The 141,802-nt window shown below is 46.6% G+C and overlaps 11 protein-coding genes across 13 annotated transcripts in view; 7 read left to right on the top strand and 4 right to left on the bottom strand.

The window, feature by feature from the left end:
• Positions 1–7,784, top strand: part of LOC135824357 (uncharacterized) — an 8,247-nt gene extending 463 nt beyond the window's left edge. Inside the window, exons 2-8 of one of the 2 annotated variants that reach the window (XM_065337097.1) lie at positions 1,685–1,755; positions 2,917–3,242; positions 3,443–3,618; positions 6,237–6,421; positions 6,811–6,874; positions 7,124–7,162; positions 7,208–7,784. In XM_065337097.1, the coding sequence (XP_065193169.1) occupies positions 2,917–3,242; positions 3,443–3,618; positions 6,237–6,421; positions 6,811–6,874; positions 7,124–7,162; positions 7,208–7,254 (837 nt within the window). In that variant the 5' untranslated portion in view covers positions 1,685–1,755 and the 3' untranslated portion in view covers positions 7,255–7,784. Of the gene's footprint in view, positions 1–1,684; positions 1,756–2,916; positions 3,243–3,442; positions 3,619–6,236; positions 6,422–6,810; positions 6,875–7,123 lie in introns of both variants that reach the window. The other variant, XM_065337092.1, reaches the window with a different exon arrangement.
• Positions 7,785–8,101: 317 nt separating this feature from the next.
• Positions 8,102–21,184, bottom strand: LOC135824348 (uncharacterized). The gene is made up of 11 exons (XM_065337083.1): positions 20,779–21,184; positions 15,528–15,882; positions 14,498–14,590; positions 13,556–13,761; positions 13,011–13,279; positions 12,693–12,836; positions 12,298–12,330; positions 11,623–11,681; positions 11,213–11,396; positions 10,388–10,540; positions 8,102–10,213 (listed from the first exon to the last, which is right to left on the bottom strand). Exons 2-11 carry the CDS (start codon positions 15,771–15,773, stop codon positions 9,108–9,110), a joined length of 2,493 nt encoding a protein of 830 aa, XP_065193155.1. The 5' UTR covers positions 15,774–15,882; positions 20,779–21,184; the 3' UTR covers positions 8,102–9,107.
• A 7,639-nt stretch (positions 21,185–28,823) lies between these two features.
• On the bottom strand, positions 28,824–36,763 carry LOC135824343 (carboxypeptidase D-like). Its single transcript, XM_065337077.1, has 3 exons — positions 34,344–36,763; positions 32,684–32,978; positions 28,824–31,473 (listed from the first exon to the last, which is right to left on the bottom strand). The coding sequence occupies exons 1-3, from the start codon at positions 36,179–36,181 to the stop codon at positions 29,401–29,403; spliced, it is 4,206 nt and encodes a 1,401-aa protein (XP_065193149.1). The 5' UTR covers positions 36,182–36,763; the 3' UTR covers positions 28,824–29,400.
• A 9,783-nt stretch (positions 36,764–46,546) lies between these two features.
• Positions 46,547–62,810, top strand: LOC135824330 (outer dynein arm-docking complex subunit 3-like). Its single transcript, XM_065337065.1, has 15 exons — positions 46,547–46,762; positions 48,861–48,982; positions 49,428–49,508; positions 50,515–50,799; positions 51,871–51,993; positions 53,016–53,138; positions 53,728–53,770; positions 54,722–54,822; positions 55,312–55,413; positions 56,807–56,865; positions 57,239–57,292; positions 58,160–58,262; positions 59,123–59,278; positions 60,394–60,478; positions 62,204–62,810. The coding sequence occupies exons 1-15, from the start codon at positions 46,672–46,674 to the stop codon at positions 62,320–62,322; spliced, it is 1,647 nt and encodes a 548-aa protein (XP_065193137.1). The 5' UTR covers positions 46,547–46,671; the 3' UTR covers positions 62,323–62,810.
• LOC135824337 (uncharacterized) lies at positions 62,152–65,326 on the bottom strand. Its single transcript, XM_065337071.1, has 3 exons — positions 65,082–65,326; positions 63,633–63,750; positions 62,152–63,109 (listed from the first exon to the last, which is right to left on the bottom strand). The coding sequence occupies exons 1-3, from the start codon at positions 65,124–65,126 to the stop codon at positions 62,844–62,846; spliced, it is 429 nt and encodes a 142-aa protein (XP_065193143.1). The 5' UTR covers positions 65,127–65,326; the 3' UTR covers positions 62,152–62,843.
• A 1,466-nt stretch (positions 65,327–66,792) lies between these two features.
• On the bottom strand, positions 66,793–71,313 carry LOC135824315 (signal peptidase complex subunit 2-like). Its single transcript, XM_065337050.1, has 6 exons — positions 71,117–71,313; positions 70,946–71,023; positions 69,666–69,825; positions 69,062–69,156; positions 68,318–68,433; positions 66,793–67,228 (listed from the first exon to the last, which is right to left on the bottom strand). The coding sequence occupies exons 1-6, from the start codon at positions 71,159–71,161 to the stop codon at positions 67,114–67,116; spliced, it is 609 nt and encodes a 202-aa protein (XP_065193122.1). The 5' UTR covers positions 71,162–71,313; the 3' UTR covers positions 66,793–67,113.
• A 210-nt stretch (positions 71,314–71,523) lies between these two features.
• Positions 71,524–73,297, top strand: LOC135824321 (polyisoprenoid diphosphate/phosphate phosphohydrolase PLPP6-like). The gene has a single exon (XM_065337057.1). It carries the CDS (start codon positions 71,659–71,661, stop codon positions 72,274–72,276), a length of 618 nt encoding a protein of 205 aa, XP_065193129.1. The 5' UTR covers positions 71,524–71,658; the 3' UTR covers positions 72,277–73,297.
• Positions 73,298–76,402: 3,105 nt separating this feature from the next.
• On the top strand, positions 76,403–91,179 carry LOC135824302 (mucin-1-like). 2 transcript variants are annotated; one of them, XM_065337042.1, is made up of 11 exons: positions 76,403–76,658; positions 79,201–79,349; positions 79,930–80,928; positions 81,418–81,490; positions 84,718–84,755; positions 86,073–86,231; positions 87,499–87,880; positions 87,935–88,024; positions 88,879–88,931; positions 89,498–89,675; positions 90,281–91,179. In XM_065337042.1, exons 1-11 carry the CDS (start codon positions 76,631–76,633, stop codon positions 90,361–90,363), a joined length of 2,232 nt encoding a protein of 743 aa, XP_065193114.1. In that variant the 5' UTR covers positions 76,403–76,630; the 3' UTR covers positions 90,364–91,179. The 2 variants fall into 2 exon arrangements, with proteins under 2 accessions (XP_065193114.1, XP_065193109.1); XM_065337037.1 differs by having other exon boundaries at positions 87,499–88,024.
• A 4,609-nt stretch (positions 91,180–95,788) lies between these two features.
• LOC135806984 (muscleblind-like protein 1) lies at positions 95,789–101,412 on the top strand. Its single transcript, XM_065321091.1, has 3 exons — positions 95,789–96,337; positions 96,424–96,469; positions 99,707–101,412. Exons 2-3 carry the CDS (start codon positions 96,426–96,428, stop codon positions 100,227–100,229), a joined length of 567 nt encoding a protein of 188 aa, XP_065177163.1. The 5' UTR covers positions 95,789–96,337; positions 96,424–96,425; the 3' UTR covers positions 100,230–101,412.
• A 2,324-nt stretch (positions 101,413–103,736) lies between these two features.
• LOC135824294 (COMM domain-containing protein 1-like) lies at positions 103,737–122,222 on the top strand. Its single transcript, XM_065337029.1, has 5 exons — positions 103,737–104,053; positions 109,926–110,038; positions 110,513–110,575; positions 113,567–113,719; positions 121,825–122,222. Exons 1-5 carry the CDS (start codon positions 103,921–103,923, stop codon positions 121,924–121,926), a joined length of 564 nt encoding a protein of 187 aa, XP_065193101.1. The 5' UTR covers positions 103,737–103,920; the 3' UTR covers positions 121,927–122,222.
• A 7,089-nt stretch (positions 122,223–129,311) lies between these two features.
• The window catches only part of LOC135824290 (uncharacterized), a 21,912-nt gene continuing 9,421 nt past the window's right edge, over positions 129,312–141,802 (top strand). Inside the window, exons 1-9 of the mRNA XM_065337023.1 lie at positions 129,312–129,567; positions 135,445–135,686; positions 136,136–136,396; positions 136,697–136,778; positions 137,348–137,520; positions 138,895–139,182; positions 139,712–139,805; positions 140,140–140,198; positions 140,925–141,092. Coding sequence (XP_065193095.1) covers positions 135,453–135,686; positions 136,136–136,396; positions 136,697–136,778; positions 137,348–137,520; positions 138,895–139,182; positions 139,712–139,805; positions 140,140–140,198; positions 140,925–141,092 — 1,359 coding nt within the window. The 5' untranslated portion in view covers positions 129,312–129,567; positions 135,445–135,452. The remainder of the gene's footprint in view (positions 129,568–135,444; positions 135,687–136,135; positions 136,397–136,696; positions 136,779–137,347; positions 137,521–138,894; positions 139,183–139,711; positions 139,806–140,139; positions 140,199–140,924; positions 141,093–141,802) is intronic.

Here is a 141,802-nt window from a genome sequence, read left to right as displayed (position 1 = left end):
CCTGATTATAATCATACAAAGCGATCAAATCCATAACTACATGTCATATACAAATCAAGGTTTATGTAAAGTAGGGGTGAAACGATTATACCGAATACTCGAAATAGAATTCGTTACACGTTAACGAGTCGATTATTCAAAAGGTTTCGACTACTCGATTGTGCATACAGTAAACATGATTATACACTTACACAAGAGAGATTAGAAGCTGTGTCGCAACTCTGAGTTTCACGTATTACTACAATACACTACTTGATTACGTAATTATACACATTATGATTGTAGATCGGCCGATGTGCGAGAAAAAATTCTCTTCTCCACAGGATCAATTTCAAAATTCTATATTTTCGCATTTTCAGCTTCTAATAATACTGCTTTTATCTGTGGAAGAAATAATCCAAAAATAACCGATAACCGATCGATAAAGGTTTAGGTTATTCGGTAGTCAAAAAGTGTAATCGTTTCACCCCTAATGTAAAGTAAAAGGAGACAAGACCACCACTGCTAGTTCATTGCTACTGTTGAGTGTAAATGGCGATACTCCTGCGTTATCAGATTTCCGCTCATCCATGCAAAAAGTGTGCACGCAGCCATACCACGACACAAGAACAACAATACTTCATGGATTTGAAGTTTAAACGTCGTTTTCTTGTAACTTCCATCAGAAATCTTCATCACAATTGGATATTATGGACTACAACAAAACATTATAATTATAATACCCAGAGGTAGAAATGTTTAGGCTAAAGAAACAAAAACAGAAAGCAGTGGCAAAAATAGCACTAAAACAACAGTTGCGAATTCAGAGCCAGCGGTGTAAAATATACCGAGTGTGTTACTAGTGTGTGTGTGTGTGTGTGTGTGTGTGTGTGTGTGTGTGTGTGTGTGTGTGTGTGTGTGTGTGCATGCGCGCGCACGCGCGCGCGTGTGTGTGTGTGTGTGTGTAGTGTCAGGGGAAGAGTTTGAGTGTTGTAACAAAAAAACTTGCTGCTTGCATAAGTCTGGCTTTTGGTTGCAGATGTACATTATTGCCTCCAACACGGGAAGTAACCGAAAACTACTAGTATTGCACAATACACTAAAGCAGGAGTCATCAAATACCTTCAAACACGAAGGACTGGACAACAAATGATGGTAATTAATTGCAGACTTACGGGAACTAATAAACACAGCATGATCCACGTCCAGCTCGTCAGCACCGTCTCATAATCTCATAATGTCATAATGTCATAATGTCACAATGTTTTCTTGTACTGTAAGACATGTAAATCTAACGAGGAAGGAAATCTAACGTTTTAATGAGTTACGTTCCTTCATTATAATAAGTTCTGTTGAGGGTGTGTGTTATGTGCGGATATGCCTGAAGACTGCAAGATCGTCAACGTATCTTCTCGTTAGCCTATGAATTTTGGACAATCGTTTAATTTTTCGACTCGGTATAATAACATGTTTTACAGTAGTCCATAAGATCCAATGGTGATGAAGATTTCTGATGGAAGTCACAAGAAAACGCCGTTTAAACGAGGGCCTTTATCCTGTGTAGCACATGCACACTGTTTGGGTTTTGAAGCACACACTCACTGTACCGTATTCCGTACCACGTCGGTGACATTAAAAGAAACCCTTTGGTAGAAAAAGAACAACGGTATTCCTCGTAATTTCCTTTACTGTTCTCGTTGTTCAGCTTTTGAAGCGCTTGCTGGCCGAGCTGAGGTGTTTTCGTCAGATCTTCTGTTTGTTTCCTGTCCTTTGACTGTAAGTAGATGATTCTTGTATTATATCTCTTAGTTTTTTTTCTGGGTTCATAGTTCACTTGGTTCACTGGGCTCATGATCCGTATTCATGCACCTTGGCACTTTGACCTTTTTTTTACCATTCCGGAACCGGGTAGACCGCGCGCCGTGTGTCAGCTTGTCCGTCGCCGTACGTAGCAATGCGGATTTACGTGTAGTGCATCATACTAGCACCTGCATTTTTTCTTTCAACGCCAAGCGACTTGCGCAGGCGGCCATGGCTTACTTGGTCATTGTTCACCTGAGCCCCATCATAGTTCTACCTGTACAGTCAACTTCGCTATTAACGACTGCGGATATAACGACAATTCGCGAATAGTGACAGAATTTCCATGCCCAGAGCAAAGTCTCATCTAACTGTAATACATGGAAAGAGACTTCGGGTGTAAGGACACTTCGGGAATATAAGGACACTTTTCTGATGCCCCGCCGAGTGTCGTTATACGCAAAGTTGACTGTACATCAAATGAAGTGTACATGCACTGGTATTGAGTTTCTTGCATTACTCACTGAACGTTGCCCTCGAACACGGTCCTTTTTCATATTATTAGGGCGGAGAGGGGGGTTGTACTGGTGTTATGCTGGAGTGTAGACCACACACTCGGACTCCTGAAAAATACGCACCCTGTCTAATTTCTTAGCTGGACACACAGCATTTCATTGAAGTGGTATCGCATGTCACTATGCATGGAGATGCAGGTCGAAACACGCGAGATGACTCCCCCAAGAACATACTGAACCCCCTCCCCTCACATACAACTTCGAATGCTGTTCGTTTCGCAGGCTTCTGCGAACTTTTGCAATGGTCCCAAAAGCAAAAAACTGGGTTTTATCCTAAATTCAGCTGAATTTGAAAAAACCCATAGCATTGTGCCAGAACCGCAAACCACTCATCTTCAGAAAAATTAGGCCAATAGCCGTGGGAAACACAGAAGTAAAAAGAAGCAACTAATCAAAAAGTTTGCACAAACCGTTCACAACTTTCCCTCAAACTTATAAATATTCTATCCCAAAGTCAAACTACCAAAAATTCTCTCGGTTGTCTCATTCCTGTCTTTGCTTAGCGGTTGTATTACTATTGATTTGATGACTGTGATGATGTGTTCCAAACACGGTTGTTCAGATGGCTCCTCTCTCCCAATCAAAGAGGGCCACTACTGCCAGAGTGCAACGACTGTGGAAGTCAACGGCCTCCAAGATAGAGAAACTGAACCAGCTTGGTTGCCATGGCGGAGTGATGGTGCGGATAAAGGGCAAGGTTTTAGCAGCTGGATCCCTGGGGCCCAGCATGCTGCAACACCGCCAAACCATAAGCGCTGCAGAAAATCTTCCTCTGGCGTCCCCAGTGTTTTCTCCTCTGCCTGGCAAGCTGGAGGACATGACGGAAAGAACGCTGCGGAGGTGGGTCGCCAACTATGTGCGGACATCTCTTGGTCGCAGACAACCGCGGTACGTGCAGTACAGGCTCATTGTCCTTACAACCATGTGACATGATGCAGTTGTATGCAGTGTACTTTGTTGTATACGGGACGTGTTCTTGTATACATTGTCACGATTGTGTGTTGGGGAAGATCTTTTTCCACTGCCTGTAGGGATTATAGATGAGTGGTGTGCACCACAATTCATGGTCATTCTGTTTTGTTTTCTAGATGGGGTGATAAGGAAAATGCACCTGTTTGGTGGCCGCACGACGTTCTTCCCTACAAGAATGTGTCAACGGACTCCAGGACTGACAAAACAGCGAGATCATTTCGCCAGTGTTTGCAGCTGTGCCTACAAGCCTGCTGTGAGCACCATGGCATCCGCACGGACACTGGCTGTTCCAGTAAGTTGGCACTGGTCTGTTAAAAATGAAAAAGTGATTTAAAAATTAACGTAGATGAAGTTGAAAGTGACAATATGCAGATATCTGCTAAGCAGCAGGCGTATAACAAGAGAGCTTGGAAGCTCAGGGCCCTACGCTATGCTTTGTTGCCTAGCTCATCGTGCATGTTGTTAGAACTGTTTAATTAGCTACATCATTGTATTGCAAAAACGTTTCAATGAGTTACTGAAGTAACATCTTCTGCATAGCTACGAGACCGGCGCTGACTCTGCCGATCACGGGCGTTCTGGAGTCGACAGGATGTCTGTTCTGACGTTTCCTGGGATCGGCGCTGACTGATTGATTGATTGATTGATATTATTTTACTTCGCAAGTTCAAACGGGTTCCTGGCCCAGTTATATGAAAGCGAAGGATAGAATTTGCCAAAATCCTAATGAGCAACAGCATAGGCAATATTATCATAGAAGTGGAGTACTATGCGAGCGAGAATACTGAGAAGAAAAGGAACATGTCAAAACCTGACGAAACACAACCTATTCCAGGCATACATAAGGAAGGCAGGCTAGCTTAAAATCTTGCAATGTGGATACGGTGCGCACCTCTCTAGGCAAACTGTTCCACAGCAATGCTCCTGCGGTGGCGAATCTCGTTTGGCCACACCGACTGCGAGCTGGCTGGCTGAGCAGACCATTGGCATGCTGATGGCGCGTACTTCTGCCGCTGCATGCTGCTGATTTGAGAAGCTGGGCTAGAGCAAGGCTAGTGGAGTCATTTAGACACCGCCAGATGAAGATCAGGACTCTGCCGATCACGGGCGTTCTGGAGTCGACGGGATGTCTGTCCTGACGTTTGCTGGAACCGGCGCTGACTCTGCCGATCACGGGCGTTCTGGAGTCGACGGGATCTCTCTTCCGACGTTTCCTGTGACCAGCGCTAACTCGCCCGTTCACGCTTATTATTGTTCTGGAGTCGACGGGATCTCTCTTCCGACGTTTCCTGTGACCGGCGCTGACTCGCCCGTTCACGCTTATTTTGGAGACGACGGGATCTCTCTTCCAAAGTATGTTTTTGCTGACGCATCCTATCACCTATTCGGCAACTAACGTCCATTCTAATTGCATTTCCTCCTCGTCTCCCTATTTCTTTCCAGAAAATCTCCCTATACATGAGGGAGTCGTATACATAATACGACGAATATTGTGGTCAGCTGTTTGTGGCCAGCTGTGCTTGATGGTACGGTACGGTATGGGACAGATACGGGAGCCAGCAAATATTGTGGCCAGCTGTGTTTGATGGCACGGTACGGTACGGGAGAGATACGGGATAGAGCCAACGTGACACAAACAAACAAACAAACAAACACCAAATTAAAGCTGTGTGGACCCTGGCTAGCGCCAGACGTTACTGAAGTTACGTCTTCTGCATAGCTACGGGAACGAGAGAGCTTGGAAGCTCAGGGCCCTACGCTATGCTTTTTTGCCTTGATGACCTAGACAAAAAAAAGCATAGGGATGTTATAAATTCTTTAAAAAATTCCTTTTTTTAAGACATAACCTGGGATTCGAACCCGCACTATCGCGCGCCCTGCATGCATCCCCCGATACACTTCGCATACATACTACAGTGCATTTCAAAACTATAGACGCGTAGGGTTTTTGAAATATTTCAAATTTGGCTGGAACCTTTTGAGAATAGCTTTCGGAATATTGCTCAGGACCGCTCCACAATTGCTCTCATTATAGTTTCTAAACGATTGGATAACAGACGCCCAATTTGGAAAAATTTATGCACAAAGTGATCACAGATTTTATGTGGTATAGATCCTGGCATAACGGTTTTTGCCTAGGTACGCGTCTATAGTTTTGAAATGGACTGTAATTCTTCCAAGTAATTAGTTGCTTCACGTTATGATCTTGCATTTGAAAGCCCTATTTGAATATGCATTGTGGCCAGCTGTCTTTGATGGTACGGTACGGTACGGGATAGGTACGGGACAGGTACGATCGAGGGTAATACGACACCGTCTACCGCCTTGATGACGGCAAAAAAAGCATAGGGATGTTATAAATTTTTCAATTCTCCTTTTTTAAGGCATATCCTGGGATTCGAACCCGCACTATCGCCCTACATGCATTCCCCCATACACTTCGCATTCATACCCATTCTTCCAAGTTGCTTCACGTTATGATCTTGCGTTTGAAAGCCCTATTTGAGTATTGCGGCCAGCTGTATGTGGCCAGCTGTGTTTGATGGTACGGTACGGTACGGGACAGATACGGGATAGCGCCAGGCGTGACACAAACACATAAACAAACACACAAATACCAAATTAAAGCTGTGTGGACCCTGGCTAGCGCCAGACGTTACTGAAGTAACGTCTTCTGCATATCTACGGGAATAAAATTAATAATATTTAATGCTCGGATGTTGAGCCATAAATAAATGTGTCAGGACGTCGAATGTCTCAGTACTCTGTCAGTTTTGTGCCTAGTTATTGCACTTTCTGACTGTATAAAGTATCATGTTACAGTGATGGAGAGTTACTCTTAACTCGTATCCATAATGTCTTTTTTCCTTTCTACAATATTTAATGCGTTACTTATTATTTGTTGTACAGAAGCGCAACAATCACGTCTTCAGACGGTAGGAACCGAAATGGCGACCTGTGCATCGCGGATATCTGCTGCCACCCGCGAGCTGCTGAAGATTGGTGACCTTCTCCGCTTCAAGGAGGTCAATGTGGCTGGTAGTGACATTTTCACGGAGCTTGGCCAGCTCATGCGCCTTGCTTCTGACCTTCAGGTAAGTAGGTCTTATGGCAGTTTCATTCTTAGGAGAATGTCAAGAGAACGTGTTACGTTAGCTGCAGCTTGCACACGCCACACTCTGTCCCGGTCGTCCGTTAAGCCCATGATCTTGTGCGTGATATTATGTCTGCTCTATACTTCTTGAAGAAGAGGTTGGTGCGACTTCGGCAATATTATGCTTTTAGGAGTTTTGGAATGTTTTTATTTTATTTCGGCCCGTGGTGTCACCTACTTTAGCATGGAATACATGGTGTCACCTACTTTAGCATGGAATTGCAGAATTTTTAGAGTCATCACCTAGTCGATATTCTTCACGGTTCTGCCTTCCAGTGTCCATTTTTCTGTCGTGTTATCTTTTCTTTCTTTTTCTTTTTTCTTTTGTAGACTTCATACGCAGGGCCTTCTGCACCAGAGGCACTAGAGCCTGTGCTGGAGAGAATTGAGCAAGGTAATTGTAAAGGTCAACCGTGCTGGTTCAATAAAATTCCAGAAGCCGTGCAGGCAAAATGAGGCATTTTCCAGTACTCCTCACTTAGTAGACTCTTCAACATCCATCTTGTTAGCTTCTTTGTCTCGTTGTGTGTTTTAGTTTGCCATTTTTGCACTGCATCCAGGAGTGAATGAGATCCCGATTACAACGCCGGCTGATTTGACTGTGTTATTATCGTGGCTTTGTCTGTGTTATGATCGTATGCAGTTGGACTCCAAGTTGAACTAAATGGTGATGCACATGCAGGTGGACTCCAAGTTGAAGTAAATGGTGATGCACATGCAGGTGTAGGTGGACCTGAACTGGATATTGATGCCAGTATCATGGATGATAACTAAAGCCATAGCTCCAGCGATAACATTTAAGGATGCTATCCTTTTTTTGGGAGTGTTTGTTGCATAGAAGATGTTCGGTTTTTATCTTCACCCATCACTCATGCTATTGCTTCATGGACCCCGACCCATGCATCACTCATGCTATTGCTTCATGGACCGACCCGTGCATCATTCATGCTGTTGCTTCATGGACCGACCCGTGCTTGGAAAACGGTACAGTGCTTGATTAGTTTTTCCTTCAACAAGTTAATTGTCGCAGTCAAACTGGAGGGACTTCATGTTGCATGTTTTTGAGAAATGGCATTGAAATTAGTGACGCAAGTAATCGGCGGTTTGCAGAATCTTGTATTTTTTAAGTGCTATCAGGGAGTCATATCCTAATTACTTATACGACTCACTCGCTGATTTATGTTGTTCATCTAGTGTAATAGCTCTCGTGAAAATCCATAACCAGCTTGCCTTACAGTGAATTATTATTTATCTGCCTGTAATCATGGTAATTGTTGTGTACAGATTGGATGTAGCGTAGTCCATGTAAAGTTAGTTGCAACTTGATACTGTAGTGTCCTTTACAAGCTAGTAGAAATGGACACTACATTGTAGAGATCAACACAGCCACATTCACGCAGCATGGTCACTAACGCTGTAGTTATTTTCCCTAGCTCCATCACAACCATATTGGCGCATGCACCGAAGTCACAACACGCCACTGCACGAACCATGGTACGAGGCACAAGTAAGTTGTGAAGGTCATGCAGCTGCTTGGAAAGAAAATTGACTCTCTATATATAAGTACTTAAGTAGTACCGTAATTATTCAATGCACAGTTGCCGCAGTAAAAAATTTAAAATCAACAGGCGGGGAGAAGATGATTGCTAATGGTAACTATGATGATGATGATGATGAGTATGATGATAAAGGGGTAATGGAATAATGCGGAGTAGTGCAGTACATAATTACACTGATCTAGTTCACAGACTGTCAGTTCATGCTAACCGTTCTGCATCTACACCGTGTAAGCGCTGAGCATCCGCTCATCAGCAGACTTAGCACTGGGTAGCGTAATGCGACTGCAAGTGTAGATGATACAAAGGCAAGCGGAGTACTGCTTATAGCTTAGTGTCATTGTGTACCCAGTATTTCTAATACATGATGATGTACAGGAATATCATGGAAGCAGAAATGAAACCATTAATGCAAGAGCTTGAGAAAGAAAAATGAAGCAATTCGATGCAAGACAACAATTACCAAACACAGGCATGTAACGTTATGCTAACCAGCATCTAAATGTGCGGTCGTATTATTTATGTATATGTGAATCAGCTTTCTGCTAACCAAATGAACAGAAAGAGATATCTGCAGGTATGGCCACGACTTCAGCAGTCGGATTGAGCTGCTCATCATAATCGAACAGCTGATACAATGCATTGCGCTCTGTCAGCCTACACTTGCACTATCTCTCATTATTACACTATTGTTGCTGCTAATGATACAATGTACAAAGTATAAAGCTTGCTGCTTAACTAGCTCACTTTACAGAACCGGGAAATTATCTATTTTTTAACAGTAAGTAACCAATAGAGGTCGAACTTGATCATAACTGACACAGTTAACCACCTGTCAAAGCAGGCACCCCATTGATCGAGGCATGTCAACAAAGAGAGTGAAGCTTTACAAAAGCCAGAAGTGGTGACCTATGCTGGAAAGCATGGCCACCTGGGGGGTTTCAAATTAGATGCATGGGGAAATATTACTCTACAGCTAAGCTAGAAGTCGGTTACTTCTGTCAATTGCATGTCCGATCATCATTCAACTACTGCAAGTCTAACGTAACATTATTTAGCTGCCGGTTGGGTTTAGAAGACACTGCTGGCAGAAGCCGCAGTGCCCTGGTTTGAAGTGTTGATGTATGCTGCTGCAGCATGCTGCTGTTGACGCAGGCTGCTGCTGCGGTTGCACAGGCCGCCGTCTAGAGAGACAAATTGGTCAACAAGGTTCCTTCCCGTTGTCGATTGAGGAAAGGCTGAGAACGGAATGTTCATCAGGTCACTCACGCTGGATGGTCCAAAGTCGGCTGAAACCATGGCGAAGCCGGGCAGTTTGTCCATGCTGCAAAACAATGGCAGATCCGGCGGCGGCTGTTGAGCTGAGACTGCTGCTGGGTGTGCAGCAGTGGCGAGGGGCGGTGAAGATGATCCGGTGTCAAAGCTGGCATTGGACAGCGGTGAGAACGCTGCACACAAGCTGTCCGCAATGGATACTGATGAGCCAGTGAAATCCAACGACGGAACGCCTGAGTCCATGCTACAGAGCAAACTCTCTGGAGACTGTGGACAGGAGGATGATGAAGTCATGGAAGCTGATGTGGGAGAGGGCAGCTCAAACATGTCTATACTGGAGAAGGGAACTCCCTGCTTGGCATCATAGCTGGACTCTCTCAGGCCTTGGAATTGCTGCAGGCGCTCATCGAAGACAGCCTGTAGCAACTGCTGCTGCCGCTGCTGCTGTTGCAGGATGAGCTGGTTGGCACTTGCATCTAGAATTGGAAGCGATGTAGCAGGCATGTTATCAAGACTGGAACAACTTGTGGCTGTGCTCCAATTGCACAGGTTGTCAATGTCAAAGGCACGAGAGCTGTTAGTACTGCTGGCTGTGACAGAGGCAACAGCAGCAGCAGCAGCAGTACCCATAGTAGCGTTGCTACAATCTGGCAGAGCAGTTTGACCGCCCACTGTCAACTGTGTGGCATTCTCAACCTTTTCCTGCAGAACCTGCCAGGCTCGGACTAGAGATTGATCTTGCATGCCGTCCAGAATGCTGTTGGTCTGGCGAGGCTGTGGCTGCTGCTGCTGCTGCTTCTTTCCACTGCCCGGGTTCTTGGGGCCTTTGGCTGCAGCTGCGCCGTTTGTCTCTGATGCCTTCTGTGGGCGGCTAGCTGGGTTCGATGATTTGACTCGTTTCTCTACACAGCACGGACCATGAAAAAGAATGCAGATAAGTTATGCACGTGTGTTGTACATTATATAGCATTGCTGTTCAGAAGCAAAAGTAGCAAAAGGCAAGCACACAAACAGAATAGCAGAACACGTATGCATGTATGTGCGTGCGTGCGTACGTTTAAAACACAACAACTCACCATCACCATCGGGCATGCGGCCGTCATCACCATTGGCGACATCTCGGGTTCGCTTCACCGGCTTGGTGTAAGGATAGGCGTTGCTTGTTTTAGGGACATGCTTTGCTTTAGGGACGGTCTTTGCTTTCGGCACATTCAATACCTCGGTGAACACTGCAAAGAGGAGCAGAGTGGTCCATGCACATTGTCAGTCCACGGATACACACCTCACTAGTCTAATCACTTTTTTTTTTTTTTTTTTTTACTGAATACCACAGTACCATCAGATGCTGCACAGCGGGGGCGGTGGCATATTGGATGGAAGTGGGGGCGGGGCAAAAGTAACTCCTCCGACCAAAGGTCTCGGAATCATCGTTACTCCTGTGCGCCGATACATAGGAGAAAAGAAACATGTGCATCCAAGAGGGAAGCACCGGCTTTGCAAACGATAATGGGGAGAATTTGAGATTGAGATAGGACAAAACAATAGTAAAAGCAGTGCACCGTAGGAAGATGGAGTGAACTGATAATCGGATTTTAAGGCTGAGCGAAGGGGATCAAAGAGGGGTAGAAGGGAGCTGGAGTGCGGTCAGTATAATTAGGCTGGTGTGTTGGCAGAGATCATAGCCTGTCTGTGGCCCACTCCCACTTGCTGCGCCGCAAGTGGTCGTTGACGTTTTTCTTGAACGTGTGCATACCTCTACATTGTCAGTCCACGGATACACACCTCACTAGTCTAATCACATTGTCAGTCCACGGATACATACCTCACTAGTCTAATCATAGGTACACACCACAATGGGAGCATCCTGATTCTAAACTTTGTTTAAAAAAAAAGAGACTTACATTCCGAGTCGGAAAACGAGCGAGTCCAGGGACCTGATGGGTAGTTGAAGCGGGTGGCGTCCTTCCAGTTTAGTGGCGCATCGGAACAGGGAGACTTTTCTGTGTGGATCACGGCATCCATCAACACCTCACTGCCAATCAGCTGCGGTGGTGGTGTTGGCATTGTCAACTTCACACAACAGTGCTGCACAGGCACACAGGCACACAGGCAGAATAATACAATACTATATTGTGCAAGTTGTGGAGGAAATGAGGAGCAGTTTCACCAAGTCACAAAAGCCGGATAAAGCAAAAGATGTGATCGATAGATAGCGATCAGTGTGATCGATAGTGATCAATGTGATTGAGGTAATCGATCTGAAACACAGTAGCCACACACTCACACAGTGCTGCAGATGATTGCTACTTACATGGCCACAGAGCCAGCTGAAATCCTTAGCTGCTAGCATTGACTTCCATACCTGACCATCTACATGCACACATACATACAAGCACACGCACGTACACACACACACACACACACACACACACACACACACACACACACACACACACACACAAGAAAGCAAGATAGGTTCATGAGCCGCCTACTAGTATCCCGTGATGTCTACTAGGAACACACAGTAACAGGACCCGTTCACAATATCGGATTTCACTTGTTTAATACCACCATCAAGAGTACAGTCATAACAAGAGAGTGCAACCCCAGTTGGTTTGGCCCACGGCCGAATTTGTTGTTGACGTTAGCTTCTCTGGAGATCTTGAGCCATAACGTACGAGGCATGAGAATGGAGAGCCAGCCATAGCCCAACTATTCCAAAGAGAACTATCCTTAGCTGAACTTCCTCTGGTAAAACTATCCGTTGCATATCTCTTCCAAGCCATTTAGTTAACACAAACCTGTTGGCCTATCAACTGAGCTAACCAAGTAACCAACATGCACAGTGCAATGGAAGCCACACACCAAGAACTCGGGATCAAACACTAAAAAAGCTGACCAGTAACCTTTCAGACTGTCTACGCTACAGCAACACAACACCATGTACATGCCGTGAAGTACATGCCGGGGACATACGGGGACATACCAGGTAGGCGTTGGAAGACACGGAACCGCGTATCTACAATGGCAGACAAAATCAGAAACAGTCAAGAAAGTGAGTCAACGCCAAGCCTGATGATAACAAGTCTTGGCTTATTCATTGCCTTCACCGTGTTGCAGAGCGCAGGCGCTAGCGTACGAGTTTTTGTGCTGACCATAATCACATGAGATGCCAGGACACCTGCAGAACTTCAGCGGCATTCAGTTTTGTCATCTCGGCTGAATTTCCTCTCATTCCCATCCCTTGTTCTCACGTCTAGACAGAACAGCTCTAGAGCCTTCCCAAAAACAATGCAACCCCTCTTTCTCCAATAGCCCACGCTATAGTCCCCCTGGTCCCCTGGTCATCTTCTCATGAGGGTCTTGCAGCAGCTGACTTACTCGACGCAAAGTCCTTGCCGAACACATACAGCTCTGGCTGCGACTGGGGCTTCTTGGCAGCATCCGTGTCCTCGATGATCAGTGACTGGCTGGCAGACAAGATTTGAGTGACGTGTGGATTCTGCACCAACTGCGTTGAGCTCACTGGCATGGCACAAAGGCAAACGCAACACAGCAAGACCAGCACCATCAGTGTGTAGATTCTAGTTCACCAGGAAATGCCAACCATCCTCAAGCTTATATGTGTATACAAAAACACACACACACAACACTAGGAGTTTTAAAATGAGAAAGCCAGCGGCACTGCTCAATGCTTACCGCATTTGATGGATTCTGACATTGAGACCAAGTAAGATCCATCGCCATTCTCAATATTTGCAACGACACACAGCCGAAAGTAATTGTTGTGGCTTGGCGAGATCTCGGGCTTGGCTTTGTTATGTTTTCCACGGCTTACAGGACCGCGTGGTGGCTTGCTGCAGCTTGAAGACTCGTCTAACAAGCTGCTTCCTTGCTCCGCAGTGATTCCTAGTTTTTCAGTGTCAAGCAACTCTTGGCGAAGGCGCACGATTCCAACATGCTTCAGTCTGCCAGTGACGTACACATGAGATAAGAAACCATAAGCAAGACAAACAATTGAAGCAAACTATATCAGTCATAGAGATATGGTGCAAGTAAGCACATGTTTACCTTACTTTCAAATACATTCGGTCACACGAGAGAGAGAGAGAGAGAGAGAGAGAGAGAGAGAGAGAGAGAGAGAGAGAGAGAGAGAGAGAGAGAGAGAGAGAGAGAGAGAGAGAGAGAGAGAGAGAGAGAGAGAGAGAGAGAGAGAGAGAGAGAGAGACTAGTCCAAAACTTACGGGCACACAAAGTTGTCCTCGGCACGGACCTTCAAACGCAGAGCATGCGTCTTGTCGTCCAACTGCACCGCCTGGCATGACGCTGGAGCATCTCGGCCAGCCGTCAAGCAATAGAAGAAAGGGTGACGACGACCATCCGGCAGGCACACATACACCACTAGGTCAATCTCAGGAGGGCACTGTGCTTGCTCAAGGAGACCACGTAGCTGCAATTTAGAGGAAGATCACCAAGTGCGGCACAAAGTATTACTACTGCGCTGAAACCGGCAAATCAGTCCCGTGAGTAGGACAACTTCATGAAAACCTGGTAACCTTGTCTTTGCTTAGTGACTCTGAGAATGTGTACTGATGGGGGGGGGGAGAGAATGTGTGCTGATGGGGGGGGGGGGGGGGGAGAGAATGTGTGCTGATGGGGGGGGGGGGGGGAAGAGAATGTGTGCTGATGGGGGGGGGGGGGGGAGAGAATGTGTGCTGATGGGGGGGGGGGGGGGGAGAATGTGTGCTGATGTGGGGGGGGGGGGAGAGAATGTGTGCTGAGTGACTCGGAGGGGGGGGGGGGATGTGTGCTGAGTGGAGGGGGGGGGAGAGAGAGAGAGAGAGAGAGAGAGAGAGAGAGAGAGAGAGAGAGAGAGAGAGAGAGAGAGAGAGAGAGAGAGAGAGAGAGAGAGAGAGAGAGAGAGAGAGAGAGAGAGAGAGAGAGAGAGAGAGAGAGAGAGAGAGAGAGAGAGAGAGAGAGAGAGAGAGAGAGAGAGAGAGAGAGAGAGAGAGAGAGAGAGAGAGAGAGAGAGAGAGAGAGAATATGTGCTGAGGGAGGGGGGAGAGAGAGGGAGAATGTGTGCTGAGGGAGGGGGTTAGCAGTGGGGTTGGTGCAGCGCGTTGGGCTGTGTAGAAATGATGCAACTGATCTCGACGTCTGCAAAGGTTTCAAGTGCATCACTGTACCTGTATGGTGGGCACACCTCGCTCTCGGCCTTCAATGGCACCTCGGCAGTTGCCACGCTTTGATAGTTCTTTAGGGTATCTGGCTCGATGGTACTGCAGCAATGCATACACAACATCAAAATGCCAACACACATTCACACAATGACATTACTGACCAGATCTGGAGATTCTACGACAAATCAAGTGAACCTTGCAACAAAGTTGCTTGGACAAGAGCTCAGCATAATGCATGCAACCCGCACTCCTGTAAGTCACCAACTATTGGGCTGATTCGGCTATTTCCGGCCTTCTACTAGGCACTAACAGTACTGGTTCGTATTACACAGGCTGAAATATCGATGAGGTCAACATAGACGACTTGCCAAACTCCTGTCATGGGCCTGCGCTGGCTGGCAGTAAACATGCTGAGCAGGCGGGAGCAAGTGCAGCAGTTCGGAGCGACTTATCAGTTGAGGTTGCATCTGAAACGTAGGACAAGTTAGTTGGAGTTTGTGTTCGTGTTTTTCGTGTTTTTCATATTTTTAGTTGTCCATATCACGAAGTATTTTGCAAGTAGTTCCCCTTCCATTGCAAAATACAATCATGCATGTGGACAAATAAACAGTGTTCACGGCACGTCCTTCTTGTTGCTGTACAAAAGGTATCATAGATTTTCAAGGAAATATCATGAATACTCTTTATAACTTCCCTCAAAAGGTTAAAAGTACCTATTTTGTAGTATTAGCGCAGTGTCGACACCATAATAATACAACTCTGCCATGCGCTAGTCTGTTTATATGAGCTTTTCGTGGCCCGCCTATCTATCCCGCCTCACCGGGCCAGCCCACTTGACATGTAAACGCACAACATATTTTGTGTGGATTTGTGTACAAGCCCGAGATCTCAGTGGCCTGTTGACCATCAGATCTCAGTGACAGGCGGGCAGGCCCGCCTGTTGACCAGCCCGGGCTGGAGCTGCACAGAATCTTAATCACCCCCTTACACTAACCGGGGAGGAAAGGGTGAATGTTACAATTTAGTCAAAACTCACCTCACTTGGTTGTTCCGACCAGACCAGCTCCACACTGCTGAGATCAAATCCAGCCGAAGCACCATTCTGCACAGCACTGATGTCCGCTGGCTTGCGGAACAGGCACGGTGGGCAGCCAGTTCCCACGCCCTTGTCGCTGCTGAGCGGCACAATACCAAGCGATGGAGTGCTGCTGCCAGTGCTGCCGCCGCAACCAGAGTCAGACTCACTGTCACTCTCTGAGTTAGATGCTACCGCTCGGCTCATCTTTGCTGCTCGTGTTCACCCACAAACTGATTCTATCTTGGTACAAACTACACAGGTTCAACTTGACTTGAAACGAGGACGCGACTGCTTAGTTGTAGGTGGGCTAGTCCTGGACAAAAAACCAGGGAGCAAAACGTTCACAAACCAATGCTCAGCGCAACCAACAGTATCTCAAACGTTCACATCTTAGTTAGCAGCGTGTAATGCCTACTAATGGGAGGAGAACAGGAAGTGTATGGCTTATGCACGCCAGGATGTACACGGGTATGTACACCCGCATAAGAAGTGGTCACCAGTCAGTCATTCCCTCAACACCTAACAGCACAATATCCACATGATCAGTTTTGCAGTTTGCAGTGAGTCTGCTTTAGGATGTGACAGTGACAGGATTCCAGTATGACACATAATTATCAGTACCGGTCAACACAAGCATCAAAATCATGAAGTCAATGGAGGCATGATCTTGCACTCAATGGACCCTGCAACAGTATGTAGTGGAACATTCCTTGTCACTCGAAACTCAAAGTACTTTCAATAGAGCGTGGGTGGAGGAATTGAAGTACTTTCTCATTTTGGCAAAACTGCATCCTTCTGCTGGACTCTGACATCAGCATCCATTCTAACTGACACAATAGAATAAGCCAAGCATCCGCTCACGATCTCCCATGCAAGGATATTAGATTCCATGCCTTGCCTGTTTGAACTGTGATTGGCCTATGACTATGTCCTACAAGACAAGCTGTTACCGCGGCCTACTAGTGCCCCATGTATATGTATGAGAGTCTGGTACTCTGGTCTTCAAAATCTCTGCAACAGTTACCCACTGAGAGATTCTGCCAAGTGGGGTTGAGCACCAGCCCTCAGGCCTTGGCAATTAGTGGGAGGATATGGCGCCTGTACCACTAGTGCAGTGCACTCCTAGGCTAGGGCCTACTGATCAGCAAACTACTATAGAGGCTAACTAGGCTATAGAGCCGGGGACATGCAATCTTGCACAGTCAGCCCGCATTGGACTGAACTAGTGGCTACTTGGAACCTCATTATTGGCCCATCTCAAACACACACTGGCGGAAGGGCACACACACACACACCGCTGTTACACTACTCTCCAGCTCCAGTTGCTTCTTCAAAACTGAGGTCACAGGTTTATGCTGCCAATTACTGCCAATGGATAGCTGAGGGCAAACAAGGAGATACCTGCATAGAGTTTGGGCCATGCCGCGTACAGCAGTACTAGATGTGCATATGACTTGTTGTAATATGCAGATCGGATTGCGGCACCTGATTGGAGTGGCCAGAGGAACATACAGGTCATTGTACACCAACAATGCCAAATCACCAGCACATCACTCAGCACTGAACCCTATTACTCAAATTCAGTTCTGAAGTTAGAAGAGCAAAGTCCTTACAAGCCACTCCCTCTGAAAGCCTTTCCTTGAGGACCAGTACACCAAAATAAAAACAACTTGCGTTCCTGAAATCTACAAAAAGTCTTTCATCCAAGATGTTGAGAGTGGCCAGCTCTCAACACAGCACTTAGCACACCACACGGGGTACAGTGTGATTCTAATGCCATGGGCGGGTTGTCTACCAAGTCAGTGTTCAATCATGTACAATCCTATGATCATTGAAGACAAGATATCAGTGTGCTGGGCATCTGGCTCAAGTCAATGGAGAACTGTGATATACATGTACATGTACTACACGCCATTCATCTGCACAACTCACAAGCCTGAAGCCTAGAGTCACAAATCACTAGTTAGCTCAACCCACCTAGGCCATAGGACCAACAACACTCCAGCCTCATTCATGATGAGAACTAGTAGTGACGTGTGCTAGTAGTCAGTGCTAGCAGCCTACTACTACTACTAGTAGTATGCAGACTGTAGTGTGGGCCATAGCCTCATAGCCAGTTGCTGGACTGGTACAGACAGTACACCAGCACATCATGACTACAACGTCATGTAGTAATTGCAACTGCCACAATCACAGTCATGGCCAGTGACTCCAGTCCATACACCATGGAGTGCCCTTCATTGGGCTTCAAAGGCAATGCCACTTTGAGGACCACATTGAGGACCAATTAAATTTCAAGAGCAGATGGTCCATTTTCCGGGATTGGCAAGCATGATTGTTGTTGTTTGAGCTAGGTAAGAATGTATAGGTAAGAATGTATAGGTAAGAATGTATGGTCATGGATATGTCCACAGCATGCACTGCATGCAGGACAGTGAGACAAATCAAGCACGTGACTACTCAATTACGGGGGACCAGCACCAAATCAGTGTAGTTTTCACGTGGCTTTGCTGGGACACCATCATGCACCAGTATGGCACTAGCACACCCCATTTTCCACTGACTGTGCATGGGTGTGCAGGTCAGTGATCATGGTACTAGTACTGAAAATACATGCCTCCCTCCACCAATCATGCCACACTGGTAAGTGACCATACACTGTAGTGTAGTACAGGCACTGCAGTATGTACAGGTAGTGCAGTATGTACAATGGATATCCATCATGACCAATTGCACCATGGGGTTGGTCTTTTCCCTGACTCATTGTTTCAACCCCATAGGCTTATGAAGTAAAGACAAGTATGCCTGCCTTCCCAGTGCCTTGGCTCTATCACGTGGGAGTGCTACTACTGCCAGTACTGCACTGGTTTATCAAACAAAAGACTCCAAAACAAGTACAGGAACGTGCACCCACACAAATTCTTCCTATGTTCAGCGTGAACATATTAAACGACCATGAATGACATGCACCAGCCATCCTACACATATGCGGCTGTGCACGGCCCTAGAAGGGGGACCAGCTACGTCACTAAAGTATCAATGATTCCAATCCAGGGTAGTGTTTCAAGGTCAGGACGGCATGCATTGATTCAAGTGAGAATACTGAGCACTAGCAGCCTGAGGATGAGGTCCAGTGAGGATCTGAGAGATTTGAGCACTGAGTCTGTGCTGCTGCTCATTGAGGAGGAGGAGGAGGAGGAGGAGGAGAAGTCAATGACTTCTTTATGTGATCATGCTGATGTGGGCAACGCCTTGGAGGGAGCATGAATGGACAAATCTCCAGACATAACACCCCCCCCCCCCCACACACACACACAGGGACAAACCATTCATCCAGTAGGTACATGTATGATCTGCTTCAGCTGCTCTTAGTATACTAGTACGACTTACTAGTATGCACACGTCCTGGCAGAAATCATCACATCACTCATCAGGATCATGGGTGCAGGTTTCTTTTACCAATGATTAATATGTTACTACAGTCGACCTACCCTTATAACGATAACCTCTATAACGATATTACCCTTATAACGATATTTTTCTGCCAAACCAAATCACTCCATTCACTTGTGTATACAATGCCTTACCTCTATAACAATATTGCTATAACGATATTACCCCTATAACGATATAAAATGGGCTGACCAATCGACATTTTCCATTTTATAACAATATCTAGCAAGGAATATGTAGAGCCTACTACCCAGGTAGGGCAAGCTTCACTTGATAAGTCGTTGGGACATGGCGAAATGCAATGGGGTACCAGTGGGCACCTTGCTGTGCACATACATGTAATGTGCATGTACGTCAGTTTTTTATGCTATGAAGAGTGTAAAAAATGAACAAAATCCATGCATTATGACGTATGTGTATGAAATGAGCCAGTTACCCCTATAACAATATTACCCTTATAACAATATTTCTTGGTCTGACGCAAATATCGTTATAAGGGTAGGTCGACTGTACATGACTGTAACTAATTACTTGTTGTTCCACATACCTGCATACGTCATACATGTAGCATTGCCTACTGCCAGCACTTCCTATTGCCTATTGCCAGTATTGCCTATTGCTACAATGACGTACTAGTATGTACAATGTACTTCCTTGTTCTAGATAGGCATAGATGGTGCTGCTAACTAAGGGACTCTCCTCTAAACCTAGATAACTAATAATTATTATTACTTACTTGACTAAATCAACCAACCCAGCCATGGCATGAGCCAGTACACATCTATCACTGTAGCGTATCAGTGTCATGCACTGTGACTCAGTTAGTCAGTAGAAATCTTCCCTGATCTGTTCTCAGCATACAGCGCTTCAGCCCAAGCTATTTTGCTTCACTCCTCCACATCATGGCACATGCATCATGTCCTCTGCATCAAGTGCTTCACATTCAACCCATGGCCCACTGCAGTAGTCAAGTAACAGTTGTGGTTAGTTGCTTGTGTGGCAAGAGCGGCCCCTTTCTCTTCTCAGGAACACAATGGCTGTACATACAGAGTTTGACTTTCACCTTCGCACCTGCCAGTGCCACCTGGCGTGCTGTCCAGAAAGAACATACTATTACTAGAGCTGAAGTACTAGAATGCTCCCTCCACAACCCCCTGTGACCCTGGAATGCGGAGAATGCACGGGAAGTGACCTTGCCAAGACACGACCATGCAGCAAAGCACAAGGAAAAGCCTGCCACATCAAGCCTTCCTTTGCATTTCGAACAGCATGACAACCTTGGTATGGCGCTAGCGGGGCCGGAAGAAACCCAAGTCAACGAGAGTGCATGCGTGGTCATTCGTTCCGGAGCAAACCCCAGTCCGAGATGTCCGCTTTCTCTGCTGCTGATTGCCACCCAACGTAGAAAGAGAGCATAGGGATCGCGTGGCATTGTGGGTCTGCAGTGGGATTGCTAAACTTTAGCTGTTGTCGCAAACCATACAAATTAGGTCAGTCCCATATCAACGGCAAAGATTCTGGCTAGTTCTGGCTGGACAATAATCATATTTTATCATGTACATCTACGATACGTGCAGCAGAGGAAAGGGTGCGCTCCTGTTGTCCGGTCCGAGAGCCTCAGGTCAGAGAACGACAGAGCTGAAGTGCTACATTCCTCCAAACCCATATTGGGCGTATCTACCTCGTAAAGCGCAGCACAAAAGTGGCAAACTAAAGCGTGCAAATAAAAACAGCAACGAACAAGCAGTTTACTTACCTTCTGTTCGCTGTATTACTAGTATGTCCGCTGCTGCAGCTTCTGCTGTTGTAGACTGTCGGAGGACAGCGCGACAGCCAGTATCGGATAAACCGCTCAGCCAGGCAGGCTGGGAACGCAACACCCGCCAAACAACTGGAGCTTGAGACTTCTTGGAGTGCGTTTCCGCCTCGACTGCGGTATTCACCCTGTGGATGCGCGTCCGACGAAAGTGCAAGCGGAGGAGGACACGTACGAAATGTGAACAAGGCAAGAACAAGGACAGCACAGGCTGTCAGCTCAGAACGGAACACAGCACTTTCGGAACCAGAGCTTACGCAGATGAACTTCTAGTACTCCGACGTTTGAACTGAATCGAAAAGCGTCCGCACCCAAACGAGGTTGACTCACTCTGGAGCGTCCGAATCTCGCATCCTGCTAAATGTACCTACCGGCGACAGTACATTCTTGGAATCTTGCTACGCTTTGTGATTGATCACGCGCTCGACACTGCACGTAGCTGCCGAGTTGCCTAGTATAGTGTCACTGCACTTGTCGTGACTATACTGTTCAAGATAGATCTTCGCCCGAGCAGCCAGCTTCCGCGGCGGCGAATCCGCGCCTGCAGTAGCGTAGACCAGGCTACCACATGTGCACAGTCAGTACAGTAGATCTACCAGATGTACCATGATGTACGATCGTACTGATGACTGCAGTGTTTAAAGGGGAAGTATACCCTAAAATCAAATTTTCACCAGTTGTAGTCTTCTGGGTGCTGAGTCGAATGGTCTTGGTCCGAGGAAGCTGCGACGCTCCCTTCCTACTTGAATCCCAATCGAACTCGCGCACTTCCACCGAAACTGGGTGACTGCGCCCTACTAGATGGGGATTTGTATGCAAAATGTCACTAAAAGCGCCATTTCGTTCTTACAAAAGCACGGATGACCGCGATTGGCCCATATGTTGTAATCTTTTGGACGCTGAGTCGACTGGTTTTGGTCCGAAAAGGCTGCGATGCAGCGTTCCTCCTTTATTCCCAATCGAACATGGTTGAACAAGCGGTCACGTGCTCCTGGGTGCCCAAATCACCTGGTCACCGCGCCAGCAGGCGACAACTTTCACACCAAGGTTCAACTCGAGTTCAACTCGAGTGACAGGACTGCACCCAAAAAAGGTCAAACAGGCTAGTAAGTTGTACCCTGCAGGCACGGTGACCAGGTGACTGGTGTACGCAGGAGCACGTGACCGCTTGTTCAACCATGTTCGATTGGGAATAAAGGAGGAACGCTGCATCGCAGCCTTTTCGGACCAAAACCAGTCGACTCAGCGTCCAAAAGACTACAACATATGGGCCAATCGCGATCATCCGTGCTTTTATAAGAACGAAATGGCGCTTTTAGTGACATTTTGCATACAAATCCCCATCTAGTAGGGCGCAGTCACCCAGTTTCGGTGGAAGTGCGCGAGTTCGATTGGGATTCAAGTAGGAAGGGAGCGTCTCAGCTTCCTCGGACCAAGACCATTCGACTCAGCACCCCGAAGACTACAACTGGTGAAAATTTGATTTTAGGGTATACTTCCCCTTTAAATATAGTAACTAGTAAGAAGTACCTCGTCTAGTACCATGCATGCCCCCTGCCCTAGCGAGTAGCGCTACTCCGAGTAGTAGATCTACTCGGTACTCCGCTAGCCCTCTCACAGTCTCAGTCTCAGCTCTCTTCTACAGACCCTCAGTAGTTCTACTACCAAGTACCATACTCCTGTAGACTGTAGTAGATCTACTCTCACAGTCTCACTCTCAGTCGTGTAGATCGACGACCCAGGTAACTGGTTACTGTATGATGTAGGGTCCTAGGGAGACAGACAGCACCACTATACCATGTATACGGGCACTACTGGCTGCCGTACTCGGTACTGGCACTATACCATTAAAGCTAGGCGGACGGTCTTTTGACTTTGCAGGTTTTGCGACCATTGTCATCATGATCATTGACCAGGCATCATCGATCATGATCAAGGAGGCCTGGCTAAGGCGCCAGAAGCATTCAGAAACCGGATAATAATTATCAGGTTTCTGAATGCTTCTGCTTGAATCCTGATGCTCGTCATCCCTTTCTGCGTAGGCGTAGAAACGACGTGCAGTGTTTTGAACGTGTGCACTGGATCGATCGTAGATTTACGCGTCGATCCAGGTGGCCGTGGCGAGCGGCGGTCACCAGACTCACCACTACATACACCATGTACACAGATAGAGAGAGATTAGCCTCAGATTACAGTGCGATACAGACAGTGCAGTTGCGTACATGAGCTAGCCGCTACTGCCAGTACTGCACTACTGAGTACTGGCAGTGGTCATGGTGGTACTACTGGCAGTACTGCCTACTGGCGCCAGCGCAATGGAAAAAATCATGTATGATGTAGCTTGTCATCAATATCAATGTCATGCGGATCTACTGTACGAGTACATGTCGTTTCTTTGGCTTTCGAGGAAAAACCTGACAAGACTCGAGAGTGGCAGTGCCCTCTACTACGCTCTACACGACTACAGCACACACTGTACCTCGTTTGGCTCTAAATTTAGCTTGGCCTTCAATAGTGGTAGCGTTTCATTGACTCAGTAACACTAACTACAAGTCACTTACTTACAAAGTTACAGAACCTTTTCTTTTCCTACGCACAGGGACAAGAAAGCAAAAGATGTCATGACGTAGGGAAGTACCGTATTATCTCTAATATAAGCACAGTCTCCAATAATAGCACGTCTCCAATAATAGAACACCTTTGGGCGGCATTCAAAAAATAAAGTGCTCAGTCTCCATTATAAGCACACTGTGTAAATTCATTATCTGTACCGGCGAAAAAAACCCTGAAATGTGTGTGTCTGACATGAATTTGGCATGGCAACAAGCCTCTGAAATGAGGTTGAAATAATAATGGAACAGTCTCCAATAAAGGAACGTCTCCAATAATAGCACGGGGCGGAGGTACATTGAAAAAATAAAGGACCGTGCTTATATTAGAGATAATACGGTACATGTACTGTACAAGCAGAATTAATTTCGTCTTTTTCGTCCAAGGAGCTTTTGGACTAAATAGTAAATTAAATGCCAGACTAATATCGATTTGTCCAGCTTTTCAATACACTTTTATGATCTATGGTCCAGTATGGACGAAATATTAGTTAGGGGTCGTCCACAAATATCGATGTTTTTTTAGAGAAGATATTCGTTCGTTTTTTGGGGGGGGAGGGGGTTTGGGCCCTGTTCGTCTCGTCTTTGCAGAAAAAATATCGAACTCTATCTATGGACGGGCGCTGTTCGAACATGTAGTTTATGACCTACACAAAGTGAAAGTCAACCTCGTGAGCATAGCCATGGCAAGGTTGTGCGACCGTGGCAACGTAAACCTAGGTGTATATATGGTGACATTAGAGCGGCAGCTGGTCACGTTTCATGAGGAAAATGAACTTCATTAAAAATATCGAACCTTGCATAAACATGTGTATGTTCGTTTTTTTTTGTGTATGTTCGTTCTGGGGAGAAATGAACAAATATCGTCTTTTAAAAAAAACATCGATATTTACGGACGGCCCAAGCCGGTAGACCAGGTAGACTGCGGTAGACGGGCTCTGGTGGGGGGGGGGGGGGGTGTTACAGCTACTAACGTAACGTTAGTAACCATGGTAACACACTACATGACTGTAAGTGTAACTAACTTACATCGCAACTTGCGATTACAGTCAGGTAGTATGTTACCATGGTCACGCACGGTACCCGTGGCACAAAACGCAGTCATGCAAAAAAATTAAACGCAAAACTGACGTACACACACACACACGCGCGCGCCAGTCACCTGCCCTGCCCTGTTGAGCCACCCCAACACGGGTCATCGTGTGCCGGGGAGAGAGAGAGAGAGAGAGAGAGAGAGAGAGAGAGAGAGAGAGAGAGAGAGAGAGAGAGAGAGAGAGAGAGAGAGAGAGAGAGAGAGAGAGAGAGAGAGAGAGAGAGAGAGAGAGAGAGAGAGAGAGAGAGAGAGAGAGAGAGAGAGAGAGAGAGAGAGAGAGAGAGAGAGAGAGAGAGAGAGAGAGAGAGAGAGAGAGAGAGAGAGAGAGAGAGAGAGAGAGAGAGAGAGAGAGAGAGAGAGAGAGAGAGAGAGAGAGAGAGAGAGAGAGAGAGAGCCGTCCCATGACGCTCCCGGCGATGAATCCAGAGTACGTCCGGTTCGGACTCCTGGGAGATTGCAACCACGTAGTAAGACGGCCGGGCGAGTAATTGAGCAGCATGCCCTGAACTGCATGGATGCAGCCATCACAAGACTCCGAATGTACCATGATGTAAAGTGTGCACCGCTAACTACTTCCATGGTGCTTGTTGGAAATGACTCATGAGAAAATACAATCGTAGCATGCCAGACCACCATGCAGGACTCCACAGGCACCTGCCTCAGTGATCACATGCATTGGCATGATCCATGCTGCCGCTGTCTGCTTAGCACATTTCGGACTGGCATGCGTCCTGGAGGCATGCGAAAGTCCTCTTGCACTCCATGTGGTTGGCAACAGTCAGCAGGTTAGCCGTACCTGATCGCTCGGCTACACACAGGGACTGATGTCCATCGACACACATTCACCCGTGTATACGCATGCATGCATGCGCGCACACACACACACCCCCCCACACACACACACACGCACACACAGACCATTGGACGCCCATCGCCGGAGGCGATGATAGCGATGCTACAGCAGAAGCCATAGCGACTTGTCCTGAGATTGCACCATTCAACAGCTTGCAAGGCTGAAGAATTGGCCGCCACTATTCAGCCTGGTCTACACCACACAGGTAAGAAGTGGCTCAGACACACACACACACACACACACACACACACACACACACACACACACACACACACACACACACACACACACACACACACACACACACACACACACACACACACACACACACACACACACACACACACACACACACACACACACACACACACACACACACACACACACACACACACACACACACACACACACACACACACACACACACACACACACACACACACACACACACACACACACACACACACACACACACACACACACACACACACACACACACACACACACACACACACACACACACACACACACACACACACACACACACACACACACACACACACACACACACACACACACACACACACACACACACACACACACACACACACACACACACACACACACACACACACACACACACACACACACACACACACACACACACACACACACACACACACACACACACACATACACACATACACACACCTACACACGCACACACAGACACACATACACACACACGCACACACACCTTGAACCTTGAACGCCCATTGCCGTAGCAATGATAGCGATGGCTTCCTCACGCTGAGGCTCTAAACTCGAAATCTGCAGTATGGCGCATGCCGCTTGAGGTCACCAGGACGACGGAACACTCTGTCACAGCGGTAGTTGGGGCACGGGATGTCTGGGGCTTCCTTCTCGACCCTCTGTCGACAACACTGAAACCAGGTGGACCTCTCCTGCGCTGTGTCATACCAGTCCGCATCAGACAAACCGATGACAGCAAAGTCCGAGGACACAACATCCCGCCAACGCTTCTTGGGGCCATGTTGCGGGCGTTTGCAGGGCAGTTCGCCGAACAGCATCTGCTTGGGCAGCCGGGTCTCCTTCATCCGTGCAACATGACCAAGCCACCGCAAGTGGTGCTTCCTGATCACATCGGCCATGTCGACGTCCACTCCTGCCAGCTCACTCAGCGATGCTGACAACAATCTCTCCTCCCATTGCTCACGACGAGAGATACCGAGAATTGTGGGAATACACTGATGGTGGAAGGTGTTGAGTTGGCGAATATGACCCGCTTTGATGGGCCATGTCTCCGCACCGTAGAGAAGAGCAGGAAGGACAATAGCATGATACACCAGCCGCTTGGTGTGGACCGAGAGATGTACGCACTGAAATATCGGAGACCTGAGCACGCCGAACAGCCGGGACCCCTGCGCCAAACGAGCAGCGAGGTCCGCATCCACCGTTCCGTCAGCAGAGAGTACGCTGCCAAGGTACCGGAACCCGTCCACCATGTCAATCCTGCTGTCACCACCGAGTTGAACGGCATCAACTGATGTTGGTTGACCCACCGCCATGCCCTTCGTCTTTCTGATGCTGACGCATGACGGTCAGTCCCTATCCCATATGCGGCACACAAGATGAACTCGGACGTCATGCATTCAAATCTCTCTCTGGTGGTAGGGATCTCAGCGCGTGCAGTGCGCAGGGTGTTTGCGCATACATTGCGTCATCGAGTTTTGAGTGCAGCTCGCGGACACAGCAGAAAAATGGCGACGGTCGATTTTCGACACTAGGGGACGCGGTGGACACTAGCGGAATCTTCATCTTCATCGTCGTTCGAACATACTTTGTAATTCCCGCCGAAGGACAGCGTGGCCAAGGCGATATTGCCCCGGTCGATTTTCCTATAATTTTCCATGCGGCAAGAACCCACTTCAGAGAGGATTCAGTCAAAAATTCAGACGTTTTCTCCGGTTAGATTGTCCTAACTTTGATTTTCAGTGCATCAGCCATCGCGAACATCGCCGCCATTATCACTCAGAGAGAAGACATCGCGCTCAGTAGAAGAGGTGTTCACGCTGCGTCCAAGAGTGAAAGATTGTGCTCTTTGACCCTCCATAATTCCTCTGAGAGAGTGTCTGTGAGATAGGTAGCTTGGAAATGGCCGTAGAACGTGCTTTCCTGGACGCAATATTCAGCCATTTCTACTGTCTTCTTCAACTTGATTTATTTCGAAAAAAATGTTCTTTTCCACGATTTCTGCACTGGACGCGTTTGGGATCGAAAATCTCACCTGCGCAGATTGGCTGCGCAGTTCACGCGCTGAGATCCCTACTGGTGGTTGCATAGTCTAGCTAGTGTTGAAACGAATAATCGAATAATTTAGAATATTCGTGGGGTGAACGAATAATCGAATAGTCGTAGGAAATATCAGAAATGGAAAAAAAACAAAAAAACAAAAACGATCTTTGCTCAGTGCTGACCCTACTGATATTTGCACTGCGTAGATCTGCTCGCAGTATTCCTTCTCAATCTCGTCTCCTCCAAGTTTTAATCTCCTATCGGTATCTAGTAATACTTCTGTTCTTTCCATACGAGGGAAACATGGATGCAGTGAATGTGATTTTCGGTCTTTGACCACTTTCGACCAAGAGTCAAGACCCTATGCAGAGTTGGATCAGGCGTTGCACACTCTGGGGGTTATGTACTCTTGGCGGTACAGGTTAACCGGTTTTGCACCTCCACATAACAAAATCCGATATTATAATAAATCACCAAATAAATTCAAAAAAAACTACTTAAAAAGTGCTGAAAAAGTGTTGAAAAATGCCACCATGCGTATGATAGAATATAGATTATTCGTTCAATGGATGGCGAAATTATTCGATAGATTATTCGTTCGAAGAATCCGTGTTCGGTTTAAACTTTATTGCATACAATGCTGCATCATCGGCGAACTGGGTCACCCTCGTCGCGGATAACCGGGACTTTGCCGTGCGGTCCACAGCCACCTTGCGCCCGTTTCTGAACAGCAGGTCAACTCCAGCGTCTGGACAACGTGCGCGCCAGTCCGCAACCACCACACTGAAATACAGGTTGAAGAGGGTGGGTGCTAGGGTACAGCTTGACGCAGCCCATTAGTCACAGAGATGTTGTCAGAAAGGTTACCGTTGACTCGCACCTTCGCAATCATACCCTCATGAAAGGACTTGATGAGTCCCAACATAACCGGCGGAACACCCAGCCTATCCAGCGCTTTGCGGGGGATGGAGTCACACACACACACACACACACACACACACACACACACACACACACACACACACACACACACACACACACACACACACACACACACACACACACACACACACACACATACACGCACACACATACCCGTGTACCCGGACGGTAATACTGTTCTCAAACGTTTTCGTAGCATTGCACTACGGGTGAGCCAACGATAATTAAAATTTCCACTCCCACGTACATGGAAATCCGTAGCTAATCCGCAGCTAATATTGTTTTACTTGTATAAATATTGTTGAAAAATAAATGGACAGAGGAAGAAGGGGGTAGACTCCGGAAATAGCCAGGGCAACGCGTAGTTTGCTGAACACAAATCTCCTTCTAGAATACGACAGAGTTTAAATAAATGTTTCAGTTCAATAAATTAAAAATACTTGCGCAGAGCAGCAGCACACACATGCACACACATGCACACACATGCACACACATGCACACACACACACACACACACACACACACACACACACACACACACACACACACACACACACACACACACACACAATGTGCACACACATACACACACACACATGCACACACACACACACGTGCACACACACACACGTGCGGAAGCGCAGCACGATGTACAGCATAGCACCGACCAGCGGTGCGGCACCCAGCTACACACAATATTCTGTCGAACCTTGAAAAAATCTCCAGAAAAAGACTAACTTTAGAAATGATCAGCTGCGTCGTGTTTGACCATTGCCTGGTAGAGAGAACTCTTCTTCAGACGTATCTTCAAGCATAGCATCCGCTTTCGAGATGGACAATGGTGACATGCCGTGGCCTCTCTTGCCGAACTTTGATGCAGCGCTTTTTGAACGCGTCGAGTACGGGGCCTCATCTTGCAGGACAGCTGCTTCCATTTCCAGGGGGTCAAGACGCTTGAATCCCTGCCTGGACGGAGTACGCCGTGCTCTCGGCCATAGGACAGCCAGCGCAAAGACAATGAGGATGGCGAAGAACAGAACAATACTGAGTGTTAAAATGAACATCTGCTTGGACAAGCCCATGACGCGCTGCACGTCCAGTACGATTTGAAGTGAATCTACACTCGTGTTCTGTACGGTAATAGTGCGTTGCAGTAGTCGAGAAGAGGCACTAGGCAAACGAGCCAGGGAAGGATCGGCAACAAGATGATGCGTCTTCGGACCAGTGGCACCAGTGAGTAACCAGAACACACCACTACTATCGCTGTGTGTGCAATGGCTACCCTCACAAACGCTCACACCTGAAATAGCCTCACCAGCAGTGGAGATAATGTGTCCACCAATGCCGACAGCCGTAGAGCGTACAACAGAAAGCCATGCTTGAGACAGTGCCTGGAAATGGTCCAGTGACGAACAGAATGCCTTTGATACGGTACAGCATCGGGTGGGCAAGACAACAACTGCAGCGGGAGACTTCAAGTCGGGAACATCAAGGGCAGAGCGGACGCACGGCACAGGGTCACTGCCTGTTGTCTTGTGTTTAGCCAGGGTCTGCAAGTAGGTAGTCAACAGTGCCGGCACAGGTCCAGCATCACTACTGTTATTGGGAAGTGTGTGGTTACAGTCGTTGCTGACAACAGCTATCACATCAGCATGATGAGCTATCTCTGTTAGACCAAGCGGAGGTTCTGGTCTCTCCGAGCACCGGGGTGACAGAGCAGACTGGCTCATGTCAATCATGATATGCACATGTGTAGCTGCCAGAGCGGCAGAAACATCCCGCTGCTTGTGATGTTCACACAGGAACTCAGCAAAGCTAACAAGCAGCTGTGCAGCCTCATTGCTGGCCAGCACAAGGCGGCGGTGGCCGGTGCCAATGTGAAACGCCGCCGACTTTGGATCAATGGTAACATTCGCAACCCGCTGGCATGTGTGATGGGCATGGTGCAAACGGACAAGGAAATCGTCGAGTGACTGAGAAGAGGATGGCGGTGATGGGGATACGTCAGTGGATGCAGCTGCTACTGAACTGCCAGTAAGATCCTGCTGTGGAGTAGGGGTAGGGGTAAGAGGACGGTGAACAGCGGTAGAAGTAGATATTTCAGACACAAGCAATCCGCCAGTTGAAAGAAGTGCTTCAGTTGGCGAGTGCACTGTTGGAGAGGCAGAGTGCATTGTCCGCACAGTTGGCAGTCTATCATCATCAGTAATCTTGCTCCGAGCATCACCTGTTTCTGAATGCGATACCACTGTTCTTGGCATGGTTACAAGTCCTTCTGCAGCAGATGCTTTGCTATAAGATGTTAGCATGGCATTGGTTGCATGCGGCGGTGCTGTGCCATCGGTGGTACGTGATGGCACACCAGCACTGTCACTAACCAGACTATGAGCAAGAGAAGCTTCGCCAAGATCGTCAACTGGCAACTGAGATGTGTCAGCTGGTAACACCGCACGTACAGTGGTTGTCTCCCGGACTGTGGTGGCGACACTCTTCTCCGCCAGCTTCGGTGTTGCTGATGGTGTTGCGAGCGACGTAGTCCTGGGACACTTGGCCACCAGTGACAGGTGAGACGGCAACGGGTAGAGGGTAAAGTTGAGCTGTACAGCAGGACCTACTTTACTGCTGATCACCACGGAATGAGTCATTGCTTTCATGCCGGGTGCGGATGCTTTGATCACGTACTCTCCAGAGCTAAGCAGACGCCAGTAGTCACCATCATGGGCAGTTACAATACGGTGATCAATGCCACTCACAGCAATGGTGGCATTGCTTACTGGCCGACCACATGGGTCCAGAACGAAGCCTTTGACCCCAATGTGAACCTGTGAGAGAAGAGAGAGAGAGAGAGAGAGAGAGAGAGAGAGAGAGAGAGAGAAGAGAGAGAGAGAGAGAGAGAGAGAGAGAAGAGAGAAAGAGAGAGAGAGAGAAAGAGAGAAAGGCTAAGTGTGCTAATACTAGTATGCACAACACTAACAAGCTGGTACATGGTCATGTCGCGAATGGTCCCTAATAGGCGATTCACACGATGAGAAAACCCACTTGTATCGCGTTCTTTTTACTTGTGTGACCAAAAACGCATGCAAAGTCTTGATGAACTTGCTCGTGGGCCATATGCTCACGTTTGTGCGTTTGCGCGTGTAAAACCAGCAAAAGTGCTCGAGTATGGTACTCGAGCTACATGAGTATGCTCGAGTACACCGACGTACCGTATATTCTCTATTATAAGCGCCGTGCTTATATTTTTTCAACACCCCTCTACCCCGTGCTTATATTGGAGACCGCGCTTATATTGGAGACCGTGCTTATATTTTTTCAACCATACATCCATACAGAGCAAGAAGAAATACATGCTAGATATTATGAATGCAGCATTGATTTCCACCAAGACCGTGCTAATAATAGAGACTGTGCTTATAATGTTTCGAAAGGTGCTCACAGTGTGCTAGTATTAGAGACTGTGCTAGTAATGGAGACCTGTGCTTATAATAGAGAATATACGGTATGCGAGATTTGCACGGGCATGCTGTCCGTGTGAATCCAATGGGCAGCTTGTACACTTTTACACAAACGTGTTTCCGTTCATTTACACATTGGGCGCGTTCGATTACACACATTTCGGTCAATTCTAGAATAAGATATTGTTGATGCACAGTTCGATTATACAAATTCCGTTGTCAGAATTGATTTTATCCATTTCCGTCAATTCTGAAGAGAGGGTGGAATTTCTCTAATTCTGGCGCAACTGATAATACTAGGAGTAACCATGCGGCTACTATTTTTCAACCTCCCTCTACCCACGTCTCATATTTGAGCAAGGTCTCTTACTGGAGCGTCTTCTAGTATTTCTCTGTTTCTTCTGGTGCCGCCGGACTGCGGCGAACGTCGGTGCTTATCGGACAGGACAACTGGCATGCTGCAGGTACACTGACCACGCTGGGCTTGGCTGTAACTTGAACTTCCCCTGTGCCCTGGTCTTACACACAAGCACCAATCTAGCATAATGAGGAACTAGAACAAACCCTGGGGACTGACCTGCTCCATGAAGGCCAGTAGTGCAGGCTTGTGCTCCTGCCAGTGCTGCTTCAGGTAGCGACGCCGTGGGAACTTGACGCAGCCCATCTCCACAGTGATCTCAAAGCAATTGGTGTGAAAGTAGTTGTAATCTTGCATGCCTCCAGCCACACTGTACCATGTTGCACCGTTCGTAATACCATCTTTGAACGGTGGATCGGATGGGTCACAGTTTGCCTCATTGGCGCGATGCATCAGTGGGTGCGCATAGCTGTACGCCTTGGCCAACTGTCGAAACACTCTGTCGTCAGGTGACCTGCACACGTGGACACATCCACACATATACACACAAATGTACACGCATATTTTTGATATCTACTGAAGGAATTATGAGCGGTGAAAAGCGATGAGAGTGGTTCCTAAGGAATGAAAGGGATACTATTATTGGGTTTTTTTCATGGTTCGCGTGCGACTCGGCTGAACACTGAGTTTTCCGCATCTGTAGGAAAGCCACCACCCTTCAAAGATCAAGGGACAAGGTGCAGATGCAGCTCCTCAAGGCCGTTTCACAATACAACTTCTTGCGACGCGACATGCGACTTGCGGCACATGCGACGAGCCGCGACAACGACACACGGTTCACAATATTCTTCATGCTTGCGACATCCTCATGCACAAGTAGTACTATGCACGTGCACTGCACGTGCACCCAGGGTCGAAACTGTACTCCATTTGTGTATGTCGCGTGTCGCATGTCGCAAAAGTTGAACTTTCTTCAACTTCTGCGACAGGTGCCTTGCGACAGGTTGCGACAACTCGCGACAGGCAGTTTCTTGTGAACTGTCGCAAATCGCATGTCGCGTCGCAGAAAGTTGTATTGTGAATCGGTCTTAAGCGGCGGGAGGTGAGTAGATCAGACCCACCACAAAGAGGGCAAAGACTGAAAATCCCATTCACTGCATCCATGCTTCCCTCGTGCCAGGCCACGAGTTCCCAATTAATTGTGGGTCAGAGCACGGTTGGAAAAAAATCCTTCCGCTTCCCAGCAGTACTTGAACCTGGTACCCTCTGTTTCTCAATCATGGTCGTAGACCATCCCACTATGCCTGCTTATTATTCTTGTTATATTGTTCCAAAACAGCAAGGGGTTCAAGCACACACGTTCACCAACAGTAATACTGTATAGCAGGAAATTTTCGGACGGAATTTATTTTCGTACGATTTCGAACACTGCCTCTTTCGTACTAACATTTGTTCCTGTGAAGTTATGTACACTATACATGCGTACCGCATGCAAACATGTGCATTTAGCATGCACCACTGTACGAAAATAAAATCCGTACGAAAGGTCGAAATTCGGCTTTGTCCGAAAATATTTCCGTCCGAAAATTTCCTGCTATACAGTAATAAGCCCTGATTGAAATAGACATGAAACTAAGGCTACACTCTTTTGCCCGCAAAACACAATCACATGGGAAAACCAAGTCCAGATTACCAGATCTATGCAGCTGACAAGCACAGGGTATGGCGGCACTATGGCCATGTAAAACTTGAGTTAGTAGAGTTCCCCTTACCACACACTCATGGACGTGCACACTCATGAACATGCACACCCCCACCACACACACACTCATACGCATAAGCAGAGCATTATCTTGGCAGCACCACAATGCAGTCTTACTTGCTTGGAAGAGGAGCGTCATCGTAGGGGTAATTAGCAACTAGAGCTCCATTGTGCAGGTTAGCAGATAAGACAAAGGGATATGCCTCCAGCCACTGGCGAACCTCTGATGTTTCCACCTGTTCATCAAACCTGCGATTCGGTTGAAAATGATCGGGAAAGTTGCGATTGAGATCGATGTTGTAAGCGTTGCCCCTGCCTCGCACCGAAGATCTGTCACCTTCATGAGCACGACTGTAACCATCTGGATTCATAGTCGGCATTAGGTGGATACGTGTGGAGTTGAGCAGGTGCGTCACCCGCTCACTTTTGCCATAGTTTTCACATAGGTAGCCAGCGAGTAACAGCAGCATCTCCCGACCCACAACCTCATTGCCATGCATGTTACCAACATACTTCATTTCCGGCTCACCGGGCTTATGCTTGCCTGGATTGTCGGAGATTTCAAGAACTGCCAATGTGCGACCTTCGGCACTCTTGCCTATATCATAAAGCCGAGTCAAATGCGGGAAACGGCGATTAATATCCTGCAGTGTTTTCAGCAGTGCCTTATGATCATGATGAGAGAAGCGTGCTGGCTTGTATAAGTCACTAGACACATCATTAGTAGCTGTGAACGAAGAGGCAACATCTTCACCATCGCTGGCAGGTGGCAAGTTGAAATCCACACGAACACCATCACTGCTAACTGGCACAATGACGGTTTTGGAAACACTGTCATAGCCCTTGGCATGGGCCACGATGATATACTTGCCAGGCGCTAATAATCGCCAATATGCACCATCGCTGGTTGCCGTCACATCATGTTTAATAGCGCGTATACTGATCAGTGCACCTGGCACTGGCTGACTTGTTTTGGCATCGTACACAAAGCCCTTGGCACCGCGATGCACGGCTTGCATGTAGCGGACTAACGCATCTCGGTTGTTATCCCACTCCTTCGGCAGCTGTGAGGCCGGAGGGAACTTACAGCAAGACAACTCGACCGTGATCTCAAAGCAGTTTGACTGCACATAGTTGAAGTCTTCCATACCACCGCTCAGCTCATACCAGTCGGCACCGTTAGTGACGCCGCCCGGAAACGAACCCATGCAGTTGGCCGGTCGAGATGCCATAGTGGCGTGCGCATTCGCATACAGATGTGCCAGGAACTGGAACACCCTGTCGTCGGGCGACGGACTGCCGCCATGGCGTGTTGAATGACCGTCGGCCGAATCATCAAACGGATAGCTGGCAACAACAGCACCACCATGCAGGTTGGCCGAGAGGACAAACGCCTTACTACGGATCCAACGCATCATGGCTTTCGTCTCAGCCTGGGCCTTGTTCTCTGGTGTGCCCGGGTGAAACTGGTCAGGGAAGTCTCGATTCAAATCGGTCCCGTGAGCATTCTCCCTGCCTCGTCCTTCTCCACACTTGCGCGGACCAGTACGTTCGTAACCATCTGGATTCATGGAAGGCAAGATGTAGATGTCTGTGCTATCAACTAGCCGCCGAATGGTAGAATTCTTCTCGTATTCCTCACAGATGTACTCGAGAAGATTGAGAAGCACTTCCCGGCCGACCACCTCATTGCCGTGCATATTGCCCACATACTTAAACATTGGCTCACCGACTTCGTGCTTATCCGGCTGGTCAGTGACACGAACCACCCACAGTGAGCGTTTCTCCACCGATGAACCAATCGATGAGAGGCGCATGATCGTGGGACACTTTGCAACTGTTCGGCGCAGTAACAACGTCATGGAATCGTAATTGTGGTGTCCAAAGTCAATTGCCGCACAAACGGCGAGTACAGTGGACATGAGAAGCAAGGCAGGGCGACAGACTGAGAACATGCTGACTGCTGATGATGATGCCACTATACCACTGTATCTTATATTCAGGTCAAGACTCGAGACCTGACGGCAGGCGATGCAGACTAAAGGTCTGCACTGATTTCCACTACTCTCGGGGTTTAAATAACGGAACACGACATACCTACAAATCAATTATTTCAGGAACAACGTAATAAGGGACACGCAAGAGCTTCTGCAATTACCACACAAACAAAAGTAGAAACTGAGCTGCTGTGGGTTGAATGGACTAGTTCATTAGCTCGTAATAATATTACTGGACGTGGTAGACTGGCCACCGACGTTAGCTAATCAGGATTCGGATGAGAAACAACTACTTGACTACTATACTCAACTCCAAACTTATTTCCATCAAGTACGAGTAGGTCGAGATCGATCGCACTAAAACCTACTCCACTCCAGGAAGAAACCAAACCCTTATCCAACCGGCCAGAGTTACAAGATTGCAGAATAAATGTTGGCCCACGCAGACGGCGATGTGGCAGTACTGCAGTACTGCGGAAACAATGGACTGTCGTCAAGCTGCAAGAAAACTACTGCATGCATTCATTTGCCTTTGGTCTGGACGTTTTGATTTTGGAGATTTTGATTCTTTGAACAGATCTACAAAAAAGATGCGTGTCGCGTGTCATACATCTACGGCCGGTGGTAGAAGTGACGTGAGTGACACGTGGATAATATTATAGAAAAGCGATCCTGTGTAGATCCTGTCAGCTTTGTTGTCATGAATCCGACATGCCGGGCCCAGCTAGCTAGTACTATTACCAAGAGTACATAACCCTGGGGGGTTATGTACGAGGTGAATAGCAATTTCTGGACATGAAAATAAAATAGAGGCCCACTGGCTGTGTGTTTTACATTTTTCATATCTTTTTGTATCTATTGTATGGCCTAATCCTTCGTCTTTCCAAATATGTGACAATTGCTCATGCTGTGATCCCAGAGACTTTATAGCAGGATGTTTTCGACAGGCCAATTTTTTGGCCTAAATTTAAGTGTATGGAATTCTGGACATGAAAGTAAAATAGCGTCAGTAGGCATCCTATACTGCACCATTTGTGTTATTTTTCTATTGGTGGACTGCAGTTGGCCTCTTCACACTTCCAGCCAACATATCCAAGACTATACAGCGTCTGAAGTGGAGTGCACATGGGGAAGCCAACGATTCGTACAATATTAATTTTCTTATTTTACTCAAAATTCAAAATTCTCGTGCGACATAGTACCACAAAACTCGTTGAAATGCCTCCCAAGAAAAGGCTATCAACAAGGCACTGATACGAGGAGAAACTACAACAGCCCAGCTGTTAACTACAACAAGAAAAAACTTCATCAACCTGACTGACTTGACTCTGCACGCAACGAAAAATTATTTTACTCGAAATGTCCAGAAATGTACAATGTCCAGAAATAGCAATTCACCTCGTACTCTTGCTATTACTTACTAGTCTAGTACTATTGACAATAGTCTGAATAGAGTAGTACCGGTAGTAGCTAGCTAGCACTAGCAGTGCTAGTGCGCAGCTGCATGCATGCGCCACGTTATGTGGCGTCTTGCGTGCGGGACCGCGACCGCGTACCGGGCGGGACAGCACAATGCACAAGGCACACACAGTACAACAGACAAGACACGACACAAGCAAGCTCCTCGCAAGGCGGATCGGAGGAGTCGGGAGGCCAAGTGGCAAATATCGGTATGTGACTACTTTTGGATTTCCACTGTGGCGGGGAGTATGACTTTGTGTACGTGTAGTCGTTGACATGACATGTATGTGGTTCACAGACATCACAGACATCATAGTAGTCTACTAAAAAATTCCTAACTCCTTTGTCCTCAATGACATGTACATGACATTGTACAATCATGATGTACAATCATGTAGCTTTGTTTTTGTCAGTGCAGTGCATAAAGCAGTGAGATCAGACAGTGAGCATGTCGGTGTTGGTGAAAGTCTACTACTAGTAGTACTACATGTAGTAACTAATAATGGCATCTGCATGACCGTCCGGCTCCCTGCCGGGCACAGCCAGTTGTTTCCGGATCAGGTGAAGGCCGCACATGATAGCATCGCTGATCAAGCAGGGAGTACATCATGTGTGTACATTGTACATGTACGTACAGTCGACTGGTCCGACCTCGCCTATCCCCTATATTCCGGTCCTCCTATATCCCTCGCCATCCGGAAGAAAATCGTTGGTTTACCGAGTTACAGCATATGTCATGCATACATACACAGGGGCGTGCTCGCCCCCCCCCCCCCCCCCCCCAACTAGGGGGGTGCACGGGAGCCGAGGTGAAACTTACGAACGGGACGAAAACGACATGCACTTTAGACTTCAGGCTGCTCTGAAATCCCAAAGGAAAGGCCGACATTGTCCACACTCGAGATCACCCAAAGAATGAAGCGAGTTTGATTCAAAATCAAAAAAAATGTTGGGGATCGTCTGAAGCATATTCAAGCGAGGTACAGTCGGGCTTGATGACTGATCAAAGCCCTCGGGCCCAGCCCTTGGGCCTACGGCCCTCGGGCTGGACCCTTGGGCTTTGATCAGCCATCAAGCCCTCTGTACCTCGCTTGATTATCTACTTCAAACGACCCACGTGCCCTTTGCTAGGTTACGACCAATCAGCAGCCTCGGAGAGCGGGCTTTGATATTCCATCAAAGCCCGCTGTCATTGACAACCTGTACGAGAAAACCATCAAAGCCCGCTGCCATTGGCAACTGTACGACAAAACCATCAAAGCCCTGATCATGCCCAATCTCAGTCTTTTCAAGGTGATCTGGCTATAAGAACTTGTGGAGTTGGAAATCTAGCTCCAGCACCGCAGAGCTCTCAGCAGTATGCAGCGTGAGCAAGGCGTGTATGGTGGAAGTGAAAATACTTCCGTGACTCTTCAGCCACGTCTGGCTCTTGACACGGAGTCCTGAGAAATTTCTCACGAAACAGGTTCAAGTTACATTACTTTCCCTTTGCTGTAATCTCTGTGCGAAACTTACGAACGGGACGAAAACGACATGCACTTTAGACTTCAGGCTGCTCTGAAATCCCAAACGAAAGGCCGACATTGTCCACACTCGAGATCACCCAAAGAATGAAGCGAGTTTGATTCAAAATCAAAATGTTGGGGATCGTCTGAAGCATATTCAAGCGAGGTACAGTCGGGCTTGATGACTGATCAAAGCCCTCGGGCCCAGCCCTTGGGCCTACGGCCCTCGGGCTGGACCCTTGGGCTTTGATCAGCCATCAAGCCCTCTGTACCTCGCTTGATTATCTACTTCGGATGCATGGTTCATTTGCACGGTACGCGGAGCATAACGTAAAAGGTGTACACCAAAACGGAAGAAAACCAAAATGCTGGCCAAGGTGGAAGAATTTGAAAACGGAAATGTTCTGCCGGATAAATTTGGGTGTGCAAACAGTCGAAACGGTGTGCTGGCCTCGTTTCCCCTCACGTTTGTTTCGCTTTCGGCCGTTCACATGGATCTGACAATCCAAAAAATTGTTTTTACAATTTTCGTCATGTGACATGTGTTGTCGTGTGGCCTGTTTTCAACTATTACTTGTGTGTGATTGGTGCTTCCACTGAAACACTAGGCACATGACGAACTTTGGCGGATCCTTTGCTCTCGTGTAGACGCTTGAAAACGATACAAACGGAGACCACCTTGGATCGGCTTTGATCGTGTAAACGTACGAAAAAAGAAATGCGGGACTGAAAACGGAAAACTGGCCGTGCGTTGTCGTGTAAACACAGCCTAAGGGGGGGGGGGGGGGGGGGGGTCGTGTTTGATCTACAGGTTTGGGTAGAAATTTACTAGACACTACTTCTTTCGGTAGAGGTGTTCGTTTTTTTCTATTCAAAAGGTAGATTCTTCTTTCCTCTACCGGCTCTACCAGGAAAAAGTTGGTAGAAGCCGGTAGAAGTTGGTAGAGGTACGGGATTTCCAGCAAGATCAAGGAGTTGTACACAACTCCGAACCATACAGAAAAGAAACATTTCATGGACATGTACGCGTACATATTAAATTATTGTGAATAACTACTAAATCCGGTATAACAGCGTTCGTGCACTTACCTCTACCAACTCTACTCTACTCTACTCTACTCTACTCTACTCTACTCTACCAGGTAGCTAAAAACGATCGCAGCCTAAGCGAGGTCTGACTGTAGTAATATTAATTTCAAGTCTACTATTATTTATACAAAAGAGAAAGATCAAGGAACTACAAGTTACGCTATACTGTCCACTAACACCACCAGTTAATAAACAATCAGCTCATGCGATAACATTGCACGGCACTGACCGACGGTACTGACGTTCTAAAACTAACTGGCTAACAGCTCTAGCACAGTATAGCGTAACTTGTAATTCCTTGGTCTTTCTCTTTTGTATAAATTAAACCTTGGCTCTCCATCTGAGTCCATTTCTACTACTATTACTAAGTTAAAAATACTGTAAACGGGACCTACATTGTATATTGCGATATAGGATCAGTCTTTCTCTCGTGCGGTGGCAGATAACTTGCTTCCGGGGTTCACGGGTGTCTTGCCGACGCGGTAGATCGGGTGCCAGCTGATACCAATAATGCAATATTATGTCTTGTCAACAATGGGACTCTTTGTTTTATTGCTCAGTGTACTGTGTCTTTTTTGAGTCCTGTTGGCGCTTTTTGAGTAGCTTCAGGTATGATTGGTTAGATTTTGGTGTGCTTGTGTATGATTTGTGGTAGGCCTTGTTTTGCAGGCATAGTGGGATGGTCTAAGACCATGATTGAGAAACAGAGGGTGCCAGGTTCAAGTCCTGCTTGGAAGCGGAAGGATTTTTTCTAGCCGTGCTGCGACCCACAGTTAATTGGGAACTCGTGGCCTGGCACGAGGAAAACATGGATGCAGTGAATGGGATTTTCGGTCTTTGACCACTTGCTGGTGAGCTGATCTACTCACCTCCCACCGCTTTAGGAGCTGCATCTGCGCCTTGATCCTTGAAGGGTGGTGGCGTTCCTACGGATGCGGAAAACCCGGCTTCCAGCCGAGTCTCACGCGAACCGTGAAAAAAATTTTTTTTTTAATTTTGTTTTTCATTCTCCTTTTTTTTTGCTGTTGGTCGGATTGTGACATTGTGTAGCTGCTTTTGTTGAAGTTTCTGGATTTCTGTTGCGTTAAGTATTGTTTTCCTTTTTACTTCTATTTATTTTGTTGTTCTCGGCGTGCCAAAGTATCCGCGTGAACAAGAGTACATGAAAACCAGAGTGTGCAGCTCGGATGGGTTGCTGTCACGGCAGAATTCCGTGATTACATCATTTTAGTGATGTAGTGTGTACAAGCAGGATTCAAGCAGGTCTCTTTCTGCACAACTGCAGCTCAGTTGTACGCACTACGCCATTTCCCGCCTCAGATCTGCACCAAATATGATGTAATCACGGAATTCCGCCGTGACAGACACCCATAGCAGAGAAGGCCCCAAGCCGCACACTCTGGTTTTCGTGTACTCTTGGCGTGAATCATTCATGCACACTTTACATCTTTCAAAGCATTCGTCTAGGGATTGAGTTGAATCTTTTACACAACCTTGATACATCTGCCTAGAGTTTCTTTGGATTGGACTATTTCAAATTTTCATTTTGATTTCATCGCCGAGTTTCATTCCTTGTATCTTTGGTGTTCTTCCTTCTTTCCATGTCGTATTGTTTGAATTAACCCGTTTTGACTTACTTGCAAAGGACCTCCTATTATAAAAGTTACTAGTTATGACTAACAGTCCACCAAGGTAACGATTGGTTTGGTTTGTTGGTTTGCGCTTCATAGATGTGTTGGAGCTGCATGTAGGTGTCTGGTCGTCGAATGTCTCAATATCCTTGTTGTCAGTTTTGTGCCTTGTTGTCGCACTATCTGACTGTAGATTATCGCGTTACCTTGGTTACCTTGGTGGACTGTTAGTCATAACTAGTAACTTATACATGTAGGTCCTTTTCTCTTTACATATTACTATTGGCTCAACATCCGAGTTTTTATTAAATACTGAATGCTAATATTTATTTTTAAATACAATGCCCTTCACAGTCGAACGCATAGCAGGCTGAGGGCTGGTCAGCAGTAACTCTCCGCCTCTGTTATCATGCGTTTGCATCATCGGATAATGACATACTACTACTACTAATAATAATAACTTTATTAGTCATGAAGTTGGTTGCTCCAACGAGGCTAAGTTCGTAACTTTATTAGGATGACCCAACGGCAAATCGCCTATCGAGGGGTTCACCGCATTGAATGGTTGTGGTACTAGTACGTCTGCATAGTCACAGTAGTACTAGTAGTTACTGTCAGACATGCAACAACATGCCCTGATAGGGCTTGAAAGTGCTACGTAACAGCATAGCAACAATTTCAAAAATTCAAAAACTGGATCCACTTGGATCCAGTTTTTGTATGGATCCAAGCACATTTCAAGCGGTCTTACCCACAGCATGGTGATGTAGCCAGTGAAACTGACTGATTTGGCTACTGGGGGCGGGGTTACAACTGGTGGCGAAATAAAAGTCACACCTGCATGCGACATGAGTGGGTTGCTATGCACCCACATACTTAGGCAATAGCAAAGTCACACCTTAGTGGATCGAAAAATAGAAATCTGATGTCAACTTACTACTCCCTGGCCGTTTTGACGTCATCACTTTCAAGCCCTATTACATTAGAACCCGTTGAGTTCTTTGTCCATTGTTGCAAGTCTCACATGCATTTTGCTGATTGCAATACAACTTGAACTTTGTGTGAAGTACAATGTGTACTACAATGTGTACTACTCCCTGGTTTCAAGTGAAGGCAAAAACTCCCTGCCTCTAAGGTTACGTTTGGTTGGTCACATTCCCAAATGGGAATCACTTGGAATCACTCGGAATCATTCTCGCCCGTTTGGTTGGTCAAAAAAGTGCGTTAGGTTGGTCACATTCCACGTGATTCCAGAATGGGAATCGCTGAGAATGATTCTTTTTGGAGAATGGTCATTCCACCTCACATGCTGGAATGAGCATTCTCATTCCGGAATCAAAAATGATAATGGCTGCCACGAGCCAAACAATGTAGCAACAGGTTCAAGTGCCTCAAATCATGCCCTCAGAAGTACCATGACTCTCTCAAGGAAACTAGAGTCGGGTAAAAGAAAAGACAGCCGCCGTTCCACAACGACATCATGGAATTGTTATGTCAAGTGATTCCTAGTTGATTCTGGCGCGTTAGTTTGGTCAGGTGATTCTTGCCGATTCCCATTCCAGAATGGTTGTCATTTACATTCCGAAAATGCCCAACCAAACGCAACCTTAAGTTAAACAGTGCGGTACCGGGATTTCACTGTGATTTAGGGAAATGTCCAACATCTTACGCCTTACCCGGCTTCCTTGGCCATCACTGTCCTGCATGAATCAAGCTTGTCCCACAAGTCACCAAGTTTCCGGTTGAAGCTGTCAGTGTGGATAACTCGGTTAGACAAGTCATGGCAGAACCGGCTGAATGCACAGTGTTGTTGTCACAAGTTGATGATGGCTCCCATCATAGAAGAAGGCAACACTGAGGCAGGGACACAAGTGCATCTACAGAAAAACAGGCACACGACTTTAGACCTTCCGTTTTATTGGAAAGGGACCACGTTGTGACATTTATAAGCATTAGTGCTAGCTGACACTGCGTTGAGTAGGACAACATTCGCAGCTATTTTCCAAATCGCTAAATCATGTAGTGTCATAATCAGGCTTGCTCTCTAATGCCAGTAATGGCTTCTCAGCCGGGTACGATTGTGCTAGTTGAAATCCAACCCAGAGTGCATATTATTATTATATTATGTTGGTGCCCCTGACTTTCACAGCCCTCGGCACCCTGGACGTGGTGTGAATGCTGCAAGACATACACCGTGGCATTTAGAAATGTCAAATACATGTACAGCTAGTGATGTAATGAGAATTGCATGGTCAAGGGTGACAACTTTGCGCTTTGGGTCGAATTTCATCTAGCGCAATTGTAATAGATACCTGCTGCTGCAAACTTCACCTTGACATGACAACAGGCACTTCCTCCATTGTCTTTCTTTTCTCCCACATGGAGATTACTTATTCTTGTAAAGTAGTTTTGCGCTAATCATGAAGCAAACAGTGAAACAGACACTGCATGTAACAATATCTCTGTATTAGCGGTATTCTTGCATCGTTGTTAGGTAGCATGATCCTACAGCAAGTGCAACGTTAGCACACATTTACACTACAATGTACATGCACATGTATGATAGCTGTTCATTTGTCAGCCTGCACACCCTGTTTGCAGACCGTATAAATGATCGTGGTGAAGCTGCCGAAGTGCTGCCGTGAATTTACTTTGCGATATAGAAAGATGATTCCAGTGTAATTGGGAAACGGAGTGGGCCTGTGGCACAGGCTGTGCTGACCACATTGCCTTACTATGAAGCCACAGGAAGCCTCGCCACTGGTACGTACTTCAAGTATAATGTCCATGTACATGATTGTGCTACATGGTTGTACAAGTCATGTAAACTGGTCACTACTTAGTATAATTAGTATAGTGTATGCTTAAGATGAGCAACCCGAGTTGGTAGGAGCAGAGGACGAGTCGAATGCTCATTCAGTCTTATCTGGATTCCAGCATCCACATGAGCTCTGTACTGACTCTGTAGTGAGCTCTGCACTGACTCTGTACTGACTCTGTACTGACTCTGTACTGACTCTGTAGTGAGCTCTGTACTGACTGTAGTGTAGAAGGCAGGAACTAGTACTAGTAGAGTAGTATAGGGGCGGTGGAACTGACGGTCCGGTTGGTCAGGCCTAGGGGTGTGCGGGTCCGGTTGGTCAGGCCTAGGGGTGTGCGGGTCCGGTTGGTCAGGCCTAGGGGTGTGCGGATCCGGTTGGTCAGGCCTAGGGGTGTGCGGGTCCGGTTGGTCAGGCCTAGGGGTGTGCGGGTCCGCTTGGTCAGGCCTAGGGGTGTGCGGGTCCGCTTGGTCAGGCCTAGGGGTGTGCGGGTCCGCTTGGTCAGGCCTAGGGGTGTGCGGGTCCGGTTGGTCAGGCCTAGGGGTGTGCGGGTCCGGTTGGTCAGGCCTAGGGGTGTGCGGATAATGCTCCAAAAGGTGGCAGATTCTGCTCGAAAAGCAGTGAAATTGGCAGAACCATACAAACCTTATGGCGGGCAATTCCTCGAATTCTGCTCCATTTCTTTATCCACATACCAAACATGCATGAAACTTACCAGAAAAAGTACCGAATTCTGCCAATGTTTCTGCCGGCATTATCCGCATATGCCTAGTCAGGCCATGGCCGGACCGACTACCATTACCTGGTATTACCCATGTTTATTACTGGGAAAAACGGTCAGGTGTACAATTTACATGTCATAATTATACTGCTTTTGAAGTACACAAACTGGTATGAAGGGCTATGGTAAGGCCAGACCAATCAATAACTGCTTCCACCGTTCTTGGAGTACTGTAGTAAGCATCCTGTTGCAGAATGGGAAAGATCTTTGCGGACAGATAGACGTCTCCTGACAACGTGTGTTTTTCACAATATCCGCCACAGTCTTTCCGAATTTCTTGATGCTTTTCAATAGGCTTGTCTTCGCTTCACCGTAAGTATGTACGTCAGCTCTGAAATTTATATTTCATGAATTCATGAATTTGCTACTTGTAGGAACGAAGAGTACTTTCCTTGATGAATGCATTCACAGCATGTGTAGTGTGTATGCGACAAACATGTTACACAGTAGGAGTTCTTTCCCTGTTTTGGCTAGTTTGTGCATTCCGAATCCCCTGCTAGGGAGTACACTAAGATCTTGTTCCCGTATGTCACATGACTGTCCCCTTGGATCAAATTGGAGTCGGCCAATGACAGATCAAATTGCACGGGCGGTGTGGTGCATGGCAGTCTGACCACTACCATGCTACACAAAATTTAATCACAATGGTATATGACTACCCAGACAGACAGTCGTTGAATATGACTTGCATCACATTCAAACAGATTCAAACAGATTCCGTCAATGTCACGTTGTCAGTGGACTTCAGTTCATGTAGATTCAATGTATTAATAATTGTAATTATTTGTAGGATCGTCTACCAGGTCTACCAAGTACTTACATGTAGATCAACACGTAGACCTACCATGCCCATGTACTAATGGTCTACTGCGAGTACTGGGAGTGGGAGTACTGCATCATGACATCCATGTCGGACTGCATGTGATCGGCTGGTTGTTACTAGGGAAACGGCAGGCAAAGGTGTTTGAAGCATGGCAACGGGCAGCACAACACCGGAGCACATACCTAAGCCAAGGCTAAGTCCTTGGCCTGGGCTTGGGTGGGAGCAAGGTGATGTCCTGGACTTCGGAGAGGTGCTGTCGAACGGGACATCGCTGCAGAGAAGAAGCAGTTTAGAAGCAAATGATCGAGGCCGCGAGGGAGCCCTAAAATCCGGGCCATCATGACGGCGGTTCCAACTGATCGCTATTACCGCAATGTGGTGGATGTGAGTGGCGAGATCGAGGAGACAAAGATTCGAGATAAATTACTCCGTAAGTACAGAACCAGTGGTGTGTTTCTGTAGCCATGACCGTGACGTCCTAGCGCTGCCCGGTATCATTATTGTATTGTCTACCGCTGGCCATCCATGGCGCATGTACTCGCATTGCGAGAGAGTGCAATCGGCAAACAACGACCGATATTGTTATGGATCTGCAATGGTAATCAAACTGTTCCTTCACACAAGATTGATGGCGAACGCAGTACAGAAGTGTGCTTCTTACCTTTCAACGACTTCCGAGTCTCCGTCATGGCGTGTCTCTCGAGGTCGCTGCACCAGTGCACCATTACAAGCATTGGATGGATGGCTTTGCTAGACGAAACCAGCGGTAGTCCGTGAGACGAGAGCCTTTACGGCTTCAGGCAGTTTACGCAAACACACGGGAGTTTACCAGCATTGTCCGAGGGCACAAACCAGCTGAAATACGAACTTCGTAAAAGTGTAACATTCGAAGTTTGTAGGACTAAACGACAACAGAACTAGAAGGACTTGAAACTAAAGATTTAGATTTGTCCGTGATCTGTGTCTTTTCCCCATTGAGACTGACTACCAGCATGTAATGCATGGGAGAGTGCTGTTGTAGTCTGTAGTCTGTAGCCTGTAGGGGTGTAAACATGACATTGTACTTGAAGTACATGTAGGGTGAAGAGCCAAATCCAGTGCAAGAATATGCAGTAAAAGAATATACATGACTGCCTGTGGACCGGTGATGCTCGTACCCACCCACTGCAAATGCTTGTCCTTGCAATAACGAAGCAATGGCCATGACGGTATGGCGTTTGGCCTTCTGCTGCTTCTCTAGAGATTTTGCTTGTTTGTGGGCTGACTTCTGCATCTAGTACCGCATGTGAATAGCCCTACTCGGCTCCGGCAGAGCTGCTGAAGTCACGGCAGAGCTGCTGAAGTCACGGCAGTGTAACTTTGCATAGCCACTGGGATATAGCTGTCACAGCTACTATTGTTTAGGTCAGGGTACCCGGTGGGGGCTTCAAATGGCACATCTGCTCTATCGGGTCACTAGCATATTATGCTACTATCCAATCTATCCCCTGCATGGTCACACTGCAAGACACTGTATTGCATGTATACTGGTCAGGACCGCCGGAAGAAGTTCCTGTTTGGTCCGGCCATATCATAGGCTTTCATGCAGTTTGTGCGTGATCATAGCGGTTACACTGTATAACCACCTCTTCACCAGGAAACATGGGTCAGTAGTTGCCAACAGGTTGATCTGGTGATGACTGGACCAACCGGACCGGACCAGTTCCGACGGGCAGGCCTGTTGGTTGAAGGCAGCATGAGAGGGTCTTCAATTTGAGATGATGGTCCAGTATTTGAGGGTGTGCTTCAGCGTTGCAGTATTTTTTCCAACATTCCAACATTCCAACATTCCAACATTCCAACATTCCAACATTCCAACATTCCAACATTCCAACATTCCAACATTCCAACATTCCAACATTCCTGCATGGGATCTTATAATCCAGCAAAACCTTTCCATGATACTGCAAACCGGCCAATATTCGCGCTAAACTAAATTTTCGCGATTTCTTAGAACCAGCGAGTTTGCGATGGCAAAAGTTCGCTAAGCACTGGGGCGACTTACATACACCCACTGTTGAAGTTAGATTTCGCGATGGTTAATATTCGCGTTTAATACGCTCTTCTCGTGAAAATAGCAAACATTAATCCGTCGCGAATATTACTAGGCAGTTTACAGTATTCATTGATTTCAGGAGTTCAAAAGGGAAATGTATACACTAGTCTTCTACACAAACGTTTCCTATGTGAGGTGTACTGTTTGTTTGCAGGATATACAGTAAGGGGATTGGGACAGGATTAGTAATAGTCTATGGTACTACTACTAGCATGCAGCCCAGAAAGGCAGCAGCAGCCTGTTAATGTCCTCCCCCCCCCCCCCCCCACCGCACCCCTATTCCATTGTTCTCGTATATCGTTGTGACCCGCAATGGGGAAATTGACCGTATGAACATGTGCATGTATAAAAATCTTTGTTGCCATCTTCAATAGGTCCGTCTATTACTGTGTGCATGTATACTGAATTACTCATCATGTGTTTCATGTGACAGATGGCGATGCCAAGGCATATCTGGAAGCAGCACGCGCACAGCGTGATCAAAACGCAGACAGGATAAGGTTGCGCCGTCTGGAGAACAAGAAGAAACGTGAGGAGCTGGCAACACGGGTCCGGGTAAGTCACTGCAAAGCTTCAGCACCCGGGCTTTGAGATTGGCGTTGTCACGTCCACAACTCTTCATAGCTTCACCCTGCACTGGCACTAACGTAGGTTTCTATTCAATGCTTCTCGGTCTCTTTCTCTACTTCCCCGCCCTTCACTCTAATACGGCAAACTAGCTAACATAGAAAACAGCACAATACAAACCTAACATCGTATTAGCACTCTGCACCTGCCATGTACTGCTACATGTATACTTGTACAGCCGGGTATAGCATTGTTAGATATGCTTTAATTGGTTCTAGTTGATTTCTGGCATTGCGCACAATCATGTGTGTGTGTGTGTGTGTGTGCGTGTGCGTGTGTGTGTGTGTGTGTGTGTGTGTGTGTGTGTGTGTGTGTGTGTGTGTGTGTGTGTGCGTGCGTGCACGTGTGTGTGCATGCATGTATCCTGCTGCAGGGCGATGAGCATGTGGTCGCGGCAGCATTCAGCACAGCGGGCAAGAGTATGCCACCCCGCTTTCGTGGCATGCCGTGTCGGGTAAGCAACCACTCATGGTGTACATCCGACAGTGCAACACTGCAACACTGCTGGGTTAGGTGCAGACTCTAGGTCTTGGCAGACATATTGTTTGCCATGGTTACACAGTACCATGCACTGCACATGGTCATTGTGGCTTGACCTGTGATGATGAGTGGACTGATGAGTGGACTAGCCTCTAGCAAACCATACCATGTCATCTACCGGTTGCTATGGTGATGCCTGCTCCATTTCAATAGTCAAATCCAGTGCTGTGATTGGGTAGCCAGTGCCTGAACTACATGTATAAAGTGGGTTTGTCTCCTCTACTGGTTTGACGCAATGCTGTCTCACAGTTGAAGCTGTCATTGAATAATTATAAAATTGATAACATTCCCGCCAACACCATTGATTGCCAGTATGAAGTGTCCTCGGAGACACAATAAAACCCAAGAACACTTAGTAGCAGCACACAACCATCAGGTTCTTCTACAAAATTTTGAACTGGTTTTCACGAGTAAACTTCCGTGCCTTCTCTTCGGGTGGTGTTTGCTCTTGCCAGTATGTCATTTCACTGGGATGCTGTTGAAGAGCCTGAACTGAAGTTTGTGCTTCTACTAAGGGTTATTGCAAGTTTACTGAGTTGATATGACATGTAGGTGCAGAACATGACATTGCGATGCTAGCTGAGTTAGGCATGTACTAGGCCTAGTCATGTACGCATGGGCAGTGTGCATTTTTAAGCTCTAGATCACCCGTCTTGACATGTGCATCTCATATGTGTTCTGTGCTCTTTCTGTTTGCTGTGTGTGTGTGTGTGTGTGTGTGTGTGTGTGTGTGTGTGTATGTGTGTATATGTGTGTGTGTGTGTGTGTGTGTGTGTGTGTGTGTGTGTGTGTGTGTGTGTGTGTGTGTGTGTGTGTGTGTGCATGCACATGCATGCGTGTTGTGTGTATGTGTACTTGTGTGTACGTGTGCATGTGTGTATGTGTGTGTGTGTGTGTGTTTGGCGGGGGTGGGGGTGCAGCAAGCCATTGGTCAGCTCGACCGATCAGTTAGTCTCGGCAAGAAGCGCCTGGACTTGCTGCAGTATAAAAATCGCCAACGGGTGGCAAAGATGGAGAGCCTGGAGACGCTGCTGAGGGAGCGCCAAGTGGAGTACACAGCAGTGCGTGAGCAGGAGGAGGGAGAGTCGGAGGATACCAAGCGCCTCCGAGCATTGGAGAATGACTTGATGAGGATGAACCTGAAACTGGATGAAGGCAGGCACATGAACACTATCTATCGGAAAATTGTTAACAAGATGAAGGAGGTATGTTCATGCTTGTAACTAGGGCTGAAACGATCATCCATTTAGCCCAATCGATTACTCTTTATCATAACGATCGATTGTTCGATTATAATCTTTAGGAGGCCGCACCTGGAATATGTACATGGAATGGCCAAAAGTGGAAATATGTACAACATTTTGCAAAAAGTGTTATGTATGCAGACCGGACGCGACCTTGACCTTCGAGCTTCATGCTCCAGCTTCGTTGTACTACACTAGGACTGTCTTTCGATTTTGACAGCATGTTACAAGGCGAGTCGCGCGTGCAGTGTGTAGTACTGTGTACTACCGGGGGTATATACTCTGCGCTGCATGCATGCACTGCGCGTATAAGAAATTTAAAATTTTAAAAACGCAAAATAATCGTAATCGGTAATCTAAACGATTGCTCGATCGTTAGAGTTATCAAACGAGTACTCGATTATTCGGTATACTCGTTTCAGCCCTACTTGTAACTGACTGACCAGTTTCACTGATGCATCATGCACACTGCTGCTCCATGAAGTCCAGTCGAGTCACTCAAGTACTAGTTTGCGCCTTGCATCACAGTTTCGCAGCCCAGTGTTCGCAGGTCTAGGGCTGCGCAACACCCGGCGCATACTTGAGTGATGCGACCGGATTTCATTGAGCAACATTACGGTACCGATGATACACACATGTAGTGGCATTGTAGTCTACATGAATGCCATAGGATTGACAATGGTTATTAGACCTGAGACTCATTACGGTGCCTGTGATTTCTCAGCACCCACGGCATGCACTTAGTACTAAGAAGCAGTCACTGTGTAAGTCATTTCAGTTTGGAGAGTGCTTGTCTGACGAACAGGACATGTAACTTCCACTACACATTAGCCTCAACCATATAAAAAAATTAAGAAGTGTGATCAACAGTGGTGGTTTATTAAAAGAGGTTAATGGTTTGTGTGACGTTTGTGTCTTTCCCTCAAACCAGTGAAGGTTAATGGGAATTCAGCACTGTTGGTAGTCGTATTTTCACGGATACAAATGGTTCATCTGCTGAATTTGCTGTATGCTGGACGTTTGTGCGTGCAGGATCGATTGCACTATGATCGCTTGCTGAAGGCGATGGGAATAGCATTGAATGAGAAAGGAAAGAGCTATGCCGAGCTGGCAGCCATCTATGACAACGCCCTGGATGCCACAGAGGATGTCAAAGTAAGATCAAAACTGTAACATTTTCAAATAATTCCCCCGGGCGCATCTCATCAATGTGATATAGGGCCTGTGATGGTGTATTACGATATCACATGGCGCACACTTGCTGCAACACTGTATCTTGTAATATGACTCAGTGTGATGTAACCGATAACGGTGGCCACGCATACATTCTGAATCTGCGTTACTCTTAGTCCACTTTTTCTTCATGGAGTGCTGTTTTTTTTTTAACCATACTCCTTGTTTGTTTTCTCGCTACACAGTGAACCTTGCTAGGCCGGATAGTGTATACATACATGTACTGTGCAACAGGACCCGGTCTTCAAAGTGTGATTATACGCTTTTGCTGTCGGCGGAGCATAACACAGGCCCATGGACGAGTTGAGCACTCCTGGGACTTTACAGCAAGATTATGAAAACGTGTGCACCTTTAAAAGAAATATTATGAAAACAGTGGGTGAAAACTACTGATTATCAGCATACATTGTAGATTGATCAGACATCACCATGATCTCCGACCGAACTCTGAACTCTGAACTTTAACCTCTGAACTCTAAACCCCCTATAGACGTGTGCACCTTTAAAAGAAATATTATGAAAACAGTGGGTGAAAACTACTGATTATCAGCATACATTGTAGATTGATCAGACATCACCATGATCTCCGACCGAACTCTGAACTCTGAACTTTAACCTCTGAACTCTAAACCCCCTATAGACGTGTGCACCTTTAAAAGAAATATTATGAAAACAGTGGGTGAAAACTACTGATTATCAGCATACATTGTAGATTGATCAGACATCACCATGATCTCCGACCGAACTCTGAACTCTGAACTTTAACCTCTGAACTCTAAACCCCCTATAGACAGCCCTGTGGTCCGAGGGGTCTGAGGGGTGGGGACTATCGACACTCTAGTATTATACATGTATGAATCGTGTGCATTCTGTCAAATGATCTTCATGCACTGAATACTTCCAATATGAAACTACGCATGTGATTTATATTATGTGTTCTGCAGGCGTTCATGACAATTCAGGAAGAGCAACTGCAGCACCACCGGGAGAAGAACGAGGACACACTGTCCAAGTATCAGAAACTCGCCGACAAGAACCGAGAGCAAAGTGACAAGGGGGAGAGGCGGGTAAGGAACCATTGCTCCGAGAATAACAACATTCTTTGTAGGCCGGATTCTTTATTGAGCAGGTTTGCACATGATCCTATTATATACATGCATGTACTGTGCATAGTGTACTGGTGATGTTGAATACTATCATGTATGTGACTCAAGTTGTACCTCACGAGGAAGAGAGCCCATCACAAGTGTTGTGCATTGGGTGTCTGGAGAAGGTGTCTAATTTGGGGAGAAAACTACATTAGGTTTTTGAGGCAAGGTGATGTGATGTGGGTAGGTGATGTGCGGGGTAAGTCGGTAGTGTTCCATTTTAAAATCATGGCATGTATCCAACAGCCATGTATACCTACTAGTAAGTACATTGTCTAGGATTATACTGCATGTGACCAACAGCCACGTATACCTAAGTACATTGTTGTTGTCTAGGATACTGCATGTTATCTGTAGAACAGAAATGTTTGACAAGTTTGGAAAATCATGGCGACCCTATCATTGATTGTGTTATTGCTGCTGCTACTGTGACTGCTCAACCCTGCTTCACTACACCTGTTCCTGTATCTAATCAGTCCATTCTTCGAACTGTCCTGTGTCGTTGCAGCTCCACCGTGCATCAATAATTGCAGATGAGTCATCCGTTATCGGTGAGCCTGCACGACTTACTGTAGCACATGCTATGTGATTGAATAGTAGCGATTGACCTGAGGTGACACATTGAAACCGATTGCACTGGTGCATGTCTTGAGTATGGAGAGCGTACACTTCGGCTAATGCTAGAGTAGGGCGTATATCACAGATAATGCATCCCCTATCGACTACAGACAAAAGAAAGATGGATCGTAATATACCAGTGCACAAGATCAGGATTGAGCAACTCTCCGAAGCTAGCCGAAGCTAGCCATAGCCTACGTCTACAATAGAGCAAGACATGATAGAGTAAGCGGACATGCAGCAGAACAGCTAGTGAATAGAGCAGCGCACTTCTAGGCTAAACCAACCGACAATGCAGCCGGCGCATGAACACCACAGTACGGTAGTGAATACATGGCATGAACACCACAGTACGGTACAGTACGGTAGTGAATACATAAAACCAGACCCACAACACAGTGAAACCCGCTGTCTAAGCGGCAACCACTCAGTCAAGGGACCTTCTAGAGATGTGGTCGTTGTGTACAGGTGGTCTCCTTATCCAGGGTCATTTGGAAATAGCACGGCACAGGGTCTTGGTTGCAGTGGTCTTCTGGGACAGGTGGTCGCCTTATCTGAGCAAGTTTCACTGTACATCATGAAACGTAGCTGGCGCCACCAGCTCAATGGTCTGTGAACTTTCAATTCCACACTTCCTTGCCACCTCTACACAGGTGGTGATGTTCTTGAGTGAAGCAAGTCCATCATCATCATCATCATACATCTGCCTGATCAGTATCAAACAGGCTAACAGTCGGACGAGTGATCTTTTGTGAATTACTGAGATACCATTACTGCAAGGTAGTCATACCATGTAGCTTGAAGCACAAGTCATGCAGTTTAGGTGTGTATTTGGTAGTCTACCAATGCTGTTGTTCTGTGTTGTGTCAATGGTGTACATGTAGATATGGGCAAGTCGCAAGACAGGAATGCCGCGGCTGGCATAGACAAGTATCAGGCAATCATACAGAAGGTTGCCACGGCGATAGGTGTGACATCACCAGATGTAAGCATGCAGGTTCTGCTGGTCCTCTCTAACTGTACTGTACTACACACACTTCCTTAACTAATACTTAAGGGCCTTGCTCATGTACTCATACCACTCACTGCGGCTACTAGTGTTGCGGCCCGCAGACTGATGCACCCGATCACTGTGCTCTTGTTGTACACTGAGCAGGCATGCAGTGCTGCAGCAGTACTCGGCTTGCCAGCCAGTGCACTACTCAGCACTGCTGTACACCGTGTGCGTTGGTATGTATGTTTACGACCATCTAGTAGTAGTCTCTGATGAGTGCATGCGGGTCAATGGCGTCCAATCGGGATCATCAGTGATTCATCATACCAAGTAACTACTTCTGGTTGCTACCAGTAAATTACTCTGTGCACTAATCAAAACAGAAAGTGGCGGGATAAGCAAGCCAGACGTTTACAAACAACCCTGATGCTCATGTCCCGGTTCATTTACTTGCGGCGTTGCATGTTTTCAAATGTGCAGGAGGTTACCGAACGCTTTCTGAACCAGAGCGAAACACACAGATCTTTGAAAGTGGCTGCTGAACAGAGTCAAATGAGTGTCAACAGTCTCAAGGAGGAGAAGGTAAGTGACACCCTGCTAGGCATACTCCAGTACCGCATTGTACCAGCAACAAATGAGGGTTGCCTAATAAGGCAATGCCATAATGGATAAAGAACAATAGGCCAGTGTAGTATTAGAACTATAGCCCTGATTCAAATGGCACACATGCACCATGGAGTCTACCTATTGCTGCACCACCGGCATCGGCAGCAATAAAGTGCACGGGAATTCATTTCTCCGCCATACCGCGGTGGTATGCAGATGACTGGAGTAACTGAAACAGAACACATGTTTCCTACTCTTGTGTTCTTCATTTCAATCAATGTGCCCGTTGCCATGGTATCTGACCATGATAAGAAGAAGTGCTGAGAGCAGACCCATGCAAGTACAGTAGGTATCGGTTATAGCGTGGGTGTTTGAAAAACGACTTTCTATTCTTATTTCCGATATTTCTTACACACGATAAATCAAGTGTGGTATATCACATGCATGTGCGCAGGGGCAGGAAGATCATCGTACATACAACGCAGTACTTCTGTGCATATGGTTGGTCACAGTCACATACTGGGCCATAGGCTTACCATGTGGCTATGCAAAATGAGTTACATGATCACAATAGTTGAATCTGCAGCACTACGACGCAACGAGAGTCAGATCAGAACGGAATTGGACAGATGCTATTACTACAGGCGATACACTTTGTACTAATCTGGCATGTTTCGCTACACAAAGTCCATTCTTAGGACCGATATATTCTACTATGGGATAAAATTGCTTGTAAGAATAAATGTGCACTTGAAATCCGTGTTATGATTATGAAAACATGAAAGTTCATTCTTGTAGGCAGTATATTCTTTTACACGACCACGCTATAACCGATACGCACTGTATCATCATTATCTCTAATTCCGGGTATTTGCCGTGGTTGGCCATCACCCTTCATTTCACGTTCATCTGTTATTGGCAGTCGTTTGATGAGCCAGAAACTGTTGAATAACTACAAATACAAAAAAAATACTAATCCGTTAGTACAGTGAAACCTGTCAAGGTGACCACTCTGATAAGGTGACCGCCTGCCCAACAATACTACTACTACTACTACTACTACTACTACTATGTGTGCAACCAGGACCAAGGGATGTTATTAATTAATTTTCCAGTCAAGCTGAGGAAGACCACCAGTGCACAGCCCGGGGAGCGCACATGCAAGGTGCCTTGAGCGGTCGCCTTAGACACACCGGGTTTCCCTGTAACTGTCATGTGCAGTGGTGGGGACGGTCATCCGCACCACTGCCGACTGATAAGTTCCGTAAGTGGTAATCTATTTGATATCACAGCTATCAAACGAAGTATAAGATAACTAGTGAACACCATCAGTTCTCTTGTCTGCGGCTGTCTTTGATGTGACTTGCAGGAAGAGTTGGAGAGTGCCTTTGAGAAGCTCAACTATGCACAAGAAGCAAAGGTTTCGAGGTACAGTCTAATGACGTGTAGCCGCATGATCCAGAAATAGACATGCATTCTTTCATTGTGGTGTGCATTGCATGTGTTGTATCCAGAATCCCAGGTACATGTATACTGAATAGAAGAACATCATATGATCCATTGCACACAACAACAACAACAGCAACAACAACGACGACGGCGACAACAACAACAACAACAACAACAACAACAACAACAACAACAACAACAACAACAACAACAACAACAACAACAACAAGGATGGCAACGACAATGCTGACAACGATAATGACAGCAGCGGCACTGAATGACTATAGTATCTCTGCCCTGCAGCCTGTGTGATTTCATTCTTGACTTCTTTTCACCCCATGTGCTTGAACAGGGGACAGCAGATGCTGGAAGAGGTGCGGCGAGAGATCCACAAGGTTAAGAGCGAGTAAGTACAGTATTGGTCTATGAAATCCAGTCACAGTGTCACAGTGTCACAGTGTCACAGCGTCACAGCGTCACAGTGTCACTCAAGTACACGCCGGACGTTGCGCAGCCCCAGACCTGCGAACACTGGGCTGCGAAATAATGCAAAGCGCAAACTTGAGTGACACGACTGGATTTCATTGAGCCGCACTGTAGTTGAGAGCGAGTAAGGAGTTATGTGTGCAGGAGCTACATCAAACACAGCCACACACGACCATGTGCCCAGCTTTGTTAGCAGTAGCGTCAATGGTATCGCAATACTTCATTGTGCATGACTCAGTGCCCTGGCCATTGTGAAATACGGATATAGTAACACTTCAGCCTCCCAAGGGCAAGTGGACATGTTCTTATACCCCGCTATGCTGCTAGAGTTGATCTTAAATATCCACGCCTCGCTAATTACAATACAGATGTGGATCATGTGGAAGAAGCACCTTTTCGGTACTTGTACATGTACATGTATGTCCGATCCCCATTTTGCATCTGATGGCTGTGATTTATGTGCCAAGTGTACAAAACCTACACTTAAAATAATACTTGCAGTAGTAAAATTACTGCGACGTGCGACGTGCTCCTGGTGTGCTCCGGATGGCAGTCGTGAGTCAGTCAAGTGTCAAGTTCGGCAAGAAGCGTGTGCTCCTCGTTGGAGCAACCAACTTCATGACATTACCGCCGAAGTCGCAACTTCTAAGTTAGTAAAATTACTACTAAAATAATCCTTGCAGTAGTAAAATTTACTCCCTGCTTGTAAGCATCGGTAACCAGAGACCTGACCTTGTTGCACTAGTGCCTTGTTTCACCATTGCATTGTATGTACTGCTATTTTCAGGGAGACGCAAGGCGAGGCCATGGCACTGGAGGTGAAGACAACACTCGATGATGTCAAGAGTGGCGTTGAGCACCTAAGCCAGAAGCTGGTGCATTTGAAGGAGGTAGGACTACATACAGTACAGCACATGTCATGCTTGAGCACACGCAGCATACCGTAAAGTCGCGGATAAAAGCCGGGTTTGCATACAAGCACATCGCGGATAGAAGCCTGAAAATCAAACGGGTCAAATGCATATAAGCCTGTCGCGCGTAGAAGCCTGGCTTCTATGCAAGCGCGGATCGGGTAGGTCAAGAGTGCATGCGCTATGTACGGTGCATAGTAAAACTGCCGCCATACCGGTGGTCATACAAGCCTGGCAAAAATATCAGTGGTGCATATAAGCATGGTTTGCATACAAGCCTGGTTTGCATTTTAAAGCCTGATGCTGAAAGCGGCTTATATGCTTTTATAAGCCCGGCTTTTATCCGCGACTTTACGGTACATGTATACCATCCACACAAGGAACCACTGGCCGCACTGCATGAACTGAGTCACTAGTATAAATAGTAAATACAAGTAGTGTTACAACCGTTACAAGCTGGCAAGTGTAACTAAGCCTACTCACGTTACACTACACTGTGTCCATTGGAGTAATAGAATGTCCGTTCGTTACCGTTTAGAATATTCGAATAGTACATTCTAGTATCCGTTTCACCACTAGTTAAAAGCCAAGTGGAACTATGCCACTAGTGTACCGTGTGGCCTTAGTTGCACTGGACCATATGATTTTCCTTTCCTGGCTGCGAATCAAGGTTTGGCAGATTTGGTGGTATTTGTACGCTTAAAATTTGTCATCATTCTACGTCACTTCAATGCTAGCAGTTAGGTTAACCCTCCATGTCAATTGCATAACCTTCATTGAATGAAGTACCATCGTTGTGCACTGCCATTGCTCTCATTCAAACACTATCCCATACACAGCCGACCGTCTCCGTGCCGACGCATCCAGTGTCGAAGACAGACGAAGAGTACGTCCTGGATCTGCTGGCCAGCTGCGAGGCAAAGCTCTGTGCCCTTGCTGAGCAGCTGGAAGAGAGAGAAGTCGATATTCTAAGCAAGGAAATGGAGGACGTAGAGGTAAGCAGGACCTAATATTCAAACACCTTCCTAGCCACAAGCGTGAATATTACTGTACCACCACATACATGCATGGACTCGGGGAATGTGTGTTCTTGTGGTGTGCTGGTGCATACGTGGACTCAGGGAATGTGTGTTCTTGTGGTGTGGTGGTGCATACGTGGACTCAGGGAATGTGTGTTCTTGTGGTGTGCTGGTACATACATGGACTCAGGGAATGTGTGTTCTATGTGGTGTGCTGGTACATACATGGACTCGGGGAATGTGTGTTCTATGTGGTGTGCTGGTACATACACGGACTGTAAAGCGATAAACTTTCGCGGTGCGCAAAGTTTGGGGCTTTCATGAATTGGGTTGGTTCACGATGAGAAACTTTGGCGATTTTATCTCTTCATTTGGATCTGTTACTGTCTACTTCATTTGGATCTGTTACTGTCTACTTCATTTGGATCTGTTACTGTCTACTTCATTTGGATCTGTTACTGTCTACTTCATTTGGATCTGTTACTGTCTACTGTAGTGTATGTAGAGTCTACTTGTACAATTACTCAAGTATGTACAGAGCAGTTTGCGGGGATTTATTTTTGCGAATGTGTGATGGTCGCTAAAATAGCGAAATTTAATCTCTAGCAAACGTTTCTCACTTTACAGTACTAGTAGATGAACTCAGGGAATAGGGAGGTTCTGCTCTACGTTTTGGGAACGGGACGCAAAGAATCACGCGAACTTTATTCGCGTTCCCGTAATGTAAAGAAATGCTGTTCTGCTCTACGTTTCACCTAGAGAAGTCACGTGGAATGTGTACTGGGAATTTCCCCTTCCACATTTGGCAGTTTTCTGCATGCAGTTGATCGATACGCAGCAAATCCGTACGCATTTTCTCTGCGTGTGCCACAACGTAGAGAACCTCATCTCCGCGTAGAAATCTGGAGCCAAAACACGCGAAGCCGTAGACTCTAACCCAGACACCTGCTCTCTACGTGATTTCTCTACGTTTCACGTATAGCAGAACCTCTTTAGTGTGTGTTCAATGTGGTGTGGTGGTACATACATGCATGGACTCAGGGAATGTGTGTTCTATATGTCGACTTACTCTTGTTCCTGCTTCTTGCTAGTTCCGAACTGGCCTGGCTGGCAAGCTTCCCGAAGTCAATTTCCGAATTGACCTCTCCTCACCGATTCCGGAGAAGGCATTTGGCGGTAAGTGGTCAAAGCGCTACAGGCAAGCCAGTACTGCAGCTGCACACTAACCTACACTATATCCCAGTGGTGATGTGTAGCCAGTACTGTCACACACTAACCTACACTATATCCCAGTGGTGATGTGTAGCCAGTACTGCCACACACTAACCTACACTATATCCCAGTAGTGGTGATGTGTAGCCAGTACTGCTACACACTAACCTACACTATGTCCCAGTGGTGATGTGTAGCCAGTACTGCTACACACTAACCTACACTATGTCCCAGTGGTGATGTGTAGCCAGTACTGCTACACACTAACCTACACTATTATCCCAGTAGTGGTGATGTGTAGCCAGTACTGCTACACACTAACCTACACTATATCCCAGTGGTGATGTGTAGCCAGTATTGCTACACACTAACCTACACTATATCCCAGTGGTGATGTGTAGCCAGTACTGCTACACACTAACCTGCACTATCCCAGTGGTGATGTGTAGCCAGTACTGCCACACACTAACCTACACTATATCCCAGTGGTGATGTGTAGCCAGTACTGCCACACACTAACCTACACTATATCCCAGTGGTGATGTGTAGCCAGTACTGCTACACACTAACCTACACTATATCCCAGTGGTGATGTGTAGCCAGTACTGCCACACACTAACCTACACTATATCCCAGTGGTGATGTGTAGCCAGTACTGCTACACACTAACCTACACTATATCCCAGTGGTGATGTGTAGCCAGTACTGCCACACACTAACCTACACTATGTCCCAGTGGTGATGTGTAGCCAGTACTGCTACACACTAACCTGCACTATATCCCAGTGGTGATATGTAGCCAGTACTGTCACACATTAACCTGCACTATGTCCCAGTGGTGATATGTAGCCAGTAGGGACCTTTCGCATTTGCTACGAATCGAATGCAAAACGAAAGTTTGATTCGGCTCGTAATCGTTTCGTTGAAAACAGATTCAGGTTTCGCAAGTCGTCATGCAATATGCATGGCAACTACGAATACAGCCGGTAGCTTGGCGTACGGTATACGGGTGTTGACACACGCACGTGCATGGTGATTGGAATCAATGGAAAAAATGTGTACCTGGCAAAACATGTGTACTACCTGGCCAAATAAATGTTTACCTGATGGATTCGGAGCGCGCCACGAATGAAGAGGCTTCCATTCGTGAAAACGAGCTCTCCGCAGGGACTCTGACGAATCCTCGAACCCAAGTGACGAATCAGAATTCGTTTCGTATCCGTACGCGTGGTGCGAAAGGTCCCTAATACTGCCACACACTAACCTACACTATATCCCAGTGGTGATGTGTGGCCAGTACTGCCACACACTAACCTACACTATGTCCCAGTGGTGATATGTAGCCAATACTGCCAGGGAATACCTAAGCCACACTGTATGACCTAGTGGTGATGTGTGGCCGTCAGTGAAAAATGCCTGGAATTCTTGGCTTGGAATGAGACCACTAAAATTGGCTGCACATACATTACTGATCCCCATTACCCATTATAGTACAGTATTACTGACCAACACTAACAGATGTGCACGTCACTCCATGGACCAAATACAATTTGCGACGCCTGAATCCCGCAATCATTTGTCACCAAATCTGCCCCATGGTCCAACAGCATACCAATGTGCTTGCTCACTCTACAAAATTAGCAAATATAGAACCTCTTTGTTTTGTTTCTGCTCTTCCTTGCCGGGCAGATGACGAGGAGAGTGGTGATGACAACGATGTGCTAACTCGAGACAAGCTCAAACGAGAAGCGCAGGAATTTACTGATGCCAAGACCAAGAAGAAAAAGAAGAAGAAGAAGAAGGACTAGGTACATTGGGAGCATAACACACATTTCGTCCATTGGTCCCAGTGCCGCAAAACCGAGCTTCATGTCCCAAACTCATCAACTATTAATCCATCTAGCTTAGCGAGGCCTTTGACAGCAGGCCATAGTGCTCAATGCAAGGACCAACTGGCCAGTACTGCACAGCCGCACCACACATAGGGTACGGGCAGCACAGCACAGCACAGCACACCACTTATCTAGCTTAGACATTTGCAGCTTTTACATTGATTTCTCGGGTATAATCTCATAGTGTTTCTTTGCATACTAGTACTCCTGACTGACACGACAAGGCAGTGGCAGCCACAATTTGATGCATGATGACATTGTGGAAATAACGGCACTGTTCCACATGATACTAGTAGCATAGAATGACAGCCTACCTAATGTTAGTACCAATTAAATAATTCTGTATGTACAGAAATTGTCCAAACTCATCAAACTGATGAAATAAAAATCGCGATGAAGTAAAAGTCTTATCCTTAAAGAGCAACACACACATCCTGTCACTGCATATCCTCGCGGCGCTTTCTGCCCAAATACTTGACGGCCTTTGCTTCTAGCGGACCACTATCCGTATCAAGAGGTCGGGCAAGCTGTGCGTTAATCTTCACCTCTGTCTGCAACAGATGTGCAAGCATCTTCTCAGCAAACTTGACTCGCACCTTCAAGGTTTTGAGCACATCCGGTGGGTCTATCTCAACGCTTACACGCTCTATATTGCGCCTTGCCCTTGCACGGTTCCGAAACAGCGTGCCCTTACGTCGCAGCTCTGCAGCAAACAGGAAACACACATACACATGCATGCATGCAGGTACACACAGGTACACGCACACACGCACACATGCATGCGAACGCAATCCATCACATGCCATTCATGCTAACTTGTACACAGGCAGACAGACGGATAGGCAGACAGACAGACAGACAGACAGACAGACAGACACACGCACACACATGTGAATGGAAGGCATAATACGACATTCATGCATACTTGTAAGGGTAAACACATGCTAGACTTTAAATTATTTACCACTATCTAGCAGCTGTACACTATCTAGCAGCTGTACAGCAATGGCTCCAACATCTACGGTTTCAAGAACTTGTCGGCTCCCACCAGCAGCAGCAGCAGCAGCACCACCACCACCAGCATCACCACTGGCACCACCAGCACCACCAGCACCACTCCTGTCATGCTGCCTTCACAACACACTCACAACTAAAGGTGTGAGGTCTGGTGTAAAAATCATAAAATGAAAACACAAACTCAACAAAATTGTGCGGTATGCCCTTACCAACTTCACGATCGGAGAAACGGTCCATTAGATCGAAGTCTCTGCTCCGAGAGGGTGGCGACGGTGGTGAAAAAGAAGATGATGACTGTGCACGCCATGCCACACTGGTGATTGTTGCCTAGAAAAGCGAAAAGCAAACACAGCGTGTACAAGAAAAACCCGTCTTCTAATCACACAACTGACGTTTCTCCCAAATATCTGAGCGTACTGTCAAGACGTCCATGTCACCGGGTGGGTCAGCATGATTGATGAGCATAACATTGATGCAACACATCACTTCTACTGAAAGCACTAAAGGTACGTTAGTCTGGTAAAGAACTAGAACATGATCACCCGGAACACGCATGTCCGTCTGACCTGCACCGGATATTGAGTGTACGGAGCATGCTCTGGCTACCCCGTGCCTTATGACTTGCGCCGATTGGCGTTGAACACTCCAACACCTGCTGCATGTTGTGTCGTACCAGTCGAACACGATTTTACAACTCACCCCGGCTGTCACGACAGGCTCTTACGTCCCTTACCATCAGAGTTACGTCAAATGCGAACCAGGCTTAAGAGAGATATGAGTGTACATGACACCGTTTTCAGCATCTTGGAGCTAGCTAGGCATGACTATCAAGGGTGAATACCAGCAATCAACATCATGCTTTGGATATTCCGCACGCTCCGCTTTTCCCCTTTTCGAGCCCCTTTTGAAGCAGGAAAACTGTACCATTCCAAACTGCCGCGTGCACTAGTAATACTAAATGAAATATAAAAAAATGTACACTTGTACTGTTCCAGTAGATCCCGTAGGTTACCGTTTGCTAGGTCGATGTATTGTGTGCTGACCCGGCACATGTGAGCATGATGCTAGTACTGACTAGACACTGTTAGGACCTGTCTAGACATGCGATTGTCTGTACCGTAGCATTAATCTAGTACATGCATGGCATGCAATACCTGTCGGATCATGTGACGGAGCTGGTTTGCTGATTGGCTGTAGGTTTGTTCGCTTTATCAGCTGTGCTTTTTGTGATAGTACCAGTTTCACTTTGGAGAGGAGAGAGTTTTTTTGTCTCTTTGGAAAGCAGAGTTTTTCGGTCCTGGAGAGAGGACAATAGCAGAGTTGGTATGTCCGTGCCAAGGCACGATGATGTGTGCATACTATTAGTCTAGAGATTTTCGTTCAGTTACGAAGAACAGAAATAAATACAGTCTTCTTTGGAGTCCAGATTCCGTGACCAAACATGTACTCACCTCTTACTTTTCCCAGAGGATAATTTAAAAAAATTATAATGCGATACAGATAAGATGAAGGCATCAAGCACATAGAGTAACTGTAGAATTACGGGTACCTGTACTAGCACTTTCATCAACATACATGTATAAAACTCATTTTCAAAGATCAACTTACACTGATCAATTAAAACCCAGATACTCTGAAAGATAAGAAAAATCTCTCACCTGGATGTGTGCGCGAGGCAAGAGGGAACAAGTCGCTCGCAGCATACTTGCACGGACGCGCAGCGCGCACAAACAACTAGGACGCTGCTCAATCTGAATCACCAGTATCTACTTGACCATCAACAACAACTCCAACTCCATTACAACCCAACAAAAAATTCCATAACCTACGAGGAGACAATAGTCGTAAAACAATTCAGTTCATTATTGATTGAAAGCCTGAACAAGTACGAGTCGTACTGACTCGTACATCATCATTATCATGATTGTATTGAAAAGATGGATCATGAAGAAATTCGGGAAAAAACATTCAGACGTACATCAAACTTTCAAAGACAACAAGGCCAAGGGTACCCGGGTACCGGTACGGTACTGACGTCACCATGGTCACGCCAAGGTACGCTGCGCTGTTCAGATCAGTTTTTGGGCTTTTTTGTTTTTGTTTTGGCTGTCCCTGCGGGAATTTGCGGAAAAAACTCTCGAAAACTTGCGCAAGAAATTGCGACGAAAAGTAACAAAAAATGCGACGAAAAGTGCGGAATGATGCAGAACTTGCCAGGAATTCGCGGAATTATTTGAAGAAAATTGCGGATTTGGGCCAAATCACGAAATTTGTTGCATTGTACATGTATATCTACTCGGGAGTCGTACTGTGCAATTAACCTACAGGATCATGGAAAGAACTGCAGGAAAAGTGCATAAAAATGTGAGATATAGTGCAGAAAACAACAAAAAAACGCGGGAAATCGCGGATTTTGCTGATAATCGCGGGTTTGGGCCAAAATCGCGAAATTTGTTGCATCCGTGGAATCGCGATTTCCTGGAGGGACAGAATCCAACGACTCCATGTTGGTACACCCTATCAACGGTACCATGATCACGCAGCAAGTAATTAGTTGCAACCATGGCCAACTAACTACATGCATTACTTACTTCGACCACAACCAAAAACACTAGCAGATGTAGACAATTTTAGACAAAACTACAACAACATTTGCATTTCTCTCTGTGCTCTTGCCCACCAAGATTCAAAATTGATGGTTGCTATGGTGAGGCCCGCTATCTGGAAAGGGATACCAGGGAGTCGTAAAATACGACTCCTTGACCTTGGTCATACAGAGCAGGGTCAGCATAGCGATGGCGCGAGGGCCCCGAGGTGCAGTTCTCTTGTAGGTTGTTATTTGCTACACGGGCTGCTCGTGATCGTTTGGTTAGTATGTGCTAGCAGTACCGTAGTAGCATAGCGGCATGTTCACCTGCACACCGGTACTGCTACCTCTTGCAGTCGCTGTCTTGTTAGATGCCACAGCCGCACAGGTCCTTGACCTTGGTGTTGACATACCATGCATACACTCCCATGCAAAAGTCAAGACAAACTGGATGTAAGAGCTGAACTACAGTGAAGCCTGGTGTAAGCCACCTCTGGGTTTAGCGACCACCTGCTCTTTTTTTCCATGCACGGACAGTTCTACACAGACACTGTGGGACCTGGTTCTAAAGACCACCTGGCTTTAATGACCGCTTTTGCTTGCACCGTGGGCCATGGGGTGGTCGCTTACACCAGGTCAGTTTACTGTACTTTCACCATGGTGCATATTCACAGTTAAGTGACTGCATCTACTCCAGCACAGCGAGAACCACCGGTGCACATATCTACAATCCAGCCACTGACACATACCCTCTCTTCTCCACACAACCAAGGCCAGTACTAGGAAGTAAACATGTTACAAGTAAAACTGCGGATACACGTATGAGTGCAAAAGGAACGGTATAACGCCTTTGAACGGTATCCTGTCATGAAGCTGAAAGCTCGGCCCCAGACAACACTGCAAGGCACTACTAACAGCAGCTGGCACAGGGCTATACATGAAGTAGTTCAGAAGTACGCTCATGAAGTGAAAAAATCCTAGTCAGTGGTGAATATGATTGCCTCCAGGCAGAATAACAGTTTGCTAAATTACAAGCCAGTGCCGGGTAAATTAATTGGGTAAGACGAAGTGAAGGCATAGCTGCTCCAAGATCGGTCGAGGCTCTATTGTTGCTTTTTGCCGTTAGCACGTACGAGCTCATCCCTCAGCTTGCGCACATCATCTGAGTAGAGTGACTCGTTAAAAATCCCATAGTGATCAAAGTAAAGAGCAACAGACCTAGTGGTGGTAACACATAGCACACAGCACATGCACAGCAAACAAACCATACATTGTACATGTACATGATCAGACAACAGCATGTCCAAGCACAAAGCTACCATCTGTACAACTGACTGAACACCTAAAACTCTAGAACAGGTCATGAAGCTTTATTCCCAAGTAATGATACTAATCTCTCAGCTGCAAGTAATTTACTACTACAGTGTGGCAAGAAATCCGACACTTGGCATAAGGGACTGCACATGCAGTCTGCAGCCCCTGCAGTCCTGCATACGTAGTACATGTGTTCCATACAACTTTTATCTGTCTCATGACAAAACTCGTACTCATCACAGTCAAGGTTCACAGTCAAGGTTCAAAAGGTGCTGGCAAAATTTAAAAATGAATGAGGATTGGATACCAATACTCCTTATGTGTACCATGTTTGTGAACTGTGCGTATCTACGCTGTGACCTTTCGATACTTGCACTTGAAAGCACACAACATCCACAGAGGCGGGTCATAATTTGCTATTCACGCTTTGGGTATTCCTAATGAACGCCCAAAGAAAACACAGTAGTATAAGGTGGGGACCTCCTTCAATATGAGAGAGTTTACGCGTCACGTTTTTCAATTTCGAACGTGAGAAGAAAACGTGCGTTGAATCGCTTTGTTTCACCGTGAGTTGGCCCTCTGTCGCATTGAAATCTCACGTTGCAACGTGAGGAGCGCCACTTTGGCAGTGAGATCTCACGTTCAAAATTGCTCCCGCCACTTTAGGAGCTGCAACTATGCATTGATCAAAATGGCTGTGGCATTCCTATCGATGCAGAAAAGTCAATGTAACGAACACTCGTGCGAGCCGTGAAATTTATTACAACCATTTTGTCTCCTTTCAGTTCTCTCGCTGCAACGAAACGTCAAGTGTGCAAATTTTCACCTCAGCTTCCGTGGTGATGAGTTTTGCTGCCTGAAACTTACTGGCAGTCTTGCAGTGGAGACGTCATGTGACAAACCTGAATATTCATCGGCCAGTGAGTGAAGGTAACTACACAATTATCTCCTCTGGAAAGGACAACAGTGATGCAAAGACCCCTGGCCACTTACTTCTCAAGGCTCTCAACAGTCTCCGAACCTGTATGACCATTCCGGAAAGCCATAGATAGCATGTAGTCTGGACTGAAGCGTCGCAGATCTGACATGAGCCGCCATTGGTGAACCGTCTAGAAAGGAACACAACAAAGCAACAGGACATAAAGGAGTTGAAAGGACAGCATCCAAATCTGTTGAGATAGTGTTCACTCCCAGCAAAATACAGTGAAACCTGTCTTGGGTGACTGCTCAAGAAACCTTACGAATGTGGTCCCCGTGTACAGGCGGGCTTCTTATCCAGGGTCATTGGACTGGAAATAGCATCCCTTTGTCCTCTTTTTAACTGCTAGTGGTCTTCTAGGACAGGTGGTTGCCCTATCAGAGTGGCCACCTTGGCACGTTTAATGCATACACGTACACAAGAAAAGCTACTGTCGTGGACATGGAAATCCGGTCGCACGTCTAGTGGCCCCAGGGCGCTGGCAATGCAGCCGTGGATAAGGTTATTATTATTAAGTGGTGCACACATGCATTTATGCGCTGCAGTGCGCTGGTGGCATCGGATCAACATGTGCACTACACACAGCGTTCTGTAAGCGCTGAGGGCGCCGGCCCCGGTCAATCGACTGGATGTCCATGTCCGCTACAGTACAATACACGAAAGACCAGAGACCTCCGCGGACCAGCGGCCATTGCGAGCATAAGACGGAGTAAGAATACAGAGGAGCACGGAGCGCATTGAAATGATTCAAACGATACCTTCTTGTCAGTGTCAACTGATGATCCGAAGAAGAAGTTGTTTTTCTGAACAAACATGTAGAAGAGACTGAGGATACCCATCAGCACGAAATACGTATAGAGAGACCAGTGTGGTCAAGGAATACACACGGTATAATTATACTAACATACCAGCATATACATGCCAATACCAGACTAGACACCAACAGTAATCCACCCCACCCCCATACAAATACCAGACTGGGAGGTTCTGAGGTTAACAAGATAGAGGATGTAAGTCAGTCATACTTCAAACTGCATGTCAATCATAAAGGTTTCCCGAACCTCAGAAAGCATGCTCCAAATTGATGACCAAATTTACAAAGGCTAAACGGCCATTGAAGACAAACCATGCAAGCACACAAACACACACATACACACACACACACCTGTGCATGCACGCACAAACACACATGCACATATGCTCATCCTTAGAGAAAGCTATGCGAATTCTTATTCCAAATTGGATCCGTCTGTTACACTGTAGCAGAGTACTGTATACATAATTATCATGTTCACAGACATCACTCAACAGCACACAATGACATCACTCAACAGCACACAATGACACCGTGAGGAGGATATGAAGTGACGCATGAAATCAGAACAGCATGCGAGGCTGGGTATGGGATGAAGTAGTCAAAGACAAGGGCAAACCCTGCCGCACCGCAGCCTGCACACGCTAAACCGAGGCGAATGTCGACATTCCTATAGTCTTCTGTTACACCGAGGTCCTCAGTCAAAACCTAACAAAGAGACAGACAACGATGAGCACACCATCTGTTGAACACATGTACATGACAGGAGAACTTGTGCTCGGGGACCACCGCTTTACTTGCTGTGTCCGCGTCTACGAACATCTTTATACAATGCGTACAATGGTATGGGAATAGCGCTTGGCTTCACAACCTGAACTGTGCTCAAACCTGATTACATGATCACATGCTATACATGTACTTCGAAGTATGTGAACAACGCATGCGTGCACACACGCATACACATGCACGCGCGTACACACATTATTGGCCACTGGACCTCGGCTTTGCCATGCATGGTCGTGCCCACGGGCAGCCACATTTGTGGCCGAGTTGTGGATTAGAAAAGAAAAGCAGGCGGTCCAATCGTCCTGCTTTGGACCAAAACATTTGTATACATTTACATAGGAGACAATTGCCTTACCAGACATCATTATATGGGTGTCCTGCTTTGGAATGGTCGCAAGATTGGACAGACTGGAAAACTGTTGTCCAAAATTATATGAACCCATTCAATGCAAGGACCCAACAATGACGACAAGCCAACCAAAAAGTTGAAGCTGATATCCCTTTCTCCACACAAATGCATCATGGTGCTGACCGGAACGTACGATAAAAAAGAACGCGATGATTGTTTGTCACATGCAGGTCGCTATGAGTGTGTCAGCCACCACTTTACAGCCTTATCTATTATGCATATGAGACTCAATGTCCGTCAAATCACCGATTGCGCAGGTTGCTCCACAGGTCAGATGTTTTCCGCGTCAATACAGTCATGTACTATTGGCAGAGTGTCGCTGCGTGCCTATATAGGCTATAACCATGATGAAAAACCTTTTCTGCTGTGTGAATCGCATAGCTATCCATGAGCCACAGCCATGAGCCACAGCCATGAGCCACAGCCATGAGCCACAGCAGATGAGCCACAGCCATGAGCCACAGCCATGAGCCACAGCCATGAGCCACAGCCATGAGCCACAGCAGATGAAAAAGTACTATCTACAGATCGAGTACATGTAACTCCTTGGTGGGTTACAAGTATGCATTCTTGGCATAATTTACACATTGAATATTTCAATGGACATGGATATTCCAGTCCCTCAATGCTCACCTTTCTGGCGGTGTCATCAAGTAAATTCCGCACAGCTGAAGAGTCCCATCGATCTATCTCTATAGTAGTATCTTCCTCCTGGGTAGCAAACACAGCAGGAGGAATGCGTATCCCACGAAATATTAATTCTGGGTTCATTTTTCACAAATCAATCGCATCCACACAGCACACCTTTGGTGGTGCCTCTCCCTTTGCCTGAGATCTCTTGGATTTCATTTTCTCTAAATCAGCAACAGATATGGAAAATCCTCGAAGAAAGTTACTAATCAGTGACTCTGGCCTCGGGCAAACTATTCTACTGCTGTGTAAAATACAAGCATTCGCATTGCATGCAATAAACAACAACTTTCAATTATTATTCCACTACATACACCACAGGCACAGATGCTAGCGGTATACCGGTACATACACTGACTGTACATAACAGTGCAGATTTGTCGGGTGGTCAGTCGAGTCATCACTCATCAGTCATCACACTGCACTGGTCATGCACTCGTTCGTTTGTCACGTCGACGTCACATGCACAAGATGCTGTGTACGCACGTCTACATAAAATTCAAAATACAGTATCAGATTTTTATTTGAATCAAAAGCTATTATTTTTACTATTTTACTCAGGGAGTCGTCAACTCCCTGATTTTACTCATAGTTGCATTTTAGTCGTAGATCTACGCTTGTCTCATTTGCATTGCGTAGTAGACAAGGAGAGCGTCATGACCACGAAGGCTGAGAGATGGTCAGGGAAAGGCCAGGGGGCTTGGCATGATTTAGTGGCTGCTGACTGTCGGATTTCCAGATGGATAGCACTGGAGTTTGTTCCAGCTACGTTGACAAGTGTGAAGAGATGGATGGGTTTAGCCCTAGAATACTCAGGACATGGTGTACCCTGGATTGTGCTCGGTATTTACGCATTGAAGACGGCACGCAGTGATGTGGACAAGGCCCTAGCAGTCAACTTTCTGCTTGGATTGATTTTGGATTTATTGGTGATCTGTTTAGTGAAGGCGGTAGCCGCACGGCCGCGACCGCCATATGATGTGAAACATAGACTGTTGTCCATAGCAGTGGATCGTAATAATGCCTTTCCATCTGGTCATGCTACTAGAGCTGTGTTGATTGTCGCATTCTGCGCGGGATACGTCACGACAAACACCCTAGTATGGCTGGCTGTGTGGGCGGTATGTCTGTGTGCGTCACGGGTGCTTATCGGGCGTCACCACTTACTGGATGTGGTAGTGGCAGTTCCACTAGGGTATCTGGAAGCCATGATATCACGCCATTGGCTGATCACAGTAGGCATCACGGATTTCTTCTTGCCAATGTGGACATGACCAATCAGCGCAGACAGAGTAACTGGATGACTGACAGGATGTGACAGAAAGCGAACAGAATTCAAATTGCATTTTACGTTTCAGATATACGTATACGTACAGTTGACTCAAATCATTTCAAACTATCTACGCTTTGTATGTAAATCATGTCCGACAAGTCACTGGAGGCATATTGGAGATGTATCCGCCGCTTTTTGCGCTTTTGTCTTGGCAATGACGGTTGACATCATGCTCTGGAGGACCGCTGAATCCAGTTCACAGAGGCTTTTCTTGATCCATTTTTAGAACATCATCTCAGTTGTGGCAATCACCCACTATCGACTGCCCTTCATAATGCTCCAAAGATTCTCGATAGGGTGAAGTTGTGTAACGTTCGGTGGTTTGTCACACTTCTCTACAAACAAGATCTCACCATTTCATTATCGCTGAGCAACTCAAGGGTGGCACTGGTGTAATGGGAGCTTGCCAGATCCAGCCAAGCTCTATTCCCTATCAGACTGAGTCTTGGCCAGGAAAGGGGACAGCTGTGCCAACAAACACCTTAGTGTCATTGTTACACATAAATTCAATGAACTCCAAACCTTTTGGCAAGTTTTCAATGAGACACTCCAGTTTTGTCCACGACTGATTTGACCAGCATCTTTCCTTGGCTTGCGGCATGTTGACTGCTTTCCTGACACTTCCTGGTTGTCTTGCAAGTAATTAGTTGTGTTTCTATCCCTGAATGCCGTCCTATTTATTTGTAGAAGCTACTTGTGGTCATTCCTTGCTGCACAATAAAAGCAATGCTTCTATCTTCATGCACGTAGTAGAAATTTACAACGGGCACTCAACTTTGTTGCAATCTTAAGTCCTCCATTTTCAGAACCCCCAAAGTAAATTGAATGGAATGAACGTGTAGCTTATGGTGATGGCCTTTTCATAAACGAGATATGTGCACAAATCTAACCTTTTTCTCTTCATTTTTTTGTCTCATCCTGTTTTATGTGCCGGAGCAATGCATTCGCGTACGTATGCCGAAGCGATGTTCAAACTTGGGTGCTTCAAGTTTGAAGCTCTTCGCTAGGAGAAAAAGATCCCAGGGAGCAAGTGCACATAGCATGGGTTAGTGATACTGACGGTGACACTGAGTGTTTTGTACTCGCTAGCAGTTTGTCACAGAACAGTTCTCTTCTCCAGTTTAGGATGTGGATTGCTATGGTTCACTTTCTTTTCTGGCCTAGAATCTTGCCAGGGGCTGCAGGGGTTCTTGCTGCAAACTGAAGAAAAGAGACATTTAACAGTGCGTGAAGATGTTGCAAAAGAAGGATCCACAGGCAGCCTGATTCGAACGCCCCCCCCCCCCCCCCCCCCCCGTCTTTTCAGGACAGAGGCTGTGTGTGTGTGGGGGGGGGGGGGGGGGGAGCAGTGATCAAGAAGGTGCCACGGCACAGGTGTCACCGTGTGATTGTGTGTGTGGGGGGGGGGGGGGGGATCCCCGGTAGCATTGGTGGGTCACAGTACCGGAAAGAAGGGATGGTGTGTGTGGGGGGTGGGGGTCTGGATTCGAATCCCGCTCGGTGATCCTTCTTTTGCAACAGACAACATACATGTTACTACTATGTATCTCAGTAACCATGATAACCATGGTAACAGGGCATGATGAAAATTGGAGATGTGACAAACTGTTGTTGTCCTTGACTCCTTGTCCACTGTTGTCCTTGGGTTCATGTGGATGTGTGAGTATTCGGCTAGTACATGTATTGCGATACAATGTTTACCGTAAAGCATGGCTGGATAGACTTGCACAGTCGCATCGGTTAGATCTACATGTACAATGTACATTGTATGAAGAATTCATAACTCTTGATTGTATAGTTCGTAGAGCTGTAGCCTAGCCTGTAGGACATCATGTACCACCCGCTATTAGTATTACCAGAAACTTCACTTCTCAAAAATGGTGTACTACGAGTACACCAAATTTCCAGGCCTGGCCCATCATCCGGAGGATAATGGAGATCCATTATCCTGATGATGGGCCAGGCCGGAAGATTTGGTGTAATGTTAATTTGATTTTGAATCGCAGTGAAGAGACCGTGTTTGGAGTTGAGCCAAGTTTCCTAAATGTGTAATACATGATTCTATAAGTGACTGCGTTGGAGTTTGCGGACAATTAGAAAAGTAGTAGTATTGCATTTTTTTAATGCAGTATTAAAACCATGAGGAGGGGGAATGAATAATAGTGAGGAACGAGGGCAATGGGTAGATGGTCGTGAGAGAAGGAGAGTGAGAGATAACATGTTGTTGTTGTTCTTTTATTGGAATTCGCAATACCGAACGGGCAATACGCCCAATCACATGGAAGCGAATAAAAGAATGCTAAGAATGAGGCATTTTGGTGAATATTATTTCAAGTGGAAATACTGATCCCGGGAGATACTACAAATACAATGTAGGTACAATGAACATCTGAAAAGGCCATGATACTGTCGTTTACCATGCTGCAAGCAGCTACATGTAGAAGGAAAAACAACAAGAAGGACGTTGTATCTCATGTACTCTGGACAAACAGAGCTAACAGGAAAAGACCGTTCGTTAAAATGCCTATACATACTGTCCTTGTGTGTGTGTGTGTGTGTGTGTGTGTGTGTGTGTGTGTGTGTGTGTGTGTGTGTGTGTGTGTGTGTGTGTGTATGTCACTGTGTGTCACTGTGTGTGTGTGTGTGTGTGTCACTGTGTGTGTGTGTGTGTGTGTGTGTGTGTGTGTGTGTGTGTGTGTGTGTGTGTGTGTGTGTGTGTGTGTGTGTGTGTGTGTGTGTGTGTGTGTGTGTGTGTGTGTGTGTGTGTGTGTGTGTGTGTGTGTGTGTGTGTGTGTGTGTGTGTGTGTGTGTGTGTGTGTGTGTGTGTGTGTGTGTGTGTGTGTGTGTGTGTGTGTGTGTGTGTGTGTGTGTGTGTGTGTGTGTGTGTGTGTGTGTGTGTGTGTGTGTGTGTGTGTGTGTGTGTGTGTGTGTGTGTGTGTGTGTGTGTGTGTGTGTGTGTGTGTGTGTGTGTGTGTGTGTGTGGTGTGCATATCACTGTTTCTCTTCTTTAAAAACTAACATCACATTGTGGTAAGGAGGGAGGGAGGATCATGGATGCTAGTGAGACGCTTGTTCGTTCAGGGGGTGATCATGCCTGACTTGCTTTATGGGTCAACCGCATTCTTTGCCAGGCTACTTGGCCGCCAGTTAGACCGCCTGCGAACACTGCAGCACCGAGCTATACGGGCCATTGACTGGAACCCACCCCACACAGCCATCCAACCTCTGCTGATCGCTTCACGAAACTCTGCAAGCGTAAGCTGCTCGTGTTCGTGTGGAGGTAAATTGTACAAACCGACAGATCAGAAGAACTTGTCGCCAACCGTTGAAACCGGAGGGCTTCTCAGCGAGCAAAGCCTCATACATCAATATCACTCGTGCCGGCAAGTCCCCCCCGCCCACGGTGGCAAGTGCTGTTTTACTCTTGCTATAAAAGTATAAAGACTACACACTGCGGCATTCCTGACTAAATTCTCATGCCTGGCCATTACCATGATTACAGTGAACAATCATGTACATGTACCGCGACACGTATCTAATATTGACTGAGTATTCGCCTCGGTCTTTTACTCGGCTTTTATTTCCCATTGACCAAGTACGAAGTCAATAATTATTAGATTTATCACGACAAACACGACAAACAGTCGGTATTTCAAATTCCAGAACGATTACCTCATGAATCCCGGTTTTATGATTGCACAACCGTTGCACCATCACCACAGTGACCATGCTGCACTGCACTAGGCACCGTTCAACCGCGCAACCCATAAGCAGTCAAAATTTATATAAGCAGTCGCTATTCAAGGCCACTTCTGATGCGCGTTTGGCTGCATGCGCGAACTGCATGCGCAGTGCATGCACGCGCTGAGATCCCTACCTAGAGCCACACGTGATCCATTAGCTCAGACGCGGGAAAACTGTCTCTGTACTGCGGCCCATGCATGCCCAGTGCCAGTGCCGCTCTCCGTCTCAACTCCGTTCCCGCTAGCTGCATGCACTAGGCACCGTTCAACCGCGCAACCCACAAGCAGTCAAAATTTATAAGCAGTCGTAGTAGTAGTAAGTAGTTTGTTCTGTTCACCTCTAGCTCTGCTTGCAGGCCTTTCGAAGTTTCCTAGCTAAAATAATTAGCTGTCATTAGAGGACACCGTGTTTCATTTTACCAGCGGCAGACGTCGCCTCAATTCAGCCAAACAGGCTTATGCTCAGCTACCACTGGCTACTGAGTAGCTAGCTTGGAACGCCTTGCAGACATTTCTGGATACCGGCAATAGGCTATTATATAGCGACCAAAGATGGAAAGCCACCCACCCTCACGCACAGGTATGTAGTTTGTGTGCATTCTGACTGTCGGGCACGCTACGGTCACTACGTTATTGACTGCATCACTTTTTGCCCCAGGTACCCCGTGAATCAATGAAATGCTCTGATTTGGGCTCTACACTTCGAAATTTTTCAGAGTAACCACCCCAACCCCACAAGTGCTTCAGGTGGTTGACCGTACCAACCAGAAACAGTGAGTTTGGACCGTACCAACCAGAAACAGTGAGTTTCTGCCCCACGGTACTTGAAAACGTACCAAAGTACGTATGGAAGCCTCGCCGCGGCCGTACGGGATCGAGTATTAGTTTCACACGAATTTTTTCATACCGTTTCTGTGTGAGCATGCTACGCACAGCAGAACCGGCGCAACGTACGAAAAATCCGTGTCAGACTTCACTGCAGTTGACACGGAGTTTGGTACGTAGTTCAGTGTAGCAGAAACTCACTAATAGTAATACCTTCCGATGCCCCTGCAACTACAGTACACTCTGGTTCGTAGTCACTGGTCCTGTACCTTTGCTTGTAGGGATCCGGATAACACAAGCTGATTATCTGGCATTTCTGCTTCTCAGTGAATGTTGATTTCCTTCCCGTGTTCATCGCAACCGTGTAACAATTACATGAACACGGGAAAGAAATCAAGTAACAGTTAACATGTTCATTGACTGGCGATTGACCCCCGGAGCAGATAGGGGGTGTTTGTATTTGTACAAATGAGTATCTTTATAGATTCCCCACAGCCGGCCGCTAGCCTAAAACGGCTAAAATAAATCGAGAGAGTCTCCGTGTCTGCATAATATGCAACATGGTGTAATGCATCCAGGGTATCATTATGCATTGTATGCTGAGCAACGAGGCAGACATGCAATGCGGTGTGCAAGCATGATGGAAAATTGCCACAGATACATGCATGCCATAATTATATTTTGTTGGTTTTAATTGGAGTATTTTCTTTTATCGTCATGAAGAAGGGTGGACAACTGTCAGTTTCAAGCCGGCCATAGTGTATCTACTTTGCAAGCAAGTCGGAAAGTACAGAGTGGATTGTTTGATCGCCTTTCACCTCAATTTTGGGTGAATGTACAATGTTGTGTAAAAGTAAAGTTTGCACGTGCGCGTTACCACCGGCTATACAGTTGTATATAATGTAGAAATGCTGGGCTTGATCACCATTGCAAGTATCATTGGAGCCTTCAGTCCATGACTGCTACTAGTTGAAACTGTACTATGGCTAAGGAGTACAGTTGTAGGACGTGAAGACACTGGAGCATGCCTAGCCACAGTGCATGTTGTGACACTGACAGCGAGCAAGAGTGTGCTCTCAACTTGGCACTGACATGACGTCATGTCTAATTGTGTATGACAACATCATGACAAGCTTCACAGGGTTGTCACAAATCAGTCAGGCCAACTACTTTAGCGAACAAAAAATTAATAATATGAAGCCACCTATTAAAGTCTTTGAGGAGGTTTGGGACAAAAAAAAAGTTACTGCTTGGCCCAGTCATGCCAGTCTTCATACTCGGTGTAAGATACAGCCTGAAGATCGGGTGCCGAAGAACGCAGGGGCTCAAGGCACCGCCTAGCATTGTTCTAAAAATGTTGAAATGTTAGTCGTTTTGTTCTTCTTCCTCGATCATGAAGAGCATCACACAGGCACATGGAAAACATGTAGAAATTGGTACATGTGTTCTTAAACCTGAAAATCTAGCCTGAATTGTTCTTAAATCTGAAAATCTAGCCTGAATTGTTCTTAAATCTGGGCCGTACATGATTGTGTACAGACTGTACAGCATAGTAAATTTATGACTGTCCTGACACGAATCCGCGATTCGTGTTTCGACTACTTTTCCGAACGAAAAATGCGAAAGTTCACAATCCAGTTCGCGAACCGAAAAAGTGTTTGCGAACTCGAACGCGAAATTCGTGATGCTAAACCTCCGTAGTATTAAATGTGGTCTATACAATTCTTTGCAGGTCCGGTTACATACATGCTTGATTTACTGCAGTCAATACTTACTCTATTTTGTTAGCACCGAACCCATGCTCTGCAAAGGCAAGGCACAACGTGGACATAGCACCCGCTACGACTGGTACGACCATGGCCGTATCACTTTTCGAAAAGTGTGGTCCGTCTGGAACGTGCAAAACCGTAATTAAAAAATCGGGACCCGTCAGATCTTTGGATTTTGTTTGAGTTTGAATCATACTCGACTCAACACGACTATTAGGTACACTTGGTTCACGGCAACTAGTTTTCTGCACGTGAACCATAACATTCTATGACTAAAAATTAGTAAAAGATGTGCCGAAAGTACCCAGAACAGGATTTTGTCTTTTTTACAAAATTTTCCAGGGGAGGACCCCGCACCCCCCCCCCCCCCCCCTTCACAGCCAGCTCCGACCTTTGGCCGTACCAGTTCCCAAGCCCCCTCCTACGCCTCTGGTTGTGAGCCGGGGAGGTGTTGGTATCATTGTATCCCAGACTAGGTTCGTTACTACATGTATATCAGGTGCTGAGTCTGTCTGTCCTCTCTTCCAGGTATCATGCAGCTTGGTATCCCATGGGGACATGCAGCCTTTGAAGGTGCAGCAGCACCGTGCGAGGCATTCTTGGCAGGTCCTGTGCAAGACCGGATTCACAGACAAGGGACTATGACGGAGCGTGGTCCTATTGCACAGCCAACTTCGGTATGTAACGCACTATTCACAATATCACATTCTGCAATGCGACGTGCGCCATAAGCCACTTGTAACAAGATGCTTGTCGCATATAATCACAGCGGGTCGTTGTGGCAGAAGTTGACCAAGGTTCACTGTACTTTTTCGACTTTGATGAAGCCACAAGAACTTGCAAATATATCCTTCATCCTTTGAATCTATTTCATTTGTATTTGCAATTCTTTTGCCTCGTGCGTTGCGGAACAGTCACGCAAAGAAACCGAGAAGGGTGTGTTGGTGTGCCGACCAAATTTACCACTTGACACAGTCTGTGCCACGGCTCTGGTAATCACTGGCGTACAATGTTCACATGCCACTTTTTGGTACAAACTGCACTGGTTGACATACCCACAGTGCGTGGATGGTGGCTTGTAATGTTCCTTAAAGTGTTTGTTGGTGACTGGAAGGATGCTCTACAAGGCTGGAAATTGAAATGGGGTCCGTGCGTATGCCTCTGGGGAGTAGCATGAGGCAGATATAGAGAGAATACAAACAGGCCATTACCCCATATTTCAACGTATTGCTGTTCTGTATGTTTGTTCACGTACAGGCGGATAATGGTATTGGTCAGCTGCAGGCATTACAAGAAGTACGTGAAAGACACAGACAGGCACGTACAGCATCTCAGAATCAAATTGGAGACGAAGAGGCTGGACGGAACTGGAGGGCAAGGGGCAATCATGGTCTCCTTGCATGCCAGACAGGTGAAGGGCAGCATGCATTGGGTCGCCGTCGCACCATTGTACAGCCGGGCTCTGACATGCAAGCGATTGGCAACTTTCAAGCTGAACAGGCAGCTGGGATTGACACTGGTTCCCTGAATTGCGAAAATCGCGTGTCTCCCGCTTTCTTCGGTTCTGAAACCAACATGCAAGACAGATCTGCTTGCGGTAGCAATGATCGTATTCGAACCGACCGTGCCTATTCAACAGCAGAGTTGGTTGTACCCGGCATAAGCCCATCCTCGTCCAGCATTGATAAACAGTCCCGTGCTGCTGCTGCTGCTTCCAGTCCTGTTTCTCGAATCGCTTCTGCAGATGATGCGCCAGTTGAAAATGGTGACACTTCTACAGCAGCTGCAAATCACAGCTCTGCACAATCCACCAATGAAGAGCAGCACTTGAGCCAAGAGGATGCAGGACGCATAAGGGGAGACAGGGTAGCTGCTAATCACCAGGCTGCTGCATCTTCTAGCACTCAGTCTACCAATGCCCTACAAAGACATGCTAGACACATCAGCGTAGCTTCAGGACAATCAAGTCGGTCTGCTACGAGTAATCGTCCACCTCCTTGTCCTAGCAATCCTGTACCGCATCGCAATCCCTTGCTTTCTCGTCATCCTCTACTTGATCAGCAACCTGTACGTGCTCGTAATTCTCCGCCTCCTCGCGATCGTCCACCTCCTGGTAGTCCTCCTCCTCCAGCTCATGGTGTTGGTGGTCAAGTTCCAATTGCTATGGCAGCACCTGCACACATTGGCACAAGTGCCCAGGGACAGCCTGCACCCGTAGGTGCAGCATCTATGCAATATCAACTTGAAGAAGGACAGGTAATGTATGCGGCAATAACCGGGGCCCCTAGTTTTGTGTGTAACCACCTGGGCCCGCCTAATAACTGGAGTTTCCTTTGCCCAGTTCTCTGCAAATTTGCAAACGCAGCACAAGATTAAAGTGCCAGATCCCTTCCATGATGTTGTACATCTGCTTTTGCCAAGTGGCTTTGTGAATCTGGTGCATATTGCGGTCGTCGGTTTGTACCATAAGCGTGGCATTTATCATCTGCAAGCGGTATAGCATTTAGTGGCAGCAGTTTGAACTGGCTTTGCCAATGTACGATGTGGTGTTCTTTTATGCTCGGTATACTGATCTGAGCTGATGAATTTTGACTGAAGTTCGGATGTGGTCCATTCTTGTAAACATAAGTTTTTCTGTGGCTTGTATGCGAATGGAGTGCCACCATGTGGCAAACTATGGCATTCCGATTGCATGTACCAGAACATTTATTTGGATTTGGATTCGGGTTGCTTCTTGTCTTTAAGGGACCGCCTGCACCGGGAGGAAGGGATGGTGTGACGCGCAAGTCGCTTGCTCCTGCATACCACCGCTTGCCAGGTCAGTCTCATTACAGGTCTGATTGTCAATGTCATCTGTGTTGCAACGCGGCAGTGCATGTGTGCTCATGACTCCTGTATGTGTGCATGTGGACATGTAGATGCACACTCATATTATACATACCGATGTCACTGTTTCATGCATATCTGTCTGTGTGTTTCAACTCTGTCACCTTGCATTGTGTATGAGCTGTTGGTTGAATGCCTCGAAAGTAATAGCGGATGAAGTATGCGATGTGAGTGCTTGAACAATTGGCTGTGGGAAAGCTTCTTTTGGCTGCAAGTTTGGCTGCAAGTTTAAGCAAGTGTCGTGGCATCCCTGTGCACAGTGACTCACCGGTCCCAGAAGTTAATACGAGCGGCGAAAATTTAGAGGGGAAGTTCACCCTAAAATGAAAACTTCATAATGTGTACTCAAGTAAGACAAAATGCACTGATTTCAATGGTGATGGTCCCAGGGTGATCGGAGCAGCCGTTCCCGAGCTATAACAGCGTGATGTTTTCACTAAATTTGGTGACATCATGATGATGTCATTAACTTGCCAAGAAGAGGCCAGAGCTGTCATGTCAGAGAGATAGACTTTGTATAGGAGTAGATGGGGAATAACCAGTTTCTTTCTTGTTTCTCTGGAACAACGAACTTCTTACCAGAATTTTTTCCAGTCGAGATACCGGTAGGGTGCCATATGTCCCAAACCGAAGTTTGAAAAACATTTGACTTCTTTGGGACAATGCAGAGCCGAAATACTGCTGCTTCCCCGTCTACACCCATACAAAGTCTATGTCTCTGACGTTATTCATCCGGCCTAGTCTGGGCAAGTTAATGACACTATCATGATGTACGTCGAGCTGATATAACTTGTGACCCGGGAACGGCTGCTCCGATCAACCTGGGACCTTCATCATTGGAATCAGCGCTTTTTCGCTACAGGTTGTGACGTTTTCATTAAAAGGGTAAACTTCCCCTTTAATAGACGTGTGTGGCTGTCTTCACGATAAGCTAAGCACTACCCAGGGCCTAGGGGCCAACCGGTTATAGCTGGCTTGGTCTAAGTTCAACTCTGCACGATCAACAGACAAAGACTGTTAGTTTCACGTCGTGAGTGGTCGCTGCGAATCCAAGCTCGAAGTAAAACTGAGAGCTGAGACTGAGTCCTTGACTTTAGCCGCTGATGCGTCGTCTACATGATTGTGGACAGAGTCAGCCACATACTGGTACGCGACAATAGCACGGATGTCCTCATTATCGATCTGAACCGAACGTCCATTCTTGCGCATCAGGTGGTGCATGCCTCAACTAGTCCATGCCTTCCAGTGGAGAATACATGTCACGTACTCTCACAGTAGCTGCACAACTGGCTCATAGTCGCGGCTCAGGTAGAATGCACCCATCTCGTGAGCGGCGTCCCAATATTTCCACGTATACGCCCTGCATCTGATCTGCTCATTCTCCAAGAGAGTGACTGCATGTCCTTGCTTGTGCATCTTGATTGCAATGTGTGGACACCAGCCGGTCCAGCGCCAGTGCGTTCTACCTTGTCTCCTGGTCTTGCGCACCATCTGACAATGTATCAACAGGATACTGATAATGCCTTTCTTCATGTAGTATTGCCGGGTAAGCGACAGACCATCATGCAGGGCAGTGGACATTGCCGAGCGGGAAAAAATCGCATGCACGTTCTCCGCGCTTGACTAGTGCTTGGCAGTCAACTGCAGGCATCGTCGAGGAAGCCGCTATTGCACTCTTCTCTAGCCATTCCGACATCATCTCCCTCCTAGTCTGTATCCGACGTGCTGTACTGCGTCTCATCGCTGCTGTCCACATACACTAGATCCGTCATAGATCCGTCACAGTCTATCTTGTGTAGCCAAGATACCTCCAAATGTAGTTCTCAAACATATGATGAAGAAAATGCTTAGTATCCTCCTTCCAGGAGGCTTCTTTGGGTCAAAAACCAAATTTTTTTACCATTTTTTTGCCGAAAATCAAGAAATTGTACACTCACTAAATACACCAGAATACCTCTTATATGCCTGGTGACCCTACCTAAAAACTATACTAAATTGAAGAAGAGACATCACTCCACCATTCTATGCATAAAAAACAGGGTGTCCATGGACCTTTCATAATAAAATCATAATAAAAAGAAACAATTGTCCTGGCTGCAGCGGTAACAGTGCCAGAGTATTTGTCCCCCGCAGCAGCTTCGGGTAGCTAGGCGCCTGGTCCCGAATTGTGCCAATGTGTGCAGGTGCTGCCACAGCAATTGGAACGCGACCACCAACACCATGAGCAGAAGAGGAGGATTACTGTGCGGACGTGCAGGTTTGGAAGGAGGTGGAGGACTCGGCGGACGTACAGGTTTAAAAAACAAGAAGACAATCCTGAGAAGGTGCCTGTTTACGGGGACATACAGGTTGTTGATCAAGTAGAGGATTGCTAGGAAGTACAGGGTTGCTAGGAGGTGTAAGATTACTCGTAGCAGGCTGACTTGATTGTCCTGAAGCTCCGCTGATATGATTAGCATGTCTTTGTAGGGCATTGGTAGACTGAGTGCTAGAAGATGCAGCCGCCTGGCGATTAGCTCGGCTCCAATCCTGTGTGGCTCCAGGCAATTTGTATACTTGGCGAGTTGGACATCATTCAGAGCTGCAAGTACAACGGCTTTTCGTGCCATGAACTCCATTGCACTTAGCTTTCTCCAAGGATCGGCTACACCCAGGTGCCGATATCCATCTGAGACCATCATCATCTGCGATGAGGGTGTTTGTTCGGCTACATTGCCAGGCACAAGAGTTTTACAAGAGCTAAAAAAATCTGATCGTATGTGGCCAACTCTGTCCATAACTATATAGAAAACATGCCAGCGGCTTTAGTGAAAGACTCAGCTCTCAGCTCTCAGTCTCAGTTTTACTTGGAGCTCGGATTTGCACGGATTACTCGCAACTAACAGTCTTTGTCTGTTGATCGTGTAGGGTTGAGCTTAGACCAAGCCAGCTATACTGGTTGTCCCCTGGGTAGTGCTGGGCTCGCTGTGAAGACGGCCACACGTCTATTCATTTGCCGCCGTAATGACATCTGGGTCCGGTCACGGTGCGCAGGGATGCGGCACAAGCAGTTGATACGGTACAGTTTCTTGCTGCTCTCACTGCTAAGGCCGTGCTGATGAAATACTGCGAGCATTGGTGTATTGGTGTACTGCATATTATTGTTTTGTTATGCTGCAGTGGGATCACAACGCAATGGTGTCGGCGGGAAGAAACCGGTTGGTGGAGAGTTATTAGTAGTTACCTAGGATGCATTCTGGTTGTGAGTGGACAGTCACTGATTGGCTTGGGGAGGGGGGGGGGGGGGGGGATATAGCTGGGACATAAGCAGTTCTACGTGTGCATAGTAGGATTGCTAACATACGTGCTGATGCATAGTGTTCTATAGTGGTGGTGTTTATCGCCTGTGTAATGCAGTACACTGATATACTGGCAAGCGCACATGACACCAATGCACTGATACTAAAGTCTTGGTGTATACCCATGGCTTGTTAGAACACTAATTCAGTGATTCTACTTGACTATTTCCAACATTATGTTCAATTGTGTTCTTCCATGCTGGCTCAAATTTGCCTCCTCTCTCCGCATCGTACTACGTAGTGGCCTCTACATAGTTTATGCTCTGACTTCTGTAATGGACCGCCATATCTACACGCTACTCTAGCCATTAGTGCCCAGTCTCGAATAGTGCCCCTCCGGGGGGCAATGAAAGAATAAATCCCCTCTTCGATATTGGCTTGTAATCAACCACACGTGCAAGCTTGGTATTTCTTTGCTCGTGTTCTTGCCCTTGTCGTTGCACTGGCGCTTTTGTCACCAAAATCACAGTTCTTATGTCGAACTGAATAATGTCTTTGTTTCGGGTAACATAGCCAGAATTTCAGCGGTCGGTCGTGTTTCCTTTTCATTTCCAGATATGATTTATGCATACTGGTGGTGTCAAAAACATCTGCAGACCATAGCCAACCAGCTGAAAAAGATAAAGTGATGTGGTAGCCCTTCACGATCGTGATGCCAGACCCTACAAACACAATTTGGGTATAAACTATAAATGCTGCACTTTGCTCAAAGAACGTTCCCGAAAGATCATGCATCCACGCAAGTAAATATCGCGTGCACATCAAACAAAATTTCAGTCGGTGCTCAAAAACGCAGTCAACCGGGTTACCTGAAAGTTGAAGGCGGGCTGAAACAAAATACTTTTTCGGTTTGCCTTATAGACATTCTTTTCAGTGGAGTCGTGCTTCTCTTCTATTTTCAGCAGTACAAATTTGCAGATACTGATTGTTCAGACTCGTTCTTCTTGCTTTTGTGTATGCTGGAGGACATAAGTGTCCCAGCATTGAATGATATTGAATAGTTTAATATTCAACATATTTCCCTGTTTGTGATGGACTTAAAAAATAAAAAAAGAGTTCCCCAGAGGCACTAGCGAGTTTGGTACATTGTACACAATTTCCCATTGCCTCTGCAGCGATATCTTACTGCAGCAGTGTTATCTCGTGCTCCTTGCTCACGCTATGCGACATCTGCAGGGTGTGACTGCGCCGGAAGTCTCTTCAACAGAGAGATCCGAGGCATCATTGTTTGGATTGTCAGAGTCATTGCCGGCCTCGTTACAACGCAGCGGCTCACCATCACCATCAGCAGCAGCGGCGGCGGCAGCCACCTTTCAAGCTGGAGGACGATTGAATGTGAGTGCCAGATTTAATGATAGCTTGCATGCTGTCCTACCAGTAGGACCCAAGAAATCACTCCGTGAAAGTGGTTTTGGTTGAGAATTTTCTCAAAAAAAAGTTGAGATGAGATCTTTGTAAGGCAAAGAAATAGCGCAAAATGCAAGATTAGGAAGGTTTCGCTCTACGTAATTACGTATGAAAATCCGTATGTCGTACGCGCCGGGGAGCGAGGGCAGCTTTCATACGTAAATCTCTCTACGGATTTCCGTAGGAAAGCTCTTTCCTACGTTGGGTCCTCCGTAGGACTTTTTGAAATATTTTTTCGCTTTTTTCCGCATTTGTCCGTGGCAACATTCAAGCCGCGCGAAACACAAGGTACACACACCGTACACCATGTGCAAAATAAGATGGAAAACGCGGTTTCGGCTCATGGTGCATGCAGTGGGCGCATGCAGCCAACGCGTCTCCAAAGCCACAACGCATGTTTAGCAGTCGTGGATAAATCACGTAGAGCGAAACCCAACAGCTCTGATTTTTACGTATGAAAATTCCGTGCAGTTCATACGTTATTTTCATACGTAATTCCGTAGAGCGAAACCTCCCTAATATGTCCAGTGCATTGCATATGTACAATTTTATCAATTGTCAAAATGGCAGTGCATGCTCCTGTCACAGCACTGGCAGCACTGGCAACTATGTCCAAAGTGAATTTTGACCACGGCACATATAGTGAGAACCTAATGTCTTTCTTAGTCTGCCATGGCAGTGAAGCGCGAAATTCCATACTCCGTTTCCATGATTTCCATGGGTTGTTTCCATGGTATTTCGCAATATGCCTTGTACGATCACGTCTAAATTTTGTGTACTCCTTGCATGCATGCAAGCTATCATTAAATCTGGCACTCACATTAGCCCCTTAGCACTAGTTTAGGGCCAGGTTTTGGGTCAATTTTAGAACAGAGGCCGTGCAGCACGTCTGTGTATGATGGTCCTACCGGTAGGTCCTACCGGTAACTGTTAAGACCGAGGTCTATGTAAAACTATCATTAATAATTATGATCCCGTCATGCCCAAGCGTGCTTTCTAGTTCTATGTGATTAGATGAATCTGAACTTTTGGTAACATCCTAAGAGTCATTTTGCAGCCAAATCAATGTGCAACTACGGTTGCAGTGAGGGCACTCTCAACTGACGTAGCTCTTTACATTCATTGTATGCCAAATAATTGCCGGCTTTTTATCTCTTTAACTAAAACAATATTGTGTCATTGTGTGATGCTGCAGCCAGCAGAGCGGTCACTGCCAGCAAGTACATCACGCCGGTCTACTTTCCGAGGCTCAGTTGGAACATCCCGCCATTCACACTCACCAGCACCGCCACCACTGGCGCAACAACCAGCAGGTGCAGGTACATCCACACACTTTGTGGAACCTGCTGGCGAAAGAGAAGTTCGTGAAAATCCAGGAGCTTCCAGACCAGCAGAGCATTCTGATGGTACAGCAGCGGACTCACCTCAATCACAGGCTCATGCCCAGGACCCTGTGTCCGGAGCAAGTCAGCCTGCATGTGACGGTATAACAGCTGCAGAGGGCGCAACCACTATGGGTGCCAGCGCCGCAGAGGATGCTACGGCGTCAGAGCGTGAAACAGCCCCAGAGGATGCAACGATGGCAGACGGTGCAAGCGCCCCAGAGGATGCTACGGCGTCAGAGGGTGCAATGGCATCAGAGTGTACAACAGCGAGGGTGCCTGGCCGAGATGAACCGGGTTGGGATGGTCGCACTTTGCAGATGCCTTGGCCAAGTTATTGTAAGTAACGCTATGTGTGCTTTTTATTAGAATTTGCTATCGGAGTGAGAATGGTAGTATGTACCGTACTGGCAATATATGTTGCCGCGTAACGCGTAACGCAGGGGGGTGCGGCGTAACGCGCGACCAGGCTAGTGCGACAAATTTTCGTTGAGTTCGTAACGCGCGTCCGGCGGGGTGCGGCGATCTTTTCATTGCAGTTTGCACTGCACAAGAAAAAATGATGCGGCAAAAGCAAAAAAATGATGCGGCAATAGCAAAAAAAGTGATGCGGCAATAGCAAAAAAAGGACTGCGGCAATATAGAAACTAATGTAACGGCTCCTGTGCGACTTTGCATGTAACGCCCTGCGTGCGGCAAACAAGTGCCAATGTAACGCTTCATGGCCTCACTGCGGCAACATATATTGCCAGTACGGTATATAGACTTAAGACCAGGTTCAAGTCCTGCCTGGAAGCGTAAGGATTTTTTCCAACTGTGCTGCGACCCACAGTTAATTGGGAACTCGTGGCCTGGCATGAGTAAAACATGGATGTGGCAAATGGGATTTAGGCCTTTGGCCTATGGTTGGTGGATCTGATCTATCCTCCCCCACCGTTTAGGAGCCGCATTTGACGCCTGATCATGGAGTGGTGGCGTCCCACGGAAGCGGAAAGTTGGTTCTAGACCAGGGAGTTGTACGACTCCTTTTTCTTGACCTGCCCGGTACGCGAACCCGTCGAATTTTTTAAATTTTTTTATAGACTTAAAAAGGATTCTACCTGTATCCCATTGTTTTGAGCCCTGGCCACATTGTGCTGTAGAACGTAGGGTCTAATGAGATTTGCTTGTTTCCTTTTCCCATGCCACCTCAGCTGGAGCAAAATTCCGCAAGGCATACACTCTTCCGGAGCATGGCGTTGACGATGTAAGTTTTGGCTTATCCAGTCTGATGATAATCTGGTTGAGGTATTCTTTCGAGGAAACTGTGCATACGCCGGATACTGTAAAACATGTTGTTACAATGAGCTGCAGATTCAACGATTGTCCAAAACTCATAATGTCACTAGTTAAAATGTTCGATTTACTTCCTCGTTATATTTACATGTCTTGCGGTAGTTTAAAGTTGCTAGGGACTGTTGCTAGGGAGTTAGTATTTTGTGGCCAGACGTCACCAGTAGAGCTATGGCAATTCTGGATCAGCTGTTACCCGCAATGTACAATTGTCACATGTTCAAAGTAGAAGTTGGTTTGCGCACTGAAGATGTGTTAGAGCTAGGTCTCAGGTCATTGAATGTCTCAGCAGCCTGTCAGTTTTGTGCCATGTTATCGCACTTTCTGGCTGCTTGTTAACTTGTAACAGTCGTGGATAGTTGCTTCATAACTCGATTCCATGTGTTTTACTTCTATTCAAGTTACAACCACCTACTGTTGTCTTATACAAGCATATACTGTAATATTATCTTATTATGGAATGTGAACCATCTTTTACAGGGCAAGGCCGTGATGTATCGTACTTGCCGTGACATTAAACCTATGAAGACCACCGTCCTCCTCCATCAGAGGCCACTGGGAAACCTGGAAGCCCCTCCTTTTCGGAGCAGTGTAGACGGCCATCCGGTGTGCTTTCAGGATGGTTCAAAGGCAATCGTATTCCAATACGAGAAGGCAGGTAAGGTGGTCTTACATGGAGTGTTGCTGTCGGTAATGCAGTAATGGCAAGCTGGGTCTTACATGGAGTGTTGCTGTCGATGAGGCAGTAAATACCAGTAATGGCAAGCTACACACAAGTAGATGGCTCACCTTGGTCTCTTGGGCTGAAGCTGCAGGGCCGCTGCATGTGCATGTAGATATGTGATGCACAACACACTGATGTGGACAGAACGTCTGGCCACTTGCAAGTGCATGGTACGTTTGCATGCAATGTGTAGGACAACAGGGCCGTAGAGCTGCTCACCCTGCCTCACACAGATCTAGGACACTGAACAGGGCCGTAGAGCTGCTCACCCTGCCTCACACAGATCTAGGACACGAGACACATCATAGCCCCGTTCACATGAAGGCGCAGTTTGCAATGAGCCAGCTGCCTGGCTATTCTTATTTCAAGGAGACAGGCACTGCACTGCACTGTAGCGTAAAACAACGTTCGTGACATTAGCAACATGAAGAACTGTATAGGTTCATTGGTCACGGAAGGGGGCTTTCCCTTGTTTGAATCTATTCCTGTACCGTGCTATCCAGAGTGTTGAGCATAGTTCTTGTCTGTTCTCTATGTAGCTATTGATGGTCAAGCCGATGTCCTGGCCATGCCGTTTCAACTGGAAGCCATGCCTCGAGCACGGTTCACTTCAGCCGCCTAAGCAAGTCTAATACTCGAATTGTGCCCACGCAGACGGTTATGACTGGGTTCCGCAGGATATGCGCAGTCATGTCTGCTGTGTTTCGACGTGAGCTGCAGGTCACTCGCGTTGTTTTTCGACGCGCGAGCCAAATTACGTGAGCTGAACTTTCGCGTGACGTCAGAAATAACGAGCATCGACATGTCCACGAACTTGAGCACGTCTTGAGCAACTGCCACTTGAATTGCACTGGTGTTTACTTAGCTGATGAAACTCAATAAATTATATCAGAGTCCCCAGTGTCCATACTGTCTTGTCGTGTGGCCGCTTGGCACCATATGAACAGCGTGATGGCCGTTTGGCAATGCCGAAGAGCAAACCATGCTGGTGATCACATGATCTAGCTTAGAAATACTTAATTAGGATTGACTCGGATGGAGAGCCAATGACTAAGTCATTTTTTGGAAGAATTTTCACCCGCACAGTCACCCTGCAGATATAATTATACATATTTTTTAATATGGAGTGATTTTGCTGTAGGATTTGCCACTTCAGCCGAAAACTGATTATGCGCTTCTGAACTGCATTGTCTTTGAGCACTTTTCAATGGAATTTTTTACTGAGCACTGATACATATTTTGCAGATATGTTGCTTGAGTGACTTTCTCCTGCTTCGGTATACTATAAGGCTTTTTTTATCTTGAGATTTGATCTACCACTCTTTTCTGGTTTCCGACAAGAGCCCTACTTACACTAAATCACAGCGTATACTGATTCTGACAGCAACTCCACACTCTGAACTATGCGAATAAGTTGAAATAACAGTATAGCACTGTATTTTGCCTGGCAATTGTAGCAAGAACAAGTGTGTGTGTGTGTGTGGGGGGGGGGGGGGGGGGGCATGCCCTTTCCACTGGTATTACATTTACCTGCTAGTGTGCATGCCTGTGTATTGTATACACAGTCAGTACAGTCAGTACTGTTGGGTGCTGAAGAACGAACACTAACAGGCTTGCGTGACAGCATACCAATGCCTACCAATGTCTATAACACTGATAAAAATAGGAACGGCCTATTGTAGGCTACGAGGTTGACCGGCAGTGCTGTAGTCATGCATTGGGATGTGTGTGTGTGTGTGTGGGGGTGTGGGTGTGCGTGTGCATGTCTAGCGGAAGATGAACTTGTGGAGCTTGCCCATTCCTTTATCACAGAGGTCGTGGAGGCTGGAGATGGAGGCAAACCCAAGAACTGGCCCCACGATTCAGCCTATTCTGTATCCAAGACACTGATGATAGCCCTAGCGAAAGCGCAGGCACGTGATATGGCTAGTCAGCGTCCAGGCGACAAGATCTGCATCAATGCTTGCTGCCCTGGTTTTGTCGCAACAGACATGTCTTCGCACAAAGGTCCTTTGACTCCAGACCAGGGTGCAGAAACCCCTGTTATGTTATCCCTCCTCCCAGATGCCAGTCCAACTGGGGAACTTTACTACCTGAAGGAAGTATTTGAGTGGTAAGACTATGGTAATGATGCGGAAAGCGTGTGTTAGGCTGTGTTTACATGAGGCGTTTCAACCCGGGTTGAGTTCGACCCGGGTCAGATTTCAACCCGCCATGTGCACAAAATGAATGGCGCGTTTACATGACGCATTGCGCTTGACCCGGGTTGAAATTTCGCCCCGGGTTGATTTCAACCCTCCCCCCAAGGGGAGGGTTGAAATCAACCCGGGTCAAGAAAATCGTACAAACGTACTTCTGTGCGTATCTCGCGCCAGGTTTGAACGGCACTGCACATGCAAATTTCGCGCGAACAGATTCACGTGACTATACGGAACTGTAGATTCGTGTAGAAGTGGACTTTTGGCGGCATATCAGTATTTGACCCGGGTCAACTGTCTTCATGTAAACGCTCACCTCTTTTGTCTATCGTACAGACTTTCAACCCGGGCTGAACTCGACCCGGGTTGAAATTTCTCATGTAAACACAGCCCTAGTCTCCTGTTCACTGGCTTAAAGTGCGCGCGCGCGCGCGCGTGTGTGTGTGCGCGCGTATGTGAGTTTTTAGTCGAACGGCGTTGAGTCTTGACCATTAAAGTGGCGATGGTGTTTCCACCCTATTGTGTTCACTTTGATTGCTTTATTTTATTTTATCATACAGATTATTATACATTATACATATACATGACTGTACCTACAAGTATTTGTAAAATACAGGCCACATTATTGTATAGGCATAATTTGGGTTCTAGGCAAAGGAGAATAGGAGTGTACACCACTTTCCTACACACTTTTGGGTTTCCTTCCTCGTCAAGGGAAATGGCCCGCCGCCCTTTGGCCGGGTTTCGGAGCCAGTGTCTGCTCCAGAGCCGGGTGAGCGGCCCGGTTTGGCCAGGTATACATGTACCTGGACCCGTTTGGAAAAGGAAGGTCACGTGTGACCCGGGTGGGCGTCATGTCGACTACTATAAACTATAGTACTGTTTTTGTATACACTGCTTCTTCAAGGGGATACGTATTGAATATTGATATGACAGGCTGTAGGCAAGTGCAAGCGCGCCCTCAGCCATACATGTGCATGTACACGTAGTGTCCAGTACGCTTGTGCATCAGGGAGTCCTACCGGCAAATTTTGTTTACGGCTCCCTGATGAGTACTGATGTACAGGTACAATGTACTAGTAATAGTTAGCCACACTTGAACGCAGGGCTTTAACGTGCCTGGCTCTGACCTGGTTGCAAGAGTTGTGCCGGGTACATGTACACGTATACCCGATTGGTTTGAAATCCTAGAGCAGACACCGGGAACCTCATGATAAAGCGCGGTGAAATTTCATTGCACACCTGGATGGGCCGTGTTTAATGATAGCTTTGCATGATGTAGTGCATGCATGACAAAACTTGAAACAGGCTGCGTTTTTTAACGGATATCGAAAATTCGTTGCAACCCAAATGACTGGTCAGTTCTGTTTCACTACAGTAGAGTCGCGTGCCGAAGAATGTTGTTTCCTAGGGGTTAGCCTCGGGGACGTTCTGATTTTTCAGCAATCTGGCTGCGTTCTTCTAGAATGTTCAAAGGCTTAGAAACAATTCGTGCCGCGTATGTATCCCACAAGATGCCAGAAAACCAACACTGCCGTTCTTAGCTCGAGGCTGTGGCGTTCTTAGTATTTCAGGCCGGACGATTGTGTGCTCCACGTTCTTAGGCGTGCGACTCTACTGTAGTTTATCGCTCTCTTAGTGTTGATTGAACTTGATTCCCATAGATTTTTGCTATGCTTAATTAATCAAATAACCCTGCATAATGTCACTCCTTTCTAATAGGGCTATAATGACTGCCCATACCGGTATTTGACTCCTTTATGGATTGAACACATCATGCTTCGGCTAGTCATGATACCGGTAAATCTAAACCTTTTATTTCCTATATTGACGTCACACTCAGTCAATAGGGAGGTTTCGCTCTACGTAATTACGTATGAAAATCCGTATGTCATACACACCAGGGAGCGAGGGCAACTTTCATACGTAAATCTCTCTGCGGATTTCTGTAGGAAAGCTCTTTCCTACGTTGGGTCCTCCGTAGGACTTTTTGAAATACTTTTTGGCATTTTCCGCATTTGTCCATTGCAACGTTCAAGCCGCGCGAAACACAAGGTACACACACCGTACACCACGTGCAAAATAAAATGCCGGGAAAACGCGGTTTCGGTTCATGGTGCATGCGGTGGGCGCATGCAGCCAACGCATCTCCAAAGCAACAACGCATGTTTAGCAGTCGTGGAGAAATCACGTAGAACGAAACCCAACAGGCAAACAGCTCTGATTTTTACGTATGAAAATTCCGTGCAGTTCCTACGTTATTTTCATAAGTAATTCCGTAGAGCGAAACCTCCCTTGTACTAGATACCTAATGTCAAGAGTTCATAAGTAATTAGTTACTCAATCTGCGGACAGCATGCTGTTTCGTTCTTTTTGAACTCATCAGCGCAGCACAGAGGAAATGAGGCAGAACCTGATAGCAACGGAAATAAAAATTTCCAATCAGGCCCGAACGTACCTTGCCAGAGTGCTCAAACTGACAAGTCAGTGAGCTCTGCAAGTAATTAGTTATGAACTCTTGCTAATATTGTCAGTAGAGTCGTAGATCTACGCCCAAGAACGTTGTTTTCAAGGAGTTATTAGCCTGGGACGTTTTTATTTTTTCAGCAATCTGGCTGCGTTCTTATCCATGACGTAGTTCAGACAAAATAATAATATCCACCTAGTACCTAGTACTCGTACCAGCTCACTGATGGAAGTAATTCTTATCCAAACCGTAAAATACCTTATTTTTTACGACTCCCCAAAAGTCTCATTGAGCTGAGAGAGAAGAAGGAGAGAGAAGAGCGTTTGGTTGGTCACGAATCGCTGAGGGCACGAGTACATAAACCTTTATGTACTCTTGCTGAGGGTCATTCTCGCTTGTTTCTTTTGAATAGTTGGTCCCATTCGAGCATAGGAATCACTGACTCTCTTTGGAGAATGCTCATTCCACCTCACGTGCTAGAATGAGCATTCTCCAGGCCCGTCGCACCGACTTTGGAGGTGGGGCGACCACGGAAGGGGGGTCCGGGGGTCCCCTCTGGAAAAATTTCAAAAATAGAAGCCAATTGCAAGCATTTCCAGGTATTTGGTGCCATTTCAGTGTACGGTAACTACAATGAAAATCTTTTTGATTCTGCAACAAACGAAGAAGACGCTACGATCGGGGACAAACATTACCCTCTCCCGGGAAAAAAATTCAAAAATTGAAGCCAATTGCAAGCATTTCCAGGCATTTGGTGCCATTTCAGTGTAACTGCAATAAAAGACTTTTTTCTGCAACAAACCACGATCGGGGACAAGGATTTGTCACGTTTGCGCTAAGCTGCGATCATGCATTGTGCTTTGTTGTATACATGTAATCAAGAGTGCATAAACTGTTTATGGACTCTTGATGTAATGTGCTCCAAAAAAACAAAAAAAAACTACAACAAAAAACCGCCGAAAAAGTGGGGCGGCTGAGGCTGTGACGGCCTTGGATTCTCATTCTTTTTCCGGGATCGAAAGGGAGAGGCTGCCATGGGTGAGGTTTTCTCGCGGTCAGAGAACTTTCTGGTGGTCTTATCTAATCCCACTTCCCCGGAGAAATTTTCTAATGTCAACTTCAAGAGCAATCTGACTACATATGTTGATAGAGTGCCGAGTTACCATTCACGAAACAATGCAAACATCCGATACCTGTAGATCCTGCTTCTCATACCGCTGTACTGCGTCGAACATTCTTGAGTGCAGGCAACCAAGGAGTAAGTACAATACTCAGCAGGCAACAAAATAGCAGTGCACTGGAAGACCACGAAAATCATGCTGCGTTTTTTGAAATCCTACATAATAAATACATGACTTTGTACTGTACTTGAGAACAACTTTGTTCTGTACTCCGGCAGGGTAGATCTACTGGTGGTGGCATTGGGAACAAACTGGTGACTGGTGAACATTGGGAATGCTGCTTGCAGGCGGTAACGTAGTAACAACCAGGGAGCCCTACACAACAAGAAAGGTTGACAGGATCGCTTTTCTAATAGTAATAATACGTATGTGTAGGCTCCGCTCCTATCCCTGATAACAGGGATAACGACGACAAAGACAATTGCTTGCAGTTGAGGTACGAAGGACACAAGTGCAAGTATTCGTTGCACCCTGTACGAAATCCCGCGGACCCGCGTCGTGTACCATGGTGTACACACGAAGGTTCGAAAGTCTGCTGCCGCCAACTCCACACATGTATGCACAGTGGTCGTGGTGTGGTGGCATAATGTTGTACGAAGCTGTGGCGGCCCGAAGCTTGCACTCGTTGGTGAGTGGGGAATGGTTTTGGAGGTCACTCATCAACCTCAATGCAAAGGCTGGATTTTTCTTGGTGTCCGAAAGAAGGCCGTTGAAGAACACACGGCCCATCAAACTGCTGCACCAAAAAAGGTAAGGGCTGTGCTTGCCGGCCCTGTCACGATCGAAATTCTACTGAAGTCGATCAAATCCGTCCACCGTTCTTTGCCAATGTCCAGATATGACCTGCCTCAAATTACCAATGTCACGCCAGAGAATGTCCGCGTAAGTTTTCTGCTTTATTCGAACAGTCGTGTCTACAAAGCAGAGTGACTGTGCTCTTTACGTAATCACATCCAATCACGTCTGCGAACTTTCTTGGACCTTGAACTCGAAGGTCGGCAATGTTATGGAGCTCTTCTTGTCATATAAGGGTGCTTATGGAAAATCGTATGACCCCATACGCTTGTGCTTCCTTGTCTATTTCTCTTCACTTGTACTTTCCTCACCGAGCATATGACAGCATCCTTATAAGTTTAGTCCTGAGAGTTGTCAGGTCACACGAAACAGGCGGCGCCGTGACTTCTATTCGTTGCCCCCCTCAAACCCAAGTGTTTGTGCTCCAAATAGCCTACAAAAAAACTGTACATACCTACATATGTACATGCCGACTATCTTCTGTAGATCTACAGGTACATGAGATGTACTTATATTGACTGCAATGACATGCATGCAGTAGACTGTACATGTTTAATCATCCGAATCTTGTGAAAAAAAGTGTATGGTGTCCTGGATTAAAATTCGTGCTGCTGGCACTGGGGTTGCAAGGAGGTGACATGCTGTGAGCATCCCCAAGAACAATCTGTTCAAAGCGCCCTTACTTGCTCCACTAGTACACTCTGTATCGGCTATAGAGTTACAGCGTGTACGGATATCGGTCGGCTTCTATCCTGTTCTGTGATGGCAGAGTTTCAAATCATGTGACATGGTTCAAAAGGTTACGCTGGCGAACAGTGCCAAGTGGGGCCCGGCGTAATATGCCCGAAACTTTGCCGAAAATGCTTTTGGGAAATTCTCGTAAACCTTGCCGAAAATGCTCACTTGTTTGTAATCATCAGCACACGCCGTCAAAACCAGGGAGTCAGAAAATACCGGTATTTTACGACTCCCTGGTCAAAGCCATATTTTCAATTCATAAACTACTCAACAAGAAGCTAACCCACGGAATGCGGAAGTGACGTTCTTGTTTGGGAAGTTTTTCTTCTCTCAATTTTGATACACAACGGCCAAGTGCTCCGTTTCCTCCAAAATGCTGCATCACGAGCCCAAAGTGCTGGGTTCGCGGATTGTACCGAAAATGCTAAAAAAATGCCGGCATATTCGCGGGGGCCTAGCCAAGTGACCAGTAGTACAGTAGAGAGTTGAAACCAAAGCAGGGTTGCATTTAATATGGACTTTTGATACAACCCTGTATCTATCATGCGCAGGGTGCTAGTAATGTGTACGAGCTTGTCACGTGATATGAACGGTTCTGCTGTCAAATCGAATGACGGCATACCTGGAGTTGCACACCCTTAATGGTAGTGCACTTTGCCAGTCTTTGGGTGTTTTAAAAGGTACATGTAGCTGGAACCACCAGTTTGACCATGAAAATACTTTTACAGAAGAAGTGCTGTTTTCCCTGTTCTAAGTTGTTCTCTAGCATGCATGGACTATGGAAATGATATTCGTATGGGGGATAAACTTCGAGGCCCCATACGTAGAACAAAATGCATAAGTATCCCCATGCGTATACGAATATCATTTCCGTAGTCTATGCATGCTAGAGAACAACTTAGTTAAGTGATAACGGAATGAAAGCCCAGGAGCCCTCGCTATGCTTTGTTTTACCTAGGTCATCACCGACATGTGTGTTGGTCGAACTGATAGAAACGTGTTTGCAATACGATTATGGCACATGGTTTTGCGTTGCAAAGACGTTTCTATCAGTTTGAGTAACACGCAATGATCACCTAGGTAAAAACAAAGCATAGCGAGGGCACCTGGGCATTCAAGCGCTATCGTTCTTAATCTTTGTCGTTAAAAAATAATCTTTAGCTTATAAGCACACAGTCATAGGCAGTGATCGATTGGTTTAATCCCGATCCAGATTCCTCGGATTTGGATCCAAGCAACCCTCCGGCTGCCCCAGGAGCAGGGTTGACTGGATTCAACGGATCCATTTGTGCCAAGCATGACGTTTGCAAGTGTCTGGCTGGTAATCAATCATTGTTATACGCATTTAGTACACATTCACTTGGAAAAGCGTGGCACCATGCAGGTCAGTACGACGAATACGAACCTGGAGTAACTTTTCGAACATGGTTTTTCTACCTCAGCATGGTCACGGTAGGAGTGTGCTCCAAGTGTGATCGGTTGATCGTGAGGGACCCAATGGATCTGGATCCGGATCCGACCAAACGATCACAGTCATAGATACATAACTCGAAACTCCCAGACAGGTACATTCTACCAAGTAGTTACTCTATGGTGCTAGTCTATCAATTTTTTCATTTTTCAACACCACATGGATTTCGAACCCGCACTATCGCCCCGCATGCATTCGCTTTAGATATTTCTCATTCATACACATTCTACCAAGTTGCTCCGTGTTATGGTCCTGTCGTTGAAAGCACTATTTAACAGTGTGGCCAGCTTTCTTTTCCAGGCATGGCGCATCACGTGATGAAAGCCCGATGCCACACATACTCACACACACATACGAAAAAGTGGTGTGGATCCTGGCTAGCCTAAAGTAATGTCTTTTCCATAGCTTCGGGATAAAGATGACTGTGTACATATATAATTTCGATTGGCGTGGCAAAACTTTAGGGAAAATACTCCTTTCGCTAAAATTGCTAATTTTTTCAGTCATTGTATTGTCACATACTACAATTGTGGTCCGTGCTCTTATTGTTGCTGACACACCCTTGCCCCCGGGTGACCACCTTTGGAGATCTGGGCTTGAACATACGGTGTTCCTATTTTGGCACCGCAGTCTGAGGCCTCGGCGCGCGGCAGTTAACGTTAAGCCAGCATCTTGTGAGCACCCAGGACCATAATAATATTATGTTGACATCAGGGCACGATTTGATTCTGAAACGCATCTCAGGCAAAGAAAACTTCGCTTCCACGCATCAAAACGCCCAACATTGGGTGTTGGAAGCCGGGGCGGTAAGCCGGTTATCAGAATTTGCCGGGGTGTCCATGATGTCTTGTTTCCACTTGGTTCCTATGGCTTGGGGTGGCTGCGCTGGTGCAGTGACAGCTAGTCACTGCTGTAATTCCTGAAGTCCGGTCATTTTGCTTGCCCTTCCCAATACCGTACCAAGTTCATGATAAAGAGCCCTGAGGGGAGTTGTGGTTGGCAGCCCTTTTCGACCCAGTCCTTTTCAACCAGCCTTCTTGACCTGTTCTCTGGCGGCATTCATCATATTGGTGCGTTTTGCCTGCTGTTGTGTTTCGTGTTTGTGTGCAATACAGACAAGATAAAGGATTTTGCCGGGACTTCCTCCATGGTTCATGTGACCGAGTGCATTGCAGGTTTGTCCATGCCAGCATTGCAGAGTTGATGGTGATGGGGGAAGACGTTGGACGCCTCATCTTCTGCCGGGACTTTCAGGAAAATCGCTGCGACCGCGTCAACTGTCGCTTCTTGCACGCATCAAAAGATGACGAGGAATTCTTCCGACGCTACCAGACGCTGCCACAGTATCTGATGTACAGCCTTCCGGAGCATGTGCAGCAGCTATTCCGACGTGCGGCCCTGGCCCATCCTGTTGTCAATGTGCCTCAGATGGTCCCTCAAGTCTACTACCAGCCACAGACAGCTCAGACTCCTCTTCCATCTCTGCTGCATGTGCTGCAGGCACCGCTAGCCTTTATGCCAAACTTGCAACAGCAGTATGCCGGTATGCCAATGGGTGCTGCCATGGGCGGAGTGCAGCTGACACCTGCTGTTATGCCTGTAGCCGGTTCACCGCTAAATCCCTTTGGATATCCCTAGATGGAGCAACACACAGTGCATTGCTTCCATGTCATGCATCACAGAGTTCTTCGAGTCAGAAAAGGAGGAAACAGTCAACGGTCCGAACCACAGTACCAAACCAAATCGCTTTCCAGGTGAGCTAAGCCAGTCTCTTGCTTGCCCACCTGCCAAACTTAATATACAGTGATCAAAACGTTCATTTCCTAGTTGTCTACATGTAATGTGTGCTTCCCTGTGTGCATGCGTGCCTCAGGACAGCTAGCAACAGCTTGTCTCAATTGTACAGTCATGATGGCTTCAACAGACATTTACTTAGCGTCAGCACAAGAGAGCCTGTTATGGCTCCAATGTGAACAGTAAGATGCTCCCCCTCCCCATACACACACCTCTGACCTGTCTCTTGCCCGCCTGTCACTGTTCACAGCTTTGGCTTCCTTTCGTGCAGCTCTCTTCTCTTTAGGCCTTTCTCACTTGACCGGCATGCCGTTTTTTGCACTTCGCATATTGGTCATGTTTCCACCATCGGGGCCTTAGCATTGGTCTCGGTCAACAGCACGCATGTCTAGCCTACATGTGCATGGGTGTCGGTATACAGTGCATGGCTGGAATGCCTGTTACTGTCTTTCCCACTATCCCAGCCCCGTCCACACAGGCTTACATCACTCCTTTCCTCTCCGTTCTCCCTTTTTCTTGCTCTTCTTGCCCCAAGCTATATGGACCAATCAGCAGGTTGTCTGTTGACTGAGCACTACTGCCCACGTTGAGACGTGGCTGTTCACCACTTTGCGCACATGATTCCATGCACACAGACACACACACCCCCTAGCTTTCTTCATCCCAACTGCAGTGCTTCTCTTCATGGCTAAACTGATGGCTACCGCGGCAATGATCTGACCCGGTGCTGGTCCTCTGACTGGTTATGCCGACACTGACCATAAGCCTGCCTGCTCTGCAGGTTGCTGCTCAAATGAAATAATGTGCAGTCAAGGTTTACGCCATATACTTATCATCATCTTTCATAGCCCAGTCAATGTTTCAATTCCCTTTGCCTTAAAGTTTTACATCTACTTCTTTGCTTTGCATTTGACTTTGTAATGCTGATACACAGTAAGCTTTGATAATGTACACCTCGAATATTTGAAGTAGAATCCAGGACTTCTGGCTTATTGTTGTTGAGTGTGGTCCTGTCTCGACACATCATTGGAGTGACACAAAGCCTCGGAATAGCTACAGCCTACAGTCGGTCTTGATCAGGTACTGTACTAATCTCGGGTCTTCCTGAAATGAAGTTGGCGTTATGAATAAAATGAACAGGTCAGCCCACTTGAAGTCCGGGGCATTATCCAGTGTGAATCGGCGGCATCATGTGACAACATGTGTTTTGTTCAGTTTGCATTGGCAAGTGCTGCTTAGCAGCCAACCAACAATGGTGGACTCGGTGTGGAGTCACCAGTACTTGCACCAATGGTCAGTCCACGCAGGAGCCCTGGCCATGATGGACTCACTTGAAGAAACTCATTATTTCTGGCATGTTATAATGTAGGGGTGATCCGGGTAACCCGGGTACCCGTCTGTTTAGCTGCTGATCCGTTAGCAAACAAGTACCCGATAGTCGTGTAGGGTTGTAGGGTACAGTATTATAACTATAAGCTTGCTTGTACAGTTGTACAGTTCAGTGCGCAGTTTTGAGTGTGTTTTTCCTCGTTCAATCCTGCTGCATATCAAGGTATCCATTGTAGCTATGACAATTTCGACTGTTAGCATGTAGCGCAGTGATTGTGCACACTGTGCTTGTCGCGGTGTAGTGTACTTGCATGACTTCGCATATCCTCCTGGCATGAAATCCGGAAGGCTACTGTAGCAATTGTTGCCCGCAAATCTCTCTCCTATCAGAATGCCTGCAAAAGACATGTTGCGCTTACGATCACAAGCAAATGCAACGTTTTGGAAAAAGTATGGCGGATAAAGGGTACCCGATAACCCGCCCGTTAAGCCAGATACCCGTTTGTTACCTAATTAAAGGGTAACCGTTTCACCCCTATTATAATGTAACTTGACTGAGGCAGCGGCACTACTTGTAGACTGGTATCAAAAAAAAGAAACAGTGCCATGCAGTGTTATCATGCGAACGCAAATTTACCCATCAAGTTCCAAACTGTGACTCAAAATATATAACGTTTTAGGAATTTTGGGGCATGTACATGCTTTTAATATCATACGATACCAGGCTCGCTTCGGTGTACAGTCAACTTCGCGTATAAACGACACTCGGCGGGGCATCAAAAAGCTGTCCCTCCAGGAAACGATTCCGCGGCCGCGGTAAAACCACGGAATTCATGTGTTTTTTAATATCCCGCGGAATTCACAGTTTTCACTGCAGAATCGTGAAAAATCACGGTTTGGGGGCAATGCGAGCACGCGCTTCATGCACATGCACAGTGCAGTGTCGTGTTGCTATTTTGTTGCATTCAAAGTCGAGGGAGTTTTGCATTTTTTTTGTTTTGTTTTCGACCACTAAATTTTTATTGATACTTGTACATAGCATAGCCATGTCTTTTCGCCGGTGCAGCGCCGCAGAATTCACGCTATCCACCGCAGAATTTCAACTTTCTGTCCGCGGATTCCTGGAGGGACAGAAAAAGGTGCCACGGTCCTTATTCGCGAAGTGTCGTTATACCCGAAGTCTCATTATAATAATTACACTGAGTGGGATGGGACTTTGCTCTGGGTGTGCAAATTCTGTCCCTATTCGCGAATTGTCGTTATATACGCAGTCGTTATTAGCGAAGTTGACTGTACATGTATCTGATCAGGCTGATGGGCTGTTTAAAAATGTTGCAGTTGTGGCTTGGCAATACAATAATTATACTGAGGCGGAAGCACCCCAACATTCCTAGCGTGATATACCAAGTAAAAGAAGGGCAAGAGTCACTGATTACTACTACCGTACTTGTTGAAGAGTGCAAGGCAGATGAGTAATTATTTTTAAAGACAGAGTGCATCAAAATGTTTATGGACTTTTGATAAAGAGTAATACAATTATAAATAATAAAAATTAATGGTCCCTTTAATGGCTTTATGCATCTGACGGCTCGTATAACATTGTGCTGTGCACTCACATCACAAACTTGGCAACGAACCAAAGTACCAAGAGTACATGAAAATGTACTCTTGAAAGCAGGGAGTAGTACAATACCATGTACTACTCCCTGCTTGAAAGTACTAACAAGAGTACATGAAAACGGTTTTCATACTCTTGGTACTACAAGTAAGTAGTGTTCCAGAACGTTTTCTTGTCAACCCCGCGACCATGGTGACACAGCATTCCATAATTTTGGACTTTTTTTGGACGATGCAGCAAGCGCGCATGAGTTGATGATGATGTCATGCAGCATGCACATTATTATGCTATGCATCTGTAATCTTTTGTTGTTTGAAACAAAAATACCAGTATTTTTACTACAATCAGTCTACATTCACATTTTACTACATGTGTCATATTTTTAGTTTACCTTTTTGAACTAAAACAGTAAAAGTAAAACAGTAACTCAAGGCATGGCCAACCTGAGCTTCATCTTCTGGTGAATCTGATTCTTCTCAAAAAGGCTAAGCTGCGCGATTTAGGTTTAGATTGTAGGTTAGTCGTCACTACATCTGGTATCATTGTCCAACTTCTTCTACTACTAGTACTAGAAGAGCTCGGTGGAGAATGGCAGCTCAGCTGAGCGCCAAGAGCGTTTTGGGCGTGCTGAATGGATTGTCACGACGATTGTACTTTGGCGACGAGAGCATGACCGATGAATTTCTAAGAGAGCAAGTGGAATACGGGGGCAGCATTGAAGGTGCGTATCGAAGCAGAAGTTTCAGACCCGTGTGCTTCTCAAGCAGTTACGGTGTCAGGAGATATTTGAGTATGTGTTGCCACAATCCAATGAAGGCACATACGTCAGTAAAATGTTACTTCTATGTTCACAAAACCCACTCACACCAACGAACAGCATTGTACGGCACACTAGCAGTAAGTAACTTTCACCTCCAAAGGTATGAAACAAATCGATGAAAAGTTAACAACTGAAACCAAGAGTACATAACCCCCAGTGTGTGCAACGCCTGATCTAGCTCTGCATAGGGTCTTGGTCGAGCGTAGTCAGATCTTCTGATGTCATGCGTACACTCCACACCAGCGCAAGGCCGGTCTCAAGGCACGGCACCGTTATTTTTGGTCCGAGAGTCCTCGCGACTGGCCGGATCCCCCTCAGATGTGTACGGTATTATCCTGTCCCTCCGGTAACTTGCGGAGAAATATTGGAAATATCGCGGTAATAATTGCGAGGTGAAATGCCACAAATTGCGGGGAATATTGCGGATACAGGCCAAAATTGCGGGAATATTGCGGTGAAATTACGAACAAGTGGCCGACGCATTAGTACCTAGTATTCCGGCGGGGGAGATTCCAGTGAAACATGACATGACAAAACAGAACAGAGGCACGCAACTAGAAAGAAAGCAAATAGCAGAGAGTAGCCAGCGAATTGAGGAAGTTTCACTTCACCAAAGATAAATAGAGAACCCCACGGGAAGCGGGAATGCATTCAAGTATTGCAGTAGGAATATAGGCACCGCTACCATTTCGGTTATCTGTATATCAATAAATAAATACAAACCGATGCACACACTAGCTTTATGCAGACCGCCGCACAAACCAAACGGGATACTGATAGCAAAGAACTAAAACGCGCCATACTCCACACCCTTGTTGTGGTACAGGAATACTAGCTCCTGCAGCGTTTTGTGAGACAAAGATCTGCGCCTCTCACTAAACACCAAATTAATTATACAGAGAAAATGAGCACTCTGCATCGGCAGAATTCGTAACAACAGCAGCATAACGTAAAGCAAGCTTTGATAGGATAGGCAATTCAATGCAAACTGACCTCTAGAAAACGAATGGATCCAGCTTGACTTGGTTGGCTTCTGCTGCCAGCACTGCTTCTGGAGCATGGTGGTCGATGTACTCCATGAACTCCTCAGTGGGTACGGTTGACAACTGGGGGATGGCGTTGTATTCCTTCAGGTCGTGTGACATTTTCACCACCTTGCTGGGGTTGAAAACGCGCACTTCCTTCAGGAAATTGGCAGCAGGCTGACCAGACGTTGTCAAATATTTTGACAGCTTCTCTCCGGCCTTCTGGTAAGCAGTGGTGTATAGGGTGCACAGCTCATCATCATCACCATCGAACAAGTGATCACCAGTCACAAACTCCTCGCAGTCCTCGGGTGTCATGAGCTGATGGGCTTGCATATCGTACTGAAGACGCTTCAGGACATCGTATGCGTCAAGACTGCATGGTTTGCGGCTTTGAAAAACATCAGTTAAGATTGTGAATTTCTTGCAGTGCTCGGAAATGAACGAAGCCTGCAAGCGAATGAGTTGTCGCTGATGCTCATCCTCGAACATGACATGCAGTTCACAGAGAGAAGTGGGCGGCTGTGCTGATTGTTCCATCTCTGTTTGTAGGAAGTAAGGATAGTGCTCCATGTGGATTGGATTGGATTGGATTTTATTTATAGTGGTGACTATAACAGACAATTGCCTAATAACAATAGACCCACTCGAGGGAAAGATGTAAAAAGATAAGAATAATTAATATAATAGACTCTTGGATAGGTGATCATGTCCGCGATAGAAGGAATGGTTGAGGCAACAGAAGATGGGCGCCCAACTTTTGCATAAATTTTGCATGTGATGGCTGTGGTATTAAACACAATCATACCAGCAATTCCATCTTGTTGATATGGGATTAGGAGCCATCTTGGCTTTCTCCTTGCCGAGCTTTGTCTGCAGAAAAGCAAGAAAGCGAGCTTTCCGCCGTCCAGCCTGGTAGAACATCTGGCTAAACTTGGTGACGAACACATTCAGCTGGTTGAACGGCTGCTTGAATGCGTCACCCACCAAGTTCATGATATGAGCCATACATGTAACATGTAGGCTGTTAGGAAACAGTGCTGCTAGTATGTCGTTGTACGCCTTCTTCATATAACTGGCGTTGTCAGTGTCGAAGCAGATAATGCGATCAAGCTCAGTAACCATAAGCGTTTACGGTTTGAACAATAGCTTGTGCTACAGTTAAGTGGTTAGTCTTGTTCAGAAAGACAGTGTCCAACACCACTTGGCCTCCAGTTTGCCATCGCTATTCGGTTTCAGGACAGAAACGAGTATGTTGAGGACGTACTGCCCGATGTCGTCACTCATCTCGTCCAAGATAATAGCGAGGTCCTGCCCTTCTAATGACTTCATGAGCTTTTTGCGTTCTTGGTCGTACACTAGCGGCAGGTAGGCCTCTTGCAGCTGCTTGCCACCAGGAATCGCCCCACCGTTCTTTACCCGTGTCTGCAGAAATTCCCTCACACATGGATGGTCCGTTTTTGACAAGGGAATGTTGACCGCCGTCAACATGGACACCCATTCACCACAGACATCCATCTTTTCAGCGCCGATGTCACTAACGCGTCTCGTCGTTCCTTGCACGGTTCGTTGCGTTTTCAACAGAGGTGCGTCAGCGCTCTCAATCGAGTCTCTCCTACGCCTGTGTTTTGCTGAGGACAGGTGAGTCTCAATACTCGATTTGCGACTGTGATCCACTACCTGATTACAGAGCTTGCAAAATAACTTTCCTCCATCCTCGTACAACACATGACGAAATTGCTGCGCACGTTCCTTCACAGAAATATGCTGAGCCTTTTTCGACTTGTCAGCGGCTGGTTTGCCCAGAAACTTTTCCATACTGGCATTTATCTCACAAGCAAACAACTAAACGGACTCAAAGAACTGTAAACAGTAAACAACATGGAACAGAGACTCCCCAAGGCCAAGGCAAACAGAACAGAGACTCCCCAAGCCCAAGGCAAACAGAACAGAGACTCCCCAAGCCCAAGGCAAACAGAACAGAGACTCCCCAAGCCCAAGGCAAACAGAACAGAGACTCCCCAAGCCCAAGGCAAACAGAACAGAGACTCCCCAAGCTCAAGGCAAACAGAACAGAGACTCCCCAAGCCCAAGGCAAACAGAACAGAGACTCCCCAAGCCCAAGGCAAACAGAACAGAGACTCCCCAAGCCCAAGGCAAACAGAACAGAGACTCCCCAAGCCCAAGGCAAACAGAACAGAGACTCCCCAAGCTCAAGGCAAACAGAACAGAGACTCCCCAAGCCCAAGGCAAACAGAACGGAGACTCCCCAAGCCCAAGGCAAACAGAACAGAGACTCCCCAAGCCCAAGGCAAACAGAACAGAGACTCCTCAAGCCCAAGGCAAACAGAACAGAGACTCCCCAAGCCCAAGGCAAACAGAACAGAGACTCCCCAAGCCCAAGGCAAACAGAACAGAGACTCCCCAAGCCCAAGGCAAACAGAACAGAGACTCCCCAAGCCCAAGGCAAACAGAACAGAGACTCCCCAAGCCCAAGGCAAACAGAACAGAGATTTTCCAAGCCCAAGGCAAACAGAACAGAGACTCCCCAAGCCCAAGGCAAACAGAACAGAGATTCCCCAAGCCCAAGGCAAACAGAACAGAGACTCCCCAAGCCCAAGGCAAACAGAACAGAGACTCCCCAAGCCCAAGGCAAACAGAACAGAGACTCCCCAAGCCCAAGGCAAACAGAACAGAGACTCCCCAAGCCCAAGGCAAACAGAACAGAGACTCCCCAAGCCCAAGGCAAACAGAACTTCGAATCGCTGGCGCTCTTCAAACAGCGGGCACTTTTCCAATACCGTTGGACTGTCTGTGGACTGGACAGCAGGAGCCCTACACTGTACAGCAGAGGTAGATCTACTACATAGAGAGTACTACAAAACCGTTTGAGTCCTCCCTGCTGGTCTGTACACATGCACGTAACGTTTAGGGCTCTCCCTGTACGAGTACAGTGTGTTTTCGGATATCGCGGGTGGTTTTTCTAATATCGCGGTAGGATTTTCGAATATCGCGGGTGTTTTTCAAGTATCGCGGACTCTGGTATCGCGGATATCGCGGACTTTTGTTGATATCGCGGAAAACAATGCGGCCTGGAATCGCAAGTTCCTGGAGGGAAAGATTATCAAGAGTATGTAAGCCCACAAGAGTGTGCAACTCTGCATATGGGGTCTTCGGCGGCGAAACTCACATCACTTGTCTCGGGTACGTTTTGTACTACGTACAACTAAGGATAGCGTGCGCGCAATCTGAAAATCTGCGGCAATTATGCTGGCGAGTTGCATACGTGCAGTGAGTTTCTGCCAGGGAGTGCTTTTATTATTACTCCGCTGCTTGCTAAAACCGGGCTGGAAACGTACAACTGGGACACTACACCACGGGATGTGAGTTTTCGCCGTTGGCGAACCCCATAGAAAGGGCATCAGGAGTTGCACACTCTTGGGGGGGGGGGGGGGGCATGTACTCTTGATATTATAAGACGCAAAGATCCGATTACGCTAGACCAAGACCCAATGCAGAGCTGGATCAGGCATTGCACACTTTGGGGGGTTATGTACTCTTGCTGAAACAGAACTCTTCCCCAAACTCGGGATCTGGAATAGGAGAACGTGCCGTAGAGATTCTCTACGGTAATCTCTCCACGTGATCTGATAGACATGTGATCATTATACACATTAACATCACACATACACATCACACTCAAATGTCTCTTATCCAGCCGCCTCGGATGCGGGTATGTCTCTCTACAGGGCACTTTCAGAATGAGTTTCGATGGCAAAAGTGCTTCGATTTGGGCGGGGGGAGGTCCAACCCAGTCAAATTCTCTCACTCAATGCTGCGATCCATGAGATACGCCACTCCATGCTGTATTCTGCAGGTCCTCAATGCCCTATCCTGAAGTCCAAAATGCCAAAGAGTTTTTAAGCGCGATTCTACGGGAAACGCAGTAAACATTATGTCACTGAACACTATGGCACATGATGTCACTGAACACTATGGCAGATGTTAGTAAGGTGCATGCACACCAGAAAGATCCGATTGAAAATTACCTTCGCCCAGATCAAATGCTCAAACTATGGAGAGCCCGGCAAATGCGGTATCACCCTGAGAAGGAATACCTCTGCTATCAAACCACACAACTCACAACTTTCATGAAAAAGGAGGCCGGAAGATCCTCTGGCATGCATGTGGTGTAAAATAGCAGAGCCGTTTCCTGCATATGAATATTTTGGCGAGTGATGGTAGGCAGATTTATCACTCTCCTTGTACAAACAACTTTCAAGGATCAAGGCGCAGATGGCGGCTGATGCAGCTCCTAAAGCGGTGGGGATTGAGGAGATCAGACCCACCAAAGTGGAAGGGTGGTGGCGTTCCTACGGGTGCGGAAAATGATTTTTTTGGTACAAACACAGGGCATGTAATGTTCTGATGGCATCTCTACGTGTGCTGAAGTAGCATGGCTACATGAATTGTTCATTATGTGGCTACAATGTATTGTTCATTATGTGGCTACAATGTATTGTTCATTATGTGGCTACAATGTATTGTTCATTATGTGGCTACAATGTATTGTTCATTATGTGGCTACAATGTATTGTTCATTATGTGGCTACAATGTATTGTTCATTATGTGGCTACAATGTATTGTTCATTATGTGGCTACAATGTATTGTTCATTATGTGGCTACAATGTATTGTTCATTATGTGGCTACAATGTATTGCTGCTTTGTTGTGTGTCATCATTCAGAGTTCTCTGCCATTCTGAAGCGCTATGAGTCTCTCCTGGTCTCCATCGCGGCAGCACACATGGAGTTTACTCAACTGCAGGCGTTTCTCTCCTCCCAGACTAAAAAGAGAGAGGTGAGTGAGTTCTGAACTTCTGAGTGTTACATGTTGCAAGTGGAGAGGCTATTGATGTTTTTCTTTGGACTATTTCCAAACACAGCAGTAAGCATGGGATTGTGAGAGAAATAATGAGCCCAAATATCCAAAGGGCTCTAGGCCTAGTCCTCTCCTTGTGTAGGAACGCATGTATCTCTTTCCTGGCTTCAGTTTTGGTGTTGACCCTGTGGTTAGACTGTTTGTACGAATGAAGTTGACAGTGCAAAGTTAGGAACTCAATGCCAGTAAGGAGACCCACCATCTGGCTTGCTGGCTTATGTGTCGCTGCATTCGTGTGCCTGAGGGTTTTCTCGTTGTGGACAGGTAGTTGGCTGGCTACATCTCCCCTTCGATTTTATTGTGAAGGTGTTGCTTTTCAAATTGTCCGCAAGGTGTTGCTTTGTTGGCTTTGATCTGTTGTGCATGTATGTGCCTCTGTTTCTTGGCATTCAGAATCCACTTTCAGAAGATGACGTTCCAGTTCTGCAGAAGTTTTGGAAGTCTCAGCGTACCAAGGTATGGCATGCTTGTCATACTGTCGTAAAACAGACAATGTTGGCATTATCTCGTATTTGTGTCTTCTGCTATGCACTGGGCTCTCCGTACTGGAGGCGATTGACACGAAAGCAGTACTAGTATTCTAACTGTTGGGGTGCGTCTATTACTATAAGGTGTATGCGGATCATTGCACTGTCCTGTTCCATGTAAAGGAAAGTGCACAGTATTAGGTGTATCCGGATCATTGCGCTGTCCTGTTCACGGCTGTTCGCGCACGGACATCTAACAATATGGAGTCGTTCAGTGCGATTTACGTAACGTGGTACAAACCTCATGAATACGATGGGAGTTTGCGTTTTGGGATGAAACTCATGTCACTCTCCGTGTGGTTCCACGATTTCGCAAGTCAAACCAGGATTTATTATTTGAAAGCGCTCGAGCGAGATCCTCAATATCCAGACAATTTGAGAGAGAAGGAAGGTAAAAGGAACTCCTGTCGTGGTCAACCAGCATCCTGACCTTTTCGAACCTCTCCAAGCTGTCCCTGGTAGTCTGGATATTGACGCACGCACTGATTTTCAGCTTCTCCTCGCCGGGATCACGGGTGCAACTTTCAAATTTGCCGATATGCACTCGAACAAACGCACAATAGGATCTACATCACAATTTCGGGGCTATCTGTGTGCTTGCTGCCTTTTTCAGCAATACCCCACATGTCTACTGGGCAGTTTCCACCAGGCCTCGGCCTCCTGGACTCAACAGCGACTCCAGCGCCATGCCATCTGTCCCCTGAATCGCATGAAAAGGTAGCTCAGCATCGAACGCACGGGACCTGAAGTTTGTGCACGGGACGTGATAAAACTTGGTGAAGATAGCCAGAAGATAGTCCTCTACCTGGGAAAACTGAAAGCTAGACTGGGAAAACTCCTGAAAGGGCTTCTTGACGCAGGCATGTCAACGATGAATCAAGGAACGAGCGAGAAAGAAGGCTTGACTTGTGCAACGCGGAACAAACTGTTCCTGAGACGAAGTTGGCCATGTGAGGTACCAGCGGAAAGCTAGTTTCAAGAGGAACACGGAATACCTGTTTTCCGGGTAAACCTGGCCTGGTAGCTTTCTAAATCGAGCGAAAACCACAGCGAAATCGGCTGCTGAGAATTTGAAAATTCAAATTTCCTTGCCGATCCAGCCCAATCGAGACTTTTGGCTGCCATCTTGTTAAATGTCCAAATTTCGCGAAAAAAACAGCCGTGACATGTTCCATGTAAAGGAAAGTGTACAGTATTAGGTGTATGCGGATCATTGCACTGCCCTGTTCCATGTAAAGGAAAGTGCACAATATTAGGTGTATGCGGATCATTGCACTGTCCTGTTCCATGTAAAGGAAAGTGCACAGTATTAGGTGTATGCGGATCATTGCACTGCCCTGTTCCATGTAAAGGAAAGTGCACAATATTAGGTGTATGCGGATCATTGCACTGCCCTGTTCCATGTAAAGGAAAGTGCACAATATTAGGTGTATGCGGATCATTGCACTGCCCTGTTCCATGTAAAGGAAAGTGCACAATATTAGGTGTATGCGGATCATTGCACTGTCCTGTTCTATGTAAAGGAAAGTGCACAGTATTAGGTGTATGCGGATCATTGCACTGCCCTGTTCCATGTAAAGGAAAGTGCACAATATTAGGTGTATGCGGATCATTGCACTGTCCTGTTCCATGTAAAGGAAAGTGTACAGTATTAGGTGTATCCGGATCATTGCGCTGTCCTGTTCCATGTAAAGGGAAGTGCACAGTATTAGGTGTATCCGGATCATTGCGCTGCCCTGTTCCATGTAAAGGAAAGTGCACCGGACTCTCATTGTACATGTATGTTGTAGACAATCTGATAAGTGCTAATACGCCAGCTATCTCGATCTATATGCTTGAAAGCATTCTTTTGCCAAGGTAGACGTGTGTTGTATGTACTAGGCTACTAGCAAGTAGTGTTGTATGTACTAGGCTACTAGCAAGTAGGAAAGGAACCTATAATGTATAGTGCAAACTGCCCAATGTTTGCGTAAATAAAACTTGGCAATTCCGCAGACCCAGCAGGTATGCAATGGCGAATGTCTGCGCCGTACTGTGACCACCACTGTTGAAGTAGGATTTCACGCTGGTTATTATTCGCGGAATTCTCTTCTCGCAAAAAGAGCCGAACATTTTTAAGTACATCACGAACCTCCTATGTTGGCAGCTTGCAGTGCTTTGAAATACATGTCCTGTATTCTTGAGCCGAGAGGGCATGGGCTCATAGTCCCTGGTGTTGCTGCCATGACCTACGTGTCCACAGGAAAGCGACGATGTAGATCAGGAATTGGTGTACAGGGGGGGGGGGGGGGGGGGGGGCATGGATCAGAGTTGCGCACTGTGGTTTATATGCATGCTTACACGGTATGTAAAGCAATTGTGAAATCTGTATTCATTTTACACCCAGATGTAAAACAGTAGTTTGGTCCACATGGCTTATTCAATGTTGCAATGTTTGCTGATCGTACTTCGAAGTACTTAAAAAAAGTACTGTATTTTCTGGAGTATAAGCCGCACTTTAAATATCAGTAATTTGCCCAAAAAAAGTTGACACGGCTTATAGTTATACTATGATGGTTAAATTAATGATAAACAGGGTAGATGTCTATGTTTCGTGATGCAATTCTGGTATTATGATCTTAATGTATGTTGTTGTTGTTGTTGTTGTTGTTGTTGTTGTTGTTGTTGTTGTTGTTGTTGTTGTTGTTGTTGTTGTTGTTGTTGTTGTTGTTGTTGTTGTTGTTGTTGTTGTTGTTGTTGTTGTTGTTGTTGTTGTTGTTGTTGTTGTTTGTGTTTGTTGTTGTTGTTGTTGTTGTTGTTGCTGCTGCTGCTGCTGCTGCTGCTGCTGTTGTTGTTGTTGTTGTTGTTGTTGTTGTTGTTGTTGTTGTTGTTGTTGTTGTTGTTGTTGTTGTTGTTGTTGTGTGTATCTTGTGCCGCACAGATCCATGAAGCGCTGGTAAGGCGTAGTCACGCTGACGGCCAGTTGACGGATCTTAGTTGGCGAATTGATGTGAAGAGCAAGGCCCGCAATCTGGATCAGATCAATCAGCCGACTGCCATAGTGGAGATGCAGATTGATCAGTCGGTGGGCAAAGTAAGTCTCAGTCGATTAGTATATCCAACTGCATTATGACTGTGTAGTTGTCGTCTGCACATGGTGAGTGACTTTTCAACTTAGGCTGTGTCGACATGAAAGTTCAACCCGGGTTCAAAGGCTGTACGGTGGAAAAAACATAGGTGGTGTTTGCGTGAAGAGAGTTGACGCGGGTTAATTACTGACGTGCAGACAAAAGTCAATTTGTAGAGTCCTCTTTGGTCTTGTGACTATTTTCGCGGGGAAATTTGCCTGTGCAGTGTTGTGCAAACCTGGCACGAAATACGCACACAAATACGGTAGATTTCTCAATTTCAACCCGTGTCAAGCACAATGCGTCATGTATCTACTCCGGCCAATCTGTTTTCATGGCAGGTTGAAACTTGACCCAGGTCGATCTCAACTCGTGTTGAAAACTCTCATGTAAACGCAGCCTTAGATCAATGTACCATTCGATCAACAACAGCCATGCGGACCGTGTGGTACACAGGGTTCTCAGAGCTCATGTACTACACGTATATGTACACCAGCGACATACATGCAGCATACATGTGAGCCCCAGTTTGCCTGATGTCAGCAAAAGTGATGTGCATCACATTATCGGCATAAATCTACTGGGAGGGTGGATGGCTGGACATGCAAGTCTGTTTCGCTTTTACGTCTTTCTAGCAAGGTCTAGAACTGTCCACTGCATTGTGCAGTGCATTGTGCAGTGCATTGTGCAGTGCATTGTGCAGTGCATTGTGCAGTGCATTGTGCAGTGCATTGTGCAGTGTTTGTCACTGAAATTCAGCACTATGTATAATGCAGTCTGAGTCCAGCTTTGGAGTGCAGAGCCTACCCAGTGTAAACTGTGTTGTGTTTGTACTTTGTAGTGTAGTGCTTGGGCCGTGCATCATCTAACACTGTTTTTGGGAGCATTTGGTTGGTACAATCAAGAACAGGATCGAATAGCTGGTGCACAAGGTTCAGCCTCATGCCAGCCAAACTGTGTTCCAGAATCAGAATACATTTGTGCGAAAAGGGCGCCAAACTTATAGGGCCGAAACGATTGCCCATTTTGCCTTAACGATTAACCCATAACACTAACGATCGATTTATTGGTTTTACCGATTTTCCGAACAGGTTTTATACGTGTCATGTTGGACATCAGTATACGGAAAAAACAATTGAATTTGTTCAACTATGTACAGGTACGTACGGGTGAAATATCCACACAGGCCCAAAAAAGACCAAAATGAAATTTGGAACGTGATATGAGCAGTGTTCCTCAGCCATTAAACATCAATGATCAGTCCTCTGTCTTCTACAATGGAGAAGGGTCGACTAGAATCGACAATCCAGTCGATGGTCGACTCCGTCAACATGCCTGAGCGCCTGCTGTCGCACGTTTCCAAGTAACTTAGTTACCTGTGCCGAAAAACGACGTGACGTGCTTCGTTCCAGCACTGGTCGTCGCAATGTCACTGCGCTCAACATTGCTGGTAGTTGTCGTTGCTGTCGACTGGGTTGCTGGTCCTTTCCCTACCGCAGCGGCGTACTGGTCTTTATGAGCAGAAATCAGGTGCTGTAACAAGTTGGTTGTGCCGCTTTGACGGACGAACTCGCGGCTGCACAAATTGCATCTCGCTACGCTACCAGCTTCCTCGAAGTATGCCCAAACTGGCGATCTCTTGGTCCGACTAACTTTCGTTTTTACAGGCGGCAGCATTGTCACTGCTCTCCTCGCCAAAAATCAAAACTAACTGTAAGTTTTTGCGAAGAACTGAACAAATTAGAAGGCCGGCAGCCACACTCACAGTTTCGCTACAACCTAATTATTCCCGTAGCTATGCAGAAGACGTTACTTCAGTAACGTCTGGCGCTAGCCAGGGTCCACACAGCTTTAATTTGGTGTTTGTTTGTGTGTTTGTTTGTTTGTGTCACGCCTGGCGCTATCCGTATCTGACGGCAAAAAAGCATAGGATGTTATAAATTTTTCAATTCTCCTTTTTTTCAGGCATATCCTGGGATTCGAACCCGCACTATCGCCCTACATGCATTCCCCCATACACTTCGCATTCATACCCATTCTTCCAAGTTGCGTTACGTTATTATCTTGCGTTTGAAAGCCCTATTTGAATATTGCGGGAAGCTGTATGTGGCCAGCTGTGTTTGATGGTACGGTACGGTACGGGAGACGGTGTCGTATTACCCTCGATCGTACCTGTCCCGTACCTATCCCCTACCGTACCGTGCCATCAAAGACGGCTGGCCACAATGCATATAAGGGTGTGTTTACATGAGAAATTTCAACCCGGGTCGAGTTCAGCCCGGGTTGAAAGTCTGTACGACAAACAAAAGAGGTGAGCGTTTACATGAACACAGTTGACCCGGGTCAAATACTGATATGCCGCCAAAAGTCCACTTCTACAGTCCTGCATGGTCACGTGAATCCGTTCGCGCGAAATTTGCATCTGCAGTGCTGTTCAAACCTGGCGCGAGATACGCACAGAAGTACGTTTGTACGATTTTCTTGACCCGGGTTGGTTTCAACCCTCCCCTTGGGGGGGAGGGTTGAAATCAACCCGGGGCGAAATTTCAACCCGGGTCAAGCGCAATGCGTCATGTAAACGCGCCATTCACTTTGTGCACATGGCGGGTTGAAATCTGACCCGGGTCGAACTCAACCCGGGTTGAAACGCCTCATGTAAACACAGCCTAACTCAAATAGGGCTTTCAAATGCAAGATCACAATGTGAAACAACTTGGAAGAATTAGTATGTATGCGAAGTGCATCGGGGGATGAATGCAGGGCGCGCGATAGTGCGGGTTCGAATCCCAGGTTATGTCTAAAAAAAAGGAATTTTTGAAAGAATTTATAACATTCCTATGCTTTTTTTTTGTCTAGGTCATCAAGGCAAAAAAGCATAGCGTAGGGCCCTGAGCTTCCAAGCTCTCTCGTTTGGTGTTTGTTTGTTTGTTTGTTTGTTTGTTTGTTTGTGTCACACTTGGCGCTATCCCGTATCTGTCCCGTACCGTACCGTACCAGCACAGAAAGCTGGCCACAATATTATTTGTTTGTTTGTGCCATCAGCATGCCCGGCGCTATCCCATACCTGTCCCGTACCATCAAGAGTACGGTACTATCAAGAGAATGAGTATATATACGAAGTGTATGGGGGAATGCATTCAGGCCGATAGTGCAGTAGCATCTTGTGTGGATTTGTGTGCGAGGCCGAGATCCCACTGGCAGGCTGGCTGGGCCGCCTGTCGACCAGCCCGGGATTCGCATGTAGGCCTATAGCATAATAATTATAGATGTATAGCAGGGATTCGTATTATGTAAACGACTCCCTGCTGTATAGGGAGATTTTCTGGAAAGAAATACGAAGTAGGGAGACGAGGAAATGCTATTAGAATGGACTTTAGTTGCCGAATAAAAGACAGGATGCGTCAGCAAAAACATACTTTTTAAGAGAGATCCCGTTATCTCCAAAATAATCCTGAACGGGCGAGTCAGCGCCGGTCACAGGAAACGTCGGAAGAGAGATCCCGTCGACTCCAGAACCTCCGTGATCGGCAGAGTCAGCGCCGGTCACTAGGGGTGTGCGGATAATGCTCGAAAAGGTGGCAGATTCTGCTCGAAAAGCAGTGAAATTGCCAGAACCATACAAACCTTATGGCGGGCAATTCCTCGAATTCTGCTCCATTTCTTTATCCACATACCAAACATGCATGAAACTTACACGAAAAAGTACCGAATTCTGCCAATTTTTCTGCCGGAATTATCCGCATATGCCTACCGGTCACAGGAAACGTCAGGACAGATAATAACTTCGACTCCACTCCAGCTCCTGGATCTTCTGTCCCTACCCCGGTGCAAGATTGGCACGTCGCAGGTGGAAAGTGTTCTACTTTTTCTCCAATAATCTTGCAACAAACCGCCTCCGCTTTTCCCTCTGTCGCGAACCGCTTTAGTGCGCTGGAGCACTCCATGGAGAGGAAGCGTAAGCGAGGAGCCAGGAGTGACGCATCATCCAGTGCCGACTTGTCCGCGAAGGCTGTCTGCCCGACCACCAAGACAGATGACTTCTATGGTACTGGGTCGGACTGGGAGGAAGAGTGTGAGGGTGACGACGGCCGCCGTAGGAGCCGTCATGAAGTGGTGCAGTGAACTGCACCTTGAAATAGTATGCTTGAACTGCCTGTGTATTTTTGTTTTAGGTTTTGGATTAGTCTCTAGATGTAGTTCTTCCTTATAGATCTATTAAATGAATCCACAATTACATAGAGCTACTGTCGGTCGACAGAAGTCTTGTAAACTTGCTTTTCTGAATGTATGCAGCCTTAGAAAGAAGTTAGGCGAAATCCAAAACTTCATAAACTACCACAATGTAGATATCTTCGGCATTGCTGAAACTTGGCTTGATTGTTCGATTTCTGACTCATCCATTCATATACCTCATTATAGACTCTTTAGGCGCGATCGCGGGCACAGACCTGGTGGCGGTATAGCTGTATACAGTCGAGATACCCTGGCTGTTTCCAGACACGCTGAACTCGAGAGTGACACAATCGAAAATCTGATACTCACCTTGAAGACAGAATCCGGTGAACCCATCACCCTCGCTACGTTCTACCTTCCGCCTTCCACTACTGCTGTAGTATGGCAAGACCTAGAAATCAGTCTGAACAATCTAACCTTGCGACGAAACAACCGCGTGGTCGCCATTGGTGACTTCAATGTGGACATGTGCTCGGGACACAGCCGGATGCACACCATGCTCCAGCGGTTTGATCTGGAAAACCACATCCGGACACCGACAAGAGTAACGGCATCAACTTCCACCCTAATAGATCTGCTCCTCGCCCCTAACTCTCTAGTTGGAACATGCACGGTCATCAAGTGTGACATCAGCGACCACTACGCATTTGTGGCCAACATTATCGTCGCCACCCGGCAGTCCGAACGAGTCGCATCTCGAAAGAGGCGAGTGTGGAGGATAAACTGGGAGCATTTTAACGCAGACTTGCAGGACTGCAATCTTGAGATTTTCAGCAAGTCGAATGATGTTGATGCAATGATAAGCGAATGGTACGCAAAGGTTGTTACACCAGCACCAGCCGAACGTGAAGCACCAGCATTCACGGAATTTGCGCCTGTTTCGACGGAGGACATTACGGCCCTTCTCCAGTCCGTTGACGCGTCAAAAGCAACTGGACATGATGACTTGCCGGGTATTGTCCTTAGAAACTCGGCATCAATACTGGCTCCCTCGCTCAGCATCATTTTCAATACTTCGTTATGTCAGGGGTGTGTTCCCCGTCAGTTTAAAATTGCTAATGTGTCGCCGCTATTCAAAGGTGGCGGCCTTGACCCTTGTCAGCCTACTGCGTATCGACCTATTTCTCTACTACCAGTCGTTTCTCGCCTCCTCGAGAAGATCGTCAAAGCTCAGCTTACATCCTTTCTGACCGATCACAGTATTCTCCCTGACTCGCAGTTCGCGTACAGGAAGAACCACAGTACGGAGGACGCTCTTGTGCTAGCTGTCAATCGCTGGCTGAAAGCGAAGTATGAGCGCAAACTCACAGGTGTGATATTCGTGGATATGTCGAAGGCTTTCGACTGTGTCAAACACACCATCTTGGCACAGGAGCTATCCGACATTGGGGTCGGCGGTACTGTCCAGCTATGGTTCACTAGTTACCTGAGTGAGCGGCTTCAACGCGTAGTCGTGGGCGGAAATTGCTCGGAATACGTCGCATGCAGTCGAGGGGTGCCGCAAGGATCCGTCCTCGGCCCCCTCCTGTTCACACTATACATCCGTAACCTTCGATGCTGCTTACCCCAGCAGGTCACAAACCAGGAATTTGCAGACGACATTGCAATTGAAGCCTCGGGCAGTTGCGAACAAGTGTGCTCTTCTCTAAGCACAGCCATCACTGGCCTGTCGCAGTGGTTGGAGGACCGCGGACTAATGCTGAACCAAAAGAAAACGCAAGCTCTGTTGATTACCCCAAGAGGCCCAGCCCCTCACACAGATAACATTCGAATTCGCTGTGGGAATGCAGCCCTTGCAGTTGTGGAACAAGCGCGGTACCTGGGCGTAATGGTAGATGGGCAGCTCTCCTGGGAGCCTCACGTCAATCACACAATCCAGCAGGTGCGGAAGTCAGTAGGTGCGCTGTGGCGGAGCCGCCGAAGCCTCACCCTGGCGTCAAAGATCCTGTTTTACAGGTCGATGATCCAGGGTAGGTTGTCGTACGCTTCCAACGCCTTTTATCCGTGCCTTCAAATTGGCAACATGGAGCCCCTCACACGTCTAACGAAGTGCGCTATCCGCGGCTTCTTCGGTCTGCCACCGTGGTCGCGCACGAGCCCGATCTTTGAACAGCTCCGCCTCACCACCCTGGAGGACATGTTTAACATTAAGCTCCTCATCTTTGTCCGTCGTTGTCTGTTCTCCCGCGCTAGCTCCCTCTTCACCAGCTTCTTCGTGAGAGTTACTGGTGACCGCACTCGGGGAGCAGCACAACACCTCGTTCGAGTACCATTTTGGCCCGGTCCTGCAGGTCGAGCGACCATGCAGTTCATCGGCGCAGTCCTGTGGAACCAGCTCCCGCCTGATCTCCGTTCCGAGCCCAGCCACCTCCAGTTCTGTGCCCTGCTAAAAGCGCATCATGGCTCCGTTTAAATGCTTTTCGGCTAGTGTGTTTCTGTGGTATAGCGGACTGAAGAATAGTAAACGTGTTTTGCAATATATGTATGAAGCTATTTTGTATATAGTATGTTCCCATTCCGTTTTTGCTTTGGTGTAGCCCTGAGGTTGATTGCTTATTTATTTCTACCCTTCCTCTCTCCATACTTCTGTCCCCCCCCTCTCTCTCATTCCTTCTGTCGTCCACATGTATCAAAGGAGGCGAAATCGCCTGTTTGTGGTGCGACGTTAAATAAACTTCTACAACAACAACAACAACAACTCCAGAACGCTAGCCAGGGCCATCACAGCTTTGACACGTTACATGCATGATAAGCAAGCAAAAAAGCATAGCGTAGGGCCCTGAGCTTCCAAGCTCTCTCGTTAATGAAGCTTTCCGGTTGTTACACTTTCCGGTTACGCTGACTAGTGCAGTGAATGCGCGGGATGTAGATCTACGACTACGATCGAGTACCAAAAATGATCAAGCACGCAGTGATTGTACGGACCTACGGCTTCATGCATGTGTACTTCGACGTTCATGTACTTGTGCGCATGACCTGATGATGCACGTGCATGATGCCATAATTATGCATCGTCTGCATGTACTGACGTCGTGACGCTCTCGCACTGTACAGTCATAATCGTTATCGATCATAACGATTATCGATTTCATCCATAACGAGTGATATACGAGTAATCGGTATAATCGTTTCGGCCCTACAAACTTAGTTGCATTCGTCAAAACGTGTACGAGTCACCATCGTCACTTTGTTCGGTATACAACGAGCACGCCAATTGGAACCCAAAAGCATATGCACATGAACATTTTGGACGAAAAATGATGTTCCCGCCAGGTTTCACGGTGAAAAAAGAAACCGCTCTGGCCTTGAGCCAAGCGGAACATGTTCTGGCCGATCCGGAACAGATATAGCCCCACTCAAACGCGCTGTTCGGATGAATCCTGTTATGGGTTGTACCAACCAAACGCGCCCTTAGGCTGCGTTCGTTTTAGCTACCTGGTAGAGTAGAGTAGAGTCACTCTACCGATAGAGGTAGATGGTAGAGGCAAGTGTACGAACGCTGTTCTACCGGATCTAGTAGTTTACACGATGTGTACGTGAAATGTTTCTTTTTTGTATGGAGTTGTGTACAAACCCTTGATCTTGCTGGAAACCCCGTAGCTCTACCGGCTTCTACCGGATTCTACCAACTTTTTCCTGGTAGAGCCGGTAGAGGAAAGTAGAATCTACCCTTTTGAGTAGAATTTTTTTTCAAAAAACGAACACCTCTACCGAAAGAAGTAGTTTCTACCCAAACCTGTAGATCAAAAACAAACTCCCCCTTAGTCATGAGTGCAAATTGGTCGCACTTGCCAGCAAGTTTTGTGTGTTTTGTTTGTGTGTGTACATGTGAGTACAGGGCCGTGAGATTCTACGATTCGAGATGGATGAGCAACACACGAAAGATATGTTACAACATATAAACGACATACAGACCCAGATTGACAAATTCACTAAGTAGACCTTATTTGACATCTTTATCATTGTTTTCAATTTTTCCTCTGTGCTGGCACAGATTCCCTTTCCTCTTTGCTTATATTATACTGTAGATTATTTGTTGTTGTAAAGGTAATAGTTAAGGTAATAGTTATGTAGTACGAAACACGCTGTCTGCTGATTTGACTAGTAGAGGCAAAGCGCATGAGGGCAGCTGATTGAGGAATGTGCACACTGCCGCCTGCAGGTATTGGCCGTGTCTTCTGTGCCCTTTCTGAACTTCACGGATTGCAAGATTCATGGGAACATTGTTTGCTTGCATATACACTTACTCGATGTGAGAACAGCTAGCTGTTTTGACCTTTTAGGTCTCATCAGCCAAGCTTGGAGTGATGGGTGGTAATGTTTCTGGTAAATAATTACACATCTACAACTCGAACAATGTTATGTAGCGTGGTGATGGCTTGCGGCGGCTTTTATACTTTTGATAGCTTTAAATTTCGGATGGATAGCCACGGATTAATTAATTTTACAGTAAAGAAAAGGACCAAGGAACTACAAGTGACACTATAAATTATAATGTCCACTAACACCACCAGTTACCATGGTTACTTGACACTCGGTAACAGTCAGTACTGTCGGTCAGTTTTCTGCAATGTTATCGCATGAGCTGATTGTCAAGTAACTGGCGGTGTTTATAACTCAGTTTATATACAGAATAGTTTTCCAAGCGTTCAAGCTGCAAATTGTGGGCTTCAACTTCAAGTGCTTGTAGGGTGACTCGTGCTTGCCAATGCTATTTTTTTATTGCAGATTGAAAAGCTATGTGTAGTCCAAAAATGCAAAATGATGCACGCATAATTACATGATTGTACATGTACATGTACATGTATGTGCATGGCCAAATATGATAATTATCGTAATACATGTAGAGTAGATACCGGATTAGGGATCGGAGCCCGGGAGTGGGGGGGGGGGGGGGGGGGGGGGGCACTTGGCACGTACATGTACATTGTGCGGGTGATCCTTCGGAGCCCAGGGGGGGGGGGGTCACTTGGCTTGTACATTGCGTGGGTGATCCTTATACCGGGATTTAATTCCCGTAGCTATGCAGAAGACGTTACTTCAGTAACGTCTGGCGCTAGCCAGGGTCCACACAGCTTTAATTTGGTGTTTGTTTGTGTGTTTGTTTGTGTCACGCCTGGCGCCATCCCGTATCTGTCCCGTACTGTACCGTACCAGCAAAGACAGCTGGCCACAATATTTTTGTTTGGCTGTGTTTACATGAGAAATTTCAACCCGGGTCGAGTTCAGCCCGGGTTGAAAGTCTGTACGACAAACAAAAGAGGTGAGCGTTTACATGAAGACAGTTGACCCGGGTCAAATACTGATATGCCGCCAAAAGTCCACTTCTACAGTCCTGCATGGTCACGTGAATCCGTTCGCGCGAAATTTACATCTGCAGTGCTGTTCAAACCTGGCGCGAGATACGCACAGAAGTACGTTTGTACGATTTTCGTGACCCGGGTTGATTTCAACCCTCCCCTTGGGGGGAGGGTTGAAATCAACCCGGGGCGAAATTTCAACCCGGGTCAAGCGCAATGCGTCATGTAAACGCGCCATTCACTTTGTGCACATGGCGGGTTGAAATCTGACCCGGGTCGAACTCAACCCGGGTTGAAACGCTTCATGTAAACACAGCCTTTGTTTGTGCCATCGACATGTCTGGCGCTATCCCGTACCTGTCCCGTACCATCAAGAGTACGGTACCATGAAGGGAATGAGTATATATGCGAAGTGTATCGGGGGAATGCATTCAGTGCAGTAACATTTTGTGTGGATTTGTGTGCGAGGCCGAGATCCCACTAGCAGGCTGGCTGGGCCGCCTGTCGACCAGCCCGGGAATCGCATGTACGCCAATACCATAATAATTATAGCAATAAAAACTGCTTTATGGCAGTTTTCTAAAAAAAGTTATTGTGTTCTAGTCCATGGACGGACCCCGTCTAAAAAGTAAGAAATTAACGAAATGTGATAGCCGAAAATTAAAATTTCACACAAAACCTCACAATAATCACAACACTTGAAATGCTGCTTTCAACACTAAACTTGTACTGCACCAACAATTGGCAACATGCATGCATAGGAAAGAGGATCACGAGGGGAAAAGGTCTTCTACATGTAGCTTTTCATTCTGTGTGTGATTATTGTGAGGTTTTGTGTGAAATTTTAATTTTCGGCTATCACATTTCGTTAATTTCTTACTTTTTAGACGGGGTCCGTCCATGGACTAGAACACAATAACTTTTTTTAGAAAACTGCCATAAAGCAGTTTTTATTGCTATAATTTCTTTTGTTTTTTCTGTCACCAATCAATGGAATGCCCTATATCAATATGTAAATGATGGCCTTCACATCATATCAATACCGTATTATACGCATTGATGTGCAAGCATTTTCCTGTCCCTCCAGAAACTTGCGGAGACATTTCGGAAATATCGCGGAAAAAGTTGCGAGGTAAAATGCCACAAATTGCGGGGAATATTGCGGATTTTGTCAAATATTGCGGGATTATTGTGGTAAAATTGCGGCCGATTTTGGTACTTGTACTGTAGTGGTGTACGATGTAAGAGTTGTACAGCATAAATCATGCATGACAAAACAGAACGTGTGCTGCGCTGACTGTGTTCAACTGCCTGACAGGAGCTTGCAAGACAGCTTTCCTCCATCCTCGGACAACACTCGACGCGAGCCTTATTTTGCGACTTGTCAGCCGCTGATTTGCCCAGAAACTTCTCCGTTCTGCTGTCGATCTCACAAGTAAACTACTGACGAGCTTGAAGAACTAAACAACATCGAAGAAAGATCCGAATATCGCGGTTACTTTTCGAAATATCGCCGTGCTTTTCAAGTATCAAGGACAGTTTTCTACAATAACGCGGATGATTTTTCAAATATCGCGGATACCACGGACTTTTGTTCAAATCGCGGAAAACAACGCGGCCGCGGAATCGCAAGTTCCTGGAGGGACAGATTTTCTTGCAGAAAATGGCGCTATCATAATGCAATTTTGTTGGTTCTGTGTTTATAATGGTTTATAATCATGGGTTATTGTGATAAGGTCATCCTGCATCATATTGCACTGAAATGGTAATCCTGTTGATGTCGATACAACTTTTGGAAGTAGTTCAATGACTTCAAACTGTTAGTCCACGATTTTCTAAAACAACACAGCAAAGGAGGAACAATAAACATGTATTAAAATGTAAACAATACATTGCTGAGTCCGACACCTCGTTCCAACAACTACACTGATCCTAAGGATAAAAGGGGCAAGGCTATGGTTGGAGGTACTGAGAGATAAACAAGGCACTCCACAATAATAAAATCTTACACATCTTTTGGTGAGTATGAATGATATCCAGTCGAACCTCTTTAGGACGAACACCAAGGGACCGATGGTATTTATTCTGTGAGTTTGTCTTAACCTATTAATTTTTATATCCAGTGAATACAATTATTTCTTGAATAGACATACGAATAGATTTCTTCTACAGCGAAAGATTCTAAGCCACACCGACTTATTGACTCGTCTGGTATGAAACAAATGAGTCACTAGAGAGGTTCTGCAAAACGAAAATGCGTACAAACTTTCGCTCTACGTCATGAAGTGCGAAACTTCGCACGAACTTTCGCAACTTTGGACGCGAAACTTGCAGGGAACGCGAAATGAACTGTCGTAGGAAATTTCGTGAGATCGTACGTGCACTTGGCCCCAGAAACCACGAAAATGTGCAGAACGCAAAGTTCGTGCAAAAATTCATACACACTTTCGCAAGGACTGTCGGGAAGCTTCGTTCGAATTTTCGTTTCGCAGAACCTCTCTACTGAACCTTTCTTTAGCAACATGACGGCAACTGAAACAGCAACAGAGAAAGTACGATACATGTACTCCACATTCTTGCAGGTACTACAAACAGATTGCAGATCGTAATTCTTGCTTTGGCGGCACGAAACTGTATTTGGGGCAGTGCAATCTCGGCGGTAGTCACAAATCAAAAAGCCCAGACTCTGGAGATTTTCCCCGATATGCGAATTTATTTTGCAAACTCGGTCAATGGGTCCTTGAACCTTTCCCTCCAGATTTCCCACCAGATTGGGAACTGCCAACGATAGTATTCCACTGACCAGTGCATTTCTTGTAACGTACTTATGTACAATGAATATGAGTATTTCGACAACACATCTAACATAAGCCTTACCGTCAAGAAGGTGAACTTGCGTCCTTCGCACACTGTAGACAAGGGCAAAGAGATAAAAATGGATCTAAATCCGAATAAGGTCAGCACACGTTTCCGTAAAATTTAATGAAAGGGTGAGCATAATAAGCAAATGAATCGAAGGAAACCGGTCAACTCAGAGATCCCCTGTCATCGAGTATTTCGTAAAAGGAGGCCTTGGCAGCGGAAAAGCTAAATTTAGAAAAGAGATCCTGTCAGCTTTTCCATATTTATTGCATTCCACCCAAAGTCAGCACACTTTTCGTAAATGAAAGAGTCAACACAAGCAAATGAATCAAAGGGAACTGGTCAACTCACCTGTCATTGAGTAATATTCCGCGAAAGGAGGTCTCAGCAGCGCCGAAACGAAACAGCTCATGCAAGAAGCAGTTCCAAAGAAGGAAGTTCCTCGTGTATGCACATCCGGAAAGGCAACAACAAAAAGTCTGCAATGCACACGCATGCGGCCAGCCGGCCCCGCGATGGTAGGAGCCATGGAGTAGCTCCCTGGTCCAGGACCAGGTACCGAGCATCTTACGTAGAAACTTACGTAGCTACGTAGACAACGTGTCTGAATAGCGGTGTCGTTAGGTAGCGCCATGTGAACACAATAATAGAAAAGCTGACAGGATCGCTTTTCTAAATTATAACGTATATACAGTCATGTAGATGTATAGCAGGGAGTCATAATAATTATGTAAACGACTCCCTGCTGTATGGGGAGATTTTCTGGAAAGAAATACGAAGTAGGGAGACGAGTAATGCATCAGAATGGATGTTAGTTGCCGTCAGTATAATAATAATAAGAAGAAGAACGCCCGTGATCGCCAGAGTCAGCGCCGGTCCCAGGAAACGTCAGGACAGAAATCCCGTCAAGACAGCGGGCCACAGTATTATACCGGGATTTAATTCCCGTAGCTATGCAGAAGACGTGTTTGTGTCACGCCTGGCGCCATCCCGTATCTGTCCCGTACTGTACCGTACCAGCAAAGACAGCTGGCCACAATATTTTTGTTTGTTTGTGCCATCGACATGCCTGGCGCTATACCGTACCTGTGCCATACCATCAAGAGTATGGTACCATCAAGAGAATGAGTATATATGCGAAGTGTATCGGGGGAATGCATTCAGTGCAGTAACATTTTGTGTGGATTTGTGTGCGAGGCCAAGATCCCACTAGCAGGCTGGCTGGGCCGCCTGTCGACCAGCCCGGGAATCGCATGTAGGCCGATAGCATAATACCGTAAAGTACCGTTGATCCGCCCCCTCTCTAATTCCCGCCCCCTGTCGATTTTCTCCTTGTGAAGCGACTTTGGCGTATACAACGAAATACGATGTTGAACCGACGCATGCACTGCTGTACACAATACTTGCCAATCCAGGATCAAAATGTGCACAATCCAGCACATTGAGTCGGATCCTCTACGTTGTTGTACATCGTACTGCACTTGACAGCTTTGATCTAATTCCCGCCCCCTGCCGAAAACCCAGCTGGGAAGCGACATGGCGTGGGGGCGGATCAACGGTACTTTACGGTAATTATAACGTATATACAGTCATATAGATGTATAGCAGGGAGTCATATTATGTAAACGACTTCCTGCTGTATGGGGAGATTTTCTGGAAAGAAATACGAAGTAGGGAGACGAGTAAATGCAATCAGAATGGATGTTAGTTGCCGTCAGTATAGTAATGATAAGAAGAAGAACGCCCGTGATCGGCAGAGTCAGCGCCGGTCCCAGGAAACGTCAGGACAGACATCCCGTCCACTTCAGAACGCCCGTGATCGGCAGGGTCAGCTATGCAGAAGGCGTTACTTCAGTATCTCATTGAAACGTTTTTGCAATACAATGATGTAGCTAATCAAAGCAAAAAGCATTTTCATCAGTTCTAACAACATGCACGATGAGCTAGGCACAGGCATAGCGCAGGGCCGGCCCTGAGCTTCAAAGCTCTCTCGTTTCCGGCCCAAGGGGGGTCCCCCGTCGGTTTCCGAGGAAGCCGTCACTTTTTTCGCTCCAAACTATTTTTCCGGGGTCCATCTAGATCTACTCACAAGAAGTCGTTTTGCACACCTTTTTGCCCATCCCTACAACTGTACTCTACTAGTATATAGTATATTGGGCGACATGACGACTTGCAACCAGGGAGTAGTACAATACCATTATTGTACTACTCCCTGCTTGCAACAACACACAGAGTGAGACTCAGTATTTCGCTTGTTGCAATATCGCAATCACTAGTGAGGTTTTGCATTCCGAAATTCGGCAAAAAGATTCGGCACGCGGGAGCGAGGTCGAAAATGCACACGAAGATTCGGAGTGTTTGTTCGGAAAAAGCTCACTTTGCCGAAAATATTTTTCGGATGCATTTTCTTGTAGAAGAGGGCTATTATAGCGCTAGCGCGTGATTTATTCAAAGAGGTTTCTTATCTCGGCATCGCTTGGCAGGCGTCTTTGGCAGGCGTCTTTGGCGACATAACATCGTCAGCTACCTCTGATTGCTCCTCTCCACTGCCTGTCGACTCTCTTTCGCCTGGAGTGTTCTCACCGTCATCTGTGTGGCTGAAAAGACTATGGCGACACGCATAACATTTGACTTGGCCATGGAGTTGGTTTTTCTGAGGCGACTGAGGAGGCAGGTTTGGCCCTCGACTCTTTGGGCGATCAAAGTTCGTTGGAATAAGCAAGAAAAGGAGCACGGGACAGGACGTTGCTGATGCTGGGGCTCACGAAATGAAAACACATCATTTTCGACTTGCAAAACAAACGTTGGTGCGAAAATTCGACATTTTGATGTTCGACAAATGACCGAAGAATGCCGAACCGAAATTCGGAATGCAAAACCTCACTAATGACTATTTGCGCGCTATCGATCATCATGATCACGCGATCGCGAGTATCACAAGTCAAAAGTGACAGTCATGGTTTACGACGTACGAGTACGTAACCATGGTAACGTTACGTTCAAATGCAGCATCGCTGAGCTACTGCAGCTGCCGCATATGCAGCATAGCGCGCCAGTTTTATTTTGTTGAAAACATTTATTTCGGCACAAATCCATTACCGCGGGAAAACTGAATGTGTTTGTATGCAGCGTAGAACAAGCCACCAACGACCAATGACGACTGCTGTGAGTTGTTGGAGTCTGGATTGGAACGACAAGCCCCACGCCGAAAGAGATGCACGATGAACGAATTTTTCTAGCCTCTGCCCTCCCTTTCCAGCTGTAGCATCTAAGGACTTAGGTGTTGTATAATTTGGTACATTCTCAGGCGCTTGGGTCAGGTCGATGTGGTTCTGCGAATGTTCAAAAACGGTGGAGTTTGCTGATGTCCCTGCACAGAAGTCTTTGAACACCGTTGCCTGGAGTGACCTGCTTATTGGGTAAGTTGGTCAGCAAGATTATTAGTGCTAAGTTACCCCTTTTATTCAATTGGTCGGCTATAGTGTGGAATGAAAGCGAGGTTTTTATACAAGTGGTGGATTACATGCATATGCAGTCGGCGCATTTCCGTAAATGCGCCAATGACATAATTATCGTACATGTACATGATAGTATTACTCAATCTGCGGACAGAACAGAACTGTTTCATCCTTTGTGGACTCATCAGCGCAGCACAGAGGAAATGAGGCCAAACCTTATAGCAATGAAAAATATATTTTCCAAAGCCAGATTTAAACCAGGCCCAAACGTACCTTGCCAGAGTGTTCAAACTGACAAGTCAGTGAGCTCTGCATAACGCAAACAGCAAAGGCACTACCCCAAATGAGAGTGCTCAACTGCTACTTAACTATTCTGTGCGCGTGCATTTACCTGTCCCCGGGGAAAATCGCGATTCCGCGGCTGCGTTCCCCCCGCGTTTTTTTGCGATTTTTTAAAAGACCGCGTTTTCCGCGATTTTCCCCGCGTTTTTTGAACTTTTTTGTTGCACTACACGTACACACAGTGCACTGTTCGGTCAGCAACGTCTCATCATGGCGGCTTTGTACTCAAAATATGACGAGTGCTTACACCAGAGACTTGTAACTGATTGATTTCACTACAAGTCTACATACTCACTGAAAATTGCCTCATATCAACTGCAAACTTGCCGCCGCGAGATGATATCAATAATATTCACCGCATATTTACCGCATATTTACTGGTGGTTTAGCGTGTGCGCTAAGCCCTGTTAACGAACGTGGAACATCTACCACTCATACTTAGTCTGATGATCATGCATCTGATTATGATGTCATTGCTATACATGCGCATGCGCAGCGCGCGCCACTCTCCCACGCATGCATTCCAAATCTTGCTTTAGAGAGAGAGAAGGAGAAAAGAGAGACTCCTTTGTCACTTTTGCTTTCTGACGACTTGACTGTTCACTGGTTTGTCCGTCAGTGTCAATTTCCCCTTCCCTCCCAACCCCATTCGACTGGGGATCACTATCTCTCCGTCACTGTCACCATAATTTCCTCAATAACAGTGTCAGTACAACTCTTGTCAATATACTTATATCGGGTGAGGGCAGTCTATCTCCGCAGCTGGCTCATTTCAATCACTACCGGTCGCAGCTCCTGCCCACGGCAGGCCGACCGTCTCTCGTTCACACTCTGTGTGCTCCAGGTCACAGCTCCTGCGCAGAGCAGGCCGACCTGTCTGTCTCTCTCTCACACACACTATGTGTGCACCGGGTCACAGCTCCTGCGCAGAGCAGGCCGACCTGTCTTTCTCATGCACGCCAGCTGCTCCGCCCAATATCCCTGATATGCCAACCAGAAAACAATGTGTTCTGAGCCGGGTGCATGCCTGTATGTGGAGAGTGCGTTAACGCAAATTCACCGCAAATTATGCCATATTGTCGCGTTTTTTGCCGCGTTTTTTGCGATTTTTTGCCGCGATTTTCCCCGGGGACAGATTTACAGACGACTTTCAGTACTGAAGTGGAAAGCTGCATTTATAACAATGTTCCAATTGACATACTAGGAGGTACTTTTGTAGTTCAAGTTCACGTACCCTGGGTGAGCTGTTATCAGGCTCGTGAGGGATCACACGCTGCATGTACAGGTATATGCAGCAGGATCATTGCAGTGTTGAGAAGTGAAAATATGCTAGAACACCTGCTGCCCCTGATTTAGCGGCTACATGTACACATGGCGAGGTGCCTAACCAGATAGCAGAACTCAGCAACACGACCGTCGTGCGTTAAGTCAAAGTGAAACTGCTGGCTCACGATTGGCCCGTCCAGATAACGCAAAGAACCGATTTGGATTTGGATACCAGTGCTGACAAAGGCCTCCCGCACCTAAGTAAATGTGACAGGATAAGTATAGTGTTTTTTTTCTTTTTTCTTTTTTTACGGTCGAACAGTTACTGTAGCTGGGGCTTCCTTGGCAACCATGGGCAAATAAGCGGGCCACAGAAAGGCACTGGGTGACGGATTCTGGCCTGCTACTATTCAGCACACTGTAAGAAAGTGGCGGTTTGCCGATGGTTCAAATGTGAACAAATCAGGTAAAACCTCCACGTCGTTAGAATGATGGCTTCCACATCACTGAGCGCCCAGGCCTTCCCATATTTTCCTAAGACTCAACATAATAATTATCACTATTGTTACGATTAATTGTCGCTCCGAGGTTATGGTGGTGTTGCCATACTTGTACGAGATAGGACATTTTTTCATGCAGCCCAGCGCTCAGACCTTGACTCTTCTCAATGCGAGACCATATGGGTTGAGCTTGGAGTCCCTGCAGACCTGGGTGCTAATCCTATACTCATTGGCTGCCAGTACCGCCCTCCTTCACAATCCCTACCTGAACTTACCTCTTTTTGTGCCATGATGACGGATACCCTACGGTCTGCAGACCTCTCATCCGTTGATATATTCCTCACTGGTGACTACAATGCTCACAACTCTGACTGGTGGAGCGGTGACTCTACATCACGCGCTGGGAAGGAGCTTTCGCATGTATTCTCCTGCTTTGGTCTCTCCCAGCTGGTAGGTTTTCCCACTCACACTCTTCCTAACGGATCCCTGTCGTGCCTAGACTTGCTCGCTACTAATCGTCCCCAATCTGGTAGTTGCCACCCTTTTCTACAGAACTGTAGCCCAAACACCTGCAGGGGAATGGCCATGCTATCCTGCCCGTAGTTCTGCAACTGCTCCAGACAGTTTTGCGCAAGTGTCACCTTCTGTCTGGGTAGCAGTAAATATGACTGTATCTTTCCTCGCTCAACTGGTATGATCTCATCGGCACACCACATGTCGACGACGCATTTAATAATAGCCAGATTCTCCTCTTCTTGAAAAGATGATGCATTTTCCCACTACCTGTCACCTTATCGGAAAAGACCCTCTTCCTCCACCCAGCGAGCTGTATCCAGGCAATATCCACCGTGGGTCAACCAAGATTTAGTTCTTCGAATCACGAAAACATCCTTCAACAGTCTCTTCACTGCATCCGAGAAAAAGAGAAATCAATATTCCATCATGGGGGCCATCATCAGGATTGATAAGAAACAAACAGTGAGGTGCACCTACAAGTACACGTATACAGGAGTACAGATACCGGTACATGCAAATACTACAACAGGTGACAAGACTACACCACTGGTATGGAAACTCTGCACTAACAATGGTGCACTAAGTCAATCAAAGTACATGTATCTTGTTTTGTGACACTGCCGCTTGAGGAAGAGATGGTGTGATAGCTAACATGTCACAAACTAGAGCTAGACGTGTTTGCTATGACATCACTACTAGCTCGACATGTTTGCTATCACATCATCTCTTCCTCACATGCCAGTCTCACTGCATAAGCGACGGTAGAAGCGACGGCGATTAACTTAGTGCAACTGTGTTAGTGCGTGGTTTTCATACCATTTTAGTCTTCTCACCTGTTGTAGTCCTTTGCATGTACCGGTATTATAATAAAAATGTAGGTCTACCTCACTGTTCCTTTCTTGTCAGCCTTGATGATGGCTCCAGGCCGAAATATCATTTGCTAATTTTCTCTCTCGAGTGCAGTGAAAAGACAGTTGAAGGATGTTTTCGTGATTTGAAGAATTGGTGTTTATATTAGAGAGAGAGAATCTGGTAAAGCTGTGCACGTATGAGTTATAGGTCAAGCACGTCATTCTGATCGTAGAACACATCATTCTGATCGTAGAACATGTCATTCTGATCGTAGAACACGTCATTCTGATCGTAGAACACGTCATTCTGATCGTAGAACACGTCATTCTGATCGTAGAACACGTCATTCTGATCGTAGAACTTGCGGTGCCAAGAAGAAGCCCCACTGTTCATACAACACGTTGGCAGCTATTGTATTCAGTATCATCTCACCTCCCATTGTACCGCATGCACCATATCTGTTGTGGGAAATGAATCGTTCGACTTACAACACATGCCTTCCAATCAGCGCTATTCAGAAGTTCAGGCACAGTGAACCAATTGAGTACCCTAGTACCCTGGATATAACATACTACTAACATAACTTACTGGACTACACCTTAGCTCAGTGGTTAGAGCATCGCTGGCCTCAAGCCAAGGTCCCTGGTTCGAGTCCTGGTGGTGACAGTGATTTTTTCTTCAGACTTTTCTCGTTTGCATACTTCCCTCAACCCAGTGGATATAATAATACTGTTGTGGACGTGGAAATCCGGTCGCATGTCTAGCGGCCCCAGGGCGCAGGCCATGCCGCCGTGGATAAGTGGCACACACATGCATTTATGCGCTGCAGTGCATTGGTCCCATCGGATACCGGTCAACAGTATATTGTGCACTGCACGCAGCGTTCTGTACGCGCTGAGGGTGCCGGCCCCGGTCAATCGACTGGATTTCCATGTCCGCTACAGTACTCTGGGCTAAAGTATTGTATTTTGGAGAACCCTGAATTATACTTTGTTAGTCAGTTGACATGGGACAGGCAGTGCCCTGGCCTGTAAACTACAGGGTTTTCTATATCCCTAGGTCACGCGGTGGTACGGTTCATATACTATACAGTGCGTATTGCGTCGGTTATAGTGCGGTTGTGTCAAAGAATATACTGCCTACAAGAATGAACTCTCATATTTTCATAATCATAACTTGGGTTTCAATGTTATCGCATAGTAGAATAATATCGGTCCAAGAATGAATGGACTTTGTGTAGCAAAACATGCCAGATTAGTACAAAGTGTATCGCTTGTGGTACTAGCATCTGTCCAGTGCAGTACTGAACCGACTCGCATTGCACCGCAGTGCTGCAGGTTTAACTGTTGTGGTCATGTAACTCATGTTGCATAGCCACATGGTAAGCCTACGAGACTATGAACAGCCGCATGCACAGTAGCACAACGTTGCATGTACGATAACCTTCCTGCCTCTGCGCACATGCGTATGATATGTCACACTTGATTTATCGTGTGTAAAGAGATATCAGAAATAAGAATAAAAGTCGTTTTTCAAACACCCACGCTATAGCCGATACCTACTTTATTCTGTACGCGAGGCCACTGAACCTATATCATATTATTATTATTATTAGACACAATCTCATAGCATGTGACAAGCATAGCTAATGCAGGGACAGAATCCCCTGAGACAAGGGCGTTGAGCCAGCCACGGCAATAGTAAGCTAGGAAAACAAAGCAAATATGAATTAAAGCAGAAAATGAATTGAAAATTGCAAAGAAAAACGATTAACGGAAGTGAGCACTATCAAAATTCGTGCATCACCCAGGTATTCGAGAATGTTCTTCGATGATAATTATTGCGTCTAGTTCAGTTGTGATAGTAGATCTTTAAACTGACCAATAGAAGAACAAGTTTTCAGACCGTATGGTAATGATAACCAATGAGAGTAGCCGGAAAACAAAGGGGATTTTAGATACTGGGCTGACTTAACAAGAGGCAGGATGAGCGCGTTACGGGTTGAGCTTGTCGAAAACCAATTGTACTTCATCATGTGTGAAGGGGTTTTATGAAGAAGTATTTTATGAACCAGTGTCTCTGTTGGGATTTCAGTGGCATCTACTTCAGTACTGTGCATGTTTACATTGCCTATTATAACCTATGGTTACAAATAAGGGAAGTGTGTGTTGCTCTCTACATGGGAGCTCGCGGTTTTCCTGCCGACTTAAGCTCCCATGTAGGGAGCAACACACACTTCCCCAACTATCGCCGAAGTCGCACCAACCTCTTCTTCACATGGTTACAAGTAAACAAAATTTAATCTGCCGCTTACTTTACTTTTCGTTAATCTGATGTGATCATGTTGTTTGCAATATGTTAGGCACCACAATGTCCCTGCTCAACTATTTTGACCGTAAGAAGGCTCCACCAGCTATCGGCACTGCAACTCCTGTCATTGTTGTTGGTGAGAATGTACCGCCGTCATCGATAACCGAGGTTCTATCCAGCACTTCAGATGAGGACCCTGTGTATGTGCAGGTCGTGGAGAAGACCAGAAGCGCTCTTGCGAGGCGAAAGCCTGATATCGATGTGGAGGTCGTTGACGTTGTGGACAGGTCCTCGGTAAGATGTTTCTGTTATGTATGGCCGTACTCGATTCTAGTATTCGGTAAGATGTTGCTGTTGTGTATGGCCGTACTAGATTCTAGTACTGTCTTAACTTCATATTCTGTATGGGAATACCACTACCAGTCGTACCGGTAATGACTTCACAGTACTGAGTAGTACTGAGTAGTACAGTGGAAAGTAGTTATCCACTCCACAAGCAATGTTCAGTGATCATTTCGAAGTAGAATACAGTCAATGTAGGCTTTAGTATTATAGCAGCTGACGTTTTTTTTATTGAAGTGTGGTATGTATGTGAAGGTAGGTATAAGTCGGGTAAACCCAGAAGCTGAGTGTTCATAGTCAGTCGAGCTCAGAATCAATACTCAGCTTCAGGCTATATTCTATACTTTTTTTCTTCTTCTTTTTTCAAGTACTGTTCTCGTTGTTGCTGCTATTTCGACTAGGTACGGTCATCAGGTTGTGCAGAGGATGACCGGCAGCAGCCCATCGCAGTCATCCAGGAGACCTACCGCCCTACATGGTCGCAGCGTATTGCTCCGCAGTCCGCAGTTGAAGTGGTCGGCAATGACACAAGCGTCAAGCAGCTGCTGTCTTGGCTGAAGGCATGGAGGAAGCGCAGAAAGTTGGTCAAGGATGCGCCGAGTCCCGTAGCTGCACCCAAGCGGCGACAAAAGTCCCGTCAGAAGAAGAAAAAGCGCAGAAAGGTATGCAGCAAAATCCAAGCCCCCATGTTATGTTGTAATTCCTCCATACTTCAATACATGTATTTCCTGGTCTTCTCAACATGTATGTTGATACTGGTCGCTGCCACCACTGATGCACATACACTTGTTTTGCTTTTAATCAAGCCCTACATCGTCTCATACATCTTCCCAACACTCTCCAACCAGTCTCTGGGCTACCCCAATCAGTAAAGAACAAGAGGTAATCATTCGAATTTATTTCTTTGAGAAATGTACTCCATCGTCTCTACATGTTTTTACAAATCTCTTTTGTTCTTTCAGAAATCCAACAGAATAGACTCATCGTCATCATCCAGCTCTGACGATGACTGGTTTGGTGCAGATCCGGATTTCATGCCAACTGGTCAGTCTGCCCACACCCTGCTAATGCTGCCTGCCTGAGGCTCTTTCTTGCAGTGTTGTTTTTGTACACTAGGAGAGTAAGCAGCAGGTTTTGGCTGCCACTCCATGCCATGTGGCGGAGTTTGAACTAAATCAATGTTTTTGTAGAGTGCAGTTTATGCCTATGAAAGTGCGCTCTCCGAGGGCAGGCAATTGTTTGCGCAGAGCAGCTGAACACACCGCGCAGTGCATGGCAACGTTTGCAAGACAAACTGCACTACCAACTCTTTCTTATCCGGGCACTTTGTGGACGAAAGGTGCTTGTAACTGAGAACCTGTGACTTAGAACACATCACATACTGTCATTGTATTCATTGTGGAGCGTCATTCATTTTGATGCCCATCGTGTAGCGATTTCTCAATATGCGAAGACTCCACTGTTGCCACCCATTTTAACCATACCTCCTCAGTCCTCACACCACTCTCCAAGCAGTCTTGAATATATTCGGGTGATTCTATTCTCTTCGTTTGGCCGTGCCTGTGTTTGTGACATCCTGCCCCGTCTTGCCACTGCCTGCTGCTGTTGTGTAGTGAGAAACAAGGCTCGGCAGCGCAAGCGCTGTCACAGCGAGGACGAAGAGGATTGGCTGGACGAGGACGAGGACGCACAGCAGCAGCTGTGTAGCACAGTGTTGTTGACGGGACCGCATGGCTGTGGCAAGACAGCCGCCGTCTTTGCCTGTGCACAAGAGCTTGGCTATGAGGTGAGATAGGGAGACAGGGAGATAAGGAGGCAGTGAGATAGTGAGATAGTGCGTTCGTGAATCGATTCAAGTGCATACAAGTCGTTCGATTTTCATGTCATGAGCCCTGGAATCGATTCGGAATCCATTCACTCTATTCACATGGGGTGATGTGAATAGCGCGAATCGATTCATGAATCGATTCGCGTGCATAATCGAACACACTCAGTGAGATAGGGAGACAGTGAGACACTGAGATAGGGAGACAATGCCTGCATGGCTGTGTGCTGTGTGTTTCTCCCATCATTACTGACCTGCTGTGCTCTAATGATGAGAGCTATTAACTGTATACCGGTAATCCAAACAGAGGGTTTGTGGCTGAGTGAATTACAGGCGAACCTTCAAATCCCAAAAAATCAACCTAGAAGCTGTGTTCACAACGTGTTTAATCTTGGTACTGTGCCAATTCTAATCACCACCCAACTGACTGACATGTACATGTACTTGGAATGGAAACACACGTCTGTGCAGTGTTCCATGCATCCACTTGCTCATCCTCACCGGTTGGACGGGTTGCACACGCCACCAGGCAGTAATTACTCCAGACAGACATGTAGCAGCAGACTTCACAGTATAGATGTACTGTATATATCAGAACACACTACATGCACATTGTATACGGCAATACTACATGACACATTGTGCATTACAACACTATTGGGCTATACAAGTAATTCTATAACAAGTAGGGAGGTTTAGTCCCACGTAATCCGTGTGTACTTTACGTGTGTGTACCACGTGATACTCAGTGACTCGCGTACAGCCGTTTTCTGATTCACGACATACCGTGTATGGAGGCTCACCCACGTTCTGCCAGAACGTGGTTGAAAATCAGAATGGAGCCCATTGTGCAAGCTGTGAGGGTGTTTAGCTGAAGAAGTTTCCGAAACACGAAATCAAAATATTCGATGAGCTTCTAAGCTTCGTCTTTGACCAAGTTTGGGCCTTTCGCTACATGCTTTTGTTTGTACCCGTGTGACTAAAAACAACATTGCGAACGTGCATGAACTTTATGTGTATCACCCGCGTCCCCGTACCCGTTACGTGGGACTATATCTCCCTAATATTTCCTAGTGACTTTCACAAGGGAAGTAGACACATCACTAAATGAATTCTCCAACCAAACACTGCATATTACATATACAAGTAGTAAATGCACCATACATCGTCCACACCATACCCGTCTAGAAGAACAAATCGAAAATGTCTGAACCAAACGTTCATGAACGACGTCACGTGTGGACAACGTATGGTGCATTTACTACTTGAATAATTGGGAACGCGTCCAATTTGTTCTACAAACACTGCGTATATGGGGCTGTATATTGTGCACAGGTGCTGGAAGTCAACTCTTCATCGTTGCGCTCGGGAAAGCAGGTCCTTTCTTTGCTGCAAGAAGCCACACAGTCACATCAAGTCTCTCAGAAAAGCGTCGATGCAGCAGCGCCGGCTATCAACACCAAGGCGGCCGCTGCCATGCGCAGTTTCTTCAAACCCGCCGCTTCCACCCCCACCAGCAATGCGCAACAGTCGAATAAGTCGCCGAATCCATCGCCATCGCAGCCCTCTCCGTCGACAATGGGGTCTGGATTTGCCGGGCCCTCTTTGATCTTGTTTGAAGAGGTAAGTACTGCTGACAATGCTATGTTGATTTCCCGTTCAGTGCTGCTCAGTGAAATCCGATCAAGTGAGTCCACGTTGTTGCTGCTGCTGCGCCCTGCACCAGTGAGCATCCCGCCCAGTCTCTGTGGGTCTAGGGCTGCACAGCACTCGCCACATCCTTCACTCACGCCCTCGGATTCCATTGAGCAGCACGGTAGCTGTGACGGTTACTCCATTGTCCTCTCTATCACCACTATGCCGTGTATTCCATTGTGTATACTGCTAGGGCTAACTGGTCACTGGTGGCACCCTGATCAATGACTACATGCACACGTAGACATAGACAAATTGGAATGCACCTACTGTAGTGCAGGACAGCATGTAGAGCGTGGAGCATGTACAGTATCATTTCAGTAATGGTGTTTTTTTTGCAACTGGGCCTTGCTTGGGAGTGGATGTATTCGTATCAGTGAACTGCTCGTATCATGTAACAGTAAAGCTAAGCAGAGCATTCTCTCTTGTCCACGTCTCGTACTGCTCCGACCTATAGGCGGATGTTCTGTTTGAAGAAGACAAGGGCTTCTGGACTGCGCTGCTGTCCGTTGCGGAAACATCCAAGCGACCTATCATCATTACCGCACAAGGTACCGGTAGAGCTTTGCAGGCATTTGTATTCTATACCTCATCAGTACTCGGCCAAAAATACTTGTTTGCTCCCAGCTTTTGGATACAGCCCTGCATTGATCAGCTTTGAACGTTATCAAGCTATTTTCTGATTTGCTCTTCGTGCCGGTGTTGAATCTTTCTTGGTATCATGCATGTGCTTATGGCTGTGTGTGCTTATGGCTGTGTGTGTGTGTGTGCTTACGGCTGTGTGTGCTTACGGCTGTATGTGCTTATGGCGGTGTGTGTGTGTGTGTGTGTGTGTGTGTGTGTGTGTGTGTGTGTGTGTGTGTGTGTGTGTGTGTGCATCTGCAGAGGACTGCATCCCAGCTGGTTTACCTTACCTTTCATTCCCAATGGTGGTGCCAGAACCGGTATGAGATGATTCCCCTATGCTCGTCCGTTGCTTTCTTTTGTCCCCCGCCCCGTGTGTGTGTGTGTGCACGTGTGTGTGTTTGAGTGCACACGTGTCTGTGTATCTGTGTGTGTGTGTGTGTGTGTGTGTGTGTGTGTGTGTGTGTGTGTGCACGTGTCTGTGTATCTGTGCTGTGGATGTGTCTGCGTTGTAGTATACAGGACCGATTTCAGTCAATACGATTACATGTACCGCATAACAATATCTGATAATTGAGAACCTCGAACTGGGCATGTACACCTTATTATGGCTTTGAGAAGTCCCACATAGTCCACTTAGTCTTACATAGACATGTGTGGGATTACTGGTGATAATTCCCAGCTAGCAACGCATAAGTCAAACCTCACTGTACACGGTACTTGTTAGTCCAGCACGTGACAGCAAGCTGTACTTGCCATGCAGTGTTTTAACCGCCATGTCTCTTCTATAATGCAGCATTGGCATCTTCACACCATTGGGTACAACATAGTGGGATAATTTATGTTCGGATAATGAGAAGTTTTCCGCGACAATGTGTGGTTTGAATTACCAGGATTCCGCCTGTACCAGTTTACACTTGATGATAACGATGCCCTTTTATGGTAGTATTGTGTATAATCCACAGTATATGATGATCCACAGACTTCATGAGAGTGTTGCTTGATTGATTGCCTGCTTCTTTTTGTTTGCTTGTCTTCTCTGGCAGCACACAATCTCTGCACTTCTGCATGACAAGAGCAGGGAATTGCACGCTGGTAATGCGGTTGCTCCAGTGAGACTTGATGACATCTCCTACGCTGTGGCGGTGTGCGATGGCGATCTCAGGCGCGTGATGCTGAATTTCGACCTTTGGCTTTCAAGCGGACACGGCACGGTGAGTGGACCGACTTGTACAGCACTACACGTAGTAAGCGCGGACACCTCACCTCACTCTGCGCCGTAGGGCTCATGTTGGATATGTTCATGTTGGATGTGTTCAAGTTGGATATGTTCATGTTGGATGTGTTCATGTTGGATGTGTTCATGTTGGATGTGTTCATGTTGGATGTGTTCAGAGTAACATGCTCCTATAGTGATTGGGTGTGACAGAAAGCTTCTTATACGGGCAATGACATAACATGGCATCACTAGCACAACAACTACAGCAACGAAAAAGGAACACAACAACTATTTTAAAAGAAAGAAAATGAAACTTGGTTGGAGAGCCAAGGATAACTTTATAGAAAAGAAAAAGACCAAGGAACAATGTGAGGAAGAGGTTGGTGCGACTTCGGCGATAGTTGGGGAAGTGTGTGTTGCTCCTTGCATGGGAGCTCGCGGTTTTCTGCGACTTGAATTCTCACTTGACTGACTCACGACTGCCATCCAGAGCACACGAGAAGTCCATCGAACCGTCCACTCGGCAAACCTGCAAGAAAGCACCACTCCCTGCTCAATACACAGTGTTTCGGGGAATTTACCCCTCATCAGTTGAGCTTGAGTAGGCTGAGGAAGATTGTGCCTGAAGAGCACCACTTATATAGTGCTCTCCAGGCACAAACATCACCAGGGATACAAACTTACAGAGACGCTCCGTTTCCAGCG

This window comes from Sycon ciliatum, chromosome 1 (genome assembly GCF_964019385.1).
Source record: "Sycon ciliatum chromosome 1, ocSycCili1.1, whole genome shotgun sequence".
Taxonomy (NCBI): Eukaryota; Metazoa; Porifera; class Calcarea; order Leucosolenida; family Sycettidae; genus Sycon; species Sycon ciliatum.
This window is presented reverse-complemented; position numbering and strand designations above follow the sequence as displayed.

What these genes read in the sequence shown, in the direction of transcription:
- LOC135824315 (XM_065337050.1), bottom strand. Translation starts at nt 71,161, where the DNA reads ATGAAATCCAAGAGATCTCAGGCAAAGGGAGAGGCACCACCAAAG. An exon ending in TTGATGACACCGCCAGAAAG is followed by an intron (nt 69,826 to 70,945) that starts GTGAGCATTGAG and finishes TCTCTTTGTTAG; the next exon opens with GTTTTGACTGAGGACCTCGG. An exon ending in ACTGTTGAGAGCCTTGAGAA is followed by an intron (nt 67,229 to 68,317) that starts GTAAGTGGCCAG and finishes TACCACCACTAG; the next exon opens with GTCTGTTGCTCTTTACTTTG.
- LOC135824337 (XM_065337071.1), bottom strand. Translation starts at nt 65,126, where the DNA reads ATGCTGCGAGCGACTTGTTCCCTCTTGCCTCGCGCACACATCCAG. An exon ending in TGCCTCGCGCACACATCCAG is followed by an intron (nt 63,751 to 65,081) that starts GTGAGAGATTTT and finishes TCGCTTTTCTAG; the next exon opens with GCAACAATCACCAGTGTGGC. An exon ending in TTTCTCCGATCGTGAAGTTG is followed by an intron (nt 63,110 to 63,632) that starts GTAAGGGCATAC and finishes TGTTTGCTGCAG; the next exon opens with AGCTGCGACGTAAGGGCACG.
- LOC135824294 (XM_065337029.1), top strand. Translation starts at nt 103,921, where the DNA reads ATGGCAGCTCAGCTGAGCGCCAAGAGCGTTTTGGGCGTGCTGAATGGA. An exon ending in ATACGGGGGCAGCATTGAAG is followed by an intron (nt 104,054 to 109,925) that starts GTGCGTATCGAA and finishes GTCATCATTCAG; the next exon opens with AGTTCTCTGCCATTCTGAAG. An exon ending in GGAAGTCTCAGCGTACCAAG is followed by an intron (nt 110,576 to 113,566) that starts GTATGGCATGCT and finishes TGTGCCGCACAG; the next exon opens with ATCCATGAAGCGCTGGTAAG.
- LOC135824348 (XM_065337083.1), bottom strand. Translation starts at nt 15,773, where the DNA reads ATGAGCCGAGCGGTAGCATCTAACTCAGAGAGTGACAGTGAGTCTGAC. An exon ending in GAGGTGTGCCCACCATACAG is followed by an intron (nt 13,762 to 14,497) that starts GTACAGTGATGC and finishes TCTAAATTGCAG; the next exon opens with CTACGTGGTCTCCTTGAGCA. An exon ending in TGTCTTCCAACGCCTACCTG is followed by an intron (nt 11,682 to 12,297) that starts GTATGTCCCCGT and finishes GTGTGCATGTAG; the next exon opens with ATGGTCAGGTATGGAAGTCA.
- LOC135806984 (XM_065321091.1), top strand. Translation starts at nt 96,426, where the DNA reads ATGACCTGCCTCAAATTACCAATGTCACGCCAGAGAATGTCCGC. An exon ending in TCACGCCAGAGAATGTCCGC is followed by an intron (nt 96,470 to 99,706) that starts GTAAGTTTTCTG and finishes TGTGCAATACAG; the next exon opens with ACAAGATAAAGGATTTTGCC.
- LOC135824321 (XM_065337057.1), top strand. Translation starts at nt 71,659, where the DNA reads ATGACCACGAAGGCTGAGAGATGGTCAGGGAAAGGCCAGGGGGCTTGG.
- LOC135824343 (XM_065337077.1), bottom strand. Translation starts at nt 36,181, where the DNA reads ATGTTCTCAGTCTGTCGCCCTGCCTTGCTTCTCATGTCCACTGTACTC. An exon ending in GACGCTCCTCTTCCAAGCAA is followed by an intron (nt 32,979 to 34,343) that starts GTAAGACTGCAT and finishes CCACGTGTGCAG; the next exon opens with GTCACCTGACGACAGAGTGT. An exon ending in TACTGGCCTTCATGGAGCAG is followed by an intron (nt 31,474 to 32,683) that starts GTCAGTCCCCAG and finishes CTTCTCTCACAG; the next exon opens with GTTCACATTGGGGTCAAAGG.
- LOC135824302 (XM_065337037.1), top strand. Translation starts at nt 76,631, where the DNA reads ATGGAAAGCCACCCACCCTCACGCACAG. An exon ending in TGCATACCACCGCTTGCCAG is followed by an intron (nt 81,491 to 84,717) that starts GTCAGTCTCATT and finishes GTTATGCTGCAG; the next exon opens with TGGGATCACAACGCAATGGT. An exon ending in GTGTCGGCGGGAAGAAACCG is followed by an intron (nt 84,756 to 86,072) that starts GTTGGTGGAGAG and finishes CGACATCTGCAG; the next exon opens with GGTGTGACTGCGCCGGAAGT.
- LOC135824330 (XM_065337065.1), top strand. Translation starts at nt 46,672, where the DNA reads ATGACGGCGGTTCCAACTGATCGCTATTACCGCAATGTGGTGGATGTG. An exon ending in GTGACAAGGGGGAGAGGCGG is followed by an intron (nt 53,139 to 53,727) that starts GTAAGGAACCAT and finishes GTGTCGTTGCAG; the next exon opens with CTCCACCGTGCATCAATAAT. An exon ending in AGGAAATGGAGGACGTAGAG is followed by an intron (nt 59,279 to 60,393) that starts GTAAGCAGGACC and finishes GCTTCTTGCTAG; the next exon opens with TTCCGAACTGGCCTGGCTGG.